This window comes from Thalassophryne amazonica, chromosome 2 (genome assembly GCF_902500255.1).
Source record: "Thalassophryne amazonica chromosome 2, fThaAma1.1, whole genome shotgun sequence".
In the NCBI taxonomy this organism is placed as follows: Eukaryota; Metazoa; Chordata; class Actinopteri; order Batrachoidiformes; family Batrachoididae; genus Thalassophryne; species Thalassophryne amazonica.
This window is the reverse complement of record NC_047104.1, coordinates 16,806,545-16,928,440: the sequence shown is the minus strand read 5'-3', so window position 1 is coordinate 16,928,440 and position 121,896 is coordinate 16,806,545. Positions and strand designations below refer to the sequence as shown.

The 121,896-nt window shown below is 41.7% G+C and overlaps 1 protein-coding gene and 1 long non-coding RNA gene across 2 annotated transcripts; both read right to left on the bottom strand.

The window, feature by feature from the left end:
• Positions 1 to 8,899: 8,899 nt before the first annotated feature.
• LOC117522466 lies at positions 8,900 to 31,003 on the bottom strand. Its single transcript, XR_004564219.1, has 2 exons — positions 30,852 to 31,003; positions 8,900 to 9,024 (listed from the first exon to the last, which is right to left on the bottom strand). It is a non-coding gene; the product is annotated as an uncharacterized LOC117522466 (long non-coding RNA).
• A 10,160-nt stretch (positions 31,004 to 41,163) lies between these two features.
• Positions 41,164 to 95,646, bottom strand: hdgfl3 (HDGF like 3). Its single transcript, XM_034183878.1, is given in 8 exon segments — positions 41,164 to 41,288; positions 63,110 to 63,240; positions 68,341 to 68,372; positions 68,374 to 68,450; positions 68,452 to 68,490; positions 76,828 to 76,966; positions 77,453 to 77,529; positions 95,390 to 95,646. Coding segments are annotated over 8 exon segments (606 nt in total). The 5' UTR covers positions 95,474 to 95,646; the 3' UTR covers positions 41,164 to 41,261.
• Positions 95,647 to 121,896: the final 26,250 nt, after the last annotated feature.

The window sequence follows — 121,896 nt, the reverse complement described above, 5'->3', positions numbered from 1 at the left end:
ACAACAAATTGTGTTCATCTGAATCAATCAGAAATGAAAACACAACAAACCCTGTTAATCTGAACCAATTAGGTTTGAAAACACAACAAACTGTGTTAATCTGAACCAATTGGGCATGAAAACACAACAAACTGTTAATCTGAACTAATCGTACATGAAAATACAACAAACTGTGTTAATATGAACCAAACGGGCATAAAAACACAACATACAGTGTTTATCTGAACCAAACACGAATGAAAACATGATAAACTGTGTTAATCTGAACCAAGCACGACTGAAAACACAACAAACCATGTTAATATGAACAATCGGGCATGACACAACAAATTGTTTTTATGAACCAATCAGGCGTGAAAATACAACAAATGGTGTTAATATAAACTAATCAGGCATGAAAACACAACAAATGTGTTAATATGAACTAAACACAAATTAAAACACAACAAACCATGTTAATATGAACCAATCAGACACAACAAAACACAACAAACTGTGTTAATATCAACCAATCAGACATAAAAACACAACAAACCCTGTTAATCTGAACCAATTAGGCTTGAAAACTCAACAAACTGTGTTAATCTGAACCAATCGGGCATGAAAACACAACAAACTGTGTTAATCTGAACCAGTTGGCCATGAAAACACAACAAACCGTGTTAATCTGAACTAAACACAAATGAAAACACAATAAACCTTGTTAATATGAACCAATCAGGCATGAAAACACAAGAAATGTGTTAATATGAACTAAACACAAATTAAAGCACAACAAACCGTGTTAATCGAACCAATCAAGAATGAAAACACAGCAAACGGTGCTAATATGAACCAAATCGGGCATGACAAACACAATAAACTGTGTTAATCTGAAGCAATCAGGAGTGAAAACACAAGAAACTGTGTTAATCTGAACCAAACAAGAATGAAATATGAAAACACAACAAATCGTGTTAATCTGAATGAAATAGGAATGAAAACACAAACTGTGTTAATCTGAACCAAACAAGAATGAAAACACAGCAAACTGTGTTAACTGGAAACAGTCAGGAATGAAAACACAATAAACAGTGTTAATGTGAACCAATCGGCATGAAAACACAACAAACTGTTAATATGAACCAAACAGGAAGGAATCACAACAAACTGTGTTAATCTGAACCAAGCAGACATGAAAACACAACAAATTGTGTTCATCTGAACCAAGCAGGAACAAAGACACAACAAACTGTTAATCTGAGCCAAACAAGAATGAAAACACAGCAAACTGAGCTCATCTGACATAACATATCCACTAGACCCCAGCCAGTGGATATGTTGATATGTAGTAACATGTATGCACCACACATTCATCATGTGCAGTGAATGTGAACAGCATGTAATCAAACTGATAGCACTGTGTGCCACTGCAGATCAATGCGTCGCACAGCACACACCGCCGCAGATCTGAACAGTCTGTTATATCCATAATAGAACTTAGAGTACAGATATATTTCCAGTCCTTCCCACGGGTGACATAAATAATGTGAAATATTGTGCCCATCATATCTTTGATACCATGGGCAGGTGCCCATGGTAGAATGTGAGCAGATTCCGCCTCGACTGAGTTGTGCACAGTCCATGTGCATGCTCATGAATGCAGTCCAAATGTAGTTTGAACACAGTCACAATACCTAGACTGCGGCCAGACTGCAGTAAGAATATGAAGAATGCAGGTTTTAGAATTCATCATAGTACAGAAACAGCATTAATGAAGGTTACAAATGATCTTCTTATGGCCTCAGACAGTGGACTCATCTGTGTGCTTGTTCTGTTAGACCTCAGTGCTGCTTTTGATACTATTGACCATAAAATTTTATTACAGAGATTAGAGCATGCCATAGGTATTAAAGGCACTGCGCTGCGGTGGTTTGAATCATATTTATCTAATAGATTACAATTTGTTCATGTAAATGGGGAATCTTCTTCACAGACTAAGGTTAATTATGGAGTTCCACAAGGTTCTGTGCTAGGACCAATTTTATTCACTTTATACATGCTTCCCTTAGGCAGTATTATTACACGGCATTGCTTAAATTTTCATTGTTACGCAGATGATACCCAGCTTTATCTATCCATGAAACCAGAGGACACACACCAATTAGCTAAACTGCAGGATTGTCTTACAGACATAAAGACATGGATGACCTCTAATTTCCTGCTTTTAAACTCAGATAAAACTGAAGTTATTGTACTTGGCCCCACAAATCTTAGAAACATGGTGTCTAACCAGATCCTTACTCTCGATGGCATTACCCTGACCTCTAGTAATACTGTGAGAAATCTTGGAGTCATTTTTGATCAGGATATGTCATTCAATGCGCATATTAAACAAATATGTAGGACTGCTTTTTTGCATTTACGCAATATCTCTAAAATTAGAAAGGTCTTGTCCTAAAAGTTCCCTGAAAAGCCTTCAGTTAATTCAAAATGCTGCAGCTAGAGTACTAACGGGGACTAGAAGGAGAGAGCATATCTCACCCATATTGGCCTCTTATCTCACCCATATTGGCCTCTCTTCATTGCCTTCCTGTTAATTCTAGAATAGAATTTAAAATTCTTCTTCTTACTTATAAGGTTTTGAATAATCAGGTCCCATCTTATCTTAGGGACCTCATAGTACCATATCACCCCAATAGAGCGCTTCGCTCTCAGACTGCAGGCTTACTTGTAGTTCCTAGGGTTTGTAAGAGTAGAATGGGAGGCAGAGCCTTCAGCTTTCAGGCTCCTCTCCTGTGGAACCAGCTCCCAATTCGGATCAGGGAGACAGACACCCTCTCTACTTTTAAGATTAGACTTAAAACTTTCCTTTTTGCTAAAGCTTATAGTTAGGGCTGGATCAGGTGACCCTGAACCATCCCTTAGTTATGCTGCTATAGACTTAGACTGCTGGGGGGTTCCCATGATGCACTGAGTGTTTCTTTCTCTTTTTGCTCTGTATGCACCACTCTGCATTTAATCATTAGTGATTGATCTCTGCTCCCCTCCACAGCATGTCTTTTTCCTGGTTCTCTCCCTCAGCCCCAACCAGTCCTAGCAGAAGACTGCCCCTCCCTGAGCCTGGTTCTGCTGGAGGTTTCTTCCTGTTAAAGGGAGTTTTTCCTTCCCACTGTACCAAGTGCTTGCTCACAGGGGGTCGTTTTGACCGTTGGTGTTTTTACGTAATTATTGTATGGCCTTGCCTTACAATATAAAGCGCCTTGGAGCAACTGTTTGTTGTGATTTGGCGCTATATAAATAAAATTGATTGATTGACTGCCGTATGGGTGCATTTCGATTGCACGGGGCACAGTGGGGTGATCACATGAAATGAGCTCGCACATAAGCTGCGGAGCCATCACATGATACAGCCTTAGGCCTTTTCCTTCTCCAGGATATTATGTCCATGAGAGGACCACACTGTGGTTCACGTGTGTGTCCTGCCAATCAGGTAATACTTCACATGATGTACTGTCTGGGCTTTGCAATTGCGTGTTATGTGCCTTGATGCGCAGCAGGGTGTGCCACTGCCCAGCTGGGTGGCATGTGTTGTGCCGCTGGATAGCGCGTCATATGGGATATATATTTTGTGGTGGATGAGGCATGTGTCTTCAGCACTTGGCTGATGTAACCATCTCATGGTGCTCCCAGAATGATAGGGATTTTATCACAGGCTGCTGCCTGGCTGCTGTTCACCCTGCGCTGTAAGATGCATCTTCACTCATTCCAAAGGTAATTTCCTGTGTTATTTATATTGTAATGGCTTGGCAGTACAGTTGGAATGTCATTCCTCCTAAAGGGTTCGATAGTGTACATGTCATAATATGTGCATTACAGCTCTGACATGCCATTCAGCTGTGCAGTGCCTCGCCTCTGAAATGCATTGATCTCTGTGAGGCAGCAGCGAGGTGCGGCGCATCAGCTCGTGGTGTTTCAGCTATGATGATCATAATATTTCACATACATTAGGGGAATGACAATGTATCTGTAAGATAAGGTTTATTATGGATATGACACCCTGTTCAGATGTGCATGCTGCTCCACGGCTCTAAGACGCATGGACTCGCAGTGACACATGGTGCCTTTGGTTTGACTGTGCAATGTTTACGTCTAGTTCACAAAATGAATGCATGCCACAGACACTGCATATAACAATATCTCCTTTGCGCAGCCTGAATGGGATCTGGTGGAGATGCATGTACCGCTCACCTGTGGCAGAATCGGGACATGCCGGCAGTATCTGATGTGCCTGACCATGGCGAATGTCTCTTGAGCATGATCAGAGTGTTCTGAATGTTATTTTGACACTGTGAAAATATTTAGAACACAGTCAGACTGTGGTCAAACTGCACTTCGACAGCCATTGGAGCTTTTTCCACCTCGACTGCACTTTGAATGACAGGAATTTGCCCGAATGTTTGGAGTACACGCAGAATGCTATGGCAGGTTTTTGATTGTATCTCGACTTTGTCCGAATGGAGGTTGAATTTTCATTCGGACGCCATTCAGTCTCATTTGGCCTCTAGTGTGATGGGGGTATAAGATTACTTCTGTGCACACAAAGGTTTATTTATTTTCACAAATTTGTTGAAATCCATGTTAGTGAGCACTTCACATCTGCCAAAATAATCCATCCACCACACAAGTGTGTCATATCAAATCAAGTGAAATTCAGTCTGCAAGCGCTGGTGCAGCCTCGACGACAAACAGACGACTGGTCCATCCCCACCTCTCTTAAATAACCATCTAACTGCTGCAGCCAGGTGAAACATGGGAATGTTCCTGACCTTCTCCAGCTGCTGGGGTTCTCATCTGAAGTTGGTACAAGGACTAACACGGCACGTGCACACTGGATCACACACTTACAAACACACACTGTGGCCAAAATATTGTATCAATTGTATCATTTCCTCACAATTTAAATGATACTCCTCATCTGCCACAAATTCATTCCAGCAGGATCAAGATATTAAACATCATGACCGTTGTGTGGATGTGGCAGTCCTGGGCTGACATGGTTCCATGTGATCTGCAGCTGTGAGGCTGCTTGGAAATGCTGTCAGAGGTGTCTTGTAGTAGTGAAATGAACTTTCAGTTGTGACCTGCTCTCTCACTCATCTTCAACCACTTAATTTGTAAACTGCATGCTGCCTTAAATCTTGTGACATTGGTGGTCGTGCTGTGCGATCAAACTGCACATTTTAGATTGGATATTTATTATTGCACACCTGTGATGTTTGAACACAGTCACAATACCTCGACTACAGACAGACTGCAGTAAGAATATGAAGAATGCACATCAACTGCCGTATGGGTGCATTTTGAGTGCACAGGGTGCAGTTCAAGTGCACGGGGTGCAGAGGGGTGATCACCTGCCAGAGATGGATGGATTATCTTGGCAAAGGTGAAGTGCTCACTAACACAGACTTCAACACATTTGTGTACCAAATTTGAGTGAAATAAGCCTTTGGTCTGCAGAGAAGAAATGTTAGAGCTTTCACTTCTAAGCCTGAAATATGGGAATGGAAACAAAAGTGCCACATTTACATATAAAGCCCCATAAAATGTGAGGGAGGTGATGGTCTAGCAGTTAAGCGTTGAGCTTGAGATGAGAGGATCCTCAGTTCAAATCCCAGCCTGAGCAGAAAATCACTAAGGGCCCTTGGGCAAGGTCCTTAATCCAAGAGTTGCTCCTGGTGTGTAGTGAGCACCTTGTATGGCAGCACCCTCATTTCAGGGTGAATGTGAGGCATTATTGTAAAGCGCTGTGAGCATCTGATGCAGAGGGAAAAGTGCTATATAAATAAAAGTCCATTTACTATTTAGAACACAAAAACAACAACAAAAAATTTGTTTATCATCCTCGCCCACATGCTGAAATCACTCGGCATCAATTTTTTAAATTTTTTTTATTTTGACGAATTTCACTGACGGTGGTACAGCTGGTGCAAGAACCGGCACGTCCACTAGGTGACGAATGTGCTTTTAGTGTGCAGTATACGGACTGTATTCAACATGGAAACAAGATTTATTTTAAAAATATCTTATATTTTAAGTTCCTCACTTGGTATGCAGGTGCTGTATGTCATTTATCCAGGTTTGAAATGACATATGTACCTATTTCTAAGAACCTAAAAAAAAAAAAAATCTGACTGCCCTCACCACATTTTTTCTGATGTCAAGGATGATAAACTATTTTTTTTTTTTTTTTATGGGGCCTTAGTTGAACTTGCACAATGAATCACAGAAAGGCCCAAATGCTTCTTCACCAAACTCTGTTAGGTGACAAAAGGCTGGGAGATGCCCAGGACACTTTATTTCCAGGACTCAACCTTGGGTCCCAAACAACAACAACAAAAACAAGTTGTGTGTTTTTCATCCATTTTAAAATCTAACACTTTATGGACACTTTGACAGACACATGAGCTGTAGTACAACAGCTGAGCATGCCACTATAAAAGGTTTTGGAATATACAGGGACGTATTTCACAGGTACACAGAACAGATGTATCATGTCTCCATAAAAAGAGGAGCCTCGCTACCTACTGAGTTAACGAAAGCAGTCCAAGTAGAATTGTGGTTCTATGTTCTACAGTGAAAGCCAAATCTACAGATATTGTTAATACGGGGCTACAATGTGTAACCTCGGTGTGCACAACACATCATACTTTTATTTATGTACTCACATCCGTGTGTTTTTTTTATATGAAAGTAAACATATGGATGTGACAGTTAGAGTATTTTGTAAATCCCTCCCAGAAACTCTTGTAAAAAGTGATTTCAAGATACGACTAGCGAGATCAGTACACTGCAAATACCCAACATACATCACCGACTGTAAAAGAGTAGATATATGTATACTGTATAGACAGAGTTCTTATCAAATGTTGACACAGGTGATTATGACTAATCCAATACAGATGAGTATGCCTGTCAAATACTGAGTTATCTACACTGTCTTTATGAGTTACAACAGCCCCAAAAATCCAGGGCAACATGATTGTTATGAGTCATTCATGTCGCTTACAGAGGTGCAGAGATACTGCAGCTTGAGTGATGGCACAAACTACTACAAAACATTAGTACAAACAGTTATAAAAGGTTGCTTTAACATGATTAAGGAAGCATCTTAACTAAGCCTTAGACTGTTCAACCATCTACGATAACTAAATGCACTGTAGCTGCTGACTAAATCAACTGATCAAATCCTAATGTACTTGGCCAAAATTCAGATATTCTTCATAAAGTCACTGTTTTTGTAAAATGCCACAAATGTATTTTTGAGATATCCTGCAAAGAAACAAATAAACCAAGCCAAAAACCTATTCCAAGCCTGGATATAAATTATTCAGTGGTCCATCAGATTTTTAAGACAGCGTTGCCACGGAGTGTCTCCGCCAAATTTAGTGCTGTACTCATTTCTACTGCAACACTACCACAAAACCATCATGCCATGAGTATTAAAGTGTAAAAAATAGATTTTACAGTTTCAAATATGGTTTGTGTTTGACACAAATGATTCGGACTAAATAACAGCAGTTTGGAATAAACACATTAGAAACCAGGAATAGTTTATCTTTGGACTCTAACAAGGGAAGTGAAGTAAAATTCACCTCTATGAATCCCACCTGCTGCAACTTCCATCCGCTCAGCAACAGGAGTGTATTTCTGAGTCAGGACAGCCTTATTTTCAAGTGAAAACTGATGTTATTCTGTCGGACACACGACTACTCAGTTTTCAATAGACCTTTGCTCCTGTTAGCTCAGATTTGAGGTGCATTATAGTCACTGATAGAGAAAATTCTTATTAATTCGAAATGGATTAATGTTATTATAAATGATATTAGAATTGTAAAAACAGTTGTTAGGATATTAAAGTATAATAGTTTGAAAAAATTTGGCATTCTTACAAGAAGAAAATATATTACAAGAAAATGAAAACATGAGAATGCAAAAATAGGACAATTTCTCAAACAACAATCAACATAAATAACATTACAAATATATTCATGAAACAATACAATTTTAAAACATTTCTCATAACAGTGTATTACCCCAAAATATGTCTAATACAGAATTAATTTTATGTGGGATATTTTTTCAGCAACTTTTTTTCATCTCAAACCTATTTTTATTTATTTTGTTGTGGCCTGAGAGAGCCAGAGCAAAAATGCATTTGATTGAATTTTTTTTAATGTACTTTGTACTTTTAAAAGCATATAATAAATTGAATCCTAAACATCGTTTGAACAACTTAAATGGGATATTTTGCAGCGTATCTTCTCAAAAATAGACAACAGTTTTGAGATTAGTTCTAGGAAAAGGAGCTATTGTTGACAGTTTTGGAGAAGAACAAGGCCCCCCTGCAGGACAAAGCAATAATTCACCATAATTTTTAAAAACCTTTATGTGTTCAGGAAATCGCAGACATCCTGAACACATAAAGGATACTGTAAATAAAGCCGCCATTTAGACATGGCAGCTGTACTGCTGCCACAGGCCGCACATGTGTGTGGCCTAGCTAATCATTAACCACACTGTTCATATTTCACATCATAATTACACAGTTAATCAGCTGTTAATCAACTGAGTGATTTTTTTTTAGGGTTTGGACTCTTATTCTGATTATTGTCAACTAACAGACAAACACAAATATTGTGTGCAGAGGATGTTGAAGTTCATCATGTGGTTAATGCCCTGTAACATCCTACATGGGATTAAATTATGTTCATTCTTAACATTTATAGACTGCAGAGGTCAAGATGACAAAGGATGAAAAGGAGCTTTGATTTCTGACACAGGCTTTGTGACATAATGCCCGGTTTAGCACCAGGAGATGCGATAAGTATACATAAGAGTGCACGTTTATTTTTGCTGACACGAGAGGAGGTGACGGTGGCAGCCAGCAGGTGGCACTGAAGAGAGCTCGTGTTGCAGATTCACTTTTCTGTCACACTTACAAAGAACATTCTTCCATTAACGTTCTTCTATCAGCAGCTGCTTCTGGGGGAAAATGAAAAAACAAAACAATGGTCAATTACTGTTTGTGTATAGACGACATCATAACCAGCATTTGTTGCACACTGAACAGGGGCGTCGGATTTGGGGGGGTAAAGGGTACTATGTACCCAGGGCCCAGAGCGGGGGGGGGGGGGGGGCACAAAAAACTGGCGTTAAATACATTTTTGTGTTGCATGTTATTAATGTCCACACAATTCATGTTGTAAAAGAATATAATTAGAATGAATGTATAAATGTTGCAAAACATAATTCTGCTCTAACAATAATATTGAAAGATCACTGAGGGCCCTTCCCACCCCTGCACAGTTGTACAATGGTTTAGTCCAGACGCACAGGCGGCACGCTGCCACACACACACACACACACACACACACACACACACACGTCCCAAATGGGATCTCACAGAAAGAGGAGGTGTTTAGTAGTGCTGAAACAACTAATCGATTTAATCAATTATTAAAATAGTTGTCAACTAATTTAGTCATCGATTAGTTGTTAAATAACTTTGTTTTACTGCAAATGTTTCGTTTCTTCCATATAAATCAATTGTTTCTGCAGCGCAGCTTTGCTTTGAACCTTGAGCCAATCGAAGCAGTGATTTGCAGATTGAAGCAGTGGTTTGATCTAATGCTTCGTTGATTCGTTGTTTTATTTCGCTTCATCTTAATTTTCCCCCGCTAAAACCCTAAAGAGCATATGTCTGTGAGTAATATTTACCTTTTTTATGTTAAACCGACCTGTTATGGTCTTCTGAGACAGTTGATAGATGTATTTTATAACTTAAAAACGGGACCGATGCTAACACATTAGCATGTCTGTGGCGTTTTCAATGTTAAAGTTAGTATTAAGCTGTTGCAGCTGTCGGCGCATTTGTTTTCTGTATAATAATTCATGGCTCAGCATTTGTTGTAAAAGAGTCAAATGTATTACAAACTGTAATACATACAACTGTAATTTTTATTTATTTTTGTATTTCTATATTAATAATAATAGCAACAACAAAAATAGTAATAATAACCAGTAATGCTACAATACAATTTTAGAGAAAGAAACAAAAGAACCTGATTAAACACAACAGAAAAGATAAATCCAACTAACAATGAACATAAATAAATATAGAAATAACTGCTTCCTGTGAACACCTAGTGACTCTTAAACATCCACTTCACCCCTGTTTTATTTAAGTTTAATGACAATTTGTTTCGATCAAACCACATCTAAGCTGTGTTTTTACACAAGAAAAAATAAAATGCAGTTAACTGCATATTGGTGTCTTTTTTCATGAAAATATGTTTTTAAAGATCACATATTACACTTTACTCAGGCCTTTAAAATAGTTTTGTGGACTCTTGCTGTAATATGTTGTCAGTGATTGAGATAGTTGCTGTAGGCATCTAAAAATGCTCATAATCAGGTGAAAACTGATAGAAATCTCTTTGTGGTATGTTGGTGATGTATGTATGTGCAAAAAAAACAAAAACAAAAAAAAAACAACAAAACAAAACACTACTCCAGGTATGTTTTTGATGAGAATATAACATCATAACTTTGCTACAAGCTCAAACGTTGATGTTGCGTGATAATGGCAAAACTCACATGTAAGTAAAAAAAAACAAACAAAATGATTAATCGAAAAAATAATTGACCGATGAACTGATTAGTAAAATAATCATTAGTTGCAGCCCTAGTGTTTAGGCTGAAATAAAATATGTCTTTCCTAAAAAATCAAAGTCCGGATTTCAAAGAAGAAGACAAAAAAGGACAGGGAAAGAAAACTAAATGAGGGAAAGCAGCTGCTAACCAAATTCTTTGAAAAGAGAGGTGAGCTTGAAAGCTAGCTATATCAAGTTGGGGGGTCTGGGGGACCAAATTGCACCATTTTCTAGAAAAAATGGTGCAATTTGGTGAAGTCCTGTGCATTTTAACAGATGGGAATGCACCAAATTGCACCATTTTTCTAGGAAATGGTTCAATTTGGTCCCCCAGACCCCCCAACTCAATATTGCTCCCCCAACTTTAAAAAGGGTTCTGACTCCCAGGTGTGATCTAATATATACATGATTTAGACCTGGTTTGACTATGCATTAGAAATTTGGTGTTTGCATTAATAAAAAAGGGCCCAGAATTTGGTGCTACGCCCCTGACACTGAGGTACATTCAAACCTGAGCAGTAAGAGGAAGTGATCAACACAGCGCAGACAAAGTGATTCCGGAAACAGCCAGCAGGGTGCAAGTTTTCTCTGCAGTCACCAGGAGATTTCACTTATGAGGCTAGATAACTATAACAGTCGTTCAAAAGTAGACATGAGCATGAAATTTGGCACAAGTACTCTATCCACCTTATTCCTGGGGGCACTGCTGTAGAAGCGATTATGGGTGAAACTTCCTGTGAGACACCTGAAATAGCAGTGATCCATTGTTTACTAGTGGTTTTCATTTCCCGTACCAGTTTATCTGAAATTTTATTGTTTTCTTTTCTAAACGATGATCAGCTCCCACAGCATTTAAAAATGTCCTTGTGCAGCTCAGGAACATGTTGCGCTGTTTGCGGTTGTACTAACAACCAGACATTAAATCTGTGTCTACAACAGCAATATTTTTAACATGCAGCCGGACAAAGCGTTTCCAATGCCGACCGAAGGATGAGGAACCCAGAAGGATGTGGCTGAAAAAATTCAATTTGAAAAGACCACCTAAAACATAACACGTGTGCTCTTTTCACTTTGTTGACAAAAAGCCCACAGAGGAACACTCTACTTTGTGTTTGGAATATGACAGACCACCGGAAAAGCGGCGCCGGGAGCTAACGAGGATTGACAGCAGTGTCACGAGAATAACAGGTATGATTTCATGTGTTTGGAGGACAAACCACTGTAGTATTATACACTTTATACACTATACCCTTTTCTGAACAGTTAAAATGTAACATGCATTTGGACCGCTGGTCAGGATGAACCTAAAAATGTCATAAATTCTGTACAGACATAAAAGAATCAACAATGCAGTATTTTAACCTTAATCTGAATTTAATACTGTAGCTGTTATTATGTACCAGGTTTTCTCTTGGTCTCTGTAGCACAGAGGTGATGCTGTTAGCAGTGGGAAGTCGTGGGTTTGATGGAAGCTTAATGGTGTAATTAAAGTGTTGTCATGAAAATCTAAATGCATCACTTGATAATCATGTCCTGTATTGCTGCTCTCAGATGAACAATTCAATCGATGATCTACAAAGACTACAAAGTCGATCATCGACCTCCGGCTCAGGGTGTCCTGGTGCCACGTGCACTTATGGACACCCTTGTGCTCGAACATGGTGTTCGTGATGGACAAACTGTGACTAGCACAGAATTTGGAACATATATTGAAAATGTATTGAAAACAGCTTTCCTTGTAACAATAAAAACTAAACAACTGAAAATGTCTTATTTTCATCCTTCCTTGTTTTCCTTCACACAGTGCTCTTTTGTTGTCTGTAATATACATTAGACCTGTTAAGTGATTAGTGTATTTTCAAGAGATTCAGATATTTGGGGCAGAGCAGAATCGTCTTTGCAACACATTCACCCACTAATGTTGGAAGCACATGTGAAAAGTAGAAATTCTGGATGTGTTTCACGTGTCTGTCTGTAAAGACTTTGCAAATTAAATGTCCAACTCCACGTGCTCAGTTGGTGTCCAGATAACCAGCCACACACATTAGTTCATACATTACACTATGTAACACAATTTTTATTCCTGCTTATGAACTGCTTATCATTTTTCCATAGACTTTAGAAAAGTCTATGGAAAAATGACTACATTCAGCACAAACTTTGATTTTATTTTTTTTAACGTTCTAGAAAGTTCTAAAAGTTTCTTGAAATTTCTAGATAATTCTGGAAACTTCTAGAAAATTCTGGACAGTTCTAGCAGTTAAAGAATATTCTAGACGACTACTCAGTAGTAGTGAAGGCGAATCGAGAATATTCTTGAAAACAGACAAATTTCAAAATATCATTGTCCTGATCACAGAAGCAACGTTTCTGTGGAATAACAGCTATTTTCTATTTATTTAAGGCATAACAGGTTAAGAAAACACACTGTGTACCCAGGAACAAAACAAAAATAAAAATGTGTTACATAGTGTTATAATTAACAAAATGTACCCACCTGGAGATCTGCCTTGACCTGCGATGCATGAACACTTGCTGTTTATTTTCACCTGATGTCGAAACTCAAACCCAGGCTCTGCGATCAGGCACTTTAAGGCTTTTACTGAACTCTACGTCTGACCTCTTTTAGCAGAACGGGACCGACCTTATTACTGTGCAGGTCCTGATACGCCTCACAGATTTTCAGATCGTTCACTGTCTCCCCGTCCGAAGTGAGAGTTAAGGGAGTAGCTAAAAATGCTACAGTATGTCATCTTAGGCCACCTTTTCATGTCATCCTCCCACCTCTCTATATTTGTAGACATTGAGATTGTAATGTTGTCTCGTTTGAGCTGTGACAGCTGGTGTTCCCACGTCTCTAAGCCTCGTAGAAAGTGGAGTAGCGCGAACATTTAACATGTAAACAAATGCCAGTTCCAGTTCATACCAGAAGTCTCACCCATAATTCATGCAAGGCCTCCATGGTGGATGGGAATAGGGTGGATAGAGGTAATTTTACAAATCTGGCTGATCGGGCAACATGAATATCCAAGATGGCCACATTCCAGTCTTTGAAATTACAGCCATAGGTATAAATGGGGATCTAGCAGTTGGATTTAGGTGTATTTGTACTCAATACTGCCAATTTAAATGATGCTGAACTTGAATAAAACTGTATAAACATTCTATGAGCACTACTTGTACAGTTTTGGTGGGTTTAATTTTGTGTAAAATACCCATGATATGATGTCAACAGTCCTGGACCCTAATAGTCTAATATGCTCAATTAAATTTAATCAATTAACTGTTGCTGAAAATTCAAAAGGAGATCTGGGTTGGTAATCATTATGGGTTAGCATCAACTATTCTGATATATATTCAGACACTAACATAACTGTGACTCAGCAATGATCAACACTACATGTGTTCGTTGTATCAAAAGACCCAAGACAACACAAATGTCATGGTGCATAGATCTGCTAACAAGTGTGAATACTCAGTAGAATATGTAAGGGTCCCATCACACTTAGTACGAATGAGCATGAGCCAAGCCAAATCAGGTGGAATGTAAAAAACCCCCCACAATTCTTTCCACATCTGGGAGGGAATAAGAACTGCCGAGGACAGCCATCCGAATACCCAGACTGCACTCTGAGCCGCCCTGACTAATTTGTCCGCACATGTGGTGGTCACGTGTGTCGTGGTTGCATGTATGGCGGCCGCGTGTATAAACCCCGGCCTGATCTGAACCGACAGTAAGGATCCAAAGTGTCGTATGCAAAAGCTCCGATTTGTCAGGGATCTTCCACACAGAACTGTCTGCCCTCATCGCCACTTGCAGCTGCCGGACAGCTGCTAAAGGGCTGATGTCCTGGAGAAAGTAACCCAACCCCAACCCTAACCATAACCTAATCATATTCCTTCTCCCCACCCTAACCATTAACCACCCCAACCCCCCTGCTTCACTTTTAATTCCGTGCAGCCATCACGGAATGAATGAGAATGAATTTGTGCTGCCGTGATGAAAATGAGGCACTTTTCGTCACAATATCACGAACAAATAGATTAATGTATATTTCGTGCTCCTGAATCACAACTTGCTGTGAGACAGGGTTGGAGCAGTCATAGTCAACCCACAGACCTGCTCAAAAGACCTACAACATGATCTTGCTGCAGATAGCGTCTCTGTGCATCATTCAGCTATACAGCGCCCTTTGCACAAGGAGATGCTGGATGAGTGAGTAATACAGAGGAAGCCTTTTCTGTGTACACGCCACAAACAGAGTCGCTTGAGGTATGCTAAAGCACATTTGGACAAGCCAGCTTCATTTTGGAATAACGTGCTGTGGACTGATGAAACTAAAATTGAGTTATTTGGACATAACAAGGGGCGGTATGCATGGCTGAAAAAGAACACAGCATTCCAAGAAAAACACTTGCTACCTACAGTAAAATTTGGAGGTGGTTCCATCATGCTGTGTGGCCAGTGCAGGTCCTGGGAATCTTGTTAAAGTTGAGGGTCACATGGATTCCAGTCAATATCAGCAGATTCTTCAATTTTAATTTCAATTTATTTTCATTTATATAGCGCCAAATCACAACAGAGTTGCCTCAAGGCGCTTCACACAAACAAGGTCTAACCTTACTAACCCCCAGAGCAACAGTGGTAAGGAAAAACTCCCTCTGAGAAACAAACCTCAAGCAGACCAGACTCAAAAGCGTGACCCTCTGCTTGGGCCATGCTACATAAATTACAGAAAAATTCACAAAACGAATATACAGGAAATGCTGTTGGTGCAAAGGACAGAAGGGTCTCCACCACAAATACAACTCCCATCTCTGGATGGAGCTGCACCTTAAACAGAGAGAAACAGAATCAGGCATCAGCAAGACAAGAAATACTGTATAATTTGCCAGCATTAAACAACAAGAAAAACAGGAAATACTAAGGTGATCGCCGGCCACTAGCCCTAAGCTTCACTAAAAGACCCAGAATTTAGGTAAAGTTGAGGCTGCAGCATGCTCTGTTTCCTAATAAAATGAATTAAAAGAGTAAAAAGTGTAAAACAAAACTATACCAGTATGCTAGCCATACGAAAGGGAAAATAAGTGCGTCTTAAGTCCGGACTTGAAAATCTCCACAGAATCTGACTGTTTTATTGATGCAAGGAGACCATTCCACAGAATAGGGGCACGATAAGAGAAAGCTCAATGACCTGCAGACTTCTTATTCACAGTAGGGACACAAAGTAGTCCTGCACCCTGAGAACTCAAAGCCCGGGCCGGTACGTAAGGTTTAATTAGGTCAACTGGGTAAGGAGGTGCTAGTCCGTGAACAATTTTATAGACTAGTAGCAGAACCTTAAAATCTGATCTCACTGAGACAGGAAGCCAGTGAAGAGATGCCAAAATGGGTGTAATGTGGTCGAACTTTCTGTTTCATGTCAAAAGTCTGGCTGCAGCATTTTGAACCAATTGGAGAGCCCTAATGCTGGACTGCGGTAAACCAGAAAATTGAACACTGCAGTAGTCCAATCTAGAAGAGATAAATGCATGGATCAGGGTCTCAGCATCAGCCATAGACAAGATGGGACGAAGCCGTCCTCGTAATATTTCTAATGTGGAAGGACAATGTAGGATCAAAAATTACTCCAAGGTTCCTCACTTTGTCAGTGTGATGTATGAGACACGAGCCTAGGCTAAGTGTTAACTGGTCAAATTGATGCCGATGCCTCACTGGACCAAGAACCATCATTTCAGTCTTATCAGAGTTTAAAGTAGGAAGTTTCTAGACATCCAGCTTCTCTAAGGATTTTATGTGTACCAGCAATTATCGGCATGTATAACTGAGTATCATTGTCATAATCCCAAAACGCTGCAATATGTGCCCAAGGGGTGCTATATAAAGGGAGAAAAGCAGGACCCCCGTGGAACCCCAAATTTCATGTCACTAAGGTTAGAGGTAGTGTTAGTGTACAAAACACAATGAGAACGAGTGGTCAAGTATGATGTCAGCCATGCAAGGGCACTCCCAGTAATCCCAAAATGATTTTCCAGCCTATCAAGTAGAATATGATGATCCACTGTATCAAATGCAGCACTGAGATCTAACAGCACCAGAAACGTAGTGGTGTCCGAATCCACTGCAAGCTGAAGATCATTCACCACTTTAGTGAGAGCCGTCTCTGTGGAATGATATTTTCTAAAAGCAGACTGCAGTGGCTCAAAGAGATTCTCAGTAAGAGGAAAATGATAGATTCGGCTGATAGTTTTTCAATACACTAGGGTCAAGATTAGGTTTCTTAAGTAATGGTTTAATCACTGCAGATTTTAAACATTTAGGAACAGATCCAGAAGTTAAAGAAAGATTAATAATTTCCACCACAGTCGGCCCAAGAGTGGGCCACAGGTCCTTAAACAGTTTTGTTGGTATAGGATCAAATAAACAGGTTGTGCTTTTTGTTGATGTTACGAGTTTCATCAGCATACCTAGTGAGATACTATCAAATTCTGTAAATCTAGGTAATACCTTAGTAATGGCGCCCACCTCAATAGCAGGGTGTAGTGGCTGGATTAAGGCATGCTGGGATATGTTTAAAGTAATCCAGGAAATCTTGTGCTGTAAAAGGAGAGTGAACTACAGGTGGTTGTCCATGAATAAGTATTGCCACCATGTCGAACAAGAACTTTGAGTTATGCTTGTATTTGTTGATCAAATCAGAGTAATAGGTCCACTTGTAGCAGTAATGCATGCTTATAGTCTAAAGCCTGGTTCACATGACAGGATTTTAAAATTATCTATAGGTTTACAAAACCTGAGAGACCACCACGTGAAGATAAAAAAATCATGGATCTAACAGGTTTGGTCGTACAGTGTGTGGTGTGCAGCCACACGGTAAGGACAACACCACCACACACAAACAGATTTCATACACAAACATTCTCAGGTCAGACAGGAAATCTCGGAAACTCTCTCAAGATTAAACATGACTTCAGAGTAAACAAACGGAGATACTTTGTGGACTATTTACAACAGAGGGGAAAAAACAATACAAAAAGAAAAAGAAAAGGTGTTCTTTAAAGGAGTGGAGACAGCGTGACCACTGGACTTTCTGGTAAGTCAGAACAGCTGTTTTGATTTCATTTTCCGTTCCGCACGTCCGTCACCTCGCTTTCTGATTGGCTGCACGTCACATTCAGCAGGCTGCGTGCTCATTTGTGGTCGGAGGACACAACACACGCTGCGATATCGGGCCAAAAAAATCCAACATGTTGAATATCCCCGATTTGCGATCTTAGCGCTCCTGACGCCCTTCAGAGCAGATCAGAGCCCTCTTAACACACCACACATGGCAAGAATATCTGATAAGATTATCTTTAGCGTCATCACGACTGTCGGAAGGGGAAGATCGGGTCCGATATCGGCCTAATTATCCTGCCGTGTGAACCCGGCCTAAGACAGCATCATGCCACGCAAGATGGAATACTTCTAATTTTGAATGATGCATTTCCGTTGTAGACCTCTAGTCTTATGCTTGAGGTTACGCAGGTAATCACTGAACCAAGGTGATTGTGTTTTTGGGGAGCGTGGTTTTAACACAGGTGGCGCAATCATGTCACGTGTAGTTTTGGGCACTGAGTTTAAACTATCCACAAGTCTGTCTACTCTGTCTACTTTGGCCCACATGAGGGGCTCTGTATGCTGTGAATGAAAATGACTTTTGTAGCAGCTGGGCAGCCAGGTCCCTTCTGCTGGGGTAGGGCTGAACTCAGCTCCTCACAGCTGCTTGCCCGACTGCTGCAAAACACAACAGAGAGGAACTAATGTGTGATTTTAGGGTTTACAGACATTTGTGACCTTTCAGCTTATGCCAGCCAAAAAAAAAGGTTAGCAGACTAAAATTTAGAAAAACTAAATTTAGCGGAAGCTAATTGGTCCACTGATAGTTTTTGAAGTTAGCTGAAAAGCTAATCCGCTAACAAAAAGTTAGCTTGCTAATTAGTGGATTAGCGGAACTTCATGTCACTCAGCAAAATATAATACTGCGCAATTGATAATATTTTACAACTGATATATAGCACATGATACACTGGAAACTTGTTAAAAAGAAACCTATTACAATAATGAAAACCATTAAACCGTATATAATACTGTAGAATTGCACCATTTGGCACACCAGAAAGTATTTTATAAATCTCTAATTCTTTAATACAGTAACTTGATTTGTAATTGATTGTCCTATCTTTGGGCTCCTGACACTTGTATCAAAACAAGGGATCATTTCAAATAGGTAAAAACATAGATTAGTCGTGTCAAACATAATACTGCACAATTTTGTGGACTTCATATTTCATACAAAGGAAGTATATGACAATAAGGGACCCCACCCCAGCAACACTGGCTTTTTAAAGTATTACCATAGAGGGTTTTTTTTAATAGTAGTACATTGTAATCTATAATTATTTTCCAACATGGTCTGCTTCACTTTACCCCTCCATAAATGTAATATGAGATATCAGTAGATTACCTGCTAATAATAACTTTTCATCAAATACATGGTATAAATTTGCTCCTTTCATCACCCCACCCCTGCAGATGCAAGAAAACACTCTGCAGTACTTCACAATAGTTTGGATAATGTTCTCAATCCATTTTAATCATCAATCTGATGATCTGTGGAAAAAAATAACCACAATACCCTTGATGTGCCATAGAAAAACACGCATTTTCATCAACTGCACGTCATAAGTGCATGAGCACCCCCCGGACATTGATATTCCTGATCAGGGACACACTTCCTAAAAAGCCATACCAGCTTTGGGTTGCCCCATTTTTGTTACACAAAAAGAAAAAAAAAGAAAAAAAAAAGGCATATATTCATTACATGTCCCATGGCCTATTTGTATTTTACGGATATATTTGTATTACAGAGGCCCAGAATGGTTGCCATCTTGAAAAATGGTTGCTATCGTGGAAATTCAAGTGACCAATCGAGCAGATTTGTAAAGTTACCTGTACAGAGTACCGTGCCAAATGTCATGCTTGTATCCACTTTTGAATGAGTCTTCTGATATCTGCCCCACTAGCTGAGCCAGGGAGATGAAGCCAGCTGCAAGTTTGGCCGTCACAAATGAATAACTGCACCATGTCTGCTCTTTTAGAACTAGTCTGACACAGCGGGTAACATGTGAAGAGATCTTTCTTTTGCCGTTCACATTTCAAAACAATTTACAACCAAAAATCTTACAGAGAACATATGGAGTTCACATCAAGTGACAGCACACAAACAGCTGCTAATAAATTGTGCACTAGGATATTGACCCGTGGAGAAACGACAGGATCTAGATGTGGTCAGTTGTAATATATACGGAGCACAGCTGACTTTTGGGGAAAATCTGTTTACAGTTACGCTACATTTTTTAAGTACTGACATATAAACATTTCCTGGCTTTTATAAAAAGTATTATTGAAGTTTTAATCTGTTTTACAGCCTCAAGTCTTCTTGGAATATGAGCCACAAGCTTGGTGCAACCTATCTTTGAGCAGTTTTGTCTTTGCAGCACCTCTCAAGCTCCATCAGGTTTGGATGGGAGCGTCGGTTTGCACAGCCCTTTTCAGATCAACATATAAAATAGCAAAATATAACATAATACTGCACAATTTATTATATTTTACAATTGATTATGAAGATTTAATCTGTTTTACAGCCTCAAGTCTTCTGAATATGATGCCACACAGCTTGGTGTACCTATCTTTTGGGCAGTTTTGTCTTTGCAGCACCTCTCAAGCTCCATCAGGTTGGATAGGGAGCGTCGCTGCACAGCCATTTTCAGATCTCTCCAGAGATGTTCAGTCGGATTCAAGTCTGGGCTCTGGCTGGGCCACCTCAAGCACATTCACAGAGTTGTCCTGAAGCCACTCCTTTGATATCGGGGCTGTGTGTTTAGGGTCATTGTTCTGCTGAAAGATGAACCGTCACCCCAGTCTGAGGTCAAGAGCGTTCTGGAGCAGGCTTTTATCCAGGATGTCTCTGTACATTCCTGCACTCATCTTTCCCTCAATCCTGACCTAAAGTCCTCATGTGCCTTTTGGCAAACTCCAGGTGGGCTGCGATGAGCCTTTTACCAAGGAATGGCTTCTGTCTTGTCACTCTACCATACAGGCCTGATTGGTGGATTGCTGCAGAGATGGTTGTCCTTCTGGAAGATTCTCCTCTCTCCACAGAGGAATGCTGGAGCTCTGACAGACTGACCATCAGGTTCATGGTCACCCTCTCTCTGACTAAGGCCCTTCTCCTCGATCGCTCAGTTAGACGGGCGGTCAGCTCTAGGAAGAGTCCTGGTGCTCTGAACTTCTTTCATTTACAGATGGAGGCCACTGTGCTCATTGGAACCTTCAAAGCAGCAAAAATGTTTCTGTGCCCTTCCCCAGCTTTGAGCCTTGAGATTGTTCCTGTTGACTTCATGCTTGGTTTGTACTCTGACATGTACTGTCAGCTGTGAGACCTTATATGTATGCAGGCATATGTTTTTCCAAATCATGTCCAATCAACTGAATTTACCCCAGGTAAACTCCCATTAAGCTACAGAAACATCTCAAGGATCATCAGTGGAAACAGGATGCACCTGAGCTCAGTTTTGAGCTTCATGGCAAAGGCTGTGAATACTTATGTACGAGGTCTGTTCCGAAAAGTAACAGACCTTTTTATTTTTTCAAAAACTATAGGATTTGAATCATGTGCGCTTGTATTTGACTAAGCTTGAACCTTCGTGCGCATGCGTGAGTTTTTTTCACTGCCTGTCGGTTGCGTCATTCGTCTGTGGGCAGGCTTTGAGTGAGCAATGTTCCACCTCCTCGTTCTGGATTTTTCATTGTTTAGGAATGGCGGAGTTGACTGCCGCTTTGTTCCATGAAAATTTTTTCAGAAACTCTGCCAGATAGCAGATGGAAACCATTTGGAAGCTTCAGATGGCTTTCGGTGAAGATCTATCGGCGTCACACAGATTAAGGACCATTACAACGGATTAAAGACGGCCACACCAGCGGGGGGTGCGCCGCGCTCCCGAGCGGCCATCGACAGGCTGAAATGACCAGATTATTTCCAAAGTGAAGGCTGTGTTGATCCGGGACGTCGTGTACTACCAGAGAAATCACAGAAAACACCTCCGTGTTGGAAGCTCACAGGACATGTTGTGACAGGCCCAGCTGTTACAGAATTTCTCTGATACTCACTTGACTGAAAAGCCATCGAAAGCCATCTAAATCTTCCGAATGGTTTCCAACCACGGAGGTGTTTTTTGTGTGCGCCATGAGCGGCTCCATCCCGATGCGCGAATTCCTCCACACGTCTTTCATTACAAATCTCCTGTAACAATGGAATGTGCCACAGAAGTGCTGATGTCCACATTTTCTGCGATTTCTCTGGTAGTCACACGATGTCCCAGATCAACACAGCCTTCACTTTGAAATGATCTGGTCGTTTCAGCCTGTTGATGGCCGCTCGGAGCGCGGCGCGCCCTCCGCCGGTGTGGGCCGTCTTTAATCGGTTGTAATGGTCCTATCTGTGTGACGCCGATAGAATCTTCACCGAAAGCCATCTGAATTTTCCGAATGGTTTCCACCTGGCTGTCTCACACAGTTTCTGAAAAAATTTTCTGGAGCAAAGCGGCAGTCGCTCAGCCATTTCCCTGACAATGAAAATCCGACGAGGGGGTGGACCAGTGACTCACTCAAAGCTTGTCTGATGCAATCACACGTGATTCAAATCCATATAGTTTTTGAAAAAATAAAAAGGTCCGTTACGTTTGGACAGACCTCGACATGTGAGTCCTTGCGCTGTGAATACTTTCTGGATGCAGAGAATTCGTTCCATCCTCTCACTAATCCAGCTGGTTGTAATTAGTTCACCGCTTCAGGCAGGTAGATGAGTTAATCAGTGAAATCACCTGTTTTAGGTGCACAGGTAGAAACAACTCATGGTCCGCGGTCATTGAGTTAAGGTACCTGGACGTACGAGGACTATTAGAAAAGAAACCGACCTTTTTATTTTTTCAAAAACTATATGGATTTGAATCACGTGTGATTGCGTCAGACAAGCTTGAACCCTTGTGTGCATACGTGAGTTTTTTCATGCCTGTCAGTTGCGTCATTCACCTTGTGGGCAGGCTTTGAGTGAGCACTGGTCCACCCCCCCTCGTCGGAATTCCTTTGTCTGACTTCTTCCTGAGAGACTGGCGCTTTGCTTGATCATAAATTTTTTCTGAAACTGTAAGACCATCCAAGTTGGACACCATTCGAGAAATTCAGACAGTTTTCGGTGAAAATTTTAACGGCTGATGAGAGATTAAGGAGTGTTACTGTCACTTTAAGGACAGCCCACGGAGCCGGACGGCGCGCCGCGCCCTGAGGGTTGGGATCAGCAGTTTATCCGGACATTCCACTGTTTGAGATTTTGTAATGAAAGACGTGCGGACGGATTTGCGCGTCGCCACCCAGCCGCTCATCGCGCGGCGCCACAGCAAAACCACCTCCGTTGGAAGTCTCACAGGACAAGTTTGAACATGCCCAGCTGTTAAACAATTTTCTCGGATACTCACTCGACTGAAAGCCATCGAAAACCGCCTGAATCTTACGAATGGTTATCAACACGGAGGTGTTTTTTCTGTGGCAGCGTGCCATGAGCGGCTGAGTGCCGACGCGCGAATCCGTCCGCACGTCTTTCATTATAAAATCTCCTTTAACAGTGGAATGTCCGGATAAACTGCTGATTCCGACCTCTCCTGAAACTTCTCTGTTCTCTCATGACGTCCTGGGTCAACAGAGGCTTAAATTTGGAAGTTTTCAGCATGAAACAGGCTGACGACGGCAGCTCGGGGCGCAGCGCGCCGTCCGGCTCCGTGGGCTGTCCTTAAAGCGACAGTAACACTCCATAATCTCTCATCAGCCGTTAAAATTTTCACCGAAAACCGTCTGAATTTCTCGAATGGCGTCCACTTGGATGTGCCTTACAGTTTCAGAAAAAATTTTGATCAAGCAAAGCGCCAGTCTCTCAGGAAGAAGTCAGACAAAGGAATTCTGACGAGGGGGGTGGACCAGTGCTAACTCAAAGCCTGCCCACAGGCGAATGACGCAACCGACAGGCGTGAAAAAACTCATGCATGCGCACGAGGGTTCAAGCTTGTCTGACGTAATCGCACGTGATTCAAATCCATATAGTTTTTAAAAAAAATAAAAAGGTCGGTTTCTTTTCTAACAGACCTCGTATTTGCAAAGCTGCACAAGAAAATTGGAGCTTTGAATTACTCTTTCCTGGACAGACTGTGTAGAATAATGCCTTGTTGGTGTGTTTATTGACTTTATTTATTATGATTGGACCGAGGCCCGAGGCGTCAGCACAGTTCCACCGGCGCGGCTTTACCGAGGCCCGAGGCGTCAGCGCACATCCACCGGCGCGGCTCCACCTGAAGCCCGAGGCGTCAGCGCACATCCACCGGCGCGGCTACACCTGAAGCCCGAGGCGTCAGCGCAGTTCCACCGGCGCGGCTTTACCGAGGCCCGAGGCGCCAGCGCGGAGTTATCTGACCATGGGTCCGAAGAAGGCACTGACGGCGGAGGAGGGAGACGATATCAAAAAGTCCCTGGACTTTTTGTCTGAGGAAATCTCTGTTGTTAAAATGCAGCAGAAATCCATTATGGAGCTGGTGAAAGAAGTGAAGGCTCTCCGGATCCAGAATGCCGAGAAAGACCGGCATCTGGTGTACCTGGAGAACCGTGTTGCGGAGTTGGAACAGTACACAAGGATGAACGACGTTATTATTACAGGAATTCATATTAAACCTCGATCCTACGCACGGGCGGTGTCAGAAGACAGCGGAGGGGAGGCCAGTGAGCAGGAGGCCAGCTCAGTGGAACAACAGGTGGCTGACTTCCTGCAATCTAAAGGTATTCAAATGGACTGTAATAACATTGAAGCGTGCCACCCCCTGCCCAGGAGAGAGGATGGAGACAAGCGAGCTGTTATAATGAGGTTTGTCAACAGAAAACATAAAATGGCATTGTTAAAACAGGGACGGAAACTTAAAGGAACAAACGTATTCATCAATGAACATCTGACCAAAAGAAACGCAGACATCGCCAGGAAAGCTCGTTTCTTAACAAAGCAGGGAAAAATTCAACAGACATGGACATCCAACTACAAAACATTCATCAAATTGAATGGAACACCAGAACAAGTGAAGGTTATGGTAATCAGAAACATCGAGGATCTGGACAAATACGACCAATAAGGTATGAGGACACAAACACATCACAACACCATGACACAGACCAGAGGAACATATTCAACTACTACATCATCTACATCTGGAGACAAGAAGGATAACTCACAGGATTGCTGATCATGGAAAAGTAGAACTGAGAACATTTAAATACACAGAGCACAATGTACTGGACTTGGAGCACGATATAGACCCGGACAATAATTTCTTCTCAAATATCATGACAGTTGTTGCTATTATACAGATGAACAGTTTAATCGGATCATTAAACGGATAACAAATTATCATAATCCATTTCAACAGCAGAAGTCTATATGCAAACTTTAACAACATTAAAGAATATTTCAGTCAATTTAAAAAAATATTTAACATAATTGCTATATCAGAAACATGGATCAATGAAGATAACGGAATGGATTTTGAACTGGATGGAGATGAATTTAATTGTGTAAACAGAAATAAGAGTGGAGAGGACGGGTGCTGTGTATGTGGATAAGAACATGGATTATAAAATAGTAGACAATATGACAACTGTGATGATAACTTATTAGAATGTATAACTATTGAAATATGGAAGAAAAAAGCAAAAATGTATTAGTCAGCTGTATATATAGAGCACCAGGATCTAGTATTGAAACATTCACTGACTGTATGGGAAAATGTTCTCAAAAACTAATCAAAAAACTGTGTTCATTTGTGGTGACTTAAATATTGATCTGCTCAATCCAAATAAGCATAAAATAACAGAAGAATTTATCAGTATAATGTACAGTATGAGTTTATATCCAAAAATCACCAGGCCAAGCAGAATTACATCCCATAGTGCTACCTTAATTGATAATATATTCAGCAATGATACTGACAATAACACTGTGAGTGGATTATTAATCAATGACATTAGTGATCATCTACCAGTTTTCATCGTTTATAATAGAAACCATCGGCGGAATCAGCCAGAGGAGAAAATAAAATACAGGTGAGTGCGGACAGAGGAAAACATGAACACACTAAAGAAGGATTTACAGGAGCAAAACTGGGAAAAGGTATACAGTGAAAGTGATGTTGATAGTGCATATGAAACTTTTTTACAAATATTTACATCATTATATGATAAAAATTGTCCAATTAAACAAGACTACAGAAAACAAAAAATCCAAGCTCGACCATGGATGACGAAAGGGTTTCGAAATGCATGTAATAAGAAAAATACACTGTATAGAGAATTCATAAAACTAAAGACTAAAGAGGCAGAAAATAGATATAAGAAATACAAAAATAGATTAACTAATATTATACGGGTATGTAGGAAGGAATATTATAGTAACATATTATAATAACAAAAACAATATTAAAGGAATATGGGATATATTAAATAGCATTATCAAAAATGGTAATAAAAAACAGAGTTACCCTCAGTATTTCATTGATAATAATGTCAAGAAGGAAAATAAGGATGAGGTAGTCAACGGTTTTAATAATTTTTTTGTAAGTATTGGACCAAGCTTGGCAGAAAAAATTCCCAATTCCCAACCTGAGGATTGGGATAATAATCTCATAGAAAGAAATCCCTGTTCAATGTTCCTCACAGCAGTGGATGGAAAAGAAATTATAGACATTGTGAATAATTGTAAATATAAAACATCTACCGATTTAAATGAAATTGATATGGTGGTGGTAAAACAGGTCATTGAATGGATTGTAGAACCATTAACATACATCTGTAACTTATCATTTCAAACCGGTAAATTTCCCAATCAAATGAAAATAGCTAAGGTTGTGCCGCTGTATAAGACTGGGGATAGACACCACTTCACAAATTATAGACCTGTTTCTTTGCTTCCACAATTCTCCAAATTATTAGAAAAGTTATTCAATAATAGATTAGACAAATTCATAAATAAACATAAACTACTTACTGATAGTCAATATGGATTCAGAGCACATAGTTCAACATCACTTGCATTAATAGAATCAGTTGAGGAGATTACAAACGCCATAGACCACAAATTACATTCAGTTGGAATATTTATAGACCTTAAAAAGGCTTTTGATACAATCAATCATGACATATTAATCAGTAAACTTGAACAGTATGGGATTAGGGGGTTGGTGTTGCACTGGGTGAGAAGCTACTTAAGTAACAGAAAACAGTTTGTGAAGTTGGGGAATATACATCATCATGCTTGGACAATGCTTGTGGCGTCCCACAGGGGTCAGTATTGGGTCCAAAACTGTTTCTAATTATATAAATGATTGTCAATGTTTCCAAAATATTAAAATTAGTATTATTTGCAGATGACACAAGCATTTTTTGTTCAGGGGGGGATTTGCAGGAGTTACTGAGGAGGATCAGTATAGAAATGGGAAAATTGAAAATATGGTTTGACAGAAACAAATTATCATTAAACTTAAGTAAAACAAAATACATGTTATTTGGCTATTGTAATACAGACATACAGGTTCAGTTACAAGTCGAGGGGGTAGATATTGAAAGGGTACATGAAAATAAGTTTCTGGGGGTGATAATAGATGATAAGATAAACTGGAAGACATATAAAACATATACAATGTAAACTGTCAAGAAGCATTTCAGTTCTAAACAAAGCGAAACATATTCTGGACCACAACTCACTCCGCATTCTTTACTGCTCACTGGTTTTACCATATTTACAGTACTGTGCAGAGGTATGGGGTAATACTTATAAAGGTACAACACAATCACTATCAGTAATGCAGAAAAGAGCTATAAGAATTATTCATAATACTGGCTATAGAGATCATACAAATCCACTATTTTTACAATCCAAATTCTTAAAATTCACAGTTTATTTTCAAACAGTACAAATCGTGTATAAAGCAATAAACAATTTACTTCCAGCAAATATTAAAAATATGTTTTTTAACAGATCAGGGGATTACAGTCTGAGGGGGAAATTTAATTTAAAGCATCAGTGGGCACGAACAACATTAAAAAGTTTCTGTATTTCTGTCTGTGGGGTGAGGATGTGGAACAGATTGGGAGTGGGGCTCAAGCAATGTCCAAGCATGAACCAGTTCAAACAGCGGTACAAAAATATGGTTTTTTCTAGGCATAGGGAGGAGGAAGGGTAATGAGGGTTAGGGTGTTTTGTTTTTTGCTTCGGCTTGTAAATATATAGTATTTGTATGTAAGTAGGTATGTGCAGGTGTATATTTATGTTTGTGTATATGTATATATATGTATGTGCATGTATATGTGTGTATATATACGAGGGCTGTCAATAAAGTAACGGTCCTTTTTATTTTTTTCAAAAACTATATGGATTTCATTCATATGTTTTTACGTCAGACATGCTTGAACCCTCGTGCGCATGCGTGAGTTTTTCCACACCTGTCGGTGACGTCATTTGCCTGTGAGCACTCCTTGTGGGAGGAGTCGTCCAGCCCCTCGTCGGAATTCCTTTGTCTGAGAAGTTGCTGAGAGACTGGCGCGTTGTTTGATCAAAATTTTTTCTAAACCTGTGAGACACATCGAAGTGGACACGGTTCGAAAAATTAAGCTGGTTTTCAGTGAAAATTTTAACGGCTGATGAGAGATTTTGAGGTGAGACTGTCGCTTTAAGGACTTTTCACGGTGCGAGACGTCGCGCAGCGCTCTCAGCCGCCGTCGTCAGCCTGTTCAAGCTGAAAACCTCCACATTTCAGGCTCTATTGATCCAGGACGTCGTGAGAGAACAGAGAAGTTTCAGAAGAAGTCGGTTTCAGCATTTTATCCGGATATTCCACTGTTAAAGGAGATTTTTTTAATGAAAGACGTGCGGACGGGTCCGCGCGTGGACGCAGCCGCCGCGACGCTCCGCCACAGGAAAAACACCTCTGTTGAAAGCCTTAAGGACAAGTTGGAACATGTCCTGCCTGTTAAACAATTTCTCATATACTCACTCCACTGAAAGCCATCAAAAGCCACCTGGATTTTACAAATGGTTTCAACACGGAGGTGTTTTTCCTGTGCCGCCGCACCGCGTCGGCTGCGTCCCGACGCGCGGATCCGTCCGCACTTTCTTAAAAAAAGTCGGTTTCAGCATTTTTCCCGGATATCCACTGTTAAAGGAGATTTTTTTATGAAAGACGTGCGGACGGTCCGCGCGTCGGGACGCAGCCGACGCGGTGGCGGCGGCACAGGAAAACACATCCGTGTTGATAACCATTGTAAAATCCAGGCGGCTTTTGATGGCTTTCAGTGGAGTGAGTATATGAGAAATTGTTTAACAGCAGGACATGTTCCAACTTGTCCTTAAGGCTTTCAACAGAGGTGTTTTTCCTGTGGCGGAGCGTCGCGGCGGCTGCGTCCCGACGCGCGGACCCTCTGCACGTCTTTCATTAAAAAAATCTCCTTTAAGTGGAATATCCGGATATATTATTCTATATATATATATATATATATATATATATACTAATCTGACCACTTTTTTTAGTAACGAGTAATCTAACGCGTTAATCTTTCCAAATCAGTAATCAGATTAAAGTTACTTCTCCATGTCACTGTGCGTTACTATTATTTTTTTCATTGTGGGTCGATAGCAGCATTAAACTTGGTCTGTGGGCAGGAGGTCGGGGTTCGACTGAACTGCCCACTTTAAGCAAGCTGTGAGCTTTTCATCCACGGTTTTTTGCAGCTGCTCGACTCGTCGTCTCCTCTTAAAGCGCGGTGATCAGCACACCTGCACTGAGCTTTACAAAGACATTTTTATACTTTTTTCCTCCTTTATTTAGAGCTGAGCTGAGCCGCTCCATATCTGCACGTTAAAACAGCTGATCCTCCGCGACGCGTCAACAACTAACACTATTTTCCACTCAAATGCACCTAAACTCTCTTTCTGAGGACCACATGATGTGAAAACACAATAAAACTTTCTTACCTGTAAATCTGGTCACGCTTTCTGCATAAATAAATGTTATCCATTCTTTGTGCTCAAACGCCAAGTAGGGGCGAATCCAGATGGAATGGGGGCGTGGGGCAGGGATGTGCCCCCCTCACAACACCCCTAGATTAAAGGTCCAGTTTTGAAGCCTTTTTTTTACTACAACTACTAATACTACTTAAAATAATATTAATTTCGACAAGTAAAATATTTAGAGAGAATTTAAATGTTAGAAAAATGCTAGAATGAATTTAATAGTTACATTTATAAACAATGTAGGTTTGAAATTGCAAGTTTTACTGTTACAGTGCTGTCAACAGTTAAATATGATGTCAAGAAAGAGGTCTTTATTTTACTTTTTAGAAAACAAGTATTTAAGTCAGAAAGGTGACTATAAAGTAAGTTTTGGCAGAACAGGTATCATTGTCATGTTGAGGTGGCAGAGGGTTGTTGTCGGCAGCTGGGAAAAGTAACTAGTAATCTAACTTAGTTACTTTTACAACTGAGTAATCAGTAAAGTAACTAAGTTACTTTTTCAAGGAGTAATCAGTAATTGGATTACTTTTTCAAAGTAACTGTGGCAACACTGTTGGGTACACAGTAGGAACTTTTTTGTTGTTGTCTTTACTGATCTATCTTGTAATTGTTGTTGTATCAAATGTTCGAAATAAACAGTTTTCATTCATTCATTAGTCATGGTACTTTAATACAACTGAACCGTTTTTTGGAGGCATTGCTTCTCATTGTTTCTGTTTGGCTTGTTTTCACAACAAATGTTTCTTTGTGAAATCTGGCACACTGAGTACTGACTTCTTCTGGTGACTCATTTCACTTGACATCAGTATTTGAAGACACACACACAGCGTCACTGTAAGCGTTTTGTGTGTCTGCATCAGATGGAAAAGTGTAGTAGAGATGTGCACCAGGTATCTGGTGTAGATGGTTGTGAACATTCACAGACGGTCAGACTGATGGATATGTGAACACTGATGAGTCCCACCTTACTGTCAGTGGTGTTTGGATGATGTCATTGTCTCCTCCCTCAGAGCCGCTCTTCTGGTCATCATCTTTATCATCCTTCTCCAGAACATCATCTCCGGATGAGATTCTTGACAGCTTGGTGGATTTCTGCCACAGACACACAGAATCCTGTCTACATGCTGTCAGAACAGATACACATTGGCAATCATTAATCTTTCACAAAAGATGCATGATGATTCTTTGGTGTTCACTCTGGTTTTCTGGGTTTTATTTTGAAATATAGGATCAGGAGACCCTGCAGTCGTTTGGCAGATTTAGACTCCACACAGTTGGAAGTCCACATACGAGGTCTGTCCATAAATTAACGGTCCTTTTTATTTTTTTTAAAACTATATGGATTTCATTCATATGTTTTTACGTCAGACATGCTTGAACCCTCGTGCGCATGCGTGAGTTTTTCCACGCCTGTCGGTGACGTCATTTGCCTGTGAGCACGCCTTGTGGAAGGAGTGGTCCCGCCCCCTCGTCGGATTTTCATTGTCTGGAAATGGCGGAATGAAAAGGACTTTTTTCCATCAGAATTTTTTCAGAAGCTGTTAGAGACTGGCACCTAGAAACCATTCGAAAAATTTATCTGGCTTTCAGTGAAAATTTTACGGGCTTCACAGAGTAAGGACTTTAACTACAGCTTTAAGGACCCCTTTAAGGACGGTCGGTGCGCCGCGCTGCGAGCTCCGAGCTGCGACGATGCGGCGCAAACCACTGGATCATTTCTAAGCTGATGGCTCTGTGGATACGAAACCGTTGTGTGCTCTTTCTCTGGTTATCACAAGACCTGGACATCAGCCATTTTCCGGCAGATTTCACTTTTAACAACAGATTTTATCATGGAAAGCCGCACGGAGGCTTCGCGCGTCACGACCGATTCGCTGATGAAGCGAGACAAAGGAACACCTCCGTTTCGGAGTGTTAGAGGACAAGTTGGGACATGTCCAGCTCTCCACAAGTTCTTTTATACTCACTTGACTGGTAAGCACTGAAAGCCGAGATAGACATGTCCCAACTTGTCCTCTAACACTCCGAAACGGAGGTGTTCCTTTGACTCGCTTCATCAGCGAATCGGTCGTGACGCGCAAAGCCTCCGCGCGGCTTTCCATGATAAAATCTCTTGTTAAAAGTGAAATCTGCCGGAAAATGGCTGATGTCCAGGTCTTGTGATAACCAGAGAAAGAGCACACGACGGTTTCGTATCCACAGAGCCATCAGCTTAGAAATGATCCAGTGGTTTGTGCCGCATCGTCGCAGCTCGCAGCGCGGCGCACCGACCGTCCTTAAAGGGGTCCTTAAAGCTGTAGTTAAAGTCCTTATTCTCTGTGAAGCCCGTAAAATTTTCACTGAAAGCCAGATAAATTTTTCGAATGGTTTCTAGGTGCCAGTCTCTAACAGCTTCTGAAAAAATTCTGATGGAAAAAAAGTCCTTTTCATTCTGCCATTTCCAGACAATGAAAATCCGACGAGGGGGCGGGACCACTCCTTCCACAAGGCGTGCTCACAGGCGAATGACGTCACCGACAGGCGTGGAAAAACTCACACATGCGCACGAGGGTTCAAGCATGTCTGACATAAAACATATGAATGAAATCCATATAGTTTTTGAAAAAAATAAAAAGGTACGATACTTTATGGACAGACCTCGTAACGGCATAAAACACAACAGTGATATCTGAACAAACACGAATGAAAACATGTAACTGTGTTAACTGACAAGCACGACTGAAAACACAACCATGTTAATATGAACAATCGGGCATGACACAACAAATTGTGTTTATGAACCAATCAGGCGTGAAAACAACAAATGGTGTTAATATAAACTAATCAGGCATGAAAACACACAATGTGTTAATATGAACTAAACACAATTAAAACCAACAACCATGTTAATATGAACCAATCACACAACAAAACACAACAAACTGGTTAATATCAACCAATCAGACATAAAAACACAACAAACCCTGTTAATCTAACCAATTAGGCTTGAAAACTCAACAAACTGTGTTAATCTGAACCAATCGGGCATGAAAACACAACAAACTGTGTTAATCTGAACCAGTTGGCCATGAAACACAACAAACCGTGTTAATCTGAACTAAACACAAATGAAACACAATAAACCTTGTTAATTGAACCAATCAGGCATGAAAACACAAGAAATGTGTTAATATGAACTAACCAAATTAAAGCACAACAAACCGTGTTAATCGAACCAATCAAGAATGAAAAACAGCAAACGGTGCTAATATGAACCAATCGGGCATGACAACACAAAAACTGTGTTAATCTGAAGCAATCAGGAGTGAAAACACAAGAAACTGTGTTAATCTGAACCAAACAAGAATGAAATATGAAACACAACAAATCGTGTTAATCTGAATGAAATAGGAATGAAAACACAAACTGTGAATCTGAACCAAACAAGAATGAAAACACAGCAAACTGTGTTAACTGGAAACAGTCAGGAATGAAAACACAATAAACAGTGTTAATGTGAACCAATCGGCATGAAACACAACAAACGTTAATATGAACCAAACAGGAAGAATCACAACAAACTGTGTTAATCTGAACCAAGCAGACATGAAAACACAACAAATTGTGTTCATCTGAACCAAGCAGGAACAAAGACACAACAAACTGTTAATCTGAGCCAAACAAGAATGAAAACACAGCAAACTGAGCTCATCTGACATAACATATCCACTAGACCCCAGCCAGTGGATATGTTGATATGTAGTAACATGTATGCACCACACATTCATCATGTGCAGTGAATGTGAACAGCATGTAATCAAACTGATAGCACTGTGTGCCACTGCAGATCAATGCGTCGCACAGCACACACCGCCGCAGATCTGAACAGTCTGTTATATCCATAATAGAACTTAGAGTACAGATATATTTCCAGTCCTTCCCACGGGTGACATAAATAATGTGAAATATTGTGCCCATCATATCTTTGATACCATGGGCAGGTGCCCATGGTAGAATGTGAGCAGATTCCGCCTCGACTGAGTTGTGCACAGTCCATGTGCATGCTCATGAATGCAGTCCAAATGTAGTTTGAACACAGTCACAATACCTAGACTGCGGCCAGACTGCAGTAAGATATAAGAATGCAGGTTTTAGAATTCATCATAGTACAGAAACAGCATTAATGAAGGTTACAAATGATCTTCTTATGGCCTCAGACAGTGGACTCATCTGTGTGCTTGTTCTGTTAGACCTCAGTGCTGCTTTTGATACTTGACCATAAAATTTTATTACAGAGATTAGAGCATGCCATAGGTATTAAAGGCACTGCGCTGCGGTGGTTTGAATCATATTTCTAATAGATTACAATTTGTTCATGTAAATGGGGAATCTTCTTCACAGACTAAGGTTAATTATGGAGTTCCACAAGGTTCTGTGCTAGGACCAATTTTATTCACTTTATACATGCTTCCCTTAGGCAGTATTATTACACGGCATTGCTTAAATTTTCATTGTTACGCAGATGATACCCAGCTTTATCTATCCATGAAGCCAGAGGACACACACCAATTAGCTAAACTGCAGGATTGTCTTACAGACATAAAGACATGGATGACCTCTAATTTCCTGCTTTTAAACTCAGATAAAACTGAAGTTATTGTACTTGGCCCCACAAATCTTAGAAACATGGTGTCTAACCAGATCCTTACTCTGGATGGCATTACCCTGACCTCTAGTAATACTGTGAGAAATCTTGGAGTCATTTTTGATCAGGATATGTCATTCAATGCGCATATTAAACAAATATGTAGGACTGCTTTTTGCATTTACGCAATATCTCTAAAATTAGAAAGGTCTTGTCCTAAAAGTTCCGTAAAAAGCCTTCAGTTAATTCAAAATGCTGCAGTTAGAGTACTAATGGGGACTAGAAGAGAGCATATCTCACCCTATTGGCCTCTTATCTCACCCATATTGGCCTCTCTTCATTGCTTCCTGTTAATTCTAGAATAGAATTTAAAATTCTTCTTCTTACTTATAAGGTTTTGAATAATCAGGTCCCATCTTATCTTAGGGACCTCATAGTACCATATCACCCCAATAGAGCGCTTCGCTCTCAGACTGCAGGCTTACTTGTAGTTCCTAGGGTTTGTAAGAGTAGAATGGGAGGCAGAGCCTTCAGCTTTCAGGCTCCTCTCCTGTGGAACCAGCTCCCAATTCGGATCAGGGAGACAGACACCCTCTCTACTTTTAAGATTAGGCTTAAAACTTTCCTTTTTGCTAAAGCTTATAGTTAGGGCTGGATCAGGTGACCCTGAACCATCCCTTAGTTATGCTGCTATAGACTTAGACTGCTGGGGGGTTCCCATGATGCACTGAGTGTTTCTTTCTCTTTTTGCTCTGTATGCACCACTCTGCATTTAATCATTAGTGATTGATCTCTGCTCCCCTCCACAGCATGTCTTTTTCCTGGTTCTCTCCCTCAGCCCCAACCAGTCCTAGCAGAAGACTGCCCCTCCCTGAGCCTGGTTCTGCTGGAGGTTTCTTCCTGTTAAAGGAGTTTTTCCTTCCCACTGTACCAAGTGCTTGCTCACAGGGGTCGTTTTGACCGTTGGTGTTTTTACGTAATTATTGTATGGCCTTGCCTTACAATATAAAGCGCCTTGGAGCAACTGTTTGTTGTGATTTGGCGCTATATAAATAAAATTGATTGATTGACTGCCGTATGGGTGCATTTCGATTGCACGGGCACAGTGGGGTGATCACATGAAATGAGCTCGCACATAAGCTGCGGAGCCATCACATGATACAGCCTTAGGCCTTTTCCTTCTCCAGGATATTATGTCCATGAGAGGACCACACTGTGGTTCACGTGTGTCCTGCCAATCAGGTAATACTTCACATGATGTACTGTCTGGGCTTTGCAATTGCGTGTTATGTGCCTTGATGCGCAGCAGGGTGTGCCACTGCCCAGCTGGGTGGCATGTGTTGTGCCGCTGGATAGCGCGTCATATGGGATATATATTTTGTGGTGGATGAGGCATGTGTCTTCAGCACTTGGCTGATGTAACCATCTCATGGTGCTCCCAGAATGATAGGGATTTTATCACAGGCTGCTGCCTGGCTGCTGTTCACCCTGCGCTGTAAGATGCATCTTCACTCATTCCAAAGGTAATTTCCTGTGTTATTTATATTGTAATGGCTTGGCAGTACAGTTGGAATGTCATTCCTCCTAAAGGGTTCGATAGTGTACATGTCATAATATGTGCATTACAGCTCTGACATGCCATTCAGCTGTGCAGTGCCTCGCCTCTGAAATGCATTGATCTCTGTGAGGCAGCAGCGAGGTGCGGCGCATCAGCTCGTGGTGTTTCAGCTATGATGATCATAATATTTCACATACATTAGGGGAATGACAATGTATCTGTAAGATAAGGTTTATTATGGATATGACACCCTGTTCAGATGTGCATGCTGCTCCACGGCTCTAAGACGCATGGACTCGCAGTGACACATGGTGCCTTTGGTTTGACTGTGCAATGTTTACGTCTAGTTCACAAAATGAATGCATGCCACAGACACTGCATATAACAATATCTCCTTTGCGCAGCCTGAATGGGATCTGGTGGAGATGCATGTACCGCTCACCTGTGGCAGAATCGGGACATGCCGGCAGTATCTGATGTGCCTGACCATGGCGAATGTCTCTTGAGCATGATCAGAGTGTTCTGAATGTTATTTTGACACTGTGAAAATATTTAGAACACAGTCAGACTGTGGTCAAACTGCACTTCGACAGCCATTGGAGCTTTTTCCACCTCGACTGCACTTTGAATGACAGGAATTTGCCCGAATGTTTGGAGTACACGCAGAATGCTATGGCAGGTTTTTGATTGTATCTCGACTTTGTCCGAATGGAGGTTGAATTTCATTCGGACGCCATTCAGTCTCATTTGGCCTCTAGTGTGATGGGGGTATAAGATTACTTCTGTGCACACAAAGGTTTATTTATTTCACAAATTTGTTGAAATCCATGTTAGTGAGCACTTCACATCTGCCAAAATAATCCATCCACCACACAAGTGTGTCATATCAAATCAAGTGAAATTCAGTCTGCAAGCGCTGGTGCAGCCTCGACGACAAACAGACGACTGGTCCATCCCCACCTCTCTTAAATAACCATCTAACTGCTGCAGCCAGGTGAAACATGGGAATGTTCCTGACCTTCTCCAGCTGCTGGGGTTCTCATCTGAAGTTGGTACAAGGACTAACACGGCACGTGCACACTGGATCACACACTTACAAACACACACTGTGGCCAAAATATTGTATCAATTGTATCATTTCCTCACAATTTAAATGACTCCTCATCTGCCACAAATTCATTCCAGCAGGATCAAGATATTAAACATCATGACCGTTGTGTGGATTGGCAGTCCTGGGCTGACATGGTTCCATGTGATCTGCAGCTGTGAGGCTGCTTGGAAATGCTGTCAGAGGTGTCTTGTAGTAGTGAAATGAACTTTCAGTTGTGACCTGCTCTCTCACTCATCTTCAACCACTTAATTTGTAAACTGCATGCTGCCTTAAATCTTGTGACATTGGTGGTCGTGCTGTGCGATCAAACTGCACATTTTAGATTGGATATTTATTATTGCACACCTGTGATGTTTGAACACAGTCACAATACCTCGACTACAGACAGACTGCAGTAAGAATATGAAGAATGCACATCAACTGCCGTATGGGTGCATTTTGAGTGCACAGGGTGCAGTTCAAGTGCACGGGGTGCAGAGGGGTGATCACCTGCCAGAGATGGATGGATTATCTTGGCAAAGGTGAAGTGCTCACTAACACAGACTTCAACACATTTGTGTACCAAATTTGAGTGAAATAAGCCTTTGGTCTGCAGAGAAGAAATGTTAGAGCTTTCACTTCTAAGCCTGAAATATGGGAATGGAAACAAAAGTGCCACATTTACATATAAAGCCCCATAAAATGTGAGGGAGGTGATGGTCTAGCAGTTAAGCGTTGAGCTTGAGATGAGAGGATCCTCAGTTCAAATCCCAGCCTGAGCAGAAAATCACTAAGGGCCCTTGGGCAAGGTCCTTAATCCAAGAGTTGCTCCTGGTGTGTAGTGAGCACCTTGTATGGCAGCACCCTCATTTCAGGGTGAATGTGAGGCATTATTGTAAAGCGCTGTGAGCATCTGATGCAGAGGGAAAAGTGCTATATAAATAAAAGTCCATTTACTATTTAGAACACAAAAACAACAACAAAAAATTTGTTTATCATCCTCGCCCACATGCTGAAATCACTCGGCATCAATTTTTTAAATTTTTTTTATTTTGACGAATTTCACTGACGGTGGTACAGCTGGTGCAAGAACCGGCACGTCCACTAGGTGACGAATGTGCTTTTAGTGTGCAGTATACGGACTGTATTCAACATGGAAACAAGATTTATTTTAAAAATATCTATATTTTAAGTTCCTCACTTGGTATGCAGGTGCTGTATGTCATTTATCCAGGTTTGAAATGACATATGTACCTATTTCTAAGAACCTAAAAAAAAAAAAAAATCTGACTGCCCTCACCACATTTTTTCTGATGTCAAGGATGATAAACTATTTTTTTTTTTTTTTATGGGGCCTTAGTTGAACTTGCACAATGAATCACAGAAAGGCCCAAATGCTTCTTCACCAAACTCTGTTAGGTGACAAAAGGCTGGGAGATGCCCAGGACACTTTATTTCCAGGACTCAACCTTGGGTCCCAAACAACAACAACAAAAACAAGTTGTGTGTTTTTCATCCATTTTAAAATCTAACACTTTATGGACACTTTGACAGACACATGAGCTGTAGTACAACAGCTGAGCATGCCACTATAAAAGGTTTTGGAATATACAGGGACGTATTTCACAGGTACACAGAACAGATGTATCATGTCTCCATAAAAAGAGGAGCCTCGCTACCTACTGAGTTAACGAAAGCAGTCCAAGTAGAATTGTGGTTCTATGTTCTACAGTGAAAGCCAAATCTACAGATATTGTTAATACGGGGCTACAATGTGTAACCTCGGTGTGCACAACACATCATACTTTTATTTATGTACTCACATCCGTGTGTTTTTTTATATGAAAGTAAACATATGGATGTGACAGTTAGAGTATTTTGTAAATCCCTCCCAGAAACTCTTGTAAAAAGTGATTTCAAGATACGACTAGCGAGATCAGTACACTGCAAATACCCAACATACATCACCGACTGTAAAAGAGTAGATATATGTATACTGTATAGACAGAGTTCTTATCAAATGTTGACACAGGTGATTATGACTAATCCAATACAGATGAGTATGCCTGTCAAATACTGAGTTATCTACACTGTCTTTATGAGTTACAACAGCCCCAAAAATCCAGGGCAACATGATTGTTATGAGTCATTCATGTCGCTTACAGAGGTGCAGAGATACTGCAGCTTGAGTGATGGCACAAACTACTACAAACATTAGTACAAACAGTTATAAAAGGTTGCTTTAACATGATTAAGGAAGCATCTTAACTAAGCCTTAGACTGTTCAACCATCTACGATAACTAAATGCACTGTAGCTGCTGACTAAATCAACTGATCAAATCCTAATGTACTTGGCCAAAATTCAGATATTCTTCATAAAGTCACTGTTTTTGTAAAATGCCACAAATGTATTTTTGAGATATCCTGCAAAGAAACAAATAAACCAAGCCAAAAACCTATTCCAAGCCTGGATATAAATTATTCAGTGGTCCATCAGATTTTTAAGACAGCGTTGCCACGGAGTGTCTCCGCCAAATTTAGTGCTGTACTCATTTCTACTGCAACACTACCACAAAACCATCATGCCATGAGTATTAAAGTGTAAAAAATAGATTTTACAGTTTCAAATATGGTTTGTGTTTGACACAAAGATTCGGACTAAATAACAGCAGTTTGGAATAAACACATTAGAAACCAGGAATAGTTTATCTTTGGACTCTAACAAGGGAAGTGAAGTAAATTCACCTCTATGAATCCCACCTGCTGCAACTTCCATCCGCTCAGCAACAGGAGTGTATTTCTGAGTCAGGACAGCCTTATTTTCAAGTGAAAACTGATGTTATTCTGTCGGACACACGACTACTCAGTTTTCAATAGACCTTTGCTCCTGTTAGCTCAGATTTGAGGTGCATATAGTCACTGATAGAGAAAATTCTTATTAATTCGAAATGGATTAATGTTATTATAAATGATATTAGAATTGTAAAAACAGTTGTTAGGATATTAAAGTATAATAGTTTGAAAAAATTTGGCATTCTTACAAGAAGAAAATATTACAAGAAAATGAAAACATGAGAATGCAAAAATAGGACAATTTCTCAAACAACAATCAACATAAATAACATTACAAATATATTCATGAAACAATACAATTTAAAAAACATTTCTCATAACAGTGTATTACCCCAAAATATGTCTAATACAGAATTAATTTTATGTGGGATATTTTTTCAGCAACTTTTTTCATCTCAAACCTATTTTTATTTATTTTGTTGTGGCCTGAGAGAGCCAGAGCAAAAATGCATTTGATTGAATTTTTTTTAATGTACTTTGTACTTTTAAAAGCATATAATAAATTGAATCCTAAACATCGTTTGAACAACTTAAATGGGATATTTTGCAGCGTATCTTCTCAAAAATAGACAACAGTTTGAGATTAGTTCTAGGAAAAGGAGCTATTGTTGACAGTTTTGGAGAAGAACAAGGCCCCCCTGCAGGACAAAGCAATAATTCACCATAATTTTTAAAAACCTTTATGTGTTCAGGAAATCGCAGACATCCTGAACACATAAAGGATACTGTAAATAAAGCCGCCATTTAGACATGGCAGCTGTACTGCTGCCACAGGCCGCACATGTGTGTGGCCTAGCTAATCATTAACCACACTGTTCATATTTCACATCATAATTACACAGTTAATCAGCTGTTAATCAACTGAGTGATTTTTTTTTAGGGTTTGGACTCTTATTCTGATTATTGTCAACTAACAGCAAACACAAATATTGTGTGCAGAGGATGTTGAAGTTCATCATGTGGTTAATGCCCTGTAACATCCTACATGGGATTAAATTATGTTCATTCTTAACATTTAGACTGCAGAGGTCAAGATGACAAAGGATGAAAAGGAGCTTTGATTTCTGACACAGGCTTTGTGACATAATGCCCGGTTTAGCACCAGGAGATGCGATAAGTATACATAAGAGTGCACGTTTATTTTTGCTGACACGAGAGGAGGTGACGGTGGCAGCCAGCAGGTGGCACTGAAGAGAGCTCGTGTTGCAGATTCACTTTTCTGTCACACTTACAAAGAACATTCTTCCATTAACGTTCTTCTATCAGCAGCTGCTTCTGGGGGAAAATGAAAAAACAAAACAATGGTCAATTACTGTTGTGTATAGACGACATCATAACCAGCATTTGTTGCACACTGAACAGGGGCGTCGGATTTGGGGGGTAAAGGGTACTATGTACCCAGGGCCCAGAGCGGGGGGGGGGGGGGGGCACAAAAAACTGGCGTTAAATACATTTTGTGTTGCATGTTATTAATGTCCACACAATTCATGTTGTAAAAGAATATAATTAGAATGAATGTATAAATGTTGCAAAACATAATTCTGCTCTAACAATAATATTGAAAGATCACTGAGGGCCCTTCCCACCCCTGCACAGTTGTATAATGGTTTAGTCCAGACGCACAGGCGGCACGCTGCACACACACACAACACACACCACACACACACGTCCCAAATGGGATCTCACAGAAAGAGGAGGTGTTTAGTAGTGCTGAAACAACTAATCGATTTAATCAATTATTAAAATAGTTGTCAACTAATTTAGTCATCGATTAGTTGTTAAATAACTTTGTTTTACTGCAAATGTTTCGTTTCTTCCATATAAATCAATTGTTTCTGCAGCGCAGCTTTGCTTTGAACCTTGAGCCAATCGAAGCAGTGATTTGCAGATTGAAGCAGTGGTTTGATCTAATGCTTCGTTATGTTGTTTTATTTCGCTTCATCTTAATTTTCCCCCGCTAAAACCCTAAAGAGCATATGTCTGTGAGTAATATCCTTTTTTATGTTAAACCGACCTGTTATGGTCTTCTGAGACAGTTGATAGATGTATTTTATAACTTAAAAACGGGACCGATGCTAACACATTAGCATGTCTGTGGCGTTTTCAATGTTAAAGTTAGTATTAAGCTGTTGCAGCTGTCGGCGCATTTGTTTTCTGTATAATAATTCATGGCTCAGCATTTGTTGTAAAAGAGTCAAATGTATTACAAACTGTAATACATACAACTGTAATTTTTATTTATTTTTGTATTTCTATATTAATAATAATAGCAACAACAAAAATAGTAATAATAACCAGTAATGCTACAATACAATTTTAGAGAAAGAAACAAAAGAACCTGATTAAACACAACAGAAAAGATAAATCCAACTAACAATGAACATAAATAAATATAGAAATAACTGCTTCCTGTGAACACCTAGTGACTCTTAAACATCCACTTCACCCCTGTTTTATTTAAGTTTAATGACAATTTGTTTCGATCAAACCACATCTAAGCTGTGTTTTTACACAAGAAAAAATAAAATGCAGTTAACTGCATAGGTGTCTTTTTTCATGAAAATATGTTTTTAAAGATCACATATTACACTTTACTCAGGCCTTTAAAATAGTTTTGTGGACTCTTGCTGTAATATGTTGTCAGTGATTGAGATAGTTGCTGTAGGCATCTAAAAATGCTCATAATCAGGTGAAAACTGATAGAAATCTCTTTGTGGTATGTTGGTGATGTATGTATGTGCAAAAAAAACAAAAACAAAAAAAAAACAACAACAAAACACTACTCCAGGTATGTTTTTGATGAGAATATAACATCATAACTTTGCTACAAGCTCAAACGTTGATGTTGCGTGATAATGGCAAAACTCACATGTAAGTAAAAAAAAACAAACAAAATGATTAATCGAAAAAATAATTGACCGATGAACTGATTAGTAAAATAATCATTAGTTGCAGCCCTAGTGTTTAGGCTGAAATAAAATATGTCTTTCCTAAAAAATCAAAGTCCGGATTTCAAAGAAGAAGACAAAAAGGACAGGGAAAGAAAACTAAATGAGGGAAAGCAGCTGCTAACCAAATTCTTTGAAAAGAGGTGAGCTTGAAAGCTAGCTATATCAAGTTGGGGGGTCTGGGGGACCAAATTGCACCATTTTCTAGAAAAAATGGTGCAATTTGGTGAAGTCCTGTGCATTTTAACAGATGGGAATGCACCAAATTGCACCATTTTCTAGGAAATGGTTCAATTTGGTCCCCCAGACCCCCCAACTCAATATTGCTCCCCCAACTTTAAAAAGGGTTCTGACTCCCAGGTGTGATCTAATATACATGATTTAGACCTGGTTTGACTATGCATTAGAAATTTGGTGTTTGCATTAATAAAAAAGGGCCCAGAATTTGGTGCTACGCCCCTGACACTGAGGTACATTCAAACCTGAGCAGTAAGAGGAAGTGATCAACACAGCGCAGACAAAGTGATTCCGGAAACAGCCAGCAGGGTGCAAGTTTTCTCTGCAGTCACCAGGAGATTTCACTTATGAGGCTAGATAACTATAACAGTCGTTCAAAAGTAGACATGAGCATGAAATTTGGCACAAGTACTCTATCCACCTTATTCCTGGGGGCACTGCTGTAGAAGCGATTATGGGTGAAACTTCCTGTGAGACACCTGAAATAGCAGTGATCCATTGTTTACTAGTGGTTTTCATTTCCCGTACCAGTTTATCTGAAATTTTATTGTTTTCTTTTCTAAACGATGATCAGCTCCCACAGCATTTAAAAATGTCCTTGTGCAGCTCAGGAACATGTTGCGCTGTTTGCGGTTGTACTAACAACCAGACATTAAATCTGTGTCTACAACAGCAATATTTTTAACATGCAGCCGGACAAAGCGTTTCCAATGCCGACCGAAGGATGAGGAACCCAGAAGGATGTGGCTGAAAAAATTCAATTTGAAAAGACCACCTAAAACATAACACGTGTGCTCTTTTCACTTTGTTGACAAAAAGCCCACAGAGGAACACTCTACTTTGTGTTTGGAATATGACAGACCACCGGAAAAGCGGCGCCGGGAGCTAACGAGGATTGACAGCAGTGTCACGAGAATAACAGGTATGATTTCATGTGTTTGGAGGACAAACCACTGTAGTATTATACACTTTATACACTATACCCTTTTCTGAACAGTTAAAATGTAACATGCATTTGGACCGCTGGTCAGGATGAACCTAAAAATGTCATAAATTCTGTACAGACATAAAAGAATCAACAATGCAGTATTTTAACCTTAATCTGAATTTTACTGTAGCTGTTATTATGTACCAGGTTTTCTCTTGGTCTCTGTAGCACAGAGGTGATGCTGTTAGCAGTGGGAAGTCGTGGGTTTGATGGAAGCTTAATGGTGTAATTAAAGTGTTGTCATGAAAATCTAAATGCATCACTTGATAATCATGTCCTGTATTGCTGCTCTCAGATGAACAATTCAATCGATGATCTACAAAGACTACAAAGTCGATCATCGACCTCCGGCTCAGGGTGTCCTGGTGCCACGTGCACTTATGGACACCCTTGTGCTCGAACATGGTGTTCGTGATGGACAAACTGTGACTAGCACAGAATTTGGAACATATATTGAAAATGTATTGAAAACAGCTTTCCTTGTAACAATAAAAACTAAACAACTGAAAATGTCTTATTTTCATCCTTCTTGTTTTCCTTCACACAGTGCTCTTTTGTTGTCTGTAATATACATTAGACCTGTTAAGTGATTAGTGTATTTTCAAGAGATTCAGATATTTGGGGCAGAGCAGAATCGTCTTTGCACACATTCACCCACTAATGTTGGAAGCACATGTGAAAAGTAGAAATTCTGGATGTGTTTCACGTGTCTGTCTGTAAAGACTTTGCAAATTAAATGTCCAACTCCACGTGCTCAGTTGGTGTCCAGATAACCAGCCACACACATTAGTTCATACATTACACTATGTAACACAATTTTTATTCCTGCTTATGAACTGCTTATCATTTTTCCATAGACTTTAGAAAAGTCTATGGAAAAAATGACTACATTCAGCACAAACTTTGATTTTATTTTTTTTAACGTTCTAGAAAGTTCTAAAAGTTTCTTGAAATTTCTAGATAATTCTGGAAACTTCTAGAAAATTCTGGACAGTTCTAGCAGTTAAAGAATATTCTAGACGATACTCAGTAGTAGTGAAGGCGAATCGAGAATATTCTTGAAAACAGACAAATTTCAAAATATCATTGTCCTGATACAGAAGCAACGTTTCTGTGGAATAAACAGCTATTTTCTATTATTTAAGGCATAACAGGTTAAGAAAACACACTGTGTACCCAGGAACAAAACAAAATAAAAATGTGTTACATAGTGTTATAATTAACAAAATGTACCCACCTGGAGATCTGCCTTGACCTGCGATGCATGAACACTTGCTGTTTATTTTCACCTGATGTCGAAACTCAAACCCAGGCTCTGCGATCAGGCACTTTAAGGCTTTTACTGAACTCTACGTCGGACCTCTTTTAGCAGAACGGGACCGACCTTATTACTGTGCAGGTCCTGATACGCCTCACAGATTTTCAGATCGTTCACTGTCTCCCCGTCCGAAGTGAGAGTTAAGGGAGTAGCTAAAATGCTACAGTATGTCATCTTAGGCCACCTTTTCATGTCATCCTCCCACCTCTCTATATTTGTAGACATTGAGATTGTAATGTTGTCTCGTTTGAGCTGTGACAGCTGGTGTTCCCACGTCTCTAAGCCTCGTAGAAAGTGGAGTAGCGCGAACATTTAACATGTAAACAAATGCCAGTTCCAGTTCATACCAGAAGTCTCACCCATAATTCATGCAAGGCCTCCATGGTGGATGGGAATAGGGTGGATAGAGGTAATTTTACAAATCTGGCTGATCGGGCAACATGAATATCCAAGATGGCCCACATTCCAGTCTTTGAAATTACAGCCATAGGTATAAATGGGGATCTAGCAGTTGGATTTAGGTGTATTTGTACTCAATACTGCCAATTTAAATGATGCTGAACTTGAATAAAACTGTATAAACATTCTATGAGCACTACTTGTACAGTTTTGGTGGGTTTAATTTTGTGTAAAATACCCATGATATGATGTCAAACAGTCCTGGACCCTAATAGTCTAATATGCTCAATTAAATTTAATCAATTAAACTGTTGCTGAAAATTCAAAAGGAGATCTGGGTTGGTAATCATTATGGGTTAGCATCAACTATTCTGATATATATTCAGACACTAACATAACTGTGACTCAGCAATGATCAACACTACATGTGTTCGTTGTATCAAAAGACCCAAGACAACACAAATGTCATGGTGCATAGATCTGCTAACAAGTGTGAATACTCAGTAGAATATGTAAGGGTCCCATCACACTTAGTACGAATGAGCATGAGCCAAGCCAAATCAGGTGGAATGTAAAAAACCCCCCACAATTCTTTCCACATCTGGGAGGGAATAAGAACTGCCGAGGACAGCCATCGAATACCCAGACTGCACTCTGAGCCGCCCTGACTAATTTGTCCGCACATGTGGTGGTCACGTGTGTCGTGGTTGCATGTATGGCGGCCGCGTGTATAAACCCCGGCCTGATCTGAACGACAGTAAGGATCCAAAGTGTCGTATGCAAAAGCTCCGATTTGTCAGGGATCTTCCACACAGAACTGTCTGCCCTCATCGCCACTTGCAGCTGCCGGGACAGCTGCTAAAGGGCTGATGTCCTGGAGAAAGTAACCCAACCCCAACCCTAACCATAACCTAATCATATTCCTTCTCCCCACCCTAACCATTAACCACCCCAACCCCCCTGCTTCACTTTTAATTCCGTGCAGCCATCACGGAATGAATGAGAATGAATTTGTGCTGCCGTGATGAAATGAGGCACTTTTCGTCACAATATCACGAACAAATAGATTAATGTATATTTCGTGCTCCTGAATCACAACTTGCTGTGAGACAGGGTTGGAGCAGTCATAGTCAACCCACCAGACCTGCTCAAAAGACCTACAACATGATCTTGCTGCAGATAGCGTCTCTGTGCATCATTCAGCTATACAGCGCCCTTTGCACAAGGAGATGCTGGATGAGTGAGTAATACAGAGGAAGCCTTTTCTGTGTACACGCCACAAACAGAGTCGCTTGAGGTATGCTAAAGCACATTTGGACAAGCCAGCTTCATTTTGGAATAACGTGCTGTGGACTGATGAAACTAAAATTGAGTTATTTGGACATAACAAGGGGCGGTATGCATGGCTGAAAAAGAACACAGCATTCCAAGAAAACACTTGCTACCTACAGTAAAATTTGGAGGTGGTTTCCATCATGCTGTGTGGCCAGTGCAGGTCCTGGGAATCTTGTTAAAGTTGAGGGTCACATGGATTCCAGTCAATATCAGCAGATTCTTCAATTTTAATTTCAATTTATTTTCATTATATAGCGCCAAATCACAACAGAGTTGCCTCAAGGCGCTTCACACAAACAAGGTCTACCTTACTAACCCCCAGAGCAACAGTGGTAAGGAAAACTCCCTCTGAGAAACAAACCTCAAGCAGACCAGACTCAAAAGCGTGACCCTCTGCTTGGGCCATGCTACATAAATTACAGAAAAATCACAAAACGAATATACAGGAAATGCTGTTGGTGCAAAGGACAGAAGGGTCTCCACCACAAATACAACTCCCATCTCTGGATGGAGCTGCACCTTAAACAGAGAGAAACAGAATCAGGCATCAGCAAGACAAGAAATACTGTATAATTTGCCAGCATTAAACAACAAGAAAAACAGGAAATACTAAGGTGATCGCCGGCCACTAGCCCTAAGCTTCACTAAAAGACCCAGAATTTAGGTAAAGTTGAGGCTGCAGCATGCTCTGTTTCCTAATAAAATGAATTAAAAGAGTAAAAAGTGTAAAACCAAAACCTATACCAGTATGCTAGCCATACGAAAGGGAAAATAAGTGCGTCTTAAGTCCGGACTTGAAAATCTCCACAGAATCTGACTGTTTTATTGATGCAAGGAGGACCATTCCACAGAATATGGGCACGATAAGAGAAAGCTCAATGACCTGCAGACTTCTTATTCACAGTAGGGACACAAAGTAGTCCTGCACCCTGAGAACTCAAAGCCCGGGCCGGTACGTAAGGTTTAATTAGGTCAACTGGGTAAGGAGGTGCTAGTCCGTGAACAATTTTATAGACTAGTAGCAGAACCTTAAAATCTGATCTCACTGAGACAGGAAGCCAGTGAAAGATGATGCCAAAATGGGTTGTAATGTGGTCGAACTTTCTGTTTCATGTCAAAAGTCTGGCTGCAGCATTTTGAACCAATTGGAGAGCCCTAATGCTGGACTGCGGTAAACCAGAAAATTGAACACTGCAGTAGTCCAATCTAGAAGAGATAAATGCATGGATCAGGGTCTCAGCATCAGCCATAGACAAGATGGGACGAAGCCGTCCTCGTAATATTTCTAATGTGGAAGGACAATGTAGGATCAAAATTACTCCAAGGTTCCTCACTTTGTCAGTGTGATGTATGAGACACGAGCCTAGGCTAAGTGTTAACTGGTCAAATTGATGCCGATGCCTCACTGGACCAAGAACCATCATTTCAGTCTTATCAGAGTTTAAAGTAGGAAGTTTCTAGACATCCAGCTTCTCTAAGGATTTTATGTGTACCAGCAATTATCGGCATGTATAACTGAGTATCATTGTCATAATCCCAAAACGCTGCAATATGTGCCCAAGGGGTGCTATATAAAGGGAGAAAAGCAGGACCCCCGTGGAACCCCAAATTTCATGTCACTAAGGTTAGAGGTAGTGTTAGTGTACAAAACACAATGAGAACGAGTGGTCAAGTATGATGTCAGCCATGCAAGGGCACTCCCAGTAATCCCAAAATGATTTCCAGCCTATCAAGTAGAATATGATGATCCACTGTATCAAATGCAGCACTGAGATCTAACAGCACCAGAAACGTAGTGGTGTCCGAATCCACTGCAAGCTGAAGATCATTCACCACTTTAGTGAGAGCCGTCTCTGTGGAATGATATTTTCTAAAAGCAGACTGCAGTGGCTCAAAGAGATTCTCAGTAAGAGGAAAATGATAGATTCGGCTGATAGTTTTTCAATACACTAGGGTCAAGATTAGGTTTCTTAAGTAATGGTTTAATCACTGCAGATTTTAAACATTTAGGAACAGATCCAGAAGTTAAAGAAAGATTAATAATTTCCACCACAGTCGGCCCAAGAGTGGGCCACAGGTCCTTAAACAGTTTTGTTGGTATAGGATCAAATAAACAGGTTGTGCTTTTGTTGATGTTACGAGTTTCATCAGCATACCTAGTGAGATACTATCAAATTCTGTAAATCTAGGTAATACCTTAGTAATGGCGCCCACCTCAATAGCAGGGTGTAGTGGCTGGATTAAGGCATGCTGGGATATGTTTAAAGTAATCCAGGAAATCTTGTGCTGTAAAAGGAGAGTGAACTACAGGTGGTTGTCCATGAATAAGTATTGCCACCATGTCGAACAAGAACTTTGAGTTATGCTTGTATTTGTTGATCAAATCAGAGTAATAGGTCCACTTGTAGCCAGTAATGCATGCTTATAGTCTAAAGCCTGGTTCACATGACAGGATTTTAAAATTATCTATAGGTTTACAAAACCTGAGAGACCACACACGTGAAGATAAAAAATCATGGATCTAACAGGTTTGGTCGTACAGTGTGTGGTGTGCAGCCACACGGTAAGGACAACACCACCACACACAAACAGATTTCATACACAAACATTCTCAGGTCAGACAGGAAATCTCGCAAACTCTCTCAAGATTAAACATGACTTCAGAGTAAACAAACGGAGATACTTTGTGGACTATTTACAACAGAGGGGGAAAAACAATACAAAAGAAAAAGAAAAGGTGTTCTTTAAAGGAGTGGAGACAGCGTGACCACTGGACTTTCTGGTAAGTCAGAACAGCTGTTTTGATTTCATTTTCCGTTCCGCACGTCCGTCACCTCGCTTTCTGATTGGCTGCACGTCACATTCAGCAGGCTGCGTGCTCATTTGTGGTCGGAGGGACACAACACACGCTGCGATATCGGGCCAAAAAATCCAACATGTTGAATATCCCCGATTTGCGATCTTAGCGCTCCTGACGCCCTTCAGAGCAGATCAGAGCCCTCTTAACACACCACACATGGCAAGAATATCTGATAAGATTATCTTTAGCGTCATCACGACTGTCGGAAGGGGAAGATCGGGTCCGATATCGGCCTAATTATCCTGCCGTGTGAACCCGGCCTAAGACAGGCATCATGCCACGCAAGATGGAATACTTCTAATTTTGAATGATGCATTTCCGTTGTAGACCTCTAGTCTTATGCTTGAGGTTACGCAGGTAATCACTGAACCAAGGTGATCTGTGTTTTTGGGGAGCGTGGTTTAACACAGGTGGCGCAATCATGTCACGTGTAGTTTTGGGCACTGAGTTTAAACTATCCACAAGTCTGTCTACTCTGTCTACTTTGGCCCACATGAGGGGCTCTGTATGCTGTGAATGAAAATGACTTTTGTAGCAGCTGGGCAGCCAGGTCCCTTCTGCTGGGGTAGGGCTGAACTCAGCTCCTCACAGCTGCTTGCCCGACTGCTGCAAAACACAACAGAGAGGAAACTAATGTGTGATTTTAGGGTTTACAGACATTTGTGACCTTTCAGCTTATGCCAGCCAAAAAAAAGGTTAGCAGACTAAAATTTAGAAAAACTAAATTTAGCGGAAGCTAATTGGTCCACTGATAGTTTTGAAGTTAGCTGAAAAGCTAATCCGCTAACAAAAAGTTAGCTTGCTAATTAGTGGATTAGCGGAACTTCATGTCACTCAGCAAAATATAATACTGCGCAATTGATAATATTTTACAACTGATTATATAGCACATGATACACTGGAAACTTGTTAAAAAGAAACCTATTACAATAATGAAAACCATTAAACCGTATATAATACTGTAGAATTGCACCATTTGGCACACCAGAAAGTATTTTTATAAATCTCTAATTCTTTAATACAGTAACTTGATTTGTAATTGATTGTCCTATCTTTGGGCTCCTGACACTTGTATCAAAGACAAGGGATCATTTCAAATAGGTAAAAACATAGATTAGTCGTGTCAAACATAATACTGCAAATTTTTGTGGACTTCATATTTCATACAAGGAAGTATATGACAATAAGGGACCCCACCCCAGCAACACTGGCTTTTTTAAAGTATTACCATAGAGGGTTTTTTTAATAGTAGTACATTGTAATCTATAATTATTTCCAACTGGTCTGCTTCACTTTACCCCTCCATAAATGTAATATGAGATATCAGTAGATTACCTGCTAATAATAACTTTTCATCAAATACATGGTATAAATTTGCTCCTTTCATCACCCCACCCCTGCAGATGCAAGAAAACACTCTGCAGTACTTCACAATAGTTTGGATAATGTTCTCAATCCATTTTAATCATCAATCTGATGATCTGTGGAAAAAAATAACCACAATACCCTTGATGTGCCATAGAAAACACGCATTTTCATCAACTGCACGTCATAAGTGCATGAGCACCCCCGGACATTGATATTCCTGATCAGGACACACTTCCTAAAAAGCCATACCAGCTTTGGGTTGCCCCATTTTGTTACACAAAAAGAAAAAAAAGAAAAAAAAAAAGGCATATATTCATTACATGTCCCATGGCCTATTTGTATTTTACGGATATATTTGTATTACAGAGGCCCAGAATGGTTGCCATCTTGAAAAATGGTTGCTATCGTGGAAATTCAAGTGACCAATCGAGCAGATTTGTAAAGTTACCTGTACAGAGTACCCGTGCCAAATGTCATGCTTGTATCCACTTTTGAATGAGTCTTCTGATATCTGCCCCACTAGCTGAGCCAGGGAGATGAAGCCAGCTGCAAGTTTGGCCGTCACAAATGAATAACTGCACCATGTCTGCTCTTTTAGAACTAGTCTGACACAGCGGGTAACATGTGAAGAGATCTTCTTTTGCCGTTCACATTTCAAACAATTTACAACCAAAATCTTACAGAGAACATATGGAGTTCACATCAAGTGACAGCACACAAACAGCTGCTAAATAAATGTGCACTAGGATATTGACCCGTGGAGAACGACAGGATCTAGATGTGGTCAGTTGTAATATATACGGAGCACAGCTGACTTTTGGGGAAAATCTGTTTACAGTTACGCTACATTTTTTAAGTACTGACATATAACATTTCCTGGCTTTTATAAAAAGTATTTATTGAAGTTTTAATCTGTTTTACAGCCTCAAGTCTTCTTGAATATGATGCCCAAGCTTGGTGCACCTATCTTGAGCAGTTTTGTCTTTGCAGCAACCTCTCAAGCTCCATCAGGTTGGATGGGGAGCGTCGGTGCACAGCCCTTTTCAGATCAACATATAAAATAGCAAAATATAACATAATACTGCACAATTTATTATATTTTACAATTGATTATTGAAGATTTAATCTGTTTTACAGCCTCAAGTCTTCTTGAATATGATGCCACAAGCTTGGTGTACCTATCTTTGGGCAGTTTTGTCTTTGCAGCACCTCTCAAGCTCCATCAGGTTGGATAGGGAGCGTCGCCTGCACAGCCATTTTCAGATCTCTCCAGAGATGTTCAGTCGGATTCAAGTCTGGCTCTGGCTGGGCCACTCAAGCACATCACAGAGTTGTCCTGAAGCCACTCCTTGATATCGTGGCTGTGTGTTTAGGGTCATTGTTCTGCTGAAAGATGAACCGTCACCCCAGTCTGAGGTCAGAGCGTTCTGAGCAGGCTTTTATCCAGGATGTCTCTGTACATTCCTGCACTCATCTTTCCCTCAATCCTGACCTAAAGTCCTTCATGTGCCTTTTGGCAAACTCCAGGTGGGCTGCGATGAGCCTTTTTACCAAGGAATGGCTTCTGTCTTGTCACTCTACCATACAGGCCTGATTGGTGGATTGCTGCAGAGATGGTTGTCCTTCTGGAAGATTCTCCTCTCTCCACAGAGGAATGCTGGAGCTCTGACAGACTGACCATCAGGTTCATGGTCACCTCTCTCTCTGACTAAGGCCCTTCTCCTCCGATCGCTCAGTTTAGACGGGCGGTCAGCTCTAGGAAGAGTCCTGGTGCATCTGAACTTCTTTCATTTACAGATGGAGGCCACTGTGCTCATTGGAACCTTCAAAGCAGCAAAAATGTTTCTGTGCCCTTCCCCAGCTTTGAGCCTTGAGATTGTCCTGTTTGACTTCATGCTTGGTTTGTACTCTGACATGTACTGTCAGCTGTGAGACCTTATATGTATGCAGGCATATGTTTTTCCAAATCATGTCCAATCAACTGAATTTACCCCAGGTAAACTCCCATTAAGCTACAGAAACATCTCAAGGATCATCAGTGGAAACAGGATGCACCTGAGCTCAGTTTTGAGCTTCATGGCAAAGGCTGTGAATACTTATGTACGAGGTCTGTCCGAAAAGTAACAGACCTTTTTATTTTTTTCAAAAACTATATGGATTTGAATCATGTGCGCTTGTATTTGACAAGCTTGAACCTTCGTGCGCATGCGTGAGTTTTTTCACGCCTGTCGGTTGCGTCATTCGCCTGTGGGCAGGCTTTGAGTGAGCAATGTTCCACCTCCCTCGTTGGATTTTCATTGTTTAGGAATGGCGGAGTGACTGCCGCTTTGTTCCATGAAAATTTTTTCAGAAACTCTGCCAGATAGCCAGATGGAAACCATTTGGAAGATTCAGATGGCTTTCGGTGAAGATTCTATCGGCGTCACACAGATTAAGGACCATTACAACCGGATTAAAGACGGCCCACACCAGCGGGGGGGTGCGCCGCGCTCCGAGCGGCCATCGACAGGCTGAAATGACCAGATTATTTCCAAAGTGAAGGCTGTGTTGATCCGGGACGTCGTGTAACTACCAGAGAAATCACAGAAAACACCTCCGTGTTGGAAGTCTCACAGGACATGTTGTGACATGCCCAGCTGTTACAGAATTTCTCTGATACTCACTTGACTGAAAAGCCATCGAAAGCCATCTAAATCTTCCGAATGGTTTCCAACACGGAGGTGTTTTTTGTTGTGCGCCATGAGCGGCTCCATCCCGATGCGCGAATTCCTCCACACGTCTTTCATTACAAAATCTCCTGTAACAATGGAATGTGCCACAGAAGTGCTGATGTCCACATTTTCTGCGATTTCTCTGGTAGTCACACGATGTCCCAGATCAACACAGCCTTCACTTTGGAAATGATCTGGTCGTTTCAGCCTGTTGATGGCCGCTCGGAGCGCGGCGCGCCCTCCGCCGGTGTGGGCCGTCTTTAATCCGGTTGTAATGGTCCTTAATCTGTGTGACGCCGATAGAATCTTCACCGAAAGCCATCTGAATTTTCCGAATGGTTTCCACCTGGCTGTCTCACACAGTTTCTGAAAAAATTTTCATGGAGCAAAGCGGCAGTCGCTCAGCCATTTCCCTGACAATGAAAATCCGACGAGGGGGGTGGACCAGTGCTCACTCAAAGCTTGTCTGATGCAATCACACGTGATTCAAATCCATATAGTTTTTGAAAAAAATAAAAAGGTCCGTTACTTTTTGGACAGACCTCGTACATGTGAGTCCTTGCGCTGTGAATACTTTCTGGATGCAGAGAATTCGTTCCATCCTCTCACTAATCCAGCTGGTTGTAATTAGTTCACCGCTTCAGGCAGGTAGATGAGTTAATCAGTGAAATCACCTGTTTTAGGTGCACAGGTAGAAACAACTCATGGTCCGCGGTCATTGAGTTAAGGTACCTGGACGTACGAGGACTATTAGAAAAGAAAACCGACCTTTTTATTTTTTCAAAAACTATATGGATTTGAATCACGTGTGATTGCGTCAGACAAGCTTGAACCCTTGTGTGCATACGTGAGTTTTTTCATGCCTGTCAGTTGCGTCATTCACCTGTGGGCAGGCTTTGAGTGAGCACTGGTCCACCCCCCTCGTCGGAATTCCTTTGTCTGACTTCTTCCTGAGAGACTGGCGCTTTGCTTGATCAAAATTTTTTCTGAAACTGTAAGACACATCCAAGTGGACACCATTCGAGAAATTCAGACAGTTTTCGGTGAAAATTTTAACGGCTGATGAGAGATTAAGGAGTGTTACTGTCACTTTAAGGACAGCCCACGGAGCCGGACGGCGCGCCGCGCCCTGAGGTTGGGATCAGCAGTTTATCCGGACATTCCACTGTTGAGATTTTGTAATGAAAGACGTGCGGGACGGATTTGCGCGTCGCCACCCAGCCGCTCATCGCGCGGCGCCACAGCAAAACACCTCCGTTGGAAGTCTCACAGGACAAGTTGAACATGCCCAGCTGTTAAACAATTTCTCGGATATCACTCGACTGAAAGCCATCGAAAACCGCCTGAATCTTACGAATGGTTATCAACACGGAGGTGTTTTTCTGTGGCAGCGTGCCATGAGCGGCTGAGTGCCGACGCGCGAATCCGTCCGCACGTCTTTCATTATAAAATCTCCTTTAACAGTGGAATGTCCGGATAAACTGCTGATTCCGACCTCTCCTGAAACTTCTCTGTTCTCTCATGACGTCCTGGTCAACAGAGGCTTAAATTTGGAAGTTTTCAGCATGAAACAGGCTGACGACGGCAGCTCGGGGCGCAGCGCGCCGTCCGGCTCCGTGGGCTGTCCTTAAAGCGCCAGTAACACTCCATAATCTCTCATCAGCCGTTAAAATTTTCACCGAAACCGTCTGAATTTCTCGAATGGCGTCCACTTGGATGTGCTTACAGTTTCAGAAAAAATTTTGATCAAGCAAAGCGCCAGTCTCTCAGGAAGAAGTCAGACAAAGGAATTCTGACGAGGGGGGTGGACCAGTGCTAAACTCAAAGCCTGCCCACAGGCGAATGACGCAACCGACAGGCCGTGAAAAAACTCAGCAATGCGCCGAGGGTTCAAGCTTGTCTGACGTAATCGCACGTGATTCAAATCCATATAGTTTTTAAAAAAATAAAAAGGTCGGTTTTCTTTTTCTAACAGACCTCGTATTTGCAAAGCTGCACAAGAAAATTGGAGCTTTGAATTATACTCTTTCCTGGACAGACTGTGTAGAATAATGCCTTGTTGGTGTGTTTATTGACTTATTTATTATGATTGGACCGAGGCCCGAGGCGTCAGCACAGTTCCACCGGCGCGGCTTTACCGAGGCCCGAGGCGTCAGGCACATCCACCGGCGCGGCTCCACCTGAAGCCCGAGGCGTCAGCGCACATCCACCGGCGCGGCTACACCTGAAGCCCGAGGCGTCAGCGCAGTTCCACCGGCGCGGCTTTACCGAGGCCCGAGGCGCCAGCGCGGAGTTATCTGACCATGGGTCCGAAGAAGGCACTGACGGCGGAGGAGGGAGACGATATCAAAAAGTCCCTGGACTTTTTGTCTGAGGAAATCTCTGTTGTTAAAATGCAGCAGAAATCCATTATGGAGCTGGTGAAAGAAGTGAAGGCTCTCCGGATCCAGAATGCCGAGAAAGACCGGCATCTGGTGTACCTGGAGAACCGTGTTGCGGAGTTGGAACAGTACACAAGGATGAACGACGTTATTATTACAGGGAATTCATATTAAACCTCGATCCTACGCACGGGCGGGTGTCAGAAGACAGCGGAGGGGAGGCCAGTGAGCAGGAGGCCAGCTCAGGGGAACAACAGGTGGCTGACTTCCTGCAATCTAAAGGTATTCAAATGGACTGTAATAACATTGAAGCGTGCCACCCCCTGCCCAGGAGAGAGGATGGAGACAAGCGAGCTGTTATAATGAGGGTTGTCAACAGAAAACATAAAATGGCATTGTTAAAACAGGGACGGAAACTTAAAGGAACAAACGTATTCATCAATGAACTCTGACCAAAAGAACGCAGACATCGCCAGGAAAGCTCGTTTCTTAACAAAGCAGGGAAAAATTCAACAGACATGGACATCAACTACAAAACATTCATCAAATTGAATGGAACACCAGAACAAGTGAAGGTTATGGTATCAGAAACATCGAGGATCTGGACAAATACGACCAATAAGGTATGAGGACACAAACACATCACAACACCATGACACAGACCAGAGGAACATATTCAACTACTACATCATCTACATCTGGAGACAAGAAGGATATAACTCACAGGATTGCTGATCATGGAAAAGTAGAACTGAGAACATTTAAATACACAGAGCCAATGTACTGGACTTGGAGCACGATATAGACCCGGACAATAATTTCTTCTCAAATATCAATGACCAGTTGTTTCTATTATACAGATGAACAGTTTAATCGGATCATTAAAACGGATAACAAAATTATCAATAATCCATTTCAACAGCAGAAGTCTATATGCAAACTTTAACAACATTAAAGAATATTTAAGTCAATTTAAAAAAATATTTAACATAATTGCTATATCAGAAACATGGATCAATGAAGATAAAGGAATGGATTTTGAACTGGATGGATATGAATTTAATTGTGTAAACAGAAAGAATAAGAGTGGAGGAGGAGTGGCTGTGTATGTGGATAAGAACATGAATTATAAAATAGTAGACAATATGACAACTGTGATTGATAACTTATTAGAATGTATAACTATTGAAATATGTGAAGAAAAAAGCAAAAATGTATTAGTCAGCTGTATATATAGAGCACCAGGATCTAGTATTGAAACATTCACTGACTGTATGGGAAATGTTCTCAAAAACTAATCAAAAAACTGTGTTCATTTGTGGTGACTTAAATATTGATCTGCTCAATCCAAATAAGCATAAAATAACAGAAGAATTTATCAGTATAATGTACAGTATGAGTTTATATCCAAAAATCACCAGGCCAAGCAGAATTACATCCATAGTGCTACCTTAATTGATAATATATTCAGCAATGATACTGAGAATAACACTGTGAGTGGATATTAATCAATGACATTAGTGATCATCTACCAGTTTTCATCGTTTATAATAGAAACCATCGGCGGAATCAGCCAGAGGAGAAAATAAAATACAGGTGAGTGCGGACAGAGGAAAACATGAACACACTAAAGAAGGATTTACAGGAGCAAAAACTGGGAAAAGGTATACAGTGAAAGTGATGTTGATAGTGCATATGAAACTTTTTTACAAATATTTACATCATTATATGATAAAAATTGTCCAATTAAACAAGACTACAGAAAACAAAAATCCAAGCTCGACCATGGATGACGAAAGGGTTTCGAAATGCATGTAATAAGAAAAATACACTGTATAGAGAATTCATAAACTAAAGACTAAAGAGGCAGAAAATAGATATAAGAAATACAAAAATAGATTAACTAATATTATACGGGTATGTAGGAGGAATATTATAGTAACATATTATATAATAACAAAAACATATTAAAGGAATATGGATATATTAAATAGCATTATCAAAATGGTAATAAAAAACAGAGTTACCCTCAGTACTTTCATTGATAATAATGTCAAGAAGGAAATAAGGATGAGGTAGTCAACGGTTTTAATAATTTTTTTGTAAGTATTGGACCAAGCTTGGCAGAAAAATTCCCAATTCCCAACCTGAGGATTGGGATAATAATCTCATAGAAAGAATCCCTGTTCAATGTTCCTCACAGCAGTGGATGGAAAAGAAATTATAGACATTGTGAATAATGTAAATATAAAACATCTACCGATTTAAATGAAATTGATATGGTGGTGGTAAAACAGGTCATTGAATGGATTGTAGAAACCATTAACATACATCTGTAACTTATCATTTCAAACGGTAAATTTCCCAATCAAATGAAAATAGCTAAGGTTGTGCCGCTGTATAAGACTGGGGATAGAACACCACTTCACAAATTATAGACCTGTTTCTTTGCTTCCACAATTCTCCAAATTATTAGAAAAGTTATTCAATAATAGATTAGACAAATTCATAATAAACATAAACTACTTACTGATAGTCATATGGATTCAGAGCACATAGTTCAACATCACTTGCATTAATAGAATCAGTTGAGGAGATTACAAACGCCATAGACCACAAATTACATTCAGTTGGAATATTTATAGACCTTAAAAAGGCTTTGATACAATCAATCATGACATATTAATCAGTAAACTTGAACAGTATGGGATTAGGGGGTTGGTGTTGCACTGGGTGAGAAGCTACTTAAGTAACAGAAAACAGTTTGTGAAGTTGGGGGAATATACATCATCATGCTTGGACAATGCTTGTGGCGTCCCACAGGGGTCAGTATTGGGTCCAAAACTGTTTCTAATTTATATAAATGATATGTCAATGTTTCCAAAATATTAAAATTAGTATTATTTGCAGATGACACAAGCATTTTTTGTTCAGGGGGGGATTTGCAGGAGTTACTGAGGAGGATCAGTATAGAAATGGGAAAAATTGAAATATGTTTGACAGAAAACAAATTATCATTAAACTTAAGTAAAACAAAATACATGTATTTGGCTATTGTAATACAGACATACAGGTTCAGTTACAAGTCGAGGGGGTAGATATTGAAATGGTACATGAAAATAAGTTTCTGGGGGTGATAATAGATGATAAGATAAACTGGAAGACATATAAAACATATACAATGTAAACTGTCAAGAAGCATTTCAGTTCTAAACAAAGCGAAACATATTCTGGACCACAACTCACTCCGCATTCTTTACTGCTCACTGGTTTTACCATATTACAGTACTGTGCAGAGGTATGGGGTAATACTTATAAAGGTACAACACAATCACTATCAGTAATGCAGAAAAGAGCTATAAGAATTATTCATAATACTGGCTATAGAGATCATACAAATCCACTATTTTTACAATCCAAATTCTTAAATTCACAGTTTATTTTCAAACAGTACAAATCGTGTATAAAGCAATAACAATTTACTTCCAGCAAATATTAAAAATATGTTTTTTAACAGATCAGGGGATTACAGTCTGAGGGGGAAATTTAATTTAAAGCATCAGTGGGCACGAACAACATTAAAAAGTTTCTGTATTTCTGTCTGTGGGGTGAGGATGTGGAACAGATTGGGAGTGGGGCTCAAGCAATGTCCAAGCATGAACCAGTTCAAACAGCGGTACAAAAATATGGTTTTTTCTAGGCATAGGGAGGAGGAAGGGTAATGAGGGTTAGGGTGTTTTTGTTTTTTGCTTCGGCTTGTAAATATATAGTATTTTGTATGTAAGTAGGTATGTGCAGGTGTATATTTATGTTTGTGTATATATGTATATATATGTATGTGCATGTATATGTGTGTATATATACGAGGGCTGTCAATAAAGTTACGGTCCTTTTTATTTTTTTCAAAAACTATATGGATTTCATTCATATGTTTTTACGTCAGACATGCTTGAACCCTCGTGCGCATGCGTGAGTTTTTCCACACCTGTCGGTGACGTCATTTGCCTGTGAGCACTCCTTGTGGGAGGAGTCGTCCAGCCCCTCGTCGGAATTCCTTTGTCTGAGAAGTTGCTGAGAGACTGGCGCGTTGTTTGATCAAAATTTTTTTCTAAACCTGTGAGACACATCGAAGTGGACACGGTTCGAAAAATTAAGCTGGTTTTCAGTGAAATTTTAACGGCTGATGAGAGATTTTGAGGTGAGACTGTCGCTTTAAGGACTTTTCACGGTGCGAGACGTCGCGCAGCGCTCTCAGCCGCCGTCGTCAGCCTGTTCAAGCTGAAACCTCCACATTTCAGGCTCTATTGATCCAGGACGTCGTGAGAGAACAGAGAAGTTTCAGAAGAAGTCGGTTTCAGCATTTTATCCGGATATTCCACTGTTAAAGGAGATTTTTTTAATGAAGACGTGCGGACGGGTCCGCGCGTCGGGACGCAGCCGCCGCGACGCTCCGCCACAGGAAAAACACCTCTGTTGAAGCCTTAAGGACAAGTTGGAACATGTCCTGCCTGTTAAACAATTTCTCATATACTCACTCCACTGAAAGCCATCAAAAGCCACCTGGATTTTACAAATGGTTATCACACGGAGGTGTTTTTCCTGTGCCGCCGCACCGCGTCGGCTGCGTCCCGACGCGCGGATCCGTCCGCACGTCTTTCATTAAAAATGTGGAGGTTTTCAGCATTTTATCCGGATATTCCACTGTTAAAGGAGATTTTTTTAATGAAAGACGTGCGGACGGGTCCGCGCGTCGGGACGCAGCCGACGCGGTGCGGCGGCACAGGAAAAACACATCCGTGTTGATAACCATTTGTAAAATCCAGGCGGCTTTTGATGGCTTTCAGTGGAGTGAGTATATGAGAAATTGTTTAACAGCAGGACATGTTCCAACTTGTCCTTAAGGCTTTCAACAGAGGTGTTTTTTCCTGTGGCGGAGCGTCGCGGCGGCTGCCGTCCCGACGCGCGGACCCATCTGCACGTCTTTCATTAAAAAATCTCCTTAACAGTGGAATATCCGGATATATTATTCTATATATATATATATATATATATATATATATATATATATATATATATATTACTCTAATCTGACCACTTTTTTTAGTAACGAGTAATCTAACGCGTTAATCTTTCCAAATCAGTAATCAGATTAAAGTTACTTCTCCATGTCACTGTGCGTTACTATTATTTTTCATTGTGGGTCGTAGCAGCATTAAACTTGGTCTGTGTGCAGGAGGTCGGGGTTCGACTGAACTGCCCACTTTAAGCAAGCTGTGAGCTTTTCATCCACGGTTTTTTGCAGCTGCTCGACTCGTCGTCTCCTCTTAAAGCGCGGTGATCAGCACACCTGCACTGAGCTTTACAAGACATTTTTATACTTTTTTCCTCCTTTATTTAGAGCTGAGCTGAGCCGCTCCATATCTGCACGTTAAAACAGCTGATCCTCCGCGACGCGTCAACAACTAACACTATTTTCCACTCAATGCACCTAAACTCTCTTTCTGAGGACCACATGATGTGAAAACACAATAAAACTTTCTTACCTGTAAATCTGGTCACGCTTTCTGCAATAAATAAATGTTATCCATTCTTTGTGCTCAAACGCCAAAGTAGGGGCGAATCCAGATGGAATGGGGGCGTGGGGCAGGGATGTGCCCCCCTCACAACACCCCTAGATTAAAGGTCCAGTTTTGAAGCCTTTTTTTTACTACACTACTAATACTACTTAAAATAATATTAATTTCGACAAGTAAAATATTTAGAGAGAATTTAAATGTTAGAAAAATGCTAGAATGAATTTAATAGTTACATTTATAAACAATGTAGGTTTGAAATTGCAAGTTTTACTGTTACAGTGCTGTCAACAGTTAAATATGATGTCAAGAAAGAGGTCTTTATTTTACTTTTAGAAAACAAGTATTTAAGTCAGAAAGGGTGACTATAAAGTAAGTTTTGGCAGAACAGGTATCATTGTCATGTTGAGGTGGCAGAGGGTTGTTGTCGGCAGCTGGGAAAAGTAACTAGTAATCTAACTTAGTTACTTTTACAACTGAGTAATCAGTAAAGTAACTAAGTTACTTTTTCAAGGAGTAATCAGTAATTGGATTACTTTTTCAAAGTAACTGTGGCAACACTGTTGGGTACACAGTAGGAACTTTTTTGTTGTTGTCTTTACTGATCTATCTTGTAATTGTTGTTGTATCAAATGTTCGAAATAAACAGTTTTCATTCATTCATTAGTCATGGTACTTTAATACAAACTGAACCGTTTTTTGGAGGCATTGCTTCTCATTGTTTCTGTTTGGCTTGTTTTCACAACAAATGTTTCTTTTGTGAAATCTGGCAACACTGAGTACTGACTTCTTCTGGTGACTCATTTCACTTGACATCAGTATTTGAAGACACACACACAGCGTCACTGTAAGCGTTTTGTGTGTCTGCATCAGATGGAAAAGTGTAGTAGAGATGTGCACCAGGTATCTTGGTGTAGATGGTTGTGAACATTCACAGACGGTCAGACTGATGGATATGTGAACACTGATGAGTCCCACCTTACTGTCAGTGGTGTTTTGGATGATGTCATTGTCTCCTCCCTCAGAGCCGCTCTTCTGGTCATCATCTTTATCATCCTTCTCCAGAACATCATCTCCGGATGAGATTCTTGACAGCTTGGTGGATTTCTGCCACAGACACACAGAATCCTGTCTACATGCTGTCAGAACAGATACACATTGGCAATCATTAATCTTTCACAAAAGATGCAGATGATATGATTCTTTGGTGTTCACTCTGGTTTTCTGGGTTTTATTTTGAAATATAGGATCAGGAGACCCTGCAGTCGTTTGGCAGATTTAGACTCCACACAGTTGGAAGTCCACATACGAGGTCTGTCCATAAATTAACGGTCCTTTTTATTTTTTTTAAAACTATATGGATTTCATTCATATGTTTTTACGTCAGACATGCTTGAACCCTCGTGCGCATGCGTGAGTTTTTTCCACGCCTGTCGGTGACGTCATTTGCCTGTGAGCACGCCTTGTGGAAGGAGTGGTCCCGCCCCCCATCGTCGGATTTTCATTGTCTGAAATGGCGGAATGAAAAGGACTTTTTTCCATCAGAATTTTTTCAGAAGCTGTTAGAGACTGGCACCTAGAAACCATTCGAAAAATTTATCTGGCTTTCAGTGAAAATTTTACGGGCTTCACAGAGAATAAGGACTTTAACTACAGCTTTAAGGACCCCTTTAAGGACGGTCGGTGCGCCGCGCTGCGAGCTCCGAGCTGCGACGATGCGGCACAAACCACTGGATCATTTCTAAGCTGATGGCTCTGTGATACGAAACCGTTGTGTGCTCTTCTCTGGTTATCACAAGACCTGGACATCAGCCATTTTCCGGCAGATTTCCTTTTAACAACAGATTTTATCATGGAAAGCCGCACGGAGGCTTCGCGCGTCACGACCGATTCGCTGATGAAGCGAGACAAAGGAACACCTCCGTTTCGGAGTGTTAGAGGACAAGTTGGGACATGGTCCAGCTCTCCACAAGTTCTTTTATACTCACTTGACTGGTAAGCACTGAAAGCCGAGATAGACATGTCCCAACTTGTCCTCTAACACTCCGAAACGGAGGTGTTCCTTTGACTCGCTTCATCAGCGAATCGGTCGTGACGCGCAAAGCCTCCGCGCGGCTTTCCATGATAAAATCTCTTGTTAAAAGTGAAATCTGCCGGAAAATGGCTGATGTCCAGGTCTTGTGATAACCAGAGAAAGAGCACACGACGGTTTCGTATCCACAGAGCCATCAGCTTAGAAATGATCCAGTGGTTTGTGCCGCATCGTCGCAGCTCGCAGCGCGGCGCACCGACCGTCCTTTAAAGGGGTCCTTAAAGCTGTAGTTAAAGTCCTTATTCTCTGTGAAGCCCGTAAAATTTTCACTGAAAGCCAGATAAATTTTTCGAATGGTTTCTAGGTGCCAGTCTCTAACAGCTTCTGAAAAAATTCTGATGGAAAAAAAGTCCTTTTCATTCTGCCATTTCCAGACAATGAAAATCCGACGAGGGGGCGGGACCACTCCTTCCACAAGGCGTGCTCACAGGCGAATGACGTCACCGACAGGCGTGGAAAAACTCACACATGCGCACGAGGGTTCAAGCATGTCTGACATAAAAACATATGAATGAAATCCATATAGTTTTTGAAAAAAATAAAAAGGTACGATACTTTATGGACAGACCTCGTATAACTTCCAGTGAGCAATGAAGCCTTAAAGAGCCCCAACGTGCCGTGTACAGCACAGGAAGTCAAATGGTCAAGGGTCAATAGTGACTAGTACTGTAACTTGCTCCATTTGAGACAAATGGGCTGCTGAAATAAATAACATTTCAAGGTCATTCAAGATTAATATAGTGTTTAAAGTGCACATGTGACTTTATATGAGAGATCAGTAATAACCATAGTTGTAACTCACTGTGTCTGAGAGACACAGGCCATTAAAACTGAGTGACCTTGGTAATGATGGTCAAAGGTCATTCTAGCTTGAAGGTCATAGTGTCAATTTAAAGCCCACATATGACTTCCTGTGAGTGGTCAACGGTGCCTATAGTCCGTAACTAGGGATGGGTATCAAGAACCGGTTCCTTTCGGGTATCGTTAAGAAATAATGATTCGATCCACCGACATCAATAAGCTTTTTGCTTAACGATTCTGTTATTGGTCCTTCAGAGTGGGCCGTTATTTTGGGGGGTGTTTGTCAGGAAAATGATCATTTCTCTACATTGATTACAGATCCTGCAGCGGGTCCGTAATCAAACTTTTCTGCAGCGCGGCTTTGCTTTGAACCTTGAACCAATCGAAGCAGTGGTTCGCAGATTGAGCAGTGCTTCGATCTATTGCTTCGTTTATTCTTTATTTCTTCGCTTAATTTTTCCCCGTTAAAACCCTAAGAGCATACGTCTGTGAGTATTATTACCTTTTTATGTTAAACCAACCTGTTATGGTCTTCTGAAACAGTTGATAGATGTATTTTATAACTTAAAAACGGGAGCGATGCTAACGCCTTAGCATGTCTATTGGTTTTTTCAATGTTAAAAGTTAACATTAAGCAGTTGCAGCTCTCATCACGTTCGGGGTGCATTTGTTTTCAAATTGTAATATTTTTAAAATTTATTTTTGTTTATATATTAATAATCTAATGATTATTATATACAATATATACTTATTATACAATTTTAGAAAAAGAGACAAAAAGAACCTGAATAGAAACACAACAGAAAATATAAAACCAACTAACAATGAACGTACATAAATAAATAAATTCATACATACAGAAATAAATAAGTGTTTCCTGTGAACACCTAGTGACTCTTACACCTCCATTTCATCCCTGTCTTATTTAAGTTTAATGACAGTTTGTTTCAGTCAAACCATATTTTCAATGTGTTAATTTCTTCAGTGATTTCCTGCCAAGCTAGAAAACTGCTGTATCCTAGTAAGAGCAGAACCTGGAATGAATTTGAATACGTTTTTTTTTTTTTCTCACCTAAACGGATGCTGCACTTATCGTCTGGAATAGTCCCAGATTGCATTTCAGAGCTTTTAGAATTGAAACATTTTCGTGGCGGGTGGTGTTGGGGGGTAATTTTGGGTTTCAGCTTTTTTGGTTTTTCACCACTTTCATCCATGAATATGTCAATCGTGAGTCACTTTTGTGCGGATTAAAGTTACTAACTGGGACTCCTGTCTTGTTGCGAGAAAGAAACGAGAATCGTCCTCCGTTCTGTTCACACAGCTCCAAACGTTGCGCGGCTCTCTGACGAGTCAAATTAGAATGATAGAGTCCAGTCGGAATTAACAACTTCAAAGCGAACCACCATTTTGTTTATTTTTATTTATGTCTAGAGATCAAATTTTAACGGCTGATGAGAGATTTTGGATTGTTTCTATCGCTGTAAGGACTTCCCACGGAGTGGGCCGTCGCGCAGCGCTCCGAGGCGACGTCGTCATCCTGTTTCAAGCTGAAAACCTCCAAATTTAAGCCTCTGTTGACCCAGGACGTCGTTAGAGAACAGAGAACTTTCAGGAGAGGTCGGAATCAGCAGTTTATCCGGACATTCCACTGTTAAAGGAGATTTTTTTAATGAAAGACGTGCGGACGGATTGGCGCGTTGGCTCGCAGCCGGCGCGCCCACCACAGGAAAAACACCTCCGTGTTGATAACCATTTGTAAAATCCAGGCGGCTTTTGGTGGCTTTCAGTTGAGTGAGTATCTGAGAAATTGTTTAACAGCAGGGCATGTTCCAACTTGTCTTTAAGGCTTCCAACGGAGGTGTTTTTCCTGTGGCGGGCGCGCCGCGCCGACGCGCCAATCTGTCCGCACGTCTTTCATTAAAAAAATCTCCTTTAACAGTGGAATGTCCGGATAAACTGCTGATTCCAACCTCTTACAGCGATAGAAACAATCCAAAATCTCTCATCAGCCGTTAAAATTTTCACCGAAAACCAGCTGAATTTCTCGAATGGTGTCCACTCGGATGTGCCTCACAGTTTTTGAAAAAATTTTGATGAAGCACAGCGCCAGTCTCTCAGCAACTTCTCAGACAAAGGAATTCCGACGAGGGGGCTGGACCACTCCTCCCACAAGGCGTGCTCACAGGCGAATGACGTCACCGACAGGCGTGGAAAAAACTCTTGCATGCCCACGAGGGTTCAAGCTTGGCTGATGTAATCACACGTGATTCAAATCCATATGGTTTTTTAAAAAAATAATAAGGTCGGATACTTTTCTAATAGACCTCGTATTTACTTTAAGACTCAATGAAATACATAGAAAACCTGTAAAGCCTACTTTTAGTACAAAATTCACAAGAGGTGTCGATAAGGGAATCGATAAGGAATCGGATCGATAAGCAGAATTGATAATGGCATCGATATCGATAAAATCTTATCAATACCCATCCCTAGTCGTAACTTTCTCTATTTGAGAGACACACACGGCTGATGTTCCCATATTCAGTTGTAATGGACTGAATGGGAAATCTCACCTCACCAATTTGATCACTCTGAAATGACTCATGATGAATCGACAGAAATGGCATTCCGAGCATCGGTGACTAGCAACCCCAGAGGCGGTTTGGTTTTAAAAATGGAATAGACTGCCCTTCTCAGGAGAGACTGTGTTCTGTCGCCCTCTAGTGGCTGCCAACCTATATTGTGACTTTCATGGTCATAGTCGTGGCAAAGCTCGGTATAAAACACACTGAAAATCTGAATATCGGTAATTAAGTGGCTGCAAACCCGCTTCCAGCTCCATTGCTACACAGGACACACCGCTCCACAATCCCGCCACATTCCTTTACATGGCGCTTAAGAGGCCCAGTTGCTAGGCAAACAGTGGTTGCTAAGCAAAGAAAAAAGGTGCCTGCGACTTTTTCATCCTCCTTCCATTTACAGCAGTGATGGCGTCGGTGCGGATACGTAACGTGCTGTGTGGCGGCGTTGGGCTCTGCAGCATCCACTCATGGCACAAGGTCAGAGAACTAAAGGCGCCGCAGAGGCCTCGCGTTGCTGTGGCAGCAACGCGAGGCCTCTGACCACAAGGCCACAGATGTGAACAGGACTGAGTTTTGCACACCAGGATGTGAAGAAACATAAATGAAGCATCGCGCTGTTTAAAACCCAAATGCCTCGTCTCAGCAGCAAATACAACCTCAGGTTTGTACTCTGAACTGATCTTTACTCCCACAGAAGCTTCTCGCCCTGACAGTGAGGACCACTACCTTGGAGCTGGCTGTCTTTTTCCGTTTGAATCCAGTCTTGTTTGGCTTGTCCATTGCAGTCTTCCTCCTCCACAGAGTCTCCCTCTTCACCCTCGCTGCTGCCATCGGCAGCGTCTCCCCGCTTCTTCTGTTTCCGAGGAGCTCTGCTGCTGCATGGCCTGTGTGGACCAACATCCCGTTAGCTCCCAACACTCACACTGATATAACGTACAACCGAGCATCAAAGCCACAGATTTACAGTACAAATTAAAAAGTACACTTGTCCAAACATTTCGACAATTAGTTCAAACGAAGCAATCACAGCGGGATACTGTGACAGCGTATTCACGACGTGTGAACCAAGTACTGCAGTAAGTCCCTTTGGCTTCTCCTTTGTTTCACAACAGCAGATGTGAGGTGGATCTGCATGTTGATTGGCACAAGTTTCACACCAGATGCCCTTCCTGATTCAACTCCACATTACAGGCAGAACGAGCAGGGGTGGGGTTTGAACTGGGAACCTTTGCACTCAAAATAGGCACACTTAACCACTTGCAGTACTAATAACACAATAATGACAGGTGGCAATTTTCTGTATCATATCCCTGTTTTTATTTTCTGCACACAAGATCCTCCATGATTTTGTCCGTGCTTCAAAAGAGATCAACAGTTTTACATTGTTAGAGATTTTTTATGGAGCCTCTCATTAAGGTCGTAACACTGCAATAGATTGTTAATGACTGTATGACGCAACACGGTTGTCTTTGGCACACAGAGCGTCGGCCTGACACAGCCCAGAAATGTCTCGCACCTGTAGCCACTTTGTTTTAAAGCCAAATATTCCTCATATGTGCAATAAGTGACAGATAACTGCACATCTGATATTTCAGTTTCTGTATCTCAGAAATTCATTCAATTTCTATACCTGTTCACTCCAATTGAGGCCACGCCCACACTGGAGCCCATCCCAGCAGTCACAGGGTGTGAGGCGGGGTACACCCTGGACCGGACACCAGTCTGTTGCAGGGCCACACATAGATTGACATTCACACCTACGTGCATTTAGAGCCACCAGTTCACATAACCTATAACCTTTAGAAGTGTGAGGAAGCTGGAGCACAAAACCCATTTGAACAGGGGGAGAACATGCAAACTCCTGACAGAAAGGTCCACGTGGGAAGTCATCCCAGGACTTTCTTGGCTGTGAGTCAACAGTACTAAACCACTAAGACACCATGCCACCCATCTCAGTAATTACTGCTCTAAAACAGTCATTCTTTGTGTGAATCCACATCTCTTTTTGAGGGCTCTTCGTCACTACAGCTGTGTACTTTTGACATCCAGTCATTCTTGTATTTTAGCACTGAACTAACAACGAGAGCTACACATGCAACTTTAATCCAGCGTTCCATTTACCCACAGAACTCAGAGCCGAGAATGATATCACATGTTCCAGTCACAAGCTCTGAAACAAAGATAGACAAACCATTATGTGTAGTGTACTGGAGTAAAGACAACTACTTCATACATGCTAACATTGGTGCAACATATCCATAGACAGCCATGAGAAATGACTGATTTACTGAGACAGGAAGATGATAAATTACTACAGCTTCACTTGCTGTTTATGCACGGCAAAAAGTCAGGGATACAGAGTTTGGTCTGACTTTCCAACTTGTAATTCTGACCTCAGGTAGCATTCCAATCGAACTTCCAGCATGGAACTTTTTCTAGTTCCAAGTACAAATGAAATGCACCGTTAGTCTGCCCGATTAGAATTTATCACCAGGGGCCCGTTCCATGAAGCAAGCTCAGAAAAGCGGAGCTTCATGTGAAACACCTGACTTGAATAAGCCTAACAAATGAGATGAAGCTCAAGCGGTTCCATAAAGGCCGAGCAACGTTCATGGCATCAAACTAAGTCAAGACAGGTTCAGCCAGTCAGACTTATTGCGTGTGCATTCATAGGTAACCCATGAGGTTGAACCAGATCAACTGGATTGGATTCACAATGGCAAAATGTAAAGCGCGAGCAGCAATGTTCACTACCTCAGAGCAGACCTTATAATGGAGACCCTATGAGCAATTTAAAACATCTAATGATGTTCGTCCTTCACGTCGAAGATGACCATTTTTCTTCACATTCATCACTAAGTAATATGGTGTGGAGATGGCTAACCAAGCCAATCTTCGCTCTGATTTCTCGCTGCAGTGTGGGCATGAAATGTCTGGCTGGGAAAGGGAGCTTGACCGGTCCTTCCGGCGCTATCGCGTTTGCTGCAATTTTTAGATGCGTTTCACTTCAGAGTCCGCTACACCTGTTTTGATTGAGGCGCGGCAAGCAGGGCGGTCTTGTGCAACTTCTTCCCAGGATTCAGAGGGGATGTCCCAGCATTTCAGGGAGGCTTTGAAGGTGTCCCTATGGCGGGCGCCTTCGCTGTCCACCACAAGATCTCCTCCCTTCCTTGAGCTCCCCATAGAATAGACGCTTTGGGAGGTGGTTGTCTTCCATGTGGTCAGTGGTGGGCACAGCTAACCAAAAAGTTAGCTTCGATAACTGGTAATCAGCTAACTGAAAAGTTATCTTTTTTAATGTTAAACCAATAAACTGCCTAAAAACTTATCAGACCCTACAGATAACCGATAACTTTCAATTTTGCCTCCCATACACTCTCAGCTACTAATAAGCTGATTTTGAGTTTAAACACCGCCAAAGCTTCTAATAGAACCAATAGCGATCACAAACCCAAACAGCCAATGAACCAGCGCTTCTGTCTTTGTGCACTCTGCCCCCTGCTGTAGGAAAGCGTCATTTACCCTGACAGGATACAGAGGTCCAGCGATGAGGCAGAGGTCTTGAAATAGAAACAGGTTTGAGTTATGGTTTTGCTTTAAAAATAAAATTATCTCTGAAAAAAATTAATGTAAACTCTTAAAATGTACAAAGTGATATATAACACATATCTGTTAATTTTAAAATAATGCACCAATTCTGAAGATTTGAACATTAACGCACAGATGCCCAAAGGGATTATGGGTAACTAAGCCTCCGTCCGCTCATACTGACTGGTTGATTCATTCTATGTAAAACCAACACAAGTGAATCAATGTAACATGTGTTGGTGTTTACAAATAAATGTGCTTTTGTAAAATGTCATTTTTTTCATTTGTATAAAAAAAAATAAATTTTCAAGATCCCACTAGACAGCGCTTAAGCGCACATGTGATGACATCACAACTCTATCCGGTTAGGGAGACAAGGTTTCTTTCAATAACAAGAACTGTCAAAAAAGTGTGGGTGGAATTGCGTGGCGACAGGAATCGCTTTTTGAATGCTTGAATAATGATGTCAGATGCACAAACAAATCAAATAATAGTGAAAACACATGTTCATTGCACCCAGAATGTTGGTATTTTAGTTGCTGAACTTTGCGGTGCGGTGTCAATAACGCATCAATCAGTCGCTCTGTGCGGCATCATAACATCAAGCCTGGTTCACATGGCAAGATAATTAAGCTGATATCGGACCCGATCTTCCCCTTCCGACAATCTTAGAACACCCTGACAATTGTGATGACGCTAAATATAATCTTATCAGATATTCCTGCCATGTGTGGTTTGTAAGAGCGCTCTGATCTGCTCAGAAGGACCTGAGGAGCTAAATGTGACATGCAGCCAATCAGAAAGCGAGGTGTTTGACTTGGGAATGTTCGTGTGAAATCTGTTCATGTTTGTTGTTTTTACCATGTGGCTGACACCACACACTGTACAACTAAACCTGTCAGATCCATTTTTTTTTTTAAATCTCCACGTGTGTGGTCTCTCAGGTTTTGAAGACCTACAGATAATTTTTAAATCCTGCGGTCGACAACACTGTGATATAACTAGTCGCCAGTAGATGGCAGTGTTCCATGCATTTTGACGCCGGTTATATCACAGCCTGAATCACAATTAAACAGACTTTTCAGCTTTTGGCATTTTTACATAAAACAAACACAATAACAACGTCTATAAACCCAGAGAATATATTTACAAGAGTTTTAGGCACAATATACAAAGAGTTTAATGCTGTTGTCCGTGTGGAGCCTGATCAGAGTGTCTCAAATGCATTTCTCCTGTCACGAACCTTTACCCAGAATGCACTGCGCACACACCATGTCCACACTAAAACCTTTAAAATTAGTCCAATACTTTAAAACTAAAACTATATCTGATATTTTCACTTTATAAAGCTTCATATGTGATGTTAATTTAAAATAACTTAAACTTTAAATAAGTTAAAACTGCATGCCTCTGGATGACTTGGGTGATATTGGCAGTGTGTTAGTATGGGGTCAAAAGAAATGAGCTTTTTTCTTTTCTGTGACCAGTTTTCCTTTGCCTGCAGAGGATAGAGTGGTTTCTTTTAGAATCAGCTCTTCTCTGTTTGTAGAAGATAAAATGGCGCATCTACTACAAAAAGCCAAGTCTGCAAAAATGTAAGTAGGCTAAAAATTATTGGGCCAAAACTTATCGGAAGATAATTGGTCTGATGATGGTTTTCAAAGTTATCTGAAAAGCTAATCCGATAATGAAAACATTATCTTCGATAGCGGATTAGCGGAACTGTGCCCACCACTGCATGTGGTGTACATGGCCGGCCCATCGAAGCTGCAAGTGCATGAGTGTGGCGTGAATGCTCTCCATCTGAGCTCGCTCGAGAGCCTCCGTGTCTGGAACTTTGTCCTGCCATTTGATGTGGAGCAATGTTCTCAGGCATCTCGTGGAAGGCGTTCAGCTGTCTGGCATGGCGACTGTAGACAGTCCACATTTCTCTGGCATACAGTAGGGAAGGAAGTACCACGGCACTGTATACCTTCAGCTTGGTTTGCAGGCTCTGGCAATCCTGAAGTCCATGTCCTCGTAGATGTTGGCAGAGCGTGACAGGGTACTTCCAAGGTAGACAAACCTGTCAGCCACAGTAAGTCTCTGTCCATTGACCATTATGGTTGGCGCTATGTAGGTGGCTTCTGGGGGTTTGTCTGTGAGGCTGAAGTCATCACATGCTAATGAGAACAGGTCCATGCTAGCCTGCATCTCCGACTGTGTCCTAGCATTCAATGCACAGCCGTCGGCAAAGAGATCACAGGCAGTGTCTTCCTGTACTTTGGTTTTGGCCTGCAGCCTCCTCAAGTTGAAGAGCTTTCCATCAGTCCGGTACCTGAATTCAATACCGATATCACCATCCCAGAAGGCATCGTTGAGCATGGCAGAGAACATCATCCTGAACAAGGCAGGGGCCATCATGCAGCCCTGCTTTACACCACTGGTCACGGGGAAGGGCTCCGAGTACTCTCTGTCATCCTCGACTCTCGCATACATGCCATCATGGAACTGCTGGACCAGTGAGATGAACTTGTTGGGGCATCCATACTTGGCCATAATCATCCACAATCCCTCATGGCAGACAGTGTCAAAGGCTTTGGTCAAATCCACAATGGTAATGTAGAGGCCAACATTCTGCTCCTGACACTTCTCTTGAAGTTGCGCAGCAAAGATCATATCCACGTGCTGCGTCCACTCCTGAAGCCATACTGGCTCTCTGGTAGCAGGCCTTGCTCAAGATGTGTGTTGAGCCAGTTCAGGGGATTCTGGCGAGCAGTTTTCCAGCAATGGAAAGCAGCAAGATGCCACGGTGGTTGTTGTATGCTTTCTTATTTCCTTTCCACTTGTGGAGGTGGACAATAGGTGTCCTTGTATTCCTGGGGGAGCTTTTCTTGGTGCCACATTGATTTGAACAGCTCCGTCAGGCGCTCAGTCAGACAGTGGCCACCAGAGACGAAGATCTCGGCGGGGGTCGAGTCAGCACCTGGTGCTTTGCCACTGGACAGCCACTTGATGGCTTTCACCACCTCTTCTTCGGTTGGGGAATTGGTGAGCAAATGGTCGATGGGGACCTGCGGCAGCCTGGTTATAGGTTCCTCATTAATCGTGGATGAGCGGTTGACGACAACATGGAAATGTGCTCAGCACTCCAGGATCTTCTCCTTGTCTGTGATCAGAGTTTTCCCATCTGCACTGAGGAGGGGTGATGATCCAGACGATGTAGGGCCGTAGACAGTCTTGAGGGCACTGTAGAAGTTCTTTACATCCTTCTTGTCAGCACAGGCCTGAATCTCGTAGGCTTTGTTGCTGAGCCACTCGTCCTGCATGCGACGCAGCTCATGCTAAACAGTTCTTCTGGCATTACTGAATGCTTCCTTCTTCGATGTAGAGGAGTGATCGTTGAGGACGTCTGTGCTTTTCCTCAAGCAGGGCTTGGATGGCCTTATTGTTGTCATCGAACCAGTCCTGGTGCTGGCTGGTGACAGGGCCTAACACATCTGAGGCAGCAGTGTAGACGCAGTCATGGAGACTCCCCCATTTTGACCCGACATCTGCATGTAGGTCCGTGTTTGGCGACTGTAGCTTGCTGTCGAGCTCCTCAACCAGTTTCTGCTTGATGTCTTCACACTTTGGAGACATTAAGTTGTTTGGGCACCTTGACACCTTGTGGTCTCCTAAGAGGCTGGATTTGGATATTCATCTTGGAGATGAGCAGGCGGTGATCCAACATTCCGTGCTGCACATGGTCTCTGTGACTCTCACGTCCTGCCTGTCCCACTGCCTGACGATGATGTTGTCTATTAGATGCCAGTGCTTGGAGTGTGGGTGCATCCAGAACATCTTGTTACGATCGGGGAGGTGAAAGACGGAGTTGGTAATGAGAAGCCCATATGCAGTGCAGCTTTCCAGCAGGAGTAGCCCGTTGCTGTTGCAGTTCCCTACACCATTTCTCCCCAGGACTGTTTCTCCCCTGACGAGTGGTCTCTGCAAACTGTAGCGTTGAAGTCGTCAAAGATTATAAGTTTGTCAACTTCCTAAAAAGGAAAACAGGGAACATGGTAGCAATAAATAAACGCAGAGAGAAAGGCTGGCAGGAAACTGCTGATTGACTAAATGTGTACGATTAACATACCAATGCATTCTGGGTAAAATGTACTGATAAATAAATGTCCTTATTCTGCAAACTGCAATGCTTTATGCTACTGCTGTGGTGAATATGTTGTAGTTTCTTAGATCTTGTTAAAATTATGTCCGTAGGTGTTTTTGAGCTCTAAATTATGAAACAACATGACACCATAAGTGAGTGGTTGGGTTGGATTATGGGCTTCAAAATGCCGAGCTTCGTGCTCTTGGAGCGTCGTGATGTTTGAGTGATCCCAGAAACTTCTCCTGCATGTTCACAAAAAGCAGATAATGTCATAATTTAATTTTTTCTGGAGTCTGACTTGTTGTGTGTTTCAACCTTCAAACTAACATATGCCCAGTTCCTTTCTGTGTGGAGTTTCCTTATGCTCCACTAGCTGCCTTCAGTCCAGTGTCTCTAAACCTGGACATTGACTGTGGCTGCTCCTGGCAGGGGAGCTGTGTCCAAGCATACTGAGAAATGCACAGAACAAACTGCAGGTCACTCTGTGGGAGGTCGTGCCCCCTGCTGTATCCATTGCAGCACAGCTGGAGACCCCTGAGCAGACAAACAACACCATCAGAAAGTCTGGTCTTTATTTACTGCTGGTTGGAATTGAGTCAGGGACAACAGAGGCATCGTCGGTACTACGGCCGTGGGTTCACTACACAGTTAAGTTCAAAAGCACAGCCGCAGCAACAGGAGGAATCCGTTATTAGCAGAAATTGGTAAACAGTAGATAGCAACCTAAACTCAGAAGAAACAGGAAGGTAACAGAGGTCAGCAACTGGCAATCAAAACACTGGGAATATTTTTGAGAAAACTGCCATACAAAGAACACGATCTGGTGCTGGAGGGAAGGATTTGTGATGGTTAAATACTGTATAACTCAATTACTTGGGAGGTAAACGTGCACGAGAAACTGGAAAAACCTGAGTGCCCAGGAAGAAAAGCCAACAACATGCATTGGGAGCAGAACTGTCAAAATAAAACCACAAGATAAAGACTAGAAATATAACCAGTGATCAGAAAAGGAGCAGCAGAACATGAACCGTGACAACTGTCTGTGTCCTTGGACAAAACACTTTAACTGTACTGTCTCACTCCACTCATAATCCAGGTCCCCACATACATGGGGAAGCTGGGGAAGTAACCTGTGATGGACTCTCATCTGCTACAGACTCCTGGAATAAGGACCAATGGGCCAAACAGACTAACAACCTTTCTGGTGAAACAGTCTTGAAAAAATAAGTGATCATTGCATATAATGAATATATTTGCTGTAAGATGTTTTAACACCGCACCCTTTCCTATTTATTTATTTGCATATTGTTGGGGTTAATAAAATGTGATCACAGCAGTTAGGTTTTAGTGCAAAGATAAAGATCCACTCTGACCCGGGGAGTCCAGATTCAGGTGTCAGTCACATGAACAGTGTCATGATGTAACCATGGTAACGGTGTTGCTTCGTTGACCCCCCGGCCTCCGGCTCGTCTATGGGCGCAGATGTAACAGACAGTCGACTGACCTGATAACCTGTGAACTTGACTCCTGGGTTGTTCTCGATCTCCCAGAGGCCCTCGTTGAATCCTTTCCTCTTGTTGGACTTTCCAAACTTATCTTTGTACTCTTTGTATGGCAGAAGATCTTTGGGACCTAAGAACGCCCTAAAGAAAGAGAAACAGACATTCATGAGGATTTAAAGGCATCCAAACCACAGCTGCTGAAGAAATTCAGGTCTGGGACTATGGAACATTTTATGGTTTTAACCATGAAAGCATCAAAATCATGTTTCAGTTTTTGTTTTTTCTTTCTCTCTGACATGTGATACAAGTTTATATTTTAATATAATATATAATTATATTTATATAATATTTTTATATTTTAATGGTAATGGATTACAAAATATTCAAGATCTAAGCAGAGAATCTGTGCTGTTGGTAAAAGTGATCCAATATTTCCATTGTTGCATTTTAAAAGCAAAGTCTTTGATTTCCAGGAAAAAAGAGACTCCTGTGGCAAAAGTGTTATTAAAGTGTTCTCACATCACAATTACAGTGTAATTACACACTTCATGACTCCGTGACAAACTTTTTCCTCTTAAACTCCAGGTGGTTGTTCTGCACTTTGTGTGCAGGAACAAGGACGCTTACGTTTCATGAGTCCCAAAGAAGAAGATGGGATACTTGTTGGCAGGCGGTTTGACAGCACCTTCTGGAAGCTCATCAATCTGATGGACAGACACACAGAGCCCAGACATTACTATGAATATGTTATCATCAGCTAATACAACAGATTTTACATGACTGAATAATGTCTCCCCACACAACCTGAACTCAGGGTGTTCGTGATTTTGTTTTGTTGTTTGTTGTATATTCAGGATTTGTGTGTGTGTGTGTGTGTCATATTCATCGTTATGAGCTAGGGCAACTTGCCCGTTGCCTATATTGTTGCAAACTAGGGTTTATTCTATGCACACTAAAGGCTTATTTTTCACAAATTCTGGTCACAAAATATCTTAAAATCCATGTTAGTGAACATGTGGCCTTTGCCAAGATCATCCATCCACGGGGCAGGTGTGACACCATGATTCTGATTAAACAGCATATTGCACAGGTCCCAATAAAAACCCACTGGATTATCAAAGTAAAGATGAAGCATCTGCCATCACAGATTTGAACAAATTTGAGAACAAAACTAAAATTTGAGGAAAATAAAACTTTTGTGTGGATAGAAGTATTTAATCAACACCATGACGTATTACTGTAGGTTCATGTATGTCACCACTCCAGATTTCATGAAATTCAACAAGAAGTTTTTTAATCCAAGTGACAAATAAATCAACCCACCAAGAGACAAAGATAAAACCATAAAGCGGTTAGAGTTAAAGCCTCAGTCGCATAGAAATAAGACTGTTGGTGATTTGGGAGAGTCATCGACAATCTCTGCAGCAACCCCCTCAAGAATACGGTCACTGATGTTTCGGCAGTCACACAGATTTGTGCAGTCACATATATAAGCCTGTTTTACGATGGCTGCAAAGGCACTGTGGCACAACTTATGCACTATGCAAATTACATGACTGTAGCTGGTCTGTTGTGCATGTCATAAATAGGGGTCGACCGATAGGGATTTTTAAGGACGAGTATCAATTATCGGCAAAGCTTGGAGGCTGATATCTATATTTGAGGCCGATATTTGCGAGCAGTAAAAAGTGTCAAAGTTTATTTTACTCAGATGGAGAAAAACGTTGCTTTCAGCTGCAGTACACAGCACGTGATGGCGGAACCTGGCCCCCTTTGAGTCACTACATGTAGCGCTACAAAAATAAACTGTCATATCGGCTGATATAAATGCCTGACACAATATCCTCAAAAATGCTGAATATTGGTGCTGATAATTGTCAGTAATCAGTCGACCCCTAGTTGTAAGCCTGTTTTTTCCCTCCAAAATCATTATGACAGTTGTTGACATACGCACTCTGTTTGGCCCCTAGTGGTGCCTGTCTGGCCCCCAGTAGTCCCACTGTAGTACAGTTCTTTAAAACCGGTTGCCACATGTTAGAGTCACAGATGCCACCAAGCATTTTTTTTTAAACATGTACATGATACACTCTGTGACTAAATTTCAGCGGACAAAACATCATCAACACTGAATTTTTTTTCCTGCAACAGCTTAACAAAATGTGACGCACAAACTGCAACATTTTGCCTTGAACCTGTGGCCGGTGGGCGTATCCCGCGGTGTAACAAGGCCCTAACTGGAGGAGTTGGGTTTTGAAATTGGATGGATGATACTGTGTGCAATTTTAAAGTCTATTGATGCAATTTCATTAGACCAGGGAGCGAAAGGTAAATATGTGCTCAGAAAAGTATTTTTGCAAGGCAATTCTTTGATCTGCTTGGAAACACCTGAACTGATCTACAGTACACAGTGGTAGGCACAGTTCCACTAATCCACTAAGCGCTAATTAGCAAAGCTAACTTTTTGTTAGCAGATTCGCTTTTCAGCTAACTTTGAAACCCATCAGCGGACTAATCAACTTCCGCTAAATTTAGTTCTGCTAATTTTCAGTCTACTAAAGTTTTTGCTGGCATAGTAAGTGGTAAAAAAACATTTGAAAAACCTATGTTTGTAATTCGTTGGTAAATTCTATGTGTTGTCTGTTTTGCAGCAGTCAGGCAACTGTGAGGAGCTGAGCTCAACCCTACCCCAGCAGAAGGGACCTGGCTGCTACAAAAAACAAAAAGTCATTTACATTCAACATACAGTGCCCCAGACGTATGCAGGAGAAATCAAAGCAAAGCAGTTTTCATTATGCTTTTGATTTAGAAACAAAACTAATTCCAGACAGTTAATCAAAATTAAGGTCAACTCTGTCATTTTTACAAAGTGAAATATCGCACATATGTTTTAGCTATAAAGTAATGCTCTAATTCTGACGGTTTGAGCATTAACAGAAACAGATGCCAAAAGGCATTATGGGAAAATGAGCCTCCTCTGATCACTGGTTGGTTTATTTATTTGTAAAAAATCAACACACAAGTTACTGTAATGTGTGTATTTATAAATATGTCATTTTTTAAAATTTGTAAAAAAAAAAAAAAAAGGCTTTTGCAAAACTGAAAATTCTGTTTGTTAAGTGTGTCATTCTGAAAAAAGCGACTGTGTGACTGTCCAGTAGATGGTCAAAATGCATAGAACACTGCCATCTACTGGATGGGTGTGTGAATAGCAATGAACGATCAGACGGTCGCAAAAGTTAGTTGACAAATCAAGAAGCCTGGAGAGTGGAGACAGGGCCCGCTCCAGGTAGTGGAAGCTGGGAGCTGCAGTGCAATCGGAACCAGGCAGGTGGAGTAGGAGACGATAGGAAACCGGGACAGGAACCGGTGCCAGGTGGCCGCAAACGGAGCCGAGGACGGAGGTGTGTTCTGAGAAGAAGAGGAGACAAATGTGAGCAGATGCACTCGTAACACAGGAGTAGGGTTGAGTATTGAGAACCGGTACTTTTCAGGTATCGTTAAGAAATGATTCAATCCACCGACATCAATAGCCTTTTTGCTTAACAATTCCCTTAATGGTACTTCAGAGCGGCCGTTGTTTTTGGGGGTGTTTGTCGGGAAAATGATCATGTCTCTACCTTGATTACAGAACCCCTGCAGGGTCTGTAATTAACCGTTTTTGCAACGCGGCTCTTCTTTGAAGCTTGAAGCAGTGAAGCATTGTTCCGACCTGCTGCTTCATTGGTTCTTTGTTTTATTTCGCTTTATCTTAATTTTTCCCCACTAAAACCCTAAAGAGCATATGTCTGTGAGTAATATTTACCTTTTTTATGTTAAACCAACCTGTTAAGGTCTTCTGAAACAGTTGATAGATGTATTTTATAACTTAAAAACGGTACCGATGCTAACGCATTAGCATGTCTATGGCATTTTCAATGTTAAAGTTAGCATTAAGCTGTTCGCATCTCACCATGTTGGTGGGCATTTGTTTTCTGTATAATAACTAATGGCTCAGCATTTGTTGTCGTAAAAGAGTCAAATGTATTACAATGTATTACAATATTTTAATATTTGAAAATTTATTTTGTTTATATATTAATAATAATAGCAACAACAATAATAGTAATAAACTGCATAATGCTACAAAACAATTTTAGAGAAAGAAACAAAAAGAAACGATTAAAAACACAACAGAAAAATATAAAACCAACTAACAATGAACATAAATAAATACATATAGAAATAAATTTTCCTGTGAACATCTAGTGACTCTCACACCTCCACTTCCTCCCTGTCTTATTTAAGTTTAATGGCAGTTTGTTTTGGTCAAACCCTATTTTCAATGTGTTAATTTCTTCAGTGATTTCCACCAGAACTATCTGCCAAACTAGAAAACTGCTGCATCCTAGTAAGAGCAGAATACTACTGGAATGATTTGAAGAAAGAAGTTTTTTTTTTTTTCCCTCACCAAAATGGATGCTGCACTCACTGCAGTTTATTGTCTGGAATAGTCCCAGATTGCATTTCAGAGCTTCTAGAATTCAACATTTGGGTGTTGGGGGGTAATTTTGGGTTACAGCTTTTTGTTTTTCACCACTTTCATCCCTGTGTGACCGTAGCCGTCCCTGAATAGACATAGCAGAATGCAGAGATGACAGGCATTGCGGCGTGGAAGCCAGCAGAGGAAGGTGTCTGGAAACACCAAAAATATCAAAAACTCTTTTGCGGAAAACAGAGCGGCCAGGTTACCTCGTGAAGAAGCTGTGGAAGCTCAGGATTCATGCTGAGGAATTCTTTATGAAATATCGCTGAGGATTCTGCCTCTGATGAGCTGGAAACCAGGTTTAACTGCACAGCAGATAATGAGAAGCAGATGACTCACAGGTGTGAGAACAGCTACCTCAGCTCCGCTTGCGCACCACCTGGAGGGAAAACAGACAAACAACACAAAAGGACAGACAAGGCAAGGGGCCAAGGCAACCCACAACAGTACCAACACCCCCCCCCCCCCCCACTCCCCAACGGGAGCCCCCTGGCAATCTACCAGGGCAATCAGGATGGAGTCTGTAGAATTCCCGAATGAGAGAGGCATCCAGGATGAGACTCCTCTTCACCCAGTAGCGTTCTTCTGGACCGTATCCCTCCCAGTCCACCAGATATTGATACCCATGCATTGGACATCCAGGATGCGATTGACGGTCAAGGCAGGATGGCCCTCAACGATCTGGAGAGGAGGCGGGGTCCAGTGGACAAAGACCACTTGTTGCACTGGCCTTAGCCGGGACACATGAAAAACAGGATGGATCTGTAGGGACGGAGGCGCACGGCAGACGGGTTACCACCCGGTCGATAACAAATGGGCCAATATAACGAGGTGCCAGTTTTTGAGATTCTGTCTGTAATGGGATGTCCCAGGAGGATAGCCATACCTCCTGTCTGGGCAGGTAGTCAGGGCCAGGATTCTGCGTCGGTCTGCATGGCTTTGAGTCCAGGCCTTGGTCTTCAGGAGGGCGGAACGGACTGTTTTCAACACTCAACAGCACCTCTTGAGATAAAGTTGAACAGACGGAACTGTCATATCCTCTTCCCAAGAAAGGAACAGAGTTGGTTGGTAGCCTAGCAATGCTTCAAATAGAGAGAGTCCAGTTGCTGATGAGACTTGACTGTTGTGGGCATACTTCACCTATGGCAAATGGAGACTCCAGTCCATCGGGTGTGACAAGGAGACACATCTCAGAACAGATTCTGGGTCCTGGTTGGTCTGTTCCGCTTGTACGTCAGTTTTAGGATGGAACCCGGAGGACAAGCTGACCGAGGCCCCCAACTTCTCCAGACTTGCGAGGTGAACTGGGAACCTCGGGCAGAGGCGATGTCCTGGAGAATGCCATGCAGCTGGACGACATGGTGTACCAGGAGCTCTGTGGTCTCCTGGGCAGAGGACAGCTTCTGCAGGGCCACAAGATGGGCTTGCCTTGGAAAAACGGTCCACAGCCATAAGGACGACTGTATTACCCTGGGATGGAGGGAGGGCAGTGACGAAGTCCGACCCAATATGGGACCACAGGTGTCCCAGAGTAGGAAGGGCTGGAGGAGTTTGGCAGGAGGATGATGCGGCGTTTTGCCTCTGGCACATGTGGAACAGGCTTGGACATAATCATGGACATCAGCTTGAATGGAGGGCCACCAAAAGCACCGGCGGATGAGGTCTAAGGTCTCCCATTCCTCTTCTCTGGGTGGTAGGTGATAGGGAACCTAAACCACCTGAAGAACAGTGATCACCTGGCTTGCCGGGAGTTGAGACGTTTTGCAGACTGAATGTATTCTAAATTTCTGTTGTCAGGCCACACAATAAATGGCACTGCAGTTCCCTCCAGCCAATGTCTCCACTCTGACAGGGCTTCTTTAACAGCCAAGAGTTCCCGATTGCCAACATCGTAATTTCTTTCAGCAGGAGTCAGACGCCGAGAGTGGAAGGTGCACAGGTGCAGGTGGTCCCCCTCGGCCCTTTGCGACAGTACAGCCAAGATCCGAAGCATCCACTTTGAGAATGAATTGGCGGTCCGGGTCCAGCTGAGTGAGGATAGGATCACAGGAGAAACGCTGCTTGAGGAGGGAGAAAGTAGTGTCAGCTTGAGGAGACCATAGGAACAGGACTTTAGAGGAAGTGAGTGCAGTGAAAGGGGCAGCAACCTGACTGTACCCGCGAATGAAAAAACAGTACAAATTAGCGAAACCTAGGAATTGTTGGAGTTGTTTTCTGGAAGTCAGTGATAGCCTTGACTTGTTTAATTTTCACTGTTTTTGCACTTTGTGTCAAATCATATATCGTATATCATATTGATATGAAAATTCAGTAAGGTATGTCTTCTATTATACATTCCAAATCTAAGGTGGAACTCTACTAGTGTTTACTAAGGTACACCGAAATATCTTTAAAGAAAAAAGAGAGTAGAGCCACTTAGGTGACTGGTTTTGAGAACCAGGGATGGTAGGTTCAAAAGCTTTTTTATCCCATGGGAACTCTCCCTACCCACCTAAGCGGCTCAAGACTATGGACAGGATGTATATAAGTGACATATACATGACAATTTATATGACAATATTGAGATACGATAATTTGGCCATATTGTGCAGCCCTACTGTCAACTAGCTGAAAACTTTGAATATTAATTTACATCTACATTAAAAAATTCTTAAAGTGGCAGGGGGTTAAGAGGGCTGTAATTAGGGGGTCAGCTGAAAAGCAATTAAAGAAAAATACTTAAAAAGGTGGAGAGTAAGGGGGTGGAGCCCCCCAGAAGCTAACAGGTTTTTGCCATGCTAATGCTCCCGTGAAGCATTTACTCAAAATAAAGTCTGAAGAACCTAAATGACATGGTGAGATGCTGACAAGCTTCGCTCATTCATATCCGCGACATATGCATATTATGAATGTTAAAGTCACCAATAATCAAAATATTATCTGCAATGTTATCTGTGGCAAAACAAATACTTCAGGTTACAACGGTAACTCAGAAGACATAAAGAACAGTAACAGCAAGTTAGAGATGAACGCCACAACTCCAGCAGGGGACCCCAGACTTCCCTTTCCTGTGCCACACTGACCACCCCTGCCTGGGGGCAACACCCCCGCTTTGCTTCGCATCACAAGGGATGTGACTAAATGTGTATGCCAGTGGGCAGGCCTCATTTAAGGGTATAGCTATAGGTATACAGCTATAGGTATACAGCTATAGGTTTAACCCAGGTTTCATATAACCCAATCATATGTAAGTGATGATCCAGAATTAGATCATTAATCAACAATGATTTTGAGGACAGTGATCTTATGTTAATGAGACCCAGAGTAAGGACCTCAGTGGGGTTGATGGTTGGACTGTTTGGATTTAGGGGTAGTTCCAGAGTAACATATATAAGATGCCTGGAAGTAGGTTTAGGTTTGAAACATTCCACGCAAGTTGTAGGTAGCAGACACAAAATCTTTGATATTGCTGGAAGAGCCAACGGGCCATCCTCAATTTCAACATCATCCAATGTAGTAATGGATATTAAGTTTGCAAAGCATATCCCTCTATGATTTTTATGGACACGTCTACAGAAGCAGGCCACAGTCTCAACTTGTTGAATTTCCCTCCCTGGCAGATAAACTATGCAGAAAATCCACTATGGTGATAGTGCATCACCATAGTGGATTTTCTGCACTAATTTCCCTGTTAAGCTAATGGATTCCACATCCACATTTGTCAGAATTCTTGCAGAGTCTCTAATCACCTGCTCTGTGACCTGCTGTAAAATCCTAACGTTACCCTCCCTGTAGAGCACTATCTATGTTCGCAGACAAGATGGCGGCGCCTTCCCCAGTAGGGTGAAGGCCGTTCGGCATCAGCAAGCCACAGCGTCCCCAGAATGAAGGCCAGTTATCAATAAAACTAAAGCCTTGCTGTCTACAAAGAGTAGCCAGATTGAAGCCACTCCTTACACATGGCAGCCTGCCTGGAATTTATCAAAAGGCACATGAAGGACTCTCAGACCATAAGAAACAAAATTCTCTGGTCTGATTGGACAAAGATTGAACTCTTTGGTGTGAATGCCAGGTGTCATGTTCGGAGGAGACCAGGCACCATCCCTACAATCAAGCATGGTGGTGGCAGCATCATGCTGTGGGTATGTTTTTCATTTAAAGGAACTGTGAGACAAGTCAGGATTGAGGGAAAGATGATTGCCGCAATGTACAGAGACATCCTGGATGAAAACCTGCTCCAGAGCGCTCTTGACCTCAGGCTGGGGTGCCAGTTCATAATTCAGCTCTCAATGACCCTAAGCACACAGCCAAGATATCAAAGTAGTAGCTTCAGGACAACTCTGTGAATGTCCTTGAGCCAGAGCCCAGACCTGAATCCAATTGAACATCTCTGAGGAGATCTGACAACGGCTGTGCACAGATGCTCCACATCCAACCTGACAGAGCTTGAGAAGTGCTGCAAAGAGGAATGGGCAAAACTGCCCAAAGATAGGTGCACCAAGCTTATGGCATCATATTCAAGAAGACTTGAGGCTGTAATTGATGCCAAAGGTGCATCAACAAAGTATTGAGCAAAGGCTGTGAATACTTGTGATTGTGCATGTGATGCATGTGATTTCTTAGTTATTTTAATACATTTGTAAAAAAAAAAAAAAAAAAACTTTTTCATGTTGTCATTATGGGCTATTGTGAGTAGGATTTTGAGGAGAAAAATAATTTCATCCATTTTGGAATGGATGAAAAAGTGGAAAAAGTGAAGCGCTGTGTATACTTTCTGGATGCACTGTAGATCCTACATGAACGTCATCAGTGTTATAGCGTAATTTAAAACTGGAAAATCTGATGACAAATGTGAGGATTATCATCCAAGAAAGTTTGAAGTTTAGAGTCATAAACGTACGCCTGTGGGGAGCTAGGCTGAGGAGTGTTTATAAAGTAGGTTGCTGACATTTTTCAAGGGTGGTAATAAATTAAGCAATGAGTTGGAATGGCGTGTGATTCCAAAATGTTTTAGAACCTTAGACCTCAACAGATTTTAGAAGAGGAACTCAACCCTTTTATTTCCTGTTAACCCTATAAAGCCCACCCTGTGAAATAATTGTCAGAAAATTCTAATTTTTTTAAACAAGTTTCAAAAAACCTCTTTATTAAAACTTTATTGGACCTTTTAACAACCCCCCCCCCCCCCCCCCAAAAAAAAACCTTTTTGCATATATGAGTTTTTATTTGTATCATATCTGCTACATTGGGCGTTCTAGCATAAAAACATCAATTTTAAATCCAGAGCAAACATAACATTTCAAACCTATAAAATGCTGCATTTTCTTAGGGAAATTACTGTGGATCACTTGTTTCAGGCAGCCATTATGAATGTCTCATCTGAAGGCCCTCTGATGCATAAGATACTGACATCTGGTGGTTTGTCTGTGCACTACAAGTATCTCATTGTATACGATGGGTTTTCTGGGGAGAAAATATCACACTGATGAAGCAGACATCTCAGAAAATCCTGTATCAGATATGATACACCTGGCGTTATAGGGTTAATTATGTGATTGTTAATGTTTTTTTCAATTTAATTTCACTTATATAGCGCCAAATCACAACAGAGTTGCCTCAAGGTGCTTCACATAAGTAAGGTCTAACCTTACCAACCCCCAGAGTAACAGTGGTAAGGAAAAACCCTCTGAGGAAAAACCTCAAGCAGACCAGACTCAAAGGGGTGACCCTGTGCCTGGGCCATGCTACAGACATAAATTACAGATGTAATGTTAATTTACTATCTTAATGTATTTATAAACTGTTTAGGTTCTTGTTATCATATACACACTGTTATTAGTATCATTATTATTTTCATTTTATTATTACATCTATTTTGTCATTTGATTTTTAAATGGATCACAATGGAAATAAGTGTTTTCACTTTCTTGTGTCATCCATCCACCTTGTATGGCTGCACCCTCACATCGCATTAATTGTAAAGCGCTTTGAGCATCTGATGCAGAAGGAAAAGCGCTATATAAATGCAGTCAATTTACCATTTTATCCATGTATTTTTTATGTATTTACAATTATATGCACTTACACTCACGGTTTTAAGATGAAGATGATTTACTGCCCCCTCCTGGAAAGGCGTGTTAGTCCAAAATGTAATTAGTAATGTTTGGTAATATTTGTAGTTTCTCCAAAACTATTAGTCCTATCAGTATTCCGCTTTGGCACCATTCATCCTTGACCCAAAACACATAAGCACACCAAACGGCAAACGTCAGCTGTGCTCTGTCCCTGATCGACGTTGCACGCACACACGCATGCACAGCTGCTGTAAGCAGGTGGTTTTAATGTGACAAAGACAGTGGCAGAATACATTAAAACCACTAAAGATTTCACTGAAGGTTCCAACGTAAAACTTAACTCACTCATGGTAATTGCAAGATGAGTCTTATCTAAACTGATAAAACCAACTGAGCTACAAAAACACAATAAACCAACAACACTAACAACACTGTTAAACTAACATAAACCACAATAACAACATTTAAATTCTCAAAACCCCAAACTCCCATGGTGCATTGCAGCACAGCATCCATTGGTTATTAGTTAGCCAAAATTGCTAATTTCTCTAAAAATATTAGTCTTTATCAACTTTCCAACCCAAAATACATAAGCATACGAAATGGCAAATGATGGCTCACCCAGTTGTTTGCGTCACAAAGCCGCACGCATGCACGCACGCACGCACGCACACACGCACACACACAGAGGCCACTGGCTATTATAATATAGCTGACATTCACAACTGGATTAAATTGAATCTGGACTGTTTTAGTTAAAAGGCTTCAGAAATATGTTCAAATTGTTCTCATTCTTTCTGAGTATGTAAACTTATTGTATTATGTTAAATCTTCAACAGAAACAAGCCAGTTGCAAAATGCATGTATGGCCTGTATGTAGAAGCATAGGTGTTACAAGTACCAAAGCACTTGTACTTTGTGTTTGTACCAAGTACTTGGGGTGGGGGGACCCCCCGCCCCCCACCCAAAAAAAAAACCCCCCAGAAAAATTGTAATAAATCCTCCAAAGGTCCAGCAAACTTCGGCTGTGTATGATCCAGTGGTGGCTGCTGGTCTTTCTAAGAGGGGAAGCTTATTGTCACCTACATAAATTATAGATTTATGTTATTGTAAATTCTGCCCTCCATTCCTTTTCAAGAAATGGGTCTGTGACGATATGTACAAGTAGGCGTCTTTTCCAGGAACGTGACCAGTGTCCTCTCAATGGCACATGCACTCATATGTTCATTGCTCTTTCCGTTCCTTTTATATGACCACTCAAAGTTAGACAGACAGACAAGACATCCCTGAGATGGTGTCATCAAGAGGCATGGCCAACAGTACATTTTCTCTGTCACAACACTTCCATTCAGCCAGGTATAACTGTGTCATCCCAGAAGAAAGACCTGTTACTGTTCCCTACTTTTTGCACCAAATCAATCTTAGGTGTTGAGCTGCCCTGATGTTTAATTCTAAGTTTCTCCTCGTAAGGAAAACTATCAAATGGCTTTGACAAAATCAGGTCGACAATATTAGAACTGTCTGCCATCCTGTGTGCACCCTGTTATCTGCCTAGTTTACTCTGACCTAGCCAACATTATAAATGATTGAACAAACTAAGGAGACGACATTAAACTAAACAATGAAATGTGAAATTATTGTATCAGATAACAATAACTCAGACTGAGAGACAACCTCAATTTAGTGGCTGTTCTCCTGCCCCCAAACATCGCACAACACAGAAACCACACCCTTCATCAATAAACACTAACACTGTACGTGTGCTGATGGAAGGTCATTAGCTGTGTTAACACTCAAATACTTCAGGTTACAACGGTAACGCAGAAGACATAAAGAATAGTAACAGCAATGAATATAAACCACAGAACATGCAAGAAACAGCATTAACTGGTACTTTTATCAGCAAACATGCTAATCACTGCATGCTGTGAAAATCCCAACTTCCCCTACCCACACACTATAACATGTTAAACTGAAACAAGGAAATACTATGAGTGTGTTTTATTTACAGTGCAAGAAATGAACAATAGAAATGGTCATGTAATTTCCCCAAGCAAATACCAAGAAATCTGTTACAGTTTGTCTTTCAACTTTAGTTGCAAAATCCACGATGGGACTGAGCTCTCGATCATTAAGTGACAGTGTATATCTCAAAATAGCTGTCAATCAAAATGGGATTTAACCTTTCAACTGATCCTCCAATCATCATGCGGAAGCTCAGTGTCCAAGCCAGCCCACAGCTCCATTCACCCCCAGAGACACTGAGTGTATGGGGCACTACAAAATTCTGGCATTTATTGAGTTTCAAGGCAATGAAAACTAGAGACATCCCTCACGAAATGCCCCGCGTGCAGTATTATTTTCCATGTAAAGTGCAGTAATATGTACTTGTATGCAGTGGTGGACACACTTCCGATAATAGATAATTATCGAAGATAATGTTTTCATTATCGGATTATCTTTTTAGATAACTTTAAAAACCATTATTGGACTAATTACCTTCCCATGAATTGTCGTCCGATAACTTTTAGACCGATAACATAGTAAACCAAGCTGAACAACAGCAAACATTTTTAAAATTTAAGATCAGTTGAGACCTACCTGTTGAAAGTTTCGTAAGAGATGTGTAGTTCTACCCTCTACAAACCGAAGCGAGCTAGTTGCAGGACAAACCACTCTATCCTCTGCAGGCAAAGAAGAACTGGTCACAAATAACAACAACAACAACAAAAAAATAATTTTCTTTAACACCATACTGATACGCTGGCAAGATCACCCAAGTCATCCAGAGGCATACATTTTTAACTTATGGTTCAAATTACTGTCATGCCTGAAGTTTTATAAAGTGAAAACATCAGATATATGTTTTAATTTTAAAGTAATGTGCTAATTTTTAAGGTTTTGTGAGCACATGCTGTGCCCAGCAGTGCATTATGGGTAATCTCAGTACGTTCAGGACAGGACAAATGCATTTCAGACACTCTGTTCAGGCTCCATGGAAAACAACTCCAGTGCCTAAAACTCTCGTGAATATATTCTCTGGGTTTATAGACATTATTGTATTTGCGTTTGTTAAATGTCACGCATTTTAAATGTAGCAGACACGGATTATCTGGGATTTTGTTTTGGCACGTTTTTCAGGCCTCTGCTGCCATCTACTGGTCAGTAGTGTTCATGGCAGTATTCGCCCTAAGTACTAAGCGTCTGGGCACCAGTAGATGGCAGTGTTCTATTTATTTTGACTCCGGTTATATCAGATGGTTGTCAAATCAACTTTTTGGCTTTGAAAATGGCTTTTTTTTTTACAAATTAAGTTTTAAAACAAAACAAAAACAACAACAGCAAAAAACATTACAAGACAGCTCTGCAGTGCTTGCACAGACACAGTGCGAGCGGCTGGACGCTTGTAGCTCTTCAGCAGCAGGATACAGAATAATATCAAAGTTTTTTTATGACGTTTTTGCGAACAATAGGTGCCGAGCTATGTTGCGGCGAACGAACTGCGGCCGGACAGACAGACAGACAGATGGACGGACAACCCGGATGCTATATGTCCCACCTCGCAAGCGCCGCGCGGGGTATAAAAAACTGTTCCAAGCCGTCCCATTGAAGTTAACGGATGCTCAATGCACTGACCACAGACCGTTATAGGAAAACAATTTCTTGAAATCTATGACATTGACGCCACGGTAATATATAAGAAGTTAACAAAATCAAGTCAGTCGATGTGATAAATAGCTGATTCTGAACAAACTTGTCTTTGAGATGGACGTGTTCTAACACATTTGCAGTCAATGAAATGTTACACAACTGTACATATTTGACCATTTCATTTTTAATATTTTAGGGGAAGCTGAGCTTCCCTTGCAGAGAAATCATCTCTGGTACATTCACTCCCCAAAGTTTCAGTTATCTTGGTCGCTTTGCATAAAAATCATGTTCTTTCAAAGTTATGCTCCAAATGGTATGATTTGTTGGTAAAATAGGCCTCCAGGCAAAATGTCTTTTCCTTGGTTGACCAAGACATGTTGGGGAAGACGATTGGTACAATAGTCTTTTATTCTGTGTTGGGTTATTTGTCACTTGGTCAAATGAGCCAAACAAAATCTACAAATATAAAGCAACGCTAAAATACCCTTGGCCATATGAGCATTTTGTTCTTTATAATTTGAAGTTGTGTTACATATGTTCAATAAAGCCCTCTATCAATCAAAACAATATATTAATTTTAAGAGCAGAAGTTGTGCAAATCAAGGAATATTTTAAGAGGTTAAAAAGTCAATATTTGACTTTTAAAAGCTTTTTAAAAAAAACAGCAGTAGAACGAGTCTCCCATCACCCTGATGGGAGAAGGTTTTTTTCCAGCGACTTTTCGGAGTGACGCTGAGCTGAGGGAGGGCTGATGAGTTTGTGGGATCAGTCAAACCGTGACAGCGTGCAGAGCCGCACAGAGGAGCCGGAGTTCAGGCCTCATTCCAGGGCAGAGCGAGACAGGGAACTTGGATGATGCAGCAGACCAACTCAATCTGAATTTCCTCACTTTTGGATATGTACAAAACACAGAGTTTGTGCAACGGAGCTTAGTTCTGCAAATTTGTCTGAAGTGAGAATAATTTTAAAATAAAACTTGACGTTAATGCACTGCTGAAGTTTTAAAGCTTGGCTAACGTTAGCTTAGCCTTTTAGCTGCTACCCTTTTTTTTTTTTAACTGTTTAGTGTTTCTTTATATTTTAAGTATTTTTTAATTTGCCCCACAATCAGGAACGTTTGATGTGCAGACAACCTAAATACAGACGCACTTCAAAAACTTCCAGTGATGACTGAACGCCAAATCCTCAAGTCCAGTCAGAAAACATCTCTGCTTTTCAAAATGGGAGAAAACTGTCTTCAAATACTCCACCAGAGGTCAAAACTGCAGAGGAGACTTTCAACTCGTTAAATGTGCTGAGAGTCCAGCAAACAAACACCTGCTGCTACGCTTCTAAATAAAACAAATGCTCTTTAAATAGCAACTATTTTATTATTTATAAAAAGCTATTTAATTTTTTTATATTTTAACATTAAATGAATGGATCATTAAACATGTCCATGAGTTCAAAGTTCAGTCAAAAAGACATTTGCACAGGTTGAAGCCCTGCACCTATTGCGCACAATTTTAAAACATTCACAATCACTAGTCAAATTCATATTTTAGTAATTACTCTGTCCTGATCATAACATTAAAGGCAATCACATACTCTGATGTAATTACAAGCTGAAATGACAGTAGCTGTGTTAGCGTTGTTAGAGGACCTTGAGCGTGTATTCAGGGAACACGAGGATTTACTTCCAAATGAGGATAATTTTCTCTGAAACCAATTTCAATTACCACTGTGGCTGGAGTTGTGCACAGAACTGTGACCGGCAAAGAACGCAATACAGTGAGGATCCAGGGTTTGTCTGTGCGCACACAGGTGCTGACCACACTGGGCTTCCTGGCATCAGGGGTATTCCTGCGTGTGCTGGCTGATTGGTCAGGCATGTGCCGAGCCGCAATCATTCAAATGTCATCTAGGTACATTCCAACATTACAGCACATTTTACAGCGAGAGTCAGTTTCCCGAATGTAATCAGAGCTATTAACTGTTAACACACATTTTGCTATAAAGGTGCCATCACGTGATGAGTTTGTTTCTCATAATAGGAAACAGTTTCATTCCATCAATGTTCAAATCATGTGATGCATAAATGTGCATCAGGCAGCTGGCACGGTGAGCTACGGGGAGCTGGTTGTGTTAAATTAGGTAATTTGTGAATTATTCCGAGTGAAAACCAGCGCAGACAAATTTGGGCATGTGCACATTCAAGTATGTTTTTATTATTATTTTTAATATCTTTTTTTTTTTTTGCTTGATGGTGAGCTGCAGAGCTTCTTAACAGGCTTCCTGTGTTCAGTATTTGTCAATAAATGTGTGTGTCAATTGTGAATGTCACACTGTCAGCAGAAGTGCGTCCAGTGGCGGCGCCAAGGGGGGCTTGGATGGGCTTAAGCCCCTCCAATAATGAGCCAAGCCCCCCCCCCCCCCCCCCCCCCCCCAATAATTCTGCCAATAATGTGAATAGCGACTGACATATTTGTGGATCTCAACTGCAGTTTTGAGCTGAGAATGTCTCAATATTACGTGACTGAGCAAAGTGATGGATGTATGTGTTCGGTGATTCACCAATGCTGAATCACCCTTCACAAACAGAATTTTCAGTTTTGCAAATAAACATTTATTTGTAAAAACCCACAAGCAAGTTACAAATCAGAAATTTGTGTTTGTGGATCACAAAGCACGTGTACAAACAAAGGATATTTGGGCTGGATTGTATACATGAATCACTTTTTTGTATAATGTTTACAACTAAATTTCTCAGGCTATATCTTTTACTTACTTTTATCGAATGGTTATGACCTCTGTGTTAAATTGGCAGTAAATCTTTGTTATAGACGATTTGTGTAAGGTTGATTCCATGCATTGTCTTGAGCACCACTTCAATGAAATCAGTTGGTATACCTATGTGTAAGTTTACTGAACTTGCAATCATTCTAAGTGATGTGTGTGTGCACTGATACCACATTTTAGAGGAGCACGGGTGACTAAGCACGGGTGACTTGGTATTTATAAAGCAATTTACTATATATTGTTCATTTCAACGACATTTTGTGGAGCCCCTCCAACTTTTACCCCAGCCCCCCCTCAGCTCCCCCAACAAAAATTTCCTTGCGCCGCCACTGTGTCCGCCTCACCTTAACGTCAGTATGTGCACGCTGTTCTGTGTGTCAGCCTCACAAACACGCTCCATAGCTCCCATGAACATTTTTCAAGTTTCATGATTAATCCATTTAACAGCGTACCAAATAAACTGTCCCTGTGTGTCTCCACATAATTTCCAGTCATCTGTAGTATCATTTCCTTCCTGTGTTCATGTTGTCTGATGTGATGTCATGATGTGATGTCATGGGGAATACCTGCTCAAAGGGCCTATTGACGTATAATTTCATATTTCAATAGGGCGTGGTCAGGGAGGAGTTTGGTTCCACGTTTAATTCCACATTCGGTGGGATGTACAAACAGAACATGTGTGAATTCATGCCTACGCACTTTCATACATCTGAATATATGTATGGAAGCGTGTGGTGAGATTCAAGGTTTTGGCATACGCCAACTTTTAGGAGAAAGTCCACACATCTTTGTACACGAGGCCCCTGAACTTTTCTCATAATTACGAGATTAGCAGTCAAATTTTTTTTTTATCCAGTGAATGCAATATGCTTCTGTACAAGTGTTCTAATGTAAGAAACTTTTTTTTTTTTACAGTAATCAGAAATTAATTTTGAGGTTAAAAAAATTGCTGTGTATAAATGAGCAGTTCTGTGACACGTTTCTGCACTGTAGTCTTCCGTGTTTTGGCCTAATGCCTCATTTCTGTTGGACAGAGAGAAGCTACGTCACAGTGCACAGTGATGAAAGGTGTATTGGGTTGAAGTGTCTCATTGAAAATAATGGTTTTTAGAGCGATCCGCAATGTGTCTTGACGCCCTCAACGCTTGCAGTGTGAAAGACCCTTTAGGGTTATTTCTGGCTGGTCCCGCCTCCTCCGCTAGGGTGGAAAAGGCAGCGGACCAACCAGAGGATTGTTGTGTTGCATTACGGGTCTTGGTTGAGGGATGCGCTCTGAGTGCTCTTCTAGTTCATAATATTTCTGCCTGCACATATATGGGGTTACAGAGCGGACGAGCGCCCCCTGCAGTTTTAATGCGGCTCTACCTAAATCATCACGCGACTTAGAACACGCGGGGTTACCTGAGGTTAAACATCAGAACCACAAACCGACCACGTAGAAACCTGCCGCTCCTCCAGCCTGGAGCCCGACTCCCGTCCCCGCTCCGGCGGAGCAGCGGCTCCTCGGTGCCGCTGCAGCCGCCTCCCCGCGCCTGCTGCCCGGCCGCGCGCCCCACTCACCCTCGCCGGCCAGTGCGGGTATCCCTTCATCTTGGCGAACACCAGATCCCCCGCCTGGTAGTCCCGCAGCCGTGGTCGAGCCATGTCGCCGGTTCCTGTCGCAGTCCCGTTCAGCCGTGCCCTCTGTCCAGGGCCGAATCAAATACCATCAGTGTTTTTATACCGACACCGCAGTTTAATGAAGTAAAACGCAGACAGCGGGGCCTGGAGGAGAGCTGCGATCTTACGCAACAAATCAGGAATAAAGGCGTTCGAGAATGGCTCCACGACCACAGTCCTGCCTGAAACCCCAAACCCAACGTTTGACTTAAAACCGGGGAAAAAAAGATCATATATTAAGGTAATTTTTAAGCACGGACGAGTTTCCACGATTCAGACCGCAGAGATAAAAGTCTTGGAATATGACCACGTTCACACTACAGTCTGAAGTGACCTCCAGTCCGTTTTTTTTTTTTTTTTTTTGTCTATGTGTATGAACAAATAAACAACAAAACAGGTCCAAACACATTATCTGTATGCTAGAAATACTATTAATACAAAACAAATAACAATATTTGTAGGCTCGTGTTTTTATACTGTGAAATGCAGATGTACATCCCCAAATCAAAAAAGGTTGGGATGATATGGAAAAGGCATAAAAATACATTAATTTTGACTTCTGTTTCATTGCAGACAGTATCAAGACAGTTCATGTTTTCATGTTTTGTGTCGACCACTTCATTTCACTTGTTTCACATGTATTCCTGAATTTCACACCTGCAACACAATCCAAAAGAAAGCTGGAACAGGTTCAATTTATTCTAAACATAAAGGTTAAATCATAACTTTTGTAGCCACTTTTCCTGAGACAAGTCAGGGCATTAACACTTGAATATTTCAAAGTCACAGAATCTGACTTGGACTTAATTTACAGGCCAATTTATATCAATCATTAAGAAATGTACAGTAAATGTATCATTTAGGCAGTTCTCAAAAACTGAAGGACACTAGTGAGAGAAGCCACCAGTAGTTATACAACTTGGGCTTGTATTTGATTAGGGGCTGATAATTATTCTGCCAGTCTGTTTGCAGTTTACAAAGTATGTAATCCTCTGTGCGATATCATTCAAATATCAAAGGATTATAAACTGTATCACAACATCACAAGGGGTGAAAATAACATTAGATTCTTGCAGGAACTGTGCTACTCAAAATGTTTTTTGCTCGCATGCTTACATCATATTAAAGATATTAAAGACTGCTCTTTTCTGACTTTGAGGTTCTTTAATTCTGTGCACGTCCTTGAGTGCATGATGCACATACCTGTCAACCCCTACATAGTGGAGCAGATATGTGGATGAATCGTGACTTTGCAGCCCAGTCTCACGTTTTATTTTTCGTGCTCCGGTGACGAAATGAGTCAAATTTTCATGACGGGGTTTTTTTTTTTTTTACTCACTGTTACTAATCCTACTCCTACCCCCAACCCTAACCTTAACCATAACCTAATCTTACTCCTTCCCCTCACCCTAACCATAACAACCCCGACCCCCCGCTTCACTTTTAATTTTGTGCAGCCATCACAGAATGAATTAGAATGAAATTGTGCTGCCATGACAAAAATGAGGCACTTTTCATCACAATATCACGAACCAATAGATTAATGTATATTTCGTGCTGCTGAATCATGACTTGCCGTGAGACTGGGCTGGACTTTGAGGATAAAAGCATGAAATTTGTCACAGTGTTCGAGAGTACCCTAAAGATAATTTTTGGCGATCGGGGCATCACAGAGGCGGCCATTTTCCAAGATGGCAGCGATGCATTGTTTTTTTATTAGTAGCTCAGGCTCTAGACCTCCAAGGGTCTTGATCCTGGTGCCTAGTCGTACATTTTTAAGGGTGAGGAATGCAGTGGTACTATTTATATTCCCAAACGATGAGTCAGGGTGGACCGCCACCGTGTCCACCACTGCAGAGTTTTCACATTAGTGCCTTAACTCCAAGAACTTTCATCTGATTCTTTTCAAATTATGTGGAAACATTCATGGCCCCCTGAGGATGAAGTCTACTAAATTTGGAGACCCTAGGACCTTCCCTCTAGTGCAACCATTAGGTCAAATGTTTGAATTAGGATGACTGTATCTTTAAGCTCTGCCTTGAAACATTTGCACTTTTCGCTACACCCCTTCTTGCATCCACAGCAGAGGAGTTCACGACAGGCCATGGTAGATTTTGGTGATACAAGAAGTTCAGCTATGGGTCTTGTATCCTTCCACATCTCTGCCACGTGTTGAATTAACTGGACATTTCAGTATCTCATCTCTATCTTCCTGGCACAGAACACATTTATTCCAGGCTGTGGTCAGGCACTCTATAGCTGACATTCAGTAGAGTCCACTAACTTGAATAGTTTGGCCATTGTCTCACAATGCACAATGCTACTTAAAGAACAGTATGTACTAGCTCTCGCACCACCAATCCAGCAACAGCTGAAACCACCAGGAAGGTACATCAGCTACCAGCACAGTCACATGGAAGAGTACAGTTAACACCCCCTGACACTTGCACGCACTCTGCCGTGCAGGAGAGTATACTCATCTCAAACTCGTTGTAAACCGTGCGCAGCTTCATGCAAGTGTGCAAAGAAAATTTTGAAATGTTCAAAATCTCCATCATGCATTAATAACGTGAACTTCACCTGAACATTGCGCAAACAATTAAAAACCTCTGCACGTGAGTGCGAGTGATTGCTTCAGCACACACAGCGCAGCTCATCTGAACGATTATAACGAGATGTTAAATTTGTCATAAATATAATTTTACAGCTACTCATAAGAAGGAAAGAATATGCAACTGTTTTACCAAGCCATTACAATATAAATACTAGGACTGCAAGCAGTCATTTATGGGCCCTTGTGCCACGCGACCGCCTACTCAGGCCAGCGCATCCCCTTGTTACTAGATGTGGGTAGGTGCATACAGGGGCTGACCCTCATCACACAGTTCATGTTTCAAGCAAATCAGACAATGTCTGGAGTTAGGAGAAGGTGATTGTTCATCCACTAGGGTGCGCTCAGTGCACAAACAGAGGGGCCAGGTGTGGTCAGGGGCTGACCCTCATCACACACGTGAGGTTTCAAGTCAATCAGGCAAAGCATGAAGGAGTTATCATGACTTGATGTTCCATGGCGAAGGTTCAAAATAGTGGCACCATAGCGGCCACACCCTTCCACATAGAGAAAAGCTTTCGATAACTTTTGATCAGTATAGTCTCTGGATGATCTGAAAGAAATGTCAAGTGCATTGGACAAAATCCCTAGGAGGAGTTCGTTCAAATACAACATATGGAAATAATGCCAAAATGACACAAAAATTCAAAATGGCCAACTTCCTGTTTGGAGTAGAGCAAAGGTGCAAGAGACTTTTTTGTACGTCTATGCAAGTCACACGTGTACCAATTTTCATCTCCCTACTCCAAAAAAAGTAGGAGCGGTTTTTGAAAGATGCAAGGGGGCGCTATTGAGGCATTTTGCCCCGCCCATGGGCAACACTCCTATGAATTGTGACAGGTTGTTGTGCTTGACCTGTGCATCAATTTTCATGATGATATGACAAAATTAAAGCAGTCAAAAGGAAGAACGTAATTTCATGGCAAAGGGGCGATATTTGGCACAACGCCACACGGACGCCATCACTCGTAACTTCACGGTGATCATCACCTACATTCACCAACTAGTTCTGCATGTTTTCGAAGTGGAATCAAGTTGATGGGGTTAACTACGTGACATCAGTTCCAGTTTAAGTATAATGTTCCATGGCGAAGGGTCAAAATGGCGGCGCCATAGCGGCCACACCCTTTAACATAGAAAAAAGCTTTCGATAACGTTTGATCAGTATAGTCTCTGGATGATCTGAAAGAAATTTTAAGGACAAAATCCCTAGGAGGAGTTCGTTCAAATACAACGTGTGGAAATCACGCCAAAATGACATGAATATTCAAAATGGGTGACTTCCTGTTTGGAGTAGACCAATGGTGCAAGAGACTTTTTTGTACGTCTATGCAATTCACACACGTGTACCAATTTTCATCTCCCTACTCCAAAAAACCCCTATGGGAAGGGCGATATTCAGCACACCGCCACACGGACATCATTACTCATAGCTTCATGGCGGTCATCGCCTACATTCACCAACGTGTTCTGCATGTTTTAGAAGTGGAATGAAGTTGATGGGGTTAACTATGTGACATCAGTACCTGTTTAAGTAAAAATGGGACATTTCCTGTTACCACCGTAGGCGCTATGCATTCAGTGAGAAGTTAATATATGCAGACGTTCAGGGCGGAGCCGTCATCATGTCCAGCAAGTTTGAAGGATCTACGATTAAGTATGTGGGCATGACAGCCGTTCGAAGTGAAACGGCGTGCTCCGAAATACTCGCCAAAGTTTGACGAACCCTAGCAGCCACGTCTTTTGACCTATCAAAATTCTTTTGATAACTTTTGATCACCATGGGGTCATGATGTTGACCAAATTTGAAGATGATTGGATGAAATCCCTAGGACGAGTTTGTTCAAATGGCAAATGGCAATTGTGATTCAGCAATTCAGCAATTGTTTAATCACTAGCCAACAGCAGTCTGCCCCTCTGTAGGAGGGGTCTGGTTCGGTTTAAAACTCCACCTTTTGTGGCTCCTGTTCTTCTCGACAAGGGTCAGACAGAAGTCAGACTACCAGAGCAAGAATTTTAGCTGAGGAAGCTTCTGCGATTTGAAGCGAAACGTCCTCGCGTTAAGCAACCCAGTCCAGTCGAAGATTCAAGCTTCTCTACTATGGAAACCACCTGGACAACTGAGAGCCTACACAGAAAATCCATGCACTTCTACATTCTGCTTCTTGCAACATTTTCCTTTCATTTGAGAGTTTCCCACTCCTTTTGATGTTTTCAATGACCTTAATCTTTCTTTTCATTCCTGGTGGTTCCATTTACACACAGACAGTCTGAGACCGGTTCAAAATACAAAATGTGTAAAAATAAATGCATAGGTCAAACAGAGACTGAGGTCACACAAACTGAGGTCAAACAGAGGTTAAACAGAGACTGAGGTCACATAATGAGGTCAAACAGAGGCCAAACAGAGACTGAAGTCACACGATGAGATCAAACAGAGGTCACAGGGTGTCAAAGAGAGACAGGTCAAACAGAGGTCATGCGATGAGGAGAAACAGAGACCGAGGTCAAACAGAAACAGAGGCCAAGGTAAAACAGAGGTCACATGATTAGGTCAAACAGAGGTCACACAATGAGGTCACACAGACAGGTCAAACAGACTGAGGTCACATGATGAGTTCAGAGACTGTCAAACAGAGGTCAAACAGACACATAGGTCACATGATGAGGTTACACAGAGGTCAAACAGAAACCAAGGTCATAGGTCAAACAGAGGTAACATGATATCAAGAGACTGAGGTAAAACAGAGGTCAAATGGTGAGGTCAACAGACACTGAGGTCAAACAGAGGTCAAAGACAGACTGAGTTCACATGATGAGGTCACAAAGACTGAGGTCAAACAGAGGTATAACAGAGACTGAGGTCAAACAGAGGTCACACAATGACATCAAACAGAGAATGAGAACAATCAGAGGTCAAAGTGAGGTCAAACAGAGACTGAGGTCACATGCTGAGGTTACACAGAGCTCAAGCAGAGGTTAAACAGAGACCAAGGTCAAACATAGATCAAACAGGGCATACAATGCGATCAAACAGACTGAGGTCAAACAGAGGTCAAGCAGATCACATGATGAGGCCAAACAAATACTGAGGTTAAACAGAGGTCAAACAGAGACTTAGGTCACATGATGAGGTCAAACCCAGACTCAGGTCAAACACAGACTGAGGTCAAATGGAGGTCACAGAGGTCTACAGAAACCAAGATCAAACAGATGTTAAACATAGACTGAGGTCAAACAGAGGTCACACGATAAGGACAGACCCAGACTGAGGTCAAACAGAGGTTAAACAGACTGAGGTCAAACAGATACTGAGGTCACGAGTTCAAATGGAGACTGAGGCCAAGCACAGGTCAAACAGGGACTGAGGTCAAACAGAGACTGAGGTCACACAGACTGAGGTCAAACAGAGGTTAAACAGAGACTCAGGTCACATGATGAGGTCAAACCGAGGCCAAACAGAGACTGGTCACATGATGAGCTCAAACAGAGGTCACAGGGTGTCAAAGGTCATGCAATGAGGAGAAACAAAGACTGAGGTCAAACAGAACCAGAGACCAAGGTAAAACAGAGGTCACACAGACAGGTCAAACAGAGACTGAGGTCACACGATGAGTTCAGAGAGTGAGGTCAAACAGAGACAGAGGTCACAAGAGGTTGAGGATGAGGTTACACACAGAGGTCAAACAGAAACCAAGGTCATAGGTCAAACTGAGGTCACACAATAAGCTCAAAGAGACTTAGGTCAAACAGAGGTCACATGATGATATCAAGAGACTGAGGTCAAACAGAGGTCACAAGACAAGGTCAACAGAGACTGAGGTCAAACAGAGGTCAAAGACAGAGTGAGTTCAAATGATGAGGTCACCAGAGACTGAGGTCAAACAGAGGTCAAAGAGACTCAGTTCACATGATGAGGTTACACAGACTGAGGTCAACAGAGGTCACACAATGACATCGAACATAGACTCTGGACAATCAGAGGTCAAACTGAGGTCACGTGATGATGTCAAACAGAGGTCAAACAGACTGAGGTCACATGCTGAGGTTACACAGAGCTCAAGTAGAGTTTAAACAGAGACCAATGTCAAACATAGATCAAACAGGTCACATGATGAGATCAAACAGACTGAAGTCAAACAGAGGTCAAACAGGTCACATGATGAGGCCAAACATATACTGAGGTTAAACAGAGGTCAAACAGAGACTGAGGTCACACAATGAGGTCAAACCCAGACTCAGCTCAAACAGAGGCTAAACACAGACAGAGATCAGTCAAAAGTCAAGCAGAAACTGAGGCCAAAGGATGATGTCAAACATTCAACGAGAGACTGGGGTCACACAGAGGTCAAACAAAGATGAAACAGAAGTCAAGCAGAGAGTGAAGTCAAAAGATGACATCAAACAGAGGTCAAACAGAGTGAGGTCACACAATGAGGTTACACAGAGGTCAAACAGAAACCAAGGTCAAACATAGATCAAAAAGAGGTCACACTATGAGGTCAAACAGAGACTGAGGTCAATTAGAGGTCAAACTGAGGTCACATGATGATGTCAAACAGGGACTGAGGACAAACAAAGGTCAAACAGCGACTGTAGTCACATGATGAGGTTATACAGACCTCAAGCAGAGCTCAAACATATATCAAACAGAGGTCACAAGATTAGATCAAACAGAGACTAAGGTCAAACAGAGGTCAAATGATGAGCTCAAACAGAGACTGAGGTCAAACAGAGACCGAGGTAAAACAGAGGTCAAACAGGTCACATGATGAGATCAAACAGACACTGAGGTTAAACAGAGGCCAAAAAAAGACTGAGGTCAAACAGAAACCAAAGTCAAACATTGGTCACACACGATGAGATCAAACAGATTTAGGTCAGACAGAGGTCACACAAACAGATGAAACAGAGATTGGGGTCAAAAAGAGGTTACATAATGAGGTCAACAAAGACTGAGGTCAAACAAAGGTCAAACAGAGACTGGTCAATTAGGGTCAAGGTCAAGGCCAAAGGTCAAGGTCACAGGAAGGTCAAACAACAATATGAATATAGTGACTGGCCTTACCATAAACCATTACCTGGGATAAAGAATGGACCTTGACCTTGGGTTTCGCTTGAGATCAAATGCGACCTAAATTAAGACAAATTTGAGATTTCAGTAAAACATGTCTTGTAATACACCAAATCAAAAGGCTTGATGAGGGGATCTGGAATATATATATATATATATATATATATATATATATAAAACTTATGACATCATGTGATGACATGATCATGAAAAATCTGGCAAAATTTTCATTTGTTTAAGGGTGTAACAAACCTTGTAAATCATTATTGCAGACTCTTGTAAGTTCATATATAGCAGTCCTATCAACATACCTTTCAGCATACAAAAGGATCAAGCTCAGGGTCAAAGATCAAGGTCACAGGAAGGTCAAACACTAAATTCAACAAAACAACGTCCGAGTCGCAATTTTTGACATTTTGCCTCCAAATTTGGCATGGATATAGTGAATGGCCTTGCATATAAGCTGTTACCTGGGATAAGTGATCGGACATCAACTTTAAGGTTTACCTTGAGGTCAAAGATGACCCAAAGTGGGTCAATTTTCACATTTGAGTAAAACATGTCGTGTAATACACCAAATTAAAGGGCTTGATGGTTATGATGTCATTTGGTGACATCACAAAAAAAAGTTCCAGATAGAACAGATACAAACTTTAGAAAATGTATGTATATCTTTTCCATATGGTTAAGGCTAGAGGTCTAGAGCGAAAATGGCATAGTTCAAAATTAGAAGGACTCCACCTCACGTCCATCCATCCATCCATTTTCTTCCGCTTTATCTGGAGTCAGGTCGTGGGGGCAGCAGCTCAAGCAAAGCCGCCCAGACCTCCCGATCCAAACACACCTCCCCCAGCTCCTCCGGGGGAACTCCAAGGCGTTCCCAAGCCAGCCGAGAGATGTAGTCCTTCCAGCGTGTCCTGGGTCTTCCCCGGGGCCTCCTCCCGATGGGACATGCCCGGAACACCTCTCCAGCGAGGCATCCAGGGGGCATCTGGAAAAGATGCCCGAGCCACCTCAACTGGCTCCTTTCGATGTGCAGGAGCAGCGGCTCAACTCTGAGCCCTCCCGAGTGACCGAGCTCCTCACCCTATCTCTAAGGGAGCGCCCAGCCACCCTGCAGAGGAAACTCATCTCGGCCGCTTGTACTCGCGATCTCGTTCTTTCTGTCATGAGCCAAATCTCATCACCATAGGTGAGGATCGGAACGTAGATCGATCGGTAAATCAAGAGCTTTGTCCCCCTACTCAGCTCTCTCTTCACCACGACGGTCCGATACAGCGACTGCATCACTGCAGACGCTGCACCGATCTGTCTATCAATCTCACGCTCCATCCGTCCCTCACTCGTGAACAAGATCCCGAGATACTTAAACTCCTCCACTTGAGGCAAGGACACTCCACCGACCTGAAGAGGGTAAAGCACCTTTTTCCGGTCGAGAACCATGGCCTCGGATTTGGAGGTGCTGACTTCGGACGCTTCACACTCGGCTGCAAACCACCCCAGTGCACGCTGAAGGTCCTGATTTGACGAAGCCAACAGAACCACATCGTCCGCAAACAGCAGAGACGAGATTCTGTGGTTCCCAAACCAAACCCCCTCTACACCCTGGCTGCTCCTTGAAATTCTGTCCATAAAGATAATGAACAGAACCGGTGACAAAGGGCAGCCCTGGCGGAGGCCAACGTGCACTGGAAACAGGTTTGACTTACTACCGGCAATGCGAACCAAGCTCCTGCTGTGGTCGTACAGGGACCGGATAGCCCTTAGCAAAGGACCCCGGACCCCGTACTCCCAGAGGACCCCCCACAGGGTGCTCCGAGGGACACGGTCGAACGTCTTCTCCAGATCCACAAAGCACATGTGGACTGTTTGGGCAAACTCCCATGAACCCTCGAGAACCCGATGGAGCGTGTAGAGCTGGTCCAGTGTGCCGCAACCAGGACGAAGACCACACTGCTCCTCCTGAATCTGAGGTTCGACTATCGGTCGAATTCTCCTCTCCAGTACTCTGGAATAGACCTTACCGGAGAGGCTGAGAAGTGTGATCCCCCTGTAGTTGGAACACACCCTCCGGTCCCCCTTCTTAAACAGAGGGACCACCACCCCGGTCTGCCAATCCAGAGGCACTGTCCCTGACCACCACGCGATGTTGCAGAGGCGTGTCAGCCAAGACAGTCCCACAAAGGTACTCAGGACGGATTTCATCCACCCCAGGAGCCTTGCCACCGAGGAGTTTTCTAACCACCTCGGTGACTTCGGCCTGAGTAATGGATGAGTCTGCCTCTGAGTCCCCAGTCTCTGCTTCCTCTTCGGAAGACTTGACGATGGGATTGAGGAGATCCTGGAAGTATTCCTTTCACCGCCCAACAACATCCCCAGTCAGGGTCAACAGCTCCCCACCCGCACCGTAGACAGTGCTGGTGGAGAGCTGTTTCCACCTCCTGAGGCATCGGACGGTTTGCCAGAATTTCTTCGAGGCCAACCGATAGCCCTCCTCCATGGCCTCCCAAACTCCTCCCAGACCCGAGTTTTTGCCTCTGCCACCGCACAGGCTGCGGCACGCTTGGCCTGTCGGTACCTGTCAGCTGCCTCCGGGATCCCACCTACCAACAATGACAAGTAGGACTCCGTCTTCAGCTTGACAGCATCCCTTACTTCCGGTGTCCACCACCGGGTTTGGGGATTGCCGCCGCGACAGGCACCAGAGTCCTTGTGACCACAGCTATGAGCAGCCGCATTGACAATGGAGGTGGAGAACATGGTCCACTCGGACTCCCTGTCTCCAACCTCCCCCGGGAACTGGGCGAAGCTCTCCCGGAGGTGGGAGTTGAAGACCTCGCTGACAGAGGGTTCCGCCAGTCGTTCCCAGCAGGCCCTCACGATACGTTTGGGCCTGCCAGGTCTGACCGGCTTCCTCCCCTCCCAGCGGATCCAACTCACCACCAGGTGGTGATCGGTCGACAGCTCAGCCTCTCTCTTCACTCGAGTGTCCAAGACACGTGGCCGAAGGTCAGATGATACAACTACAAAGTCGATCATCGACCTCCGGCTCAGGGTGTCCTGGTGCCACGTGCACTTATGGACACCCTTGTGCTCGAACATGGTGTTCATGATGGACAAACTGTGACTAGCACAGAAGTCCAACAACTGAACACCACTTGGGTTCAGATCAGGGAAACCGTGCTTCCCGATCACCCCCCTCCAGGTCTCACTGTCGCCGCCCACGTGGGCGTTGAAATCACCCAGGAGAACAATGGAGTCCCCAGTCGGAGCGCTATCTAGTACCCCTCCCAGGAACTCCAAGAAGGTCGGGTACTCTGCACTGCCGCTCGGCCCGCAGGCTGAGACAACAGTGAGAGACCTGTCCCCAACCCGAAGGTGTAGGGACGCGACCCTCTCATTCACCGGCGTGAACTCCAACACATGGCGAATGAGCTGGGGAGCAATAAGCAGTGCGACCCCAGCTCTCTGCCTCTCCCCATGGGCAATGCCAGAAAAGTGGAGTGTCCAGCCCCTTTCTAGGAGTTGGGTACCAGAGCCCAAGCTATGCGTGGAGGTGAGCCCGACTCTGATTTGAACAACAAAAACAAGCATAACTCAAAGTTCTTGTTTGACACAGTGGCAACACTTATTTATGGACAACCACCTGTAAGTCGCTCTCCTTTTGTAGCCCAAGAGTTCTTAGATTACTCTGAGAAGAAAAAAGGCAACATTTTTTAAACATATCCCAGCATGCATTAACCCAGCCACTCCCCCTTCAACTGAGGTGGATGCCATCACTGAAGTATTACCTAGATTTACAGAATTTGATAGTATCTCACAAGGTGTGCTGACGAAACTTGTAATGTCGACTAAAAGCACAACCTGTTCATTTGATCCTATACCAACAAAACTCTTTAAGGACCTGTGGCCCATTCTTGCGCCAACTGTGTTGGAATTTATTAATCTCTCATTAACTTCTGGATCTGTTCCTAAATGTTTCAAATCTGCAGTGATTAAAACATTACTTGAGAAATCTAATCTTGACCCTAGTATATTGAAAAACTATAGGCCGATATCAAATCTATCATTAGGCTCTAAAATTCTGGAAAAAAAAAGGTTTCACAACCTTACTGAGAATAATCTTTTTGAGCCACTGCAGTCTGCATTTAGAACACATCATTCCACAGAGACAGCTCTCACTGAAGTGATAAATGATGTTCTGCTTGCAATGGACTCGGACACCACTACGGTTCTGGTGGTGTTAGATCTACTGCTGTGTTTGAGACCGTGGATCATCATATTCTACTTGACAGGCTGGAGAATCATTTTAGGATTACTGGGAATGCCCTTGTACGGTTGACATCATTTCTGAGAATTCTTTCTCACTGTGTTTTGTGTACCTCTAACCTTAGTGGGGTTCCACAGGGGTCCGTCATAGGCCCTCTGCTTTTCTCCTTTTATATAGCACCCCTTGGCCACTTATTTTAGCGTTTTGGGATTACTTTTCATTGCTATGCTGATGACACTCAGTTATATATACTAACCAGTGGTGGGCACCGTTCCGCTAATCCGCTAACCACTAATTATCAAAGATAATGTTTTCATTATCGGATTAGCTTTTCAGATAACTTTGAAAACCATGGACTAATTATCTTCTGATAAGTTTTGGTCCAATAATTTTTAGACCACTAATGTATTTTTGCAGACGTGGTAAACAAAACTTAATAGTTACAAACATTTATGAAGTCTAAAATCAGTTGAGTACCTACCTGATAAATGTTTTGTAGTATATGCGCAGTTCTATTCTCTGCAAACAGAGGAGAGCTGGTTCTTGAAGAAAGCGCTCTATCCTCTGCAGGCAAAGGAGAACTGGCCACAAAAAAGAAAAAAAGCAAGTCTCTTTTGACCCCATACTAATACGCTGGCAATATCACCCAAGTCATCCAGTGGCATACAGTTTTAACTTATGGTTAAAATTTTACCCAAACTAATTTCGGACAAGTTATTTAAATCAACGTCACGTCTGAAGTTTTATAAAGTGAAAATATCAGATATATGTTTTAGTTTTAAAGTAATGCACTAATTTTGAAGGTTTTAGTGTGGACATGCTGTGTCTAGTGCATTATGGGTAATCTCAGTACATTCACAACAGAAAAAATGCGTTTGAGACGCTTTGATCAGGCTCCACATGGACAATAGCATTAAACTATTTGTATATTGTGCCTAAAACTCTCGTGAATATATGCTCTGGGTTTATAGATGTTGTAATTGTATTTGCTTTATGTAAAAATACCAGAAGAAGCTCAGGTTGCTTCTCCATTATTTTCAATCGGAATATCGCAATCGATTCCTGTTTGCTATTTCGACTCCTGCTTATGTCAAACACTGTCTGTTGTCTTTGTTCCAGAGTAATATATATATAAGATGTCTGAAATTCAGTTTGCGTTTATTAAATTCCACGCATCTTAAACGTAGCAGACACGGATTATCTGGAATTTTGTTTTGGCAAGTTTTCATGGTCTCTACTGCCATCTACTGGCCAGTAGTGTTCATGGCAGTATTCACCCTAAGTACTGAGCGTCTGGGCACCAGTAGATGGCAGTGTTCTATTTATTTTGACATCGGTTATATCAGACAGTTATCTAATTACAACTTGGCTTTTTTTTTTTAAAATGCCTTTTTTTTTTTACAAATAAAAAAATGGCATAATTTACAAAAGCACATTTATATGTAAACACCAACACACACTTCACATTAACGTGTAGGTTTTTACATAGAATGAATGAGTCAACCAGTCAGTGTTAGCAGAGGCACATTTTACCCATAATGCCTTTGGCATCTGTCTGTGTTTGTTACAAAACTTCAGAATTAGTGCATTATTCAACATTAAAATATATATGTTATATATTATATATGTTATATATGCCAGACTTTTGACACGAAGCAGAAAGTACAACCACATTACACCCATTTTGGCATCCCTTCACTGGCTTCCTGTCCCAGTGAGATCAGATTTTAAGGTTCTGCTACTAACCTATAAAATTATTCATGGACTGGCACCTCCTAGCTGACCTAATTAAACCTTACATACCGGCCTGAGCCTTACGTTCTCAGGGTGCAGGACTACTTTGTGTCCCTAGGGTGAATAAGAAGTCTGCGGGTCACAGAGCTTTCTCTTATCATGCCCCTGTTCTGTGGAATGGTCTCCCTGCATCAATAAAACAGTCACATTCTGTGGAGACTTTCAAGTCCAGACTTAAGACGCACTTCTTTTCCCTTTCATATGGCTAGCATACTGGTAGAGTTTTGTTTTACGCTTTTCACTCTTTTAATTGATCTTAGTAAACGGAGCATGTCGCGGCATAAACTTTACCTAAATTCTGGGTCTTTTAGTGAAGCTTAGGGCTAGTGGCCAGCAATCACCTTAATATTTCTTCTGATTTTCTTGTTGATTAATGCTGGCAAATTATACAGTATTTTTGTCTTTCTGATGCCTGATTCTGTTTTTTCTCTCTGTTTAAGGTGCAGCTCCATCCAGAGATGGGAGCTGTATTTGTGTTGGCGACCCTCCTGTCCTGTGCACCAACAGCATTTCTTGTATATTCATCCGTGAATTGTTCTGTGAATTGTTCTGTAATTTATGTCTGTAGCATGGCCCAAGAAGAGGGTCACCCCTTTGAGTCTGGTCTGCTTGAGGTTTCTTCCTCAGAGGGAGTTTTTCCTTACCACTGTTGCTCTGGGGGTTGGTAAGGTTACACCTTTCCTGTGTGAAGCGCCTTGAGGCAACTCTGTTGTGATTTGGCGGTATATAAATGAAAATAAATTGAAAAAATTTAATTGAGTTACATATATGTTATATATGTTATATGTTCTGTGGAACCACAGAATCTCATCTCTGCTATTTGCGACTGATGTAGTTCTGTTGGCTTCGTCAAATCAGGACCTTCAGTGTGCACTGGGGCGGTTTGCAGCCGAGTGTGAAGCGTCCGAGATGAAAATCAGCACCTCCAAATCCTAGGCCATGGTTCTCAACTGGAAAAAGGTGCCTTGCCCTCTTCAGGTCGGTGGAGTGTCCTTGCCTCAAGTGGAGGAGTTTAAGTATCTCGGGGTCTTGTTCACAAGCCAGGGACGGATGGAGCGTGAGCTTGATAGACGGATTGGTGCAGCGTCTGCAGAGATGCGGTCGCTGTATCGGACCATCATGGTGAAGAAAGACCTGAGCAGGGGGGCAAAGCTCTCGATTGACCGATCGATCTACGGTCTGACCCTCACCTATGGTCATGAGATTTGGCTCATGACCGAAAGAACGAGACTGCGAGTACAAGCGGCTGTGATAAGTTTCCTCTGCAGGGTGGCTGGGTGCTCCCTTAGAGACAGGGTGAGGAGCTAGGTCACTCGGGAGGAGCTCAGAAGTCGAGCCGCTGCTCCTCCACATCAAAAGGAGCCAGCTGAGGTGGCTCGGGCATCTTTTCCGGATGCCCCCTGGACGCCTAGACTTAAGACACACTTATGTCCCTCTTACATGGCTAGCATACGGGCATAATATGGTACTATGCTTCCCACCCGTTCAAATTCATTTTATTAGTAAAAAAAAAAAAGCTGGTCACAGCCTCAGCTTTATCTAAAGTCTGGGTCTTTCATTGAAGCTTAGGGCTAGTGGCCGGCGATCACCTTAAGGCCCGGTCACATGGCATATGATGATTTCTGAACAAAGGGAAAAAAGTAAAAAAAAGTCACAAATAATTGAGAAAAGGTGGACGAACGAGCTTCATCACAGAATAGCCTGCAAATCAAGAGCGCAAAAGGGACAAATATGGACCAAAACAAAACCGAACCTAACATTGATCTTGCCGCTTTAAACGAAATGCGCCTGAAGCCACTGGTAGAGCAGTGTGTGTCTGCATCTCTGCGTTCCAGGACTCAGTGCTGGGACGGCGCGCATAGCACCTGAGTCCTCGAGAAACTGCAAACAGAAGCGCATGATCCGACCCAGTGTGGAGATCTGTGCACATATCGGTGGATCAACCCGCTCTCTGGTTCCTCCTCCAGAACAAAAGAGGGATCATCTCCTTCATTATCAGAATCCTGGTTGTCTGGTTCAGACTCTGATGACACGCTGTGCGCTCCGTCTTGCTCCAATTAAAAAAACAAAAAACTGAAGCACTTGTTCAACATTTGCAAGATGCCTCATTTTTACAAAAAACAAAAAAACCCACCACCACACTAACCACACATGCTAAATACTCCACCAAAATTATACACACTGCAAACATGCCAAATATTTCTCAAATCTCTCAAATACCAAAACTGTAATCGTTGTCTGTACACCCAAAATGCTTGCATACGACACAGAAAGTGCATACATGTCAACCTATACGGATTGTCCGTAAATTCTACGAATTTGGATGTACAAATAAAGTCATAAAGATCTTCAAGGTTTTCTGTTGTAAATTTATTTTACTGTTGTTTTTCTTAAACATCATCAAATGATTGTTCTAAACAAAGGATTGTGAAACTGGATGCTTGTTTTCCGAGTCTTGTGCATTACCGTAATTTACGGTAACTTCTGCCGGTCTTCTGTTGGTCTGCTGGTCCCTGATACATAAATTGCGTATCAGGGACATTACATTACGGTAATGTGGGGACAAGTGACCCCAGTGTATGCAATTCCAAGACTTCGTTTGTATCCGGTCATGATGTGCACGATAAACGTGGCAAATTACACAGCGTCTGTTTACACCTGAGAGATTTTGAATAGTGTATTGCTGAGCAAAAGAATGGGGACACCTAAAAAAAGAATGAAGTACAGTGGGCAGTTATCTCCCTGAATGGAAGGAGATGTTTAATGGGGTCATTGTGCCGGCAAAGAATGAGGAATACGCACACTGCACAATTTGTGTGTGAGACATCAAGGTAGCGGCATCTGGCATTTATGACGTGAAAGAAGGCTTGAAATCCAAACTACACCAGCGGCTTTCGCACCAGAGACAAAATCAGCCACAAATTACAATGTTTGCGAAATCCAAGCGCGATGTCCAGACAAACGTCACCCAAGCAGAAGTTACAATTTGTTATTTCGTTGCTCAGCACAATTTGCCAATGGCCATTGCTGACTACCTGACAGAACTGTTGCTGAGGATATGTACTGACAATACAACTGCTAAGTCAATTAGCTGCAAGCGAACAAAAGCCACACAAATAATTAAGAAGAGCCTGGACCCCGAAGCCACACAGCCCATCATCCAGCACTGTCAGACGTCGCCATACTCCATCATGATGGACAAGGCAAATGACAACAAAACCGACAAGAGACTGGCCGTCCTGGTACGGATCTTCAACATTAACACGGGGTGAAGTCGAGGATCATCGACATGCCAGTCTGCAACATCGGCACTGGTGAGGCGATTTTCGATACACCTGATGAAGTTCTGAGGTATGTTTTATTTTGTTCATTATATTCGATTTATTTTTCATGATTTTATTAATGTACGAGGGCTGTGATAAAAGTATCCGACCTTATTATTTTTTTCAAAAACCATATGGATTTGAATCACGTGTGATTACATCAGACATGCTTGAACCCTCGTGGGCATGCTTGAGTTTTTTCACGCCTGTCGGTTACGTCATTGCCTGTGGGCAGTCTCTGAGTGAGGAGTGGCCCACCCTCTCGTCGATTTTTTCATTGTTTAGGAATGGCTCAGAGACTGCTGCTTTGTTTGATAAAAATTTTTTCAAAACTGTAAGGCACAACTGAGTGGACACCATTCGATAAATTCAGCTGGTTTTCGGTGAAAATTTTAACGGCTGATGAGAGATTTTGGTGTGTAAGTGTCGCTTTAAGGACGGCCCACGGCGCCTGACGGCGATCTGCGCTCCGAGGCGTCGTCGTCTTGCTGTTTCAAGCTGAAAACTTCCACATTTCAGGCTCTGTTCACCCAGTAAGTCGTCAGAGAACAGAGAACTTTCAGAAGAGCTCGGGATCAGCAGTTTATTCAGACATTCCACTGTTAAAGGAGATTTTGTAATGAAAGAATGTGCGGGCAGAGTCGCATGTTGGGCCGGACCCGACCGCGGGGGTCGTGACAGGAAAAACACCTCCGTGTTGGAAACCTTAACGGACAAGTTGGAACATGCCCAGCTGTTAAACAATTTCTCAGATACTGACTTGCTGAAAGCCATCAAAAGCCGCCTGAATTTTACAAATGGTTTTCAACACGGAGGTGTTTTTCATGTCGCAGCGCAGACGGATTTGCCACGTCGCCACGGATCCGACTCGGCAAATTCGTCCGCATGTTCTTTCATTACAAAATCTCCTTTAACAGTGGAATGTCCGGGTAAACTCCTGATGCCGGCTTCTTCTGAAACTTCTCTGTTCTCTGACGATGACCTGGGTGAACAGAGCCTTAAATTAGGATGTTTTCAGCTCCAAACAGCCAGACAGACGCCACCTCCGACCGCGCCGCGCCGATCCGCTTTGTGGGCTGTCCTTAAAGTGAAAGAAACTCCACAATCTCTCATCAGCCATTAAACCTTTCACCGACAACCAGCTGAATTTCTCAAATAGTGTCCACTCGGATATCCCTCACAGGTCCTGAAAAAATTTTGATAAAGCAACGCGCGCCGTCTCCAGCGGCTTCTCATACAAAGAGATTCCGACGGGCGGGGTGGAGCACTCCTCACTCAAGGCCTGCCCACAGGCGAATGACGTCACCGACACACGTGAAAAAACTCACGCATGCACACAAGGGTTCAAGCATGTCTGGTGTAATCGCACGTGATTCAAATCCATATAGTTTGTTTTTTTTTAAATAAAACTGACGGTTAGTTTTATCACAGACCTCGTATTTCCATTAGTAACTGTCACTAATGAAAATACTGTACTTCCATTGTTGATGATTTTATTAATGTATTATACATTAATAAAATCATCAACAAGAACTGTGTGTCACTGACAGTGTCACTGACACACAGTTCTTGTTGATGATGAAACAAGAACTGTGTGTCAGTGACACAGTTTGTGTTTCTGTAAAAAATAACTAAATTTGACACATTCAGTTCTATAAAATTCAGCTTGACGCATGAATACTACTTGTTTCAGTATTACTATAGTATAGTCGAGTTTGTTTTTGTAGAGACAGTGCATATTTGTTTTCTTTCATTGACTGGTAATCGTTGATCGGATTTTCAAAATATAAGTTAATTTCAATGACTCTGTACACGTGTTAAATTTGAATCTTGATGTAATGATTTTGTTTTAGGAAAAGTGAAATTCCCCAGGACAACTGTGTCGGGATTGCCTTGGACAGCTGCAACGTCATGATTGGTAAGCAGAACTCCGTCCTGTCCAGAATAAAGGAGAAACAGCCAAACTGCTTCAACATTGGGTGTATTTGCCATTTGGCCAATCTGTGCGCTGGAGCTGGTGTGAAGGAGTTGTTCGTCGGAGTAGATGACCTGTTCGTCAACATATATTTCCATTTCGAACACAGGTTATTTTTTTCACTTATCATTTTTCCTGATGATAAAAAGACTATTAATGTTATAGCTAATATGAAAAGAGAATTGTTTATCTTATTTATTTTCTAGTTCCTAAAGGAGTGAGGAATATAAAGAATTCCAAGAATTCACTGATGTTGAAGACCTTGAGATTCTGAAGCACTGCCAGACCCGGTGGCTTTCCCTGGAGAAGGTGGTCAAAAGGGTCCTCAACCAGTATCCAGCCTTGGTGAGCTACTTTCAGAGCCATGATGACTGTGAGAAGCCAGGGAGAGTGAAGAGATGTAAAGACCAACTCACAAGTCCAATCACGAAACTGACTCTCCAATTCCTGGAGGAGATCCTGCCTGTCATCAATGAGTTCAATAAATTGTTCCAGGTCTGCATTTAATTATTTTTTAAAAAAATAAAGTAATACAGAGGTGGAAAGTAACTTTTTTGTCAGCAGTAGCTGTTTATCTTGCGAAAAATGGCAAACATTATACTGCATAAAAATAGGAATTTCTTGAAGTGAACATGCAAAATGGGGCCCCTGTTAAGTTCCATCTCTGTAATATTATAATTGATCATTTTATTGCTGAAATGAATTGTTAAAAAGTACTTGTACATTGACATACTGGGTGAATTTTGAAAATTATTTTAGACTAACATCAGTTGTGATACTTGTAATTAAATGAAAATGTATATTTTTTTCAAGAATGCAGTTATTTTCTTAGGGTTCTTAGGGTTTACTCCGTCAGCAGAAGAAGATGGATGGATGGTTCTAAATTACCCTTTCATATGTCCATACAGGCTGATGAAACCAAGATTGGAGTGATGACAGCAGAGATGGATCGCCTTCTTCGGAAGCTGTTGCTCAAATGTGTCAAGCTTGCTCACATCAGAGGTCGGGGTGATCTGAGGCAGGTGGAATATCAGAAAGAGTAGAATCAACATGATGACCAGCACATTGCCATTGGACTACAAACCAGAACACTCTTGGCTGAAAATAAAGAGCATGTACTGGAGCCAAGCACCAGATAGTCATTCCTCAAGTAAGATATTTATTGAGCTTGTGTCCTGGGTGGAAATACAACTATTCAGTGATTTCCTGCCTATATAAAGATGAATTTGAGTATACTGATCCACATTCTTCATCACATTTTGAAACATTTTCCCCAATTGTTCTGAAATTACTTTAATGTCATTGTGGCCACTCACAACCATACTGAATTTTGTATATTTCTAGTCTATGTAATAGAACAGCTGTGTGACACTATATTCAAGGGAAATATACTGACTTTGTACAAAATACCGACAATGTACTTGTAGACATTGATTTTATTGAGAGCAAGCAATTTTACTGTGGAGCAAGAGGATTTAACTGTGGATGACTTCCACCATAAAATAGCCCATGGTGTTAGTTATTAATATGTGGACAAAACCCCAGTTATGTGATACCGCTATGCGGTTGTGTGTACTGTAATAAAACTGATTTTGGTGCGATTTGGAGGTTATAAGGATTTTTTGTTGATTTTATGGATTTTCTCACTTGGTTATACAGGTGGACCCTCAAAGGGGTTGACATGTATAAGAGTGTGTGAGAGAGAGAAACGTTGTCCATCTCTCTGCCTTTTTTTCAAAACCTTGGTGTCCCTGGTGTTTCTGAAATACACAGCCATCAATGATCGTGTCGGCCCTCAACTCCATGGAAACAAACGAGGCTGACCGCACTCCTGCAAAGCACCCCCGCTGCGAACAAATATGCAGGGATCAAGGATCATGTCGGCACTTAGCAGCTACACGGAAACAAATGAGACTGAAGGTGCCCTGACACGAGCATGTTTTTGATTCACGCAACAGCACGAACTGTGTTGTGAAGATCCCACCCGCTGTGTTCACAGCTGGATGCCGTTATTTGCTCTGTGCTGGACGCTGCGTATATAAAATAATTATTTTGTGGTGGATTAATGATTTTATTCTGCAAATTGGCCATTGAAAACGGCTCTAATCACTTCCTGAATCCCAGAGGAGGCTGGAGCCGGAGCCGTTCGCACGCGCGTGCCTAACAACCTGCAGAAAGCATTTTGAGCCGTCTAAAAAGGTAATTATTTGACTTGTTTACATTGTCATGGCTTGATAAAACAGTTGCGTGTTTTTTCCTTCTTGTGTGCAGCAGTTAAAGTATATTTATAACAGATTTAACTTCCTGTTATAATCCTTCAGACGAGCTGCGCTCTGATGCGATCTGCTGACGTCACCACTCGCTCTGTTCACTTCTTGTTTACTCCACTTGACGAGCTGCATGTAGTGTTTGAGATTAGATTGCGCCACATAGAACAATATTTGTGCGTGAAAGATTTTTTGAACATTTCAAAATTCTCTATGCACAACAGCACGCACCAGCACCCCTCTCGCGTCCTGTCTGCACCCGTTAAAGACGAGTTTACTCTCCAGCATGACACATCACGACCTGTGTCGTGACGTGTCATGAATCAAAAACGTTAAATGCCGTGTGACCGGGCCTTTAGTTTTTTCTGTTTTTCTTGTTGCTTAATGCTGACAAATTATACCTTATTTGTTGTCTTTCTGCTACCTGATTCTGTTGATTTTTTTTCTTGCTCTCTGTTTGAGGTGCAGCTCCATCCAGAGGTGAGAGTGGGTGTCTTCTTGTGCAAGCCTCCCGTCCTGTACACCAGCATGGACTCCCAAAATTTTCCTGTATATTTGTATTGTCAACTGTGTCTGTAACATGGCCCAAGCAGAGGGTCGCCCCTTTGAGTTTGGTCTGCTTGAGGTTTCTTCCTCAAATCATCAGAGGGAGTTTTTCCTTACCACTGTCGCCTGTGTGCTTGCTCTGGTGGTTAGTAAGGTTAGACCTTACTTGTGTGAAGCGCTTTGAGGCAACTTTGTTGTGATTTGGCGCTATATAAATGAAATAAATTGAATTGAATTGTAAGTTCCCATAGAGCAGTTGTATGGAGATACCTTTCAGCACGCAAATGGGTCAAGGTCACAGCAAGGTCAAACACTGAAATCACCAAAACAACTTTCCTGGTTGCAATTTGTGCTTTGTTGCCTCCAAATTTGTCATGAATATAGCAAATGGCCTGGCCGCAGTCCCTCTTCATGGTGGTTGTTCCTCATGGTAGTCTGTCTTGTTCACCTTTTGGCAAGATACCGTCACCCACAGGCTGACAGTTTCATTTGTTTGTTATCTTGCCAAAATGAGGTTTTGCAAGATATGTCAATCAAGTATGATTTTTTTGTAATCATTGCATTTTTAACTTTAACTCACTCTGCAGCACACAGTTTCCATTGCAGACTCTTCTAACTTCACATCTAGCAGCTGTAGCAAGATACCTTTCAGCACACAAAAGGATCAAGCTTAAGGACAAAGGTAAAGGTCACAGGAAGGTCAAACATTAAACAAAGCAACTTTCCTTGTCGCAATTTTTGAAATTTTGCCTCTAACTTTGGCATGAACATATTATTAATTTGACATGATGCAGTATAGTGACACACACTGTTCTGTATTGTATCATATAAACATTTAATGTAGTTTTTCCTTTTAAATTTGGGTTGAAAATCTTGTAACATTAAAACCCACAAAACACATTAATCAATATCAAACAAAATCCAAAAAAGTGCACAATGCTGAAGCCAAATTCTTACCTAAAATCAATTAACAGACATTACTCCTTAAAATAAGTATTTTCAGTTTGTTTCTCCAAAAGCACAGTTTATATGCACTGAATACTTTCTTTCAACACGTTTTGTTTTATGCCTACGAATTATTCCAATGGGATGTATTATTCTAGTAGTCATATAATACACATTTGCATATTAAAAAAATGAAATACATAACTCGATTCTTATCACGTGTATATTTCAGTCCAATTTTGAATGTTGTCCTTTACCTTTTCTGAAGGAATGAGCTGTTCTATCTAAGATACAAAGGCAGTCAGGTCTGCAAAGGTCAAAGTTGTTGAAGGTGCAGAGGAAGCCAATAGGATCTTTGTGGACTTCCATGCCAGCCCTACAGGGGCACATTGGCCAGGGATGTCTGTTGACATCAAGAAATGGATATGTAAGATAAGCACCATAAACAAACAAAACAAATTGTTTTTTACTGCGAAAACTTGTAAATTTTAGAAAAACTAAATGCTTATTTGTATTACAAATACAAACTACACCTGCCCAATAATGTACACTATACATACATGTCATCAATTCTTCTTTGATTTTCTCATTTAACACTTTATCAGGTCTTTGAGTGCTCATCCTGTCAGGCCAGTGTCCACGACCTGAAACAGCCAGCAGTGAAGCGTTAGCATGGCTAAAACCCTTCAGCTCCTGGGGGGCGAAACTCCCCAAAACCCCCAACCAGGGCCCTCTTGATCTTCAGGCATTTTAAGCATTTTTCTTTATTTGCCTCTCACATGCCTGTAGATGAGCTTGCTGAAATATTTTGGAAAAAGGAAGGATCATGGACATGGAGTGGAGAATGATTAAACAGAGTTTCTCTTCTATTATTATTTTTGTTTGTAAATAGGACTGTTTTTTTTTTTTTTTTTTAATTATGGTTAGGGTTAAAAAATATTTTCGGAGCATGGTATGCGCGTGCAGAGTCTCACTCCAGCCAAGGTCCCAAAGTTGGCGACATTGATAAAAGTTAACTTTTCAGTTAGTGGTCCAATGGTTATCAAAGCTAACTTTTTGGTTAGCTGTGCACGCCACTGCTATATACACTCAACAAAAATATAAATGCAACACTTTTGGTTTTGCTCCCATTTTGTATGAGATGAACTCAAAGATCTAAAACTTTTTCCACATACACAATATCACCATTTCTCTCAAGTATTGTTCACAAACCAGTCTAAATCTGTGATAGTGAGCACTTCTCCTTTGCTGAGATAATCCATCCCACCTCACAGGTGTGCCATATCAAGATGCTGATTAGACACCATGATTAGTGCACAGGTGTGCCTTAGACTGTCCACAATAAAAGGCCACTCTGAAAGGTGCAGTTTTATCACACAGCACAATGCCACAGATGTCGCAAGATTTGAGGGAGCGTGCAATTGGCATGCTGACAGCAGGAATGTCAACCAGAGCTGTTGCTTGTGTATTGAATGTTCATTTCTCTACCATAAGCCGTCTCCAAAGGCATTTCAGAGAATTTGGCAGTACATCCAACCAGCCTCACAACCGCAGACCACGTGTAACCACACCAGCCCAGGACCTCCACATCCAGCATGTTCACCTCCAAGATCGTCTGAGACCAGCCACTCGGACAGCTGCTGGAACAATCGGTTTGCATAACCAAAGAATTTCTGCACAAACTGTCAGAAACTGTCTCAGGGAAGCTCATCTGCATGCTCGTCGTCCACATCGGGGTCTCGACCTGACTCCAGTTCGTCGTCGTAACCGATTTGAGTGGGCAAATGCTCACATTCGCTGCCATTTGGCACGTTGGAGAGGGGTTCTCTTCACGGATGATGCGAAGGAGATGTGTTGCACTACATGAGGCAAATGGTGGTCACACCAGATACTGACTGGTATCCCCCCCCAATAAAACAAAACTGCACCTTTCAGAGTGGCCTTTTATTGTGGACAGTCTAAGGCACACCTGTGCACTAATCATGGTGTCTAATCAGCATCTTGGTATGGCACACCTGTGAGGTGGGATGGATTATCTCAGCAAAGGAGAAGTGCTCACTATCACAGATTTAGACTGGTTTGTGAACAATATTTGAGGGAAATGGTGATATTGTGTATGTGGAAAAAGTTTTAGATCTTTGAGTTCATCTCATACAAAATGGGAGCAAAATCAAAAGTGTTGCGTTTATATTTTTGTTGAGTATATATGTAAAACTTTCCAGTGGTGGTGGCATGAAGGATGCTAGTCGGGGCTGAGGACCATGGAAGGCAAATTGTAACCTGCTCAGCATCCCTCCCCTCTCCACACTACACAAGAGGTCAGGAGGAATGATGGGGCTGTCACTTACTGGTTTCTATTGTGTCCCTGGAATTGCCTGGAAAGTGACAGGATTTGCCACTCAGCTGCCTACGGGACTCCAACTCCTGATTATTTGTCTGGGTTTACTCCCTTGGCCTTAGACTATCCAAAGCCAGGCCACCCACAAGGCAGTGGGCCTGTCTGAGCCATAGCTAGCACGCTAGGCAGGTGCTACTACTCCAGGTCAGAGTGGGCCTGGGAGTGATGGTGATTAAGGGGCCACTCCACTATCCCCAGAACTCCAGTCTTCTCAGCCTGGAGACTCACCGTCGGATGCAGTTTAATGTCATGCCCATGACAAATTGTTCCGTATAGTCACCCCTTTAAATTGAATATTGAATTTTCCATAGTTTGTATGTGCTGAGGGTAGTGAGTAAGAAGATCTTAATGCCAGCGTGGTGTTATATTTGTTAGTGATGTAGAAACGAAGCTTTTGAAACCACTGAATCCATATGAAGGAAATATGTTGAAATGGTTGAATGTCTCAAAGCATTTGTTACAATTAAATATGGCGACATCTGCTGGCCAATTTTCAACATGACACTTGTATGGAACAAAGGGCACTGTTATCTATGTATGTTGAAATTCTTGATGTTTTATACAGTGGGGGGGAATAAGTATTTGATCCACTGTCAATTTTGCAGGTTTTTGCATGGAGATTGACAGTCATCTTGTGTTTCTTCCACTTTCTAATAAATAATCATAACAGTTGTTGTCTTCTACCAAGCTGCTTGCCTGTTGTCCTGTAGTCCATCCCAGCCTTGTGCAGGTCTACAGTTTTGTCCCTGGTGTCCTTAGACAGCTCTTTGGTCTTGGCTATGGTGGACAGGTTGGAGTGTGATTGATTGAGTGTGTGAACAGGTGTCTTTTATACAGGTAACAAGTTCAAACAGGTGCAATTAATACAGGTAAAGAGTGCAGAATAAGAGGGCTTCTTAAAGAAAAATTAACAGGTCTGTGAGAGCCAGAATTCTTGCTGGTTGGTAGGTGATTGATCAAATACTTATTTCATGCAATAACATGCAAATTAATTATTTAAAAATCATACAATGTGATTTTCTGAAATTTTTTTAGATTCTGTCTCTCACAGTTAAAGTGCACCTACGATAAAAAATGACAGACCTCTCCATTCTTTGTAGGTGGGAAAACCTGCAAAATTGACAGTGGATCAAATACTTATTTCCCCCAATGTATTTTTGACTATATTTATATTTTTGACTACATATATTTATATTATTATTATT